This window comes from Euprymna scolopes, chromosome 46 (genome assembly GCF_053919585.1).
Source record: "Euprymna scolopes isolate OS-2025 chromosome 46, ASM5391958v1, whole genome shotgun sequence".
NCBI classification, from domain to species: domain Eukaryota; kingdom Metazoa; phylum Mollusca; class Cephalopoda; order Sepiida; family Sepiolidae; genus Euprymna; species Euprymna scolopes.
The window spans coordinates 6498743-6642921 of NC_136527.1; positions in this window are offsets into that span (position 1 = coordinate 6498743).

Consider the following 144179-nt stretch of genomic DNA (forward strand, 5'->3'; position numbering starts at 1 on the left):
AGGATTGTCATCAACTTATACCTACATCCCCTCTTGTTTGGACTTAGAAATTTTCAATTGAATACACGTTGACTTGCCTTGGTCTATAGGATTGTCATCAACCTATACCTACATCCCCTCTTGTTTGGACTTAGAAATTTTCAATTGAATACACGTTGACTTGCCTTGGTCTATAGGAGTCTCATCAACCTATATCTACATCCCCTCTTGTTTGGACTTAGAAATTTTCAATTGAATACACGTTGACTTGCATTGGTCTATAGGATTCTCATCAACCTATATCTACATCCCCTTTGTTTGGACTTAGAAATTTTCAATTGAATACAATCTTAGATGCCTCGGTCTATAGGATTGTCATCAACTTATACCTACATCCCCTCTTGTTTGGACTTAGAAATTTTCAATTGAATACACGTTGACTTGCCTTGGTCTATAGGATTGTCATCAACCTATACCTACATCCCCTCTTGTTTGGACTTAGAAATTTTCAATTGAATACACGTTGACTTGCCTTGGTCTATAGGAGTCTCATCAACCTATATCTACATCCCCTCTTGTTTGGACTTAGAAATTTTCAATTGAATACACGTTGACTTGCATTGGTCTATAGGAGTCTCATCAACCTATACCTACATCCCCTCTTGTTTGGACTTAGAAATTTTCAATTGAATACACGTTGACTTGCATTGGTCTATAGGAGTCTCATCAACCTATACCTACATCCCCTCTTGTTTGGACTTAGAAATTTTCAATTGAATACACGTTGACTTGCCTTGGTCTATAGGAGTCTCATCAACCTATATCTACATCCCCTCTTGTTTGGACTTAGAAATTTTCAATTGAATACACGTTGACTTGCCTTGGTCTATAGGATTGTCATCAACCTATACCTACATCCCCTCTTGTTTGGACTTAGAAATTTTCAATTGAATACACGTTGACTTGCCTTGGTCTATAGGAGTCTCATCAACCTATATCTACATCCCCTCTTGTTTGGACTTAGAAATTTTCAATTGAATACACGTTGACTTGCATTGGTCTATAGGAGTCTCATCAACCTATACCTACATCCCCTCTTGTTTGGACTTAGAAATTTTCAATTGAATACACGTTGACTTGCCTTGGTCTATAGGAGTCTCATCAACCTATATCTACATCCCCTCTTGTTTGGACTTAGAAATTTTCAATTGAATACACGTTGACTTGCCTTGGTCTATAGGATTGTCATCAACCTATACCTACATCCCCTCTTGTTTGGACTTAGAAATTTTCAATTGAATACACGTTGACTTGCCTTGGTCTATAGGAGTCTCATCAACCTATATCTACATCCCCTCTTGTTTGGACTTAGAAATTTTCAATTGAATACACGTTGACTTGCCTTGGTCTATAGGATTGTCATCAACCTATACCTACATCCCCTCTTGTTTGGACTTAGAAATTTTCAATTGAATACACGTTGACTTGCCTTGGTCTATAGGAGTCTCATCAACCTATATCTACATCCCCTCTTGTTTGGACTTAGAAATTTTCAATTGAATACACGTTGACTTGCCTTGGTCTATAGGATTGTCATCAACCTATACCTACATCCCCTCTTGTTTGGACTTAGAAATTTTCAATTGAATACACGTTGACTTGCCTTGGTCTATAAGAGTCTCATCAACCTATACCTACATCCCCTCTTGTTTGGACTTAGAAATTTTCAATTGAATACAATCTTAGATGCCTCGGTCTATAGGATTGTCATCAACTTATACCTACATCCCCTCTTGTTTGGACTTAGAAATTTTCAATTGAATACACGTTGACTTGCCTTGGTCTATAGGATTGTCATCAACCTATACCTACATCCCCTCTTGTTTGGACTTAGAAATTTTCAATTGAATACACGTTGACTTGCCTTGGTCTATAGGAGTCTCATCAACCTATATCTACATCCCCTCTTGTTTGGACTTAGAAATTTTCAATTGAATACACGTTGACTTGCATTGGTCTATAGGATTCTCATCAACCTATATCTACATCCCCTCTTGTTTGGACTTAGAAATTTTCAATTGAATACACGTTGACTTGCCTTGGTCTATAGGATTGTCATCAACCTATACCTACATCCCCTCTTGTTTGGACTTAGAAATTTTCAATTGAATACACGTTGACTTGCCTTGGTCTATAGGAGTCTCATCAACCTATATCTACATCCCCTCTTGTTTGGACTTAGAAATTTTCAATTGAATACACGTTGACTTGCATTGGTCTATAGGAGTCTCATCAACCTATACCTACATCCCCTCTTGTTTGGACTTAGATATTTTCAATTGAATACACGTTGACTTGACTTGGTCTATAGGATTCTCATCTACCTATTACTACGTCCCCTCTTGTTTGGACTTAGAAATTTTCAATTGAATACACGTTGACTTGCCTTGGTCAATAGGATTGTCATCAACCTATACCTACATCCCCTCTTGTTTGGACTTAGAAATTTTCAATTGAATACAATCTTAGATGCCTCGGTCTATAGGATTGTCATCAACTTATACCTACATCCCCTCTTGTTTGGACTTAGAAATTTTCAATTGAATACACGTTGACTTGCCTTGGTCTATAGGATTCTCATCAACCTATACCTACATCCCCTCTTGTTTGGACTTAGATATTTTCAATTGAATACACGTTGACTTGACTTGGTCTATAGGATTCTCATCTACCTATTACTACGTCCCCTCTTGTTTGGACTTAGAAATTTTCAATTGAATACACGTTGACTTGCCTTGGTCTATAGGAGTCTCATCAACCTATACCTACATCCCCTCTTGTTTGGACTTAGATATTTTCAATTGAATACACGTTGACTTGACTTGGTCTATAGGATTCTCATCTACCTATTACTACGTCCCCTCTTGTTTGGACTTAGAAATTTTCAATTGAATACACGTTGACTTGCCTTGGTCTATAGGAGTCTCATCAACCTATATCTACATCCCCTCTTGTTTGGACTTAGAAATTTTCAATTGAATACAATCTTAGATGCCTCGGTCTATAGGATTGTCATCAACTTATACCTACATCCCCTCTTGTTTGGACTTAGAAATTTTCAATTGAATACACGTTGACTTGCCTTGGTCTATAGGATTCTCATCAACCTATACCTACATCCCCTCTTGTTTGGACTTAGAAATTTTCAATTGAATACACGTTGACTTGCCTTGGTCTATAGGAGTCTCATCAACCTATATCTACATCCCCTCTTGTTTGGACTTAGAAATTTTCAATTGAATACACGTTGACTTGCATTGGTCTATAGGATTCTCATCAACCTATATCTACATCCCCTCTTGTTTGGACTTAGAAATTTTCAATTGAATACACGTTGACTTGCATTGGTCTATAGGATTCTCATCAACCTATATCTACATCCCCTCTTGTTTGGACTTAGAAATTTTCAATTGAATACACGTTGACTTGCCTTAGTCTATAGGATTGTCATCAACCTATACCTACATCCCCTCTTGTTTGGACTTAGAAATTTTCAATTGAATACACGTTGACTTGCCTTGGTCTATAGGATTGTCATCAACCTATACCTACATCCCCTCTTGTTTGGACTTAGAAATTTTCAATTGAATACACGTTGACTTGCCTTGGTCAATAGGATTGTCATCAACCTATACCTACATCCCCTCTTGTTTGGACTTAGAAATTTTCAATTGAATACACGTTGACTTGCCTTGGTCAATAGGATTGTCATCAACCTATACCTACATCCCCTCTTGTTTGGACTTAGAAATTTTCAATTGAATACACGTTGACTTGCCTTGGTTTATAGGATTGTCATCAACCTATACCTACATCCCCTCTTGTTTGGACTTAGAAATTTTCAATTGAATACACGTTGACTTGCCTTGGTCAATAGGATTGTCATCAACCTATACCTACATCCCCTCTTGTTTGGACTTAGAAATTTTCAATTGAATACACGTTGACTTGCCTTGGTCTATAGGATTGTCATCAACCTATACCTACATCCCCTCTTGTTTGGACTTAGAAATTTTCAATTGAATACACGTTGACTTGCCTTGGTCTATAGGAGTCTCATCAACCTATACCTACATCCCCTCTTGTTTGGACTTAGAAATTTTCAATTGAATACACGTTGACTTGCCTTGGTCTATAGGATTGTCATCAACCTATACCTACATCCCCTCTTGTTTGGACTTAGAAATTTTCAATTGAATACACGTTGACTTGCCTTGGTCAATAGGATTGTCATCAACCTATACCTACATCCCCTCTTGTTTGGACATAGAAATTTTCAATTGAACACACGTTGACTTGCCTTGGTCAATAGGATTGTCATCAACCTATACCTACATCCCCTCTTGTTTGGACTTAGAAATTTTCAATTGAATACACGTTGACTTGCCTTGGTCAATAGGATTGTCATCAACCTATACCTACATCCCCTCTTGTTTGGACTTAGAAATTTTCAATTGAATACACGTTGACTTGCCTTGGTCAATAGGATTGTCATCAACCTATACCTACATCCCCTCTTGTTTGGACTTAGAAATTTTCAATTGAATACACGTTGACTTGCCTTGGTCAATAGGATTGTCATCAACCTATACCTACATCCCCTCTTGTTTGGACTTAGAAATTTTCAATTGAATACACGTTGACTTGCCTTGGTTTATAGGATTGTCATCAACCTATACCTACATCCCCTCTTGTTTGGACTTAGAAATTTTCAATTGAATACACGTTGACTTGCCTTGGTCAATAGGATTGTCATCAACCTATACCTACATCCCCTCTTGTTTGGACTTAGAAATTTTCAATTGAATACACGTTGACTTGCCTTGGTCTATAGGATTGTCATCAACCTATACCTACATCCCCTCTTGTTTGGACTTAGAAATTTTCAATTGAATACACGTTGACTTGCCTTGGTCTATAGGAGTCTCATCAACCTATACCTACATCCCCTCTTGTTTGGACTTAGAAATTTTCAATTGAATACACGTTGACTTGCCTTGGTCTATAGGATTGTCATCAACCTATACCTACATCCCCTCTTGTTTGGACTTAGAAATTTTCAATTGAATACACGTTGACTTGCCTTGGTCTATAGGAGTCTCATCAACCTATACCTACATCCCCTCTTGTTTGGACTTAGAAATTTTCAATTGAATACACGTTGACTTGCCTTGGTCTATAGGATTGTCATCAACCTATACCTACATCCCCTCTTGTTTGGACTTAGAAATTTTCAATTGAATACACGTTGACTTGCCTTGGTCAATAGGATTGTCATCAACCTATACCTACATCCCCACTTGTTTGGACTTAGAAATTTTCAATTGAATACACGTTGACTTGCCTTGGTCTATAGGATTGTCATCAACCTATACCTACATCCCCTCTTGTTTGGACTTAGAAATTTTCAATTGAATACACGTTGACTTGCCTTGGTCTATAGGAGTCTCATCAACCTATACCTACATCCCCTCTTGTTTGGACTTAGAAATTTTCAATTGAATACACGTTGACTTGCCTTGGTCTATAGGATTGTCATCAACCTATACCTACATCCCTTCTTGTTTGGACTTAGAAATTTTCAATTGAATACACGTTGACTTGCCTTGGTCAATAGGATTGTCATCAACCTATACCTACATCCCCTCTTGTTTGGACTTAGAAATTTTCAATTGAATACACGTTGACTTGCCTTGGTTTATAGGATTGTCATCAACCTATACCTACATCCCCTCTTGTTTGGACTTAGAAATTTTCAATTGAATACACGTTGACTTGCCTTGGTCAATAGGATTGTCATCAACCTATACCTACATCCCCTCTTGTTTGGACTTAGAAATTTTCAATTGAATACACGTTGACTTGCCTTGGTCTATAGGATTGTCATCAACCTATACCTACATCCCCTCTTGTTTGGACTTAGAAATTTTCAATTGAATACACGTTGACTTGCCTTGGTCTATAGGAGTCTCATCAACCTATACCTACATCCCCTCTTGTTTGGACTTAGAAATTTTCAATTGAATACACGTTGACTTGCCTTGGTCTATAGGATTGTCATCAACCTATACCTACATCCCCTCTTGTTTGGACTTAGAAATTTTCAATTGAATACACGTTGACTTGCCTTGGTCTATAGGAGTCTCATCAACCTATACCTACATCCCCTCTTGTTTGGACTTAGAAATTTTCAATTGAATACACGTTGACTTGCCTTGGTCTATAGGATTGTCATCAACCTATACCTACATCCCCTCTTGTTTGGACTTAGAAATTTTCAATTGAATACACGTTGACTTGCCTTGGTCTATAGGATTGTCATCAACCTATACCTACATCCCCTCTTGTTTGGACTTAGAAATTTTCAATTGAATACACGTTGACTTGCCTTGGTCAATAGGATTGTCATCAACCTATACCTACATCCCCTCTTGTTTGGACTTAGAAATTTTCAATTGAATACACGTTGACTTGCCTTGGTTTATAGGATTGTCATCAACCTATACCTACATCCCCTCTTGTTTGGACTTAGAAATTTTCAATTGAATACACGTTGACTTGCCTTGGTCAATAGGATTGTCATCAACCTATACCTACATCCCCTCTTGTTTGGACTTAGAAATTTTCAATTGAATACACGTTGACTTGCCTTGGTTTATAGGATTGTCATCAACCTATACCTACATCCCCTCTTGTTTGGACTTAGAAATTTTCAATTGAATACACGTTGACTTGCCTTGGTCAATAGGATTGTCATCAACCTATACCTACATCCCCTCTTGTTTGGACTTAGAAATTTTCAATTGAATACACGTTGACTTGCCTTGGTTTATAGGATTGTCATCAACCTATACCTACATCCCCTCTTGTTTGGACTTAGAAATTTTCAATTGAATACACGTTGACTTGCCTTGGTCAATAGGATTGTCATCAACCTATACCTACATCCCCTCTTGTTTTGACTTAGAAATTTTCAATTGAATACACGTTGACTTGCCTTGGTTTATAGGATTGTCATCAACCTATACCTACATCCCCTCTTGTTTGGACTTAGAAATTTTCAATTGAATACAATCTTAGATGCCTCGGTCTATAGGATTGTCATCAACTTATACCTACATCCCCTCTTGTTTGGACTTAGAAATTTTCAATTGAATACACGTTGACTTGCCTTGGTCTATAGGATTGTCATCAACCTATACCTACATCCCTTCTGGTTTGGACTTAGAAATTTTCAATTGAATACACGTTGACTTGCCTTGGTCTATAGGATTGTCATCAACCTATACCTACATCCCCTCTTGTTTGGACTTAGAAATTTTCAATTGAATACACGTTGACTTGCCTTGGTCTATAGGATTGTCATCAACCTATACCTACATCCCCTCTTGTTTGGACTTAGAAATTTTCAATTGAATACACGTTGACTTGCCTTGGTTTATAGGATTGTCATCAACCTATACCTACATCCCCTCTAGTTTGGACTTAGAAATTTTCAATTGAATACAATCTTAGATGCCTCGGTCTATAGGATTGTCATCAACCTATACCTACATCCCCTCTAGTTTGGACTTAGAAATTTTCAATTGAATACAATCTTAGATGCCTCGGTCTATAGGATTGTCATCAACTTATACCTACATCCCCTCTTGTTTGGACTTAGAAATTTTCAATTGAATACACGTTGACTTGCCTTGGTCTATAGGATTGTCATCAACCTATACCTACATCCCCTCTTGTTTGGACTTAGAAATTTTCAATTGAATACACGTTGACTTGCCTTGGTCTATAGGATTGTCATCAACCTATACCTACATCCCCTCTTGTTTGGACTTAGAAATTTTCAATTGAATACACGTTGACTTGCCTTGGTCTATAGGATTGTCATCAACCTATACCTACATCCCCTCTTGTTTGGACTTAGAAATTTTCAATTGAATACACGTTGACTTGCCTTGGTCAATAGGATTGTCATCAACCTATACCTACATCCCCTCTTGTTTGGACTTAGAAATTTTCAATTGAATACAATCTTAGATGCCTCGGTCTATAGGATTGTCATCAACTTATACCTACATCCCCTCTTGTTTGGACTTAGAAATTTTCAATTGAATACACGTTGACTTGCCTTGGTCTATAGGAGTCTCATCAACCTATACCTACATCCCCTCTTGTTTGGACTTAGAAATTTTCAATTGAATACACGTTGACTTGCCTTGGTCAATAGGATTGTCATCAACCTATACCTACATCCCCTCTTGTTTGGACTTAGAAATTTTCAATTGAATACAATCTTAGATGCCTCGGTCTATAGGATTGTCATCAACCTATACCTACATCCCCTCTTGTTTGGACTTAGATATTTTCAATTGAATACACGTTGACTTGCCTTGGTCTATAGAATTGTCATCAACCTATACCTACATCCCCTCTTGTTTGGACTTAGAAATTTTCAATTGAATACACGTTGACTTGCCTTGGTCTATAGGATTGTCATCAACCTATACCTACATCCCCTCTTATTTGGACTTAGAAATTTTCAATTGAATACAATGTTAGATGCCTCGGTCTATAGGATTGTCATCAACTTATACCTACATCCCCTCTTGTTTGGACTTAGAAATTTTCAATTGAATACAATGTTAGATGCCTCGGTCTATAGGATTGTCATCAACTTATACCTACATCCCCTCTTGTTTGGACTTAGAAATTTTCAATTGAATACACGTTGACTTGCCTTGGTCTATAGGATTGTCATCAACCTATACCTACATCCCCTCTTGTTTGGACTTAGAAATTTTCAATTGAATACAATGTTAGATGCCTCGGTCTATAGGATTGTCATCAACTTATACCTACATCCCCTCTTGTTTGGACTTAGAAATTTTCAATTGAATACACGTTGACTTGCCTTGGTCTATAGGATTGTCATCAACCTATTCCTACATCCCCTCTTGTTTGGACTTAGAAATTTTCAATTGAATACACGTTGACTTGCCTTGGTCTATAGGATTGTCATCAACCTATACCTACATCCCCTCTTGTTTGGACTTAGAAATTTTCAATTGAATACAATCTTAGATGCCTCGGTCTATAGGATTGTCATCAACTTATACCTACATCCCCTCTTGTTTGGACTTAGAAATTTTCAATTGAATACACGTTGACTTGCCTTGGTCTATAGGATTGTCATCAACCTATACCTACATCCCCTCTTGTTTGGACTTAGAAATTTTCAATTGAATACACGTTGAGATGACTTGGTCTATAGGATTCTCATCAACCTATACCTACATCCCCTCTTGTTTGGACTTAGAAATTTTCAATTGAATACACGTTGACTTGCATTGGTCTATAGGATTGTAATCAACCTATACCTACATCCCCTCTTGTTTGGACTTAGAAATTTTCAATTGAATACACGTTGACTTGTCTTGGTCTATAGGATTGTCATCAACCTATACCTACATCCCCTCTTGTTTGGACTTAGAAATTTTCAATTGAATACACGTTGACTTGCCTTGGTCTATAGGATTGTCATCAACCTATACCTACATCCCCTCTTGTTTGGACTTAGAAATTTTCAATTGAATACACGTTGACTTGCCTTGGTCTATAGGATTGTCATCAACCTATACCTACATCCCCTCTTGTTTGGACTTAGAAATTTTCAATTGAATACACGTTGACTTGCCTTGGTCTATAGGATTGTCATAAACTTATACCTACATCCCCTCTTGTTTGGACTTAGAAATTTTCAATTGAATACACGTTGACTTGCCTTGGTCTATAGGATTGTCATCAACCTATATCTACATCCCCTCTTGTTTGGACTTAGAAATTTTCAATTGAATACACGTTGACTTGCATTGGTCTATAGGATTCTCATCAACCTATATCTACATCCCCTCTTGTTTGGACTTAGAAATTTTCAATTGAATACACGTTGACTTGCATTGGTCTATAGGATTCTCATCAACCTATACCTTCGTCCCCTCTTGTTTGGACTTAGAAATTTTCAATTGAATACACGTTGAGATGACTTGGTCTATAGGATTCTCATCAACCTATACCTACATCCCCTCTTGTTTGGACTTAGAAATTTTCAATTGAATACACGTTGACTTGTCTTGGTCAATAGGATTGTCATCAACCTATATCTACATCCCCTCTTGTTTGGACTTAGAAATTTTCAATTGAATACACGTTGACTTGCATTGGTCTATAGGATTCTCATCAACCTATATCTACATCCCCTCTTGTTTGGACTTAGAAATTTTCAATTGAATACACGTTGACTTGCATTGGTCTATAGGATTCTCATCAACCTATATCTACATCCCCTCTTGTTTGGACTTAGAAATTTTCAATTGAATACACGTTGACTTGCATTGGTCTATAGGATTCTCATCAACCTATATCTACATCCCCTCTTGTTTGGACTTAGAAATTTTCAATTGAATACACGTTGACTTGTCTTGGTTTATAGGATTCTCATCAACCTATACCTACATCCCTTCTGGTTTGGACTTAGAAATTTTCAATTGAATACACGTTGACTTGCCTTGGTCTATAGGATTGTCATCAACTTATTCCTACATCCCCTCTTGTTTGGACTTAGAAATTTTCAATTGAATACACGTTGACTTGCCTTGGTCTATAGGATTGTCATCAACCTATACCTACATCCCCTCTTGCTTAGACTTAGAAATTTTCAATTGAATACACGTTGACTTGCCTTGGTCTATAGGATTCTCATCAACCTATACCTACATCCCCTATTGTTTGGACTTAGAAATTTTCAATTGAATACACGTTGACTTGCCTTGGTCTATAGGATTGTCATCAACCTATACCTACATCCCCTCTTGTTTGGACTTAGAAATTTTCAATTGAATACACGTTGACTTGCCTTGGTCTATAGGATTGTCATCAACCTATACCTACATCCCCTCTTGTTTGGACTTAGAAATTTTCAATTGAATACACGTTGACTTGCCTTGGTCTATAGGATTGTCATCAACCTATACCTACATCCCCTCTTGTTTGGACTTAGAAATTTTCAATTGAATACACGTTGACTTGCCTTGGTCTATAGGATTCTCATCAACCTATACCTACATCCCCTCTTGTTTGGACTTAGAAATTTTCAATTGAATACACGTTGACTTGCCTTGGTCTATAGGATTGTCATCAACTTATTCCTACATCCCCTCTTGTTTGGACTTAGAAATTTTCAATTGAATACACGTTGACTTGCCTTGGTCTATAGGATTGTCATCAACCTATACCTACATCCCCTCTTGCTTAGACTTAGAAATTTTCAATTGAATACACGTTGACTTGCCTTGGTCTATAGGATTCTCATCAACCTATACCTACATCCCCTATTGTTTGGACTTAGAAATTTTCAATTGAATACACGTTGACTTGCCTTGGTCTATAGGATTCTCATCAACCTATACCTACATCCCCTCTTGTTTGGACTTAGAAATTTTCAATTGAATACACGTTGACTTGCCTTGGTCTATAGGATTGTCATCAACCTATACCTACATCCCCTCTTGTTTGGACTTAGAAATTTTCAATTGAATACACGTTGACTTGCCTTGGTCTATAGGATTCTCATCAACCTATACCTACATCCCCTCTTGTTTGGACTTAGAAATTTTCAATTGAATACACGTTGACTTGTCTTGGTCTATAGGATTGTCATCAACCTATACCTACATCCCCTCTTGCTTAGACTTGGAAATTTTCAATTGAATACACGTTGACTTGCCTTGGTCTATAGGATTCTCATCAACCTATACCTACATCCCCTCTTGTTTGGACTTAGAAATTTTCAATTGAATACACGTTGACTTGCCTTGGTCTATAGGATTGTCATCAACCTATACCTACATCCCCTCTTGTTTGGACTTAGAAATTTTCAATTGAATACACGTTGACTTGCCTTGGTCTATAGGATTGTCATCAACCTATACCTACATCCCCTCTTGTTTGGACTTAGAAATTTTCAATTGAATACACGTTGACTTGCCTTGGTCAATAGGATTGTCATCAACCTATACCTACATCCCCTCTTGTTTGGACTTAGAAATTTTCAATTGAATACAATCTTAGATGCCTCGGTCTATAGGATTGTCATCAACTTATACCTACATCCCCTCTTGTTTGGACTTAGAAATTTTCAATTGAATACACGTTGACTTGCCTTGGTCTATAGGATTGTCATCAACCTATACCTACATCCCCTCTTGTTTGGACTTAGAAATTTTCAATTGAATACACGTTGACTTGCCTTGGTCTATAGGATTGTCATCAACCTATACCTACATCCCCTCTTGTTTGGACTTAGAAATTTTCAATTGAATACACGTTGACTTGCCTTGGTCAATAGGATTGTCATCAACCTATACCTACATCCCCTCTTGTTTGGACTTAGAAATTTTCAATTGAATACAATCTTAGATGCCTCGGTCTATAGGATTGTCATCAACTTATACCTACATCCCCTCTTGTTTGGACTTAGAAATTTTCAATTGAATACACGTTGACTTGCCTTGGTCTATAGGAGTCTCATCAACCTATACCTACATCCCCTCTTGTTTGGACTTAGAAATTTTCAATTGAATACACGTTGACTTGCCTTGGTCAATAGGATTGTCATCAACCTATACCTACATCCCCTCTTGTTTGGACTTAGAAATTTTCAATTGAATACACGTTGACTTGCCTTGGTCTATAGGATTGTCATCAACCTATACCTACATCCTCTCTTGTTTGGACTTAGAAATTTTCAATTGAATACACGTTGACTTGACTTGGTCTATAGGATTGTCATAAACCTATACCTACATCCCCTCTTGTTTGGACTTAGAAATTTTCAATTGAATACACGTTGACTTGCCTTGGTCAATAGGATTGTCATCAACCTATACCTACATCCCCTCTTGTTTGGACTTAGAAATTTTCAATTGAATACAATCTTAGATGCCTCGGTCTATAGGATTGTCATCAACTTATACCTACATCCCCTCTTGTTTGGACTTAGAAATTTTCAATTGAATACACGTTGACTTGCCTTGGTCTATAGGAGTCTCATCAACCTATACCTACATCCCCTCTTGTTTGGACTTAGAAATTTTCAATTGAATACACGTTGACTTGCCTTGGTCAATAGGATTGTCATCAACCTATACCTACATCCCCTCTTGTTTGGACTTAGAAATTTTCAATTGAATACAATCTTAGATGCCTCGGTCTATAGGATTGTCATCAACCTATACCTACATCCCCTCTTGTTTGGACTTAGATATTTTCAATTGAATACACGTTGACTTGCCTTGGTCTATAGAATTGTCATCAACCTATACCTACATCCCCTCTTGTTTGGACTTAGAAATTTTCAATTGAATACACGTTGACTTGCCTTGGTCTATAGGATTGTCATCAACCTATACCTACATCCCCTCTTATTTGGACTTAGAAATTTTCAATTGAATACAATGTTAGATGCCTCGGTCTATAGGATTGTCATCAACTTATACCTACATCCCCTCTTGTTTGGACTTAGAAATTTTCAATTGAATACAATGTTAGATGCCTCGGTCTATAGGATTGTCATCAACTTATACCTACATCCCCTCTTGTTTGGACTTAGAAATTTTCAATTGAATACACGTTGACTTGCCTTGGTCTATAAGATTGTCATCAACCTATACCTACATCCCCTCTTGTTTGGACTTAGAAATTTTCAATTGAATACAATGTTAGATGCCTCGGTCTATAGGATTGTCATCAACTTATACCTACATCCCCTCTTGTTTGGACTTAGAAATTTTCAATTGAATACACGTTGACTTGCCTTGGTCTATAGGATTGTCATCAACCTATACCTACATCCCCTCTTGTTTGGACTTAGAAATTTTCAATTGAATACACGTTGACTTGCCTTGGTCTATAGGATTGTCATCAACCTATACCTACATCCCCTCTTGTTTGGACTTAGAAATTTTCAATTGAATACAATCTTAGATGCCTCGGTCTATAGGATTGTCATCAACTTATACCTACATCCCCTCTTGTTTGGACTTAGAAATTTTCAATTGAATACACGTTGACTTGCCTTGGTCTATAGGATTGTCATCAACCTATACCTACATCCCCTCTTGTTTGGACTTAGAAATTTTCAATTGAATACACGTTGAGATGACTTGGTCTATAGGATTCTCATCAACCTATACCTACATCCCCTCTTGTTTGGACTTAGAAATTTTCAATTGAATACACGTTGACTTGCATTGGTCTATAGGATTGTAATCAACCTATACCTACATCCCCTCTTGTTTGGACTTAGAAATTTTCAATTGAATACACGTTGACTTGTCTTGGTCTATAGGATTGTCATCAACCTATACCTACATCCCCTCTTGTTTGGACTTAGAAATTTTCAATTGAATACACGTTGACTTGCCTTGGTCTATAGGATTGTCATCAACCTATACCTACATCCCCTCTTGTTTGGACTTAGAAATTTTCAATTGAATACACGTTGACTTGCCTTGGTCTATAGGATTGTCATCAACCTATACCTACATCCCCTCTTGTTTGGACTTAGAAATTTTCAATTGAATACACGTTGACTTGCCTTGGTCTATAGGATTGTCATAAACTTATACCTACATCCCCTCTTGTTTGGACTTAGAAATTTTCAATTGAATACACGTTGACTTGCCTTGGTCTATAGGATTGTCATCAACCTATATCTACATCCCCTCTTGTTTGGACTTAGAAATTTTCAATTGAATACACGTTGACTTGCATTGGTCTATAGGATTCTCATCAACCTATATCTACATCCCCTCTTGTTTGGACTTAGAAATTTTCAATTGAATACACGTTGACTTGCATTGGTCTATAGGATTCTCATCAACCTATACCTTCGTCCCCTCTTGTTTGGACTTAGAAATTTTCAATTGAATACACGTTGAGATGACTTGGTCTATAGGATTCTCATCAACCTATACCTACATCCCCTCTTGTTTGGACTTAGAAATTTTCAATTGAATACACGTTGACTTGTCTTGGTCAATAGGATTGTCATCAACCTATATCTACATCCCCTCTTGTTTGGACTTAGAAATGTTCAATTGAATACACGTTGACTTGCATTGGTCTATAGGATTCTCATCAACCTATATCTACATCCCCTCTTGTTTGGACTTAGAAATTTTCAATTGAATACACGTTGACTTGCATTGGTCTATAGGATTCTCATCAACCTATATCTACATCCCCTCTTGTTTGGACTTAGAAATTTTCAATTGAATACACGTTGACTTGCATTGGTCTATAGGATTCTCATCAACCTATATCTACATCCCCTCTTGTTTGGACTTAGAAATTTTCAATTGAATACACGTTGACTTGTCTTGGTTTATAGGATTCTCATCAACCTATACCTACATCCCTTCTGGTTTGGACTTAGAAATTTTCAATTGAATACACGTTGACTTGCCTTGGTCTATAGGATTGTCATCAACTTATTCCTACATCCCCTCTTGTTTGGACTTAGAAATTTTCAATTGAATACACGTTGACTTGCCTTGGTCTATAGGATTGTCATCAACCTATACCTACATCCCCTCTTGCTTAGACTTAGAAATTTTCAATTGAATACACGTTGACTTGCCTTGGTCTATAGGATTCTCATCAACCTATACCTACATCCCCTATTGTTTGGACTTAGAAATTTTCAATTGAATACACGTTGACTTGCCTTGGTCTATAGGATTGTCATCAACCTATACCTACATCCCCTCTTGTTTGGACTTAGAAATTTTCAATTGAATACACGTTGACTTGCCTTGGTCTATAGGATTGTCATCAACCTATACCTACATCCCCTCTTGTTTGGACTTAGAAATTTTCAATTGAATACACGTTGACTTGCCTTGGTCTATAGGATTGTCATCAACCTATACCTACATCCCCTCTTGTTTGGACTTAGAAATTTTCAATTGAATACACGTTGACTTGCCTTGGTCTATAGGATTCTCATCAACCTATACCTACATCCCCTCTTGTTTGGACTTAGAAATTTTCAATTGAATACACGTTGACTTGCCTTGGTCTATAGGATTGTCATCAACTTATTCCTACATCCCCTCTTGTTTGGACTTAGAAATTTTCAATTGAATACACGTTGACTTGCCTTGGTCTATAGGATTGTCATCAACCTATACCTACATCCCCTCTTGCTTAGACTTAGAAATTTTCAATTGAATACACGTTGACTTGCCTTGGTCTATAGGATTCTCATCAACCTATACCTACATCCCCTATTGTTTGGACTTAGAAATTTTCAATTGAATACACGTTGACTTGCCTTGGTCTATAGGATTCTCATCAACCTATACCTACATCCCCTCTTGTTTGGACTTAGAAATTTTCAATTGAATACACGTTGACTTGCCTTGGTCTATAGGATTGTCATCAACCTATACCTACATCCCCTCTTGTTTGGACTTAGAAATTTTCAATTGAATACACGTTGACTTGCCTTGGTCTATAGGATTCTCATCAACCTATACCTACATCCCCTCTTGTTTGGACTTAGAAATTTTCAATTGAATACACGTTGACTTGTCTTGGTCTATAGGATTGTCATCAACCTATACCTACATCCCCTCTTGCTTAGACTTGGAAATTTTCAATTGAATACACGTTGACTTGCCTTGGTCTATAGGATTCTCATCAACCTATACCTACATCCCCTCTTGTTTGGACTTAGAAATTTTCAATTGAATACACGTTGACTTGCCTTGGTCTATAGGATTGTCATCAACCTATACCTACATCCCCTCTTGTTTGGACTTAGAAATTTTCAATTGAATACACGTTGACTTGCCTTGGTCTATAGGATTGTCATCAACCTATACCTACATCCCCTCTTGTTTGGACTTAGAAATTTTCAATTGAATACACGTTGACTTGCCTTGGTCAATAGGATTGTCATCAACCTATACCTACATCCCCTCTTGTTTGGACTTAGAAATTTTCAATTGAATACAATCTTAGATGCCTCGGTCTATAGGATTGTCATCAACTTATACCTACATCCCCTCTTGTTTGGACTTAGAAATTTTCAATTGAATACACGTTGACTTGCCTTGGTCTATAGGATTGTCATCAACCTATACCTACATCCCCTCTTGTTTGGACTTAGAAATTTTCAATTGAATACACGTTGACTTGCCTTGGTCTATAGGATTGTCATCAACCTATACCTACATCCCCTCTTGTTTGGACTTAGAAATTTTCAATTGAATACACGTTGACTTGCATTGGTCTATAGGATTCTCATCAACCTATATCTACATCCCCTCTTGTTTGGACTTAGAAATTTTCAATTGAATACACGTTGACTTGCATTGGTCTATAGGATTCTCATCAACCTATATCTACATCCCCTCTTGTTTGGACTTAGAAATTTTCAATTGAATACACGTTGACTTGCATTGGTCTATAGGATTCTCATCAACCTATATCTACATCCCCTCTTGTTTGGACTTAGAAATTTTCAATTGAATACACGTTGACTTGTCTTGGTTTATAGGATTCTCATCAACCTATACCTACATCCCTTCTGGTTTGGACTTAGAAATTTTCAATTGAATACACGTTGACTTGCCTTGGTCTATAGGATTGTCATCAACTTATTCCTACATCCCCTCTTGTTTGGACTTAGAAATTTTCAATTGAATACACGTTGACTTGCCTTGGTCTATAGGATTGTCATCAACCTATACCTACATCCCCTCTTGCTTAGACTTAGAAATTTTCAATTGAATACACGTTGACTTGCCTTGGTCTATAGGATTCTCATCAACCTATACCTACATCCCCTATTGTTTGGACTTAGAAATTTTCAATTGAATACACGTTGACTTGCCTTGGTCTATAGGATTGTCATCAACCTATACCTACATCCCCTCTTGTTTGGACTTAGAAATTTTCAATTGAATACACGTTGACTTGCCTTGGTCTATAGGATTGTCATCAACCTATACCTACATCCCCTCTTGTTTGGACTTAGAAATTTTCAATTGAATACACGTTGACTTGCCTTGGTCTATAGGATTGTCATCAACCTATACCTACATCCCCTCTTGTTTGGACTTAGAAATTTTCAATTGAATACACGTTGACTTGCCTTGGTCTATAGGATTCTCATCAACCTATACCTACATCCCCTCTTGTTTGGACTTAGAAATTTTCAATTGAATACACGTTGACTTGCCTTGGTCTATAGGATTGTCATCAACTTATTCCTACATCCCCTCTTGTTTGGACTTAGAAATTTTCAATTGAATACACGTTGACTTGCCTTGGTCTATAGGATTGTCATCAACCTATACCTACATCCCCTCTTGCTTAGACTTAGAAATTTTCAATTGAATACACGTTGACTTGCCTTGGTCTATAGGATTCTCATCAACCTATACCTACATCCCCTATTGTTTGGACTTAGAAATTTTCAATTGAATACACGTTGACTTGCCTTGGTCTATAGGATTCTCATCAACCTATACCTACATCCCCTCTTGTTTGGACTTAGAAATTTTCAATTGAATACACGTTGACTTGCCTTGGTCTATAGGATTGTCATCAACCTATACCTACATCCCCTCTTGTTTGGACTTAGAAATTTTCAATTGAATACACGTTGACTTGCCTTGGTCTATAGGATTCTCATCAACCTATACCTACATCCCCTCTTGTTTGGACTTAGAAATTTTCAATTGAATACACGTTGACTTGTCTTGGTCTATAGGATTGTCATCAACCTATACCTACATCCCCTCTTGCTTAGACTTGGAAATTTTCAATTGAATACACGTTGACTTGCCTTGGTCTATAGGATTCTCATCAACCTATACCTACATCCCCTCTTGTTTGGACTTAGAAATTTTCAATTGAATACACGTTGACTTGCCTTGGTCTATAGGATTGTCATCAACCTATACCTACATCCCCTCTTGTTTGGACTTAGAAATTTTCAATTGAATACACGTTGACTTGCCTTGGTCTATAGGATTGTCATCAACCTATACCTACATCCCCTCTTGTTTGGACTTAGAAATTTTCAATTGAATACACGTTGACTTGCCTTGGTCAATAGGATTGTCATCAACCTATACCTACATCCCCTCTTGTTTGGACTTAGAAATTTTCAATTGAATACAATCTTAGATGCCTCGGTCTATAGGATTGTCATCAACTTATACCTACATCCCCTCTTGTTTGGACTTAGAAATTTTCAATTGAATACACGTTGACTTGCCTTGGTCTATAGGATTGTCATCAACCTATACCTACATCCCCTCTTGTTTGGACTTAGAAATTTTCAATTGAATACACGTTGACTTGCCTTGGTCTATAGGATTGTCATCAACCTATACCTACATCCCCTCTTGTTTGGACTTAGAAATTTTCAATTGAATACACGTTGACTTGCCTTGGTCAATAGGATTGTCATCAACCTATACCTACATCCCCTCTTGTTTGGACTTAGAAATTTTCAATTGAATACAATCTTAGATGCCTCGGTCTATAGGATTGTCATCAACTTATACCTACATCCCCTCTTGTTTGGACTTAGAAATTTTCAATTGAATACACGTTGACTTGCCTTGGTCTATAGGAGTCTCATCAACCTATACCTACATCCCCTCTTGTTTGGACTTAGAAATTTTCAATTGAATACACGTTGACTTGCCTTGGTCAATAGGATTGTCATCAACCTATACCTACATCCCCTCTTGTTTGGACTTAGAAATTTTCAATTGAATACACGTTGACTTGCCTTGGTCTATAGGATTGTCATCAACCTATACCTACATCCTCTCTTGTTTGGACTTAGAAATTTTCAATTGAATACACGTTGACTTGACTTGGTCTATAGGATTGTCATAAACCTATACCTACATCCCCTCTTGTTTGGACTTAGAAATTTTCAATTGAATACAATCTTATATGCCTCGGTCTATAGGATTGTCATCAACCTATACCTACATCCCCTCTTGTTTGGACTTAGAAATTTTCAATTGAATACACGTTGACTTGCCTTGGTCTATAGGATTCTCATCAACCTATACCTACATCCCCTCTTGTTTGGACTTAGAAATTTTCAATTGAATACACGTTGACTTGTCTTGGTCTATAGGATTGTCATCAACCTATACCTACATCCCCTCTTGCTTAGACTTAGAAATTTTCAATTGAATACACGTTGACTTGCCTTGGTCTATAGGATTCTCATCAACCTATACCTACATCCCCTCTTGTTTGGACTTAGAAATTTTCAATTGAATACACGTTGACTTGCCTTGGTCTATAGGATTGTCATCAACCTATACCTACATCCCCTCTTGTTTGGACTTAGAAATTTTCAATTGAATACACGTTGACTTGCCTTGGTCTATAGGATTGTCATCAACCTATACCTACATCCCCTCTTGTTTGGACTTAGAAATTTTCAATTGAATACACGTTGACTTGCCTTGGTCAATAGGATTGTCATCAACCTATACCTACATCCCCTCTTGTTTGGACTTAGAAATTTTCAATTGAATACAATCTTAGATGCCTCGGTCTATAGGATTGTCATCAACTTATACCTACATCCCCTCTTGTTTGGACTTAGAAATTTTCAATTGAATACACGTTGACTTGCCTTGGTCTATAGGATTGTCATCAACCTATACCTACATCCCCTCTTGTTTGGACTTAGAAATTTTCAATTGAATACACGTTGACTTGCCTTGGTCTATAGGATTGTCATCAACCTATACCTACATCCCCTCTTGTTTGGACTTAGAAATTTTCAATTGAATACACGTTGACTTGCCTTGGTCAATAGGATTGTCATCAACCTATACCTACATCCCCTCTTGTTTGGACTTAGAAATTTTCAATTGAATACAATCTTAGATGCCTCGGTCTATAGGATTGTCATCAACTTATACCTACATCCCCTCTTGTTTGGACTTAGAAATTTTCAATTGAATACACGTTGACTTGCCTTGGTCTATAGGAGTCTCATCAACCTATACCTACATCCCCTCTTGTTTGGACTTAGAAATTTTCAATTGAATACACGTTGACTTGCCTTGGTCAATAGGATTGTCATCAACCTATACCTACATCCCCTCTTGTTTGGACTTAGAAATTTTCAATTGAATACACGTTGACTTGCCTTGGTCTATAGGATTGTCATCAACCTATACCTACATCCTCTCTTGTTTGGACTTAGAAATTTTCAATTGAATACACGTTGACTTGACTTGGTCTATAGGATTGTCATAAACCTATACCTACATCCCCTCTTGTTTGGACTTAGAAATTTTCAATTGAATACAATCTTATATGCCTCGGTCTATAGGATTGTCATCAACCTATACCTACATCCCCTCTTGTTTTGACTTAGAAATTTTCAATTGAATACACGTTGACTTGTCTTGGTCAATAGGATTCTCATCAACCTATACCTACATCCCCTCTTGTTTGGACTTAGAAATTTTCAATTGAATACACGTTGACTTGTCTTGGTCAATAGGATTCTCATCAACCTATACCTACATCCCCTCTTGTTTGGACTTAGAAATTTTCAATTGAATACACGTTGACTTGCCTTGGTCTATAGGATTGTCATCAACCTATATCTACGTCCTCTCTTGTTTGGACTTAGAAATTTTCAATTGAATACACGTTGACTTGCCTTGGTCTATAGGATTGTCATCAACCTATACCTACATCCCCTCTTGTTTGGACTTAGAAATTTTCAATTGAATACACGTTGACTTGCATTGGTCTATAGGATTCTCATCAACCTATATCTACATCCCCTCTTGTTTGGACTTAGAAATTTTCAATTGAATACACGTTGACTTGCATTGGTCTATAGGATTCTCATCAACCTATATCTACATCCCCTCTTGTTTGGACTTAGAAATTTTCAATTGAATACACGTTGACTTGCATTGGTCTATAGGATTCTCATCAACCTATATCTACATCCCCTCTTGTTTGGACTTAGAAATTTTCAATTGAATACACGTTGACTTGTCTTGGTTTATAGGATTCTCATCAACCTATACCTACATCCCTTCTGGTTTGGACTTAGAAATTTTCAATTGAATACACGTTGACTTGCCTTGGTCTATAGGATTGTCATCAACTTATTCCTACATCCCCTCTTGTTTGGACTTAGAAATTTTCAATTGAATACACGTTGACTTGCCTTGGTCTATAGGATTGTCATCAACCTATACCTACATCCCCTCTTGCTTAGACTTAGAAATTTTCAATTGAATACACGTTGACTTGCCTTGGTCTATAGGATTCTCATCAACCTATACCTACATCCCCTATTGTTTGGACTTAGAAATTTTCAATTGAATACACGTTGACTTGCCTTGGTCTATAGGATTGTCATCAACCTATACCTACATCCCCTCTTGTTTGGACTTAGAAATTTTCAATTGAATACACGTTGACTTGCCTTGGTCTATAGGATTGTCATCAACCTATACCTACATCCCCTATTGTTTGGACTTAGAAATTTTCAATTGAATACACGTTGACTTGCCTTGGTCTATAGGATTGTCATCAACCTATACCTACATCCCCTCTTGTTTGGACTTAGAAATTTTCAATTGAATACACGTTGACTTGCCTTGGTCTATAGGATTCTCATCAACCTATACCTACATCCCCTCTTGTTTGGACTTAGAAATTTTCAATTGAATACACGTTGACTTGTCTTGGTCTATAGGATTGTCATCAACCTATACCTACATCCCCTCTTGCTTAGACTTAGAAATTTTCAATTGAATACACGTTGACTTGCCTTGGTCTATAGGATTCTCATCAACCTATACCTACATCCCCTCTTGTTTGGACTTAGAAATTTTCAATTGAATACACGTTTACTTGCCTTGGTCTATAGGATTGTCATCAACCTATACCTACATCCCCTCTTGTTTGGACTTAGAAATTTTCAATTGAATACACGTTGACTTGCCTTGGTCTATAGGATTGTCATCAACCTATACCTACATCCCCTCTTGTTTGGACTTAGAAATTTTCAATTGAATACACGTTGACTTGCCTAGGTCAATAGGATTGTCATCAACCTATACCTACATCCCCTCTTGTTTGGACTTAGAAATTTTCAATTGAATACAATCTTAGATGCCTCGGTCTATAGGATTGTCATCAACTTATACCTACATCCCCTCTTGTTTGGACTTAGAAATTTTCAATTGAATACACGTTGACTTGCCTTGGTCTATAGGATTGTCATCAACCTATACCTACATCCCCTCTTGTTTGGACTTAGAAATTTTCAATTGAATACACGTTGACTTGCCTTGGTCTATAGGATTGTCATCAACCTATACCTACATCCCCTCTTGTTTGGACTTAGAAATTTTCAATTGAATACACGTTGACTTGCCTTGGTCAATAGGATTGTCATCAACCTATACCTACATCCCCTCTTGTTTGGACTTAGAAATTTTCAATTGAATACAATCTTAGATGCCTCGGTCTATAGGATTGTCATCAACTTATACCTACATCCCCTCTTGTTTGGACTTAGAAATTTTCAATTGAATACACGTTGACTTGCCTTGGTCTATAGGATTGTCATCAACCTATACCTACATCCCCTCTTGTTTGGACTTAGAAATTTTCAATTGAATACACGTTGACTTGCCTTGGTCAATAGGATTGTCATCAACCTATACCTACATCCCCTCTTGTTTGGACTTAGAAATTTTCAATTGAATACACGTTGACTTGCCTTGGTCTATAGGATTGTCATCAACCTATACCTACATCCTCTCTTGTTTGGACTTAGAAATTTTCAATTGAATACACGTTGACTTGACTTGGTCTATAGGATTGTCATAAACCTATACCTACATCCCCTCTTGTTTGGACTTAGAAATTTTCAATTGAATACAATCTTATATGCCTCGGTCTATAGGATTGTCATCAACCTATACCTACATCCCCTCTTGTTTGGACTTAGAAATTTTCAATTGAATACACGTTGACTTGCCTTGGTCTATAGGATTCTCATCAACCTATACCTACATCCCCTCTTGTTTGGACTTAGAAATTTTCAATTGAATACACGTTGACTTGTCTTGGTCTATAGGATTGTCATCAACCTATACCTACATCCCCTCTTGCTTAGACTTAGAAATTTTCAATTGAATACACGTTGACTTGCCTTGGTCTATAGGATTCTCATCAACCTATACCTACATCCCCTCTTGTTTGGACTTAGAAATTTTCAATTGAATACACGTTGACTTGCCTTGGTCTATAGGATTGTCATCAACCTATACCTACATCCCCTCTTGTTTGGACTTAGAAATTTTCAATTGAATACACGTTGACTTGCCTTGGTCTATAGGATTGTCATCAACCTATACCTACATCCCCTCTTGTTTGGACTTAGAAATTTTCAATTGAATACACGTTGACTTGCCTTGGTCAATAGGATTGTCATCAACCTATACCTACATCCCCTCTTGTTTGGACTTAGAAATTTTCAATTGAATACAATCTTAGATGCCTCGGTCTATAGGATTGTCATCAACTTATACCTACATCCCCTCTTGTTTGGACTTAGAAATTTTCAATTGAATACACGTTGACTTGCCTTGGTCTATAGGATTGTCATCAACCTATACCTACATCCCCTCTTGTTTGGACTTAGAAATTTTCAATTGAATACACGTTGACTTGCCTTGGTCTATAGGATTGTCATCAACCTATACCTACATCCCCTCTTGTTTGGACTTAGAAATTTTCAATTGAATACACGTTGACTTGCCTTGGTCAATAGGATTGTCATCAACCTATACCTACATCCCCTCTTGTTTGGACTTAGAAATTTTCAATTGAATACAATCTTAGATGCCTCGGTCTATAGGATTGTCATCAACTTATACCTACATCCCCTCTTGTTTGGACTTAGAAATTTTCAATTGAATACACGTTGACTTGCCTTGGTCTATAGGAGTCTCATCAACCTATACCTACATCCCCTCTTGTTTGGACTTAGAAATTTTCAATTGAATACACGTTGACTTGCCTTGGTCAATAGGATTGTCATCAACCTATACCTACATCCCCTCTTGTTTGGACTTAGAAATTTTCAATTGAATACACGTTGACTTGCCTTGGTCTATAGGATTGTCATCAACCTATACCTACATCCTCTCTTGTTTGGACTTAGAAATTTTCAATTGAATACACGTTGACTTGACTTGGTCTATAGGATTGTCATAAACCTATACCTACATCCCCTCTTGTTTGGACTTAGAAATTTTCAATTGAATACAATCTTATATGCCTCGGTCTATAGGATTGTCATCAACCTATACCTACATCCCCTCTTGTTTTGACTTAGAAATTTTCAATTGAATACACGTTGACTTGTCTTGGTCAATAGGATTCTCATCAACCTATACCTACATCCCCTCTTGTTTGGACTTAGAAATTTTCAATTGAATACACGTTGACTTGTCTTGGTCAATAGGATTCTCATCAACCTATACCTACATCCCCTCTTGTTTGGACTTAGAAATTTTCAATTGAATACACGTTGACTTGCCTTGGTCTATAGGATTGTCATCAACCTATATCTACGTCCTCTCTTGTTTGGACTTAGAAATTTTCAATTGAATACACGTTGACTTGCCTTGGTCTATAGGATTGTCATCAACCTATACCTACATCCCCTCTTGTTTGGACTTAGAAATTTTCAATTGAATACACGTTGACTTGCCTTGGTCTATAGGATTGTCATCAACCTATACCTACGTCCCCTCTTGTTTGGACTTAGAAATTTTCAATTGAATACACGTTGACTTGCATTGGTCTATAGGATTGTCATCAACCTATATCTACATCCCCTCTTGTTTGGACTTAGAAATTTTCAATTGAATACACGTTGACTTGCCTTGGTCTATAGGATTGTCACAACCTATACCTACGTCCCCTCTTGTTTTGGACTTAGAAATTTTCAATTAAATACACGTTGAGATGCCTTAGTCTATAGGATTCTCAATCGGAATTGGGAATTGTATCCATCAGTAATATATATATATATATATATATAGTTATTTATAAAATATATATGGCGATTAAGCTACACTGAATATTCTGCGTTTTATCCACTGTAGGATTCGTCAGGCTTATGCGCGAATTTTGTGGTTGCTTCTTGTTTTTATATATGTTGAGGATTTCTAGTTAGCCAATCAGCTTTCTAGTATCCACCACGCCACCTCCTATCAGCCAATGGGCATGCATTTTATCGAACAAAGGATCTTTTTTAGAACTACGTATTGAGCACTTTTGAAGTAAATACTTAAAGTTTACGCATAAATCTATACTTTCGTATATTAAATTTGTGTGAGTAAATGAAGTAGTTATATATATATATATATATTTTGTTTGTATAATTTGACAGCAAGTCATTTTTCAAGCATGTCTGATTGAACACAACAGAGTTCTTTGTTTCCCCCCGATTTTGTTAGATATCTTTTCAATTCGCCGAGCTGTCTTTTTCTTTTTTTTGCTGGCATGTTGTATATTATGGCGTCCAGTAGTTGTTGTCGGCGATAATTTTCTCAACCACTTTCTACCGGTAAATCCGATCGTCGTCAGGAGCGATTTTTTTTTTAATTACATTTTCACCCCAAACAAGGCACATTGCCACTTTGGTGTAGCGGGCTACTATCAGGGTTAGCAACTACTGGGGCACTATGTAGGGATTTGGGCAGCAAGATGTCGGTTCACGTTGCACTTGAACTTCTGCATGTCAGTACAGTTAGGGAAGCAGGATCCTGGAATGGAATTCCAGAATCTAGCTGTTCTGGGGAAGAAACTACTGGAGTAGAAAGATCTTTTACATCTAGGGATCTCTACTGTGTGTGTGTGGGGGGGATTTAGCTGCCTGTCTGGTTTGTTGAGGGTGTCTGCGTCGTGGGGGCACAAGTGTCTGTAGTTCGTCAGAGCATTCACCATTAAAATACTTGTAGAACAGGCAGAGGGATGCAACGTTTCGTCGATGGGACAGAGGATGAAGCTTAGATGCCAGTTCAGGATCTATCAGATTGGCGACTCTTTTTTTTAACCTTGTCTAGGAGCGAGAGACTAGTAGCAGATGCCACAGCCCAGATGTGACAACAATACTCCATACATGGGCGAATGGTGGCCTTATAGAGATACAGGATACTTTCAGGTGTCAGTAGTTTTCTAGAACGGTAGAGAGAGCCCACCTTTTCGCAGCGGCCCTGGCAATGTTTTCAATTGACATCATTTTCTTTATTGAGGCTTGGTGTGTTTATAGTTATTTTTTTTTATTCATTGGTTATAATGGGGTGCAGGATGGGTACAGGCGAATTATTTTTAATTTTGATTTTCTTATTTTTCTTTTTCTTTTATTTTTTTTGCTTACAAAATTTGCTTTCAGTTTTATGTCTGACTGATGACACCGGAGTCCCGTTTTTTTGTTTTTGTTTTTTGTTTGTTTTTTTACCCCCTTCCTGCTGTCACAATTTTTTTTTTTATGATTGGGCAATGCTGGGCGCCCTACAACCCTTCCACTAGTATATATATAAATAATAAAATTCTATATTCCAAATTTCAAGATGTTGACCATCTTACTGTTTATTTCTTGAAGTATGTTGACCTGCACAATTCTTGACAGCACCTGTTTCATAGCGCAGAATCATTCATGTACCGTATAAAAAAAATTGCTGTATATTTTGGCATATAAGACAACGCTTAAAGTTAAAAAATCATCTTTAAAAACAATATTTCATAAGATACCGGCTAAACAAAAATGGTTTTGTGGTTTAGCGGTCGTCTTATTCAACCGATATATGATAATTTTGTACCTATCGTTTCGGGCTCAAATCACTTTATTAAGTTAGATCCATGTTCAAGGAACCTAAATCAAGAATTTCAAGTGTCTAGACCCAAAATTGTCGGAGGAGTTTGGTAGAGTTCTTAAAGGTCAAATCCTTGAAATTTGACCCCTTAACAGCCAAATTTCTGGCTGACACCCGTCACATCGATTTTCCCAAATCTCAGTACCCGGTATTTCAAATTTCGAGTCTATAGACTAAAAATTGACAGAGTTATTGCGTAGGGAAATGTACACAGACAGACAGACAGACAGACAGACACGTTCACTTTTATAGATATATAGATGATAGGTTATGAAAAGAAAGGGTTGTAAAGAGATAGCTTCGAATTTGGGGGTATCAAAACCAAAGCAAAATATGATGAAAGTAAAAATAAAATAGATAAACCCCATCATTTATTATACCATACCTGTTCACACTGAAACACTTATCACAATATTCTGTGGATCTATATTAAAAAATTCTTGTTAAACTTTATGACATATTTCCATTCTCTAGAGGTCAGGTGCGAACGAACACCCCATAATTTTATTATACCATATTTCTTCAAACTGAAACATAATTATCAAAGTATATTTACGCAGATAGATATGAAAAGTCTTTATTAAAGTTTGTGCCTATTTCCATTCTATGGAGGCCAGACGCGAACGCAGACCCCACAATTTTAATGAACCACTGTTCTGCCAGATCAAACATACCCATTCCTGTGTCTCGATACATCTTCTATCATTATATGTAATCAGTTTTTTCCATTCTATGGAGGCCGGACGTGAACGCAGACCCCACAATTTTATTATACCATCCCTATTTAAGTTAAAGCGTACTTATCAAAGTATTCTTATGTACATCTATATCAAAAACACTTGTAAACTTTTTTTTTTAATTTCTTATTTCCATACTTTGTGGACCAGGCGCGTACGCAGACCCCACAATTTTAATGAACCACCGTTCTGCCAGATCAAACATACCCATTCCTGTGTCTCGATACATCTTCTATAATAGTCAACCATATAGGAGCCTATTCGTGACCAGACATATATATACATATATACAGTAATTATTTTTCCAATTATTTTATTTATACCACTCTTCATATATTTTAAATAAGTTTCTTCTGTTTTTTTTTGTTTTTTTTTTATTTCTTTTAGAGAAATGAGCCAATTCACATACGGGATTCAGAATCGGAAGATGAGTGTGAGAATCTCGAACCCTTGGTCATTTTTGCTGCATCCAAAGAAATTAGCGGAGCTCAGGTATGAAAATGTGGTTATAGTCTAGAATTCCCCAAAATATAGAAAAATCTGTATGCTCTATATAGAAATGTACCCATGACGAAATGAAAATATCATATTCCAAAAATCAAGTATTTCGATTTATCTTGATTATGCTGCAATATATTTTACTCATATCTCACTACTGATGCAATTCTCTATCTATATAAAAGCCAAGTACGTCCAAGGATGGAATACTGCTGCCATATCTGGGCAGGAGCTGCTAAAAACAGCCTATCCTGCCTTGACAGAGTACAAAATAGACTTCGTAGTGGGAGATGCCCTTTTCTCTTCCCTGCAACCTCTCTCCCACAGAAGAGACGCTGCGAGTCTGTCTTCGTTTTATCGTTACTTCCATGGCAAGTGCTCGTCTGAGCTCCAATCTCTGATGCGACCTCGCCAATCTTTCACGAAAAACACCTGTCTAGCTGAAACCACTGTCAATAATTTTCCCCACTCTTTATCTGTGCCTAAATCAAAACGTAGATTCCATGAACAAAGCTTCTTTCTTAGAACTGCACGCCTGTGGAACTCTCTTCCGTTTGCCTGTTTCCCACCTGACTACAACTTGGATGTCTTCAAGTCCAACATAAACAAATTCCTGATAAACCGCTCCCTTAAGTAAGACACTCTATCAAACCCCCAATACTAATGATTACTACAATATTATTCCATTGATTACTGTACACGCAATAACCCTTATCCCCGAGTGGCTTCCGGGCCTTGATAAGTGTTGACTACCATGTAAAAAAAAAGCCATTGTTGTGAATTTTTTTACATGGTATTAACCATTTATCATAGACTGCAGCAACAGAAGTTAGGGTTCAGTTAGTGAAGAACCACCATAGACATTTCGTAACATGTACACACATTCAGATGAACCCTTCGTCACATACGTACACCATTATATAAGAATATGCACGATGTTACAATTTTTCATGTTAAGATCAGCTTTCAGAATAAACACTCCCAACCTTCCCATGTTAAGAATGGCTTTCAAAATAATTATTATTATGGTAGAATTTTCTTCCTTCTGTTTCACAGGATATCATATCGGACCTCCGACTAAAACACAGATTGAACGTGGTTGTGACGAAATTAGAAGCCTGTGATTATATCGTCAGCTTGCGAACAGCTGTTGAGAGAAAAGTCATGACTGGTAAGGAAACCCGTTTTCTTCATATCATCAGTCGACAGGTACTTATACAGAATAAGAACCGTGCTTTTTTTTTTATTTATTTACTTGTGCATACGGCATAATCGCGTTGACACACCGGTTCTCGTCAGATCACCGAAGTTAAGCAATGTTGAGCCTGGTTAGTAGTATCAGATGGGTGACCATTTGGGAATTCTATACGCTGTATGTGCTCTCCGCTTATCTCGGCATTTGTTTCCAGTCATCCTGTACTTCACTTGCCACTGGTATTTAACAATGTCGGCTCAGGAGAGGTGTGGTTAGAGACTGCGCACCTCCTGCCACAAAGATTTCACGCACAAGCAACCGTTCGTGGGTATCCATAGTCTGTCAAAGACTGAAGGAGCTGCTGCTGCTTATTTGTGGACTATTATCCTCATCTTTCTTAAAGTTGTTTCGCTCGTTTCGGCCAACTATTCCTCTGCCCTTCATTAGGTTGTACCTATTTACTATGCCTCCCCACGGGACAGAGTTAGACACCAGGGTCGTTTTTTAACGTGGAGAAAAGGAACAAAAATAAAAATTGTCTCAGTCGTGAAGGATTCCTCCTCCACTGACAGAGAACAAGAAATTGAAGTGCAGCATCTGGAGAACAGATACTACACTTTGATCTTGTCCCCAAAAACCGATTAAAAAGATTTTCCCAAATAAAAAAATTTTAATAAAAAAACTTTAATAAAAAGAATTTAATAAAAAAAAACTTAGTCTTCTCTCAACATGACTTTTTTTAATCATAAAATAAAAATTTTTTTTTAAATTATAAAATAAAATATTTTTTTTAATTATAAAATAAAATATTTTTTTAATTATAAAATAAAATATTTTTTTAATTATAAAATAATTTTTTTTTAATTATAAAATTAAATATTTTTTTAATTATAAAATAATTTTTTTTTTAATTATAAAATAAAATTTTTTTTTAATTATAAAATAATATATTTTTAATTATAAAAAAATATTTTTTTTTAATTATAAAATAAAATATTTTTTTTTAATTATAAAATGAAATATTTTTTTTTAATCATAAAATAAAATATCCAATTTTAAACCGTAAACAGACAGCCATGTTTTTTTTATTTCTTTTTTGTATATCGATTTTTTTGTATATCGATTGAGTTTCCATAAAAACTACTTGTAAAATAAGTACAGTGATGCAATATATAGGTTGGATATGTTGCTTGGTTTTACGGCATATCAACCCTTTTCAGGTCATTCAATGCTGAATCCACTTATTTTAGAAATAGTATTCATGTTGCATCCAGTTATTTTGTAGAAGGTTTGTATTCTTCAAACTTTTTGTATCTTCAATCGATAGTTTGTAATGTTTGGTTTGGTTGTTTTATAGTGGGTTTTATTGGTTTTGTTCCCTACCTGCAGAACATGAATGAGTTTTACAATGGGAGAGGGAAATCTATATAAGAGCCAGGTACGTCCAAGGATGGAGTACTGTTGCCACATTTGAGCAGGAGCTGCTAGAAAAAAACTTGTCCTGCCTTGATAGAGTTCAAAATAGACTTCGTAGTCTCGTAGGAGATGCCCTTTTCTCTTCCCTGCCATCTCTATCTCACAGAAGAGATGTTGCGAGTTTGTCTCTGCTTTATCGTTATTTTCATGGCAAGTGCTCGACTGAGCTTCAATCTATGATCCCCCCTCGTCAAACTTTCACAAGAAACACTCATCTAGCTGAAACCACTGTCAATAATTTCCCCCCACTCTTTATCTGTGCCTAAACCTAAACATAGATACCATGAACAAAGCTTCTTTCTTAGAACTGCACGCCTGTGGAATTGTCTTCCGTTTTCCTGCTTTACAGCTGACTACAATATGGTTGTCTTCAAGTCTAATGTAAACAAGTTTTTGATGAGCTGTTCCACTTAAGTTAACAAATTTACCGAATTTCTATTACTAATTATTACTACATTGTCCAATTGACTACTGTACACTCTTACCTCTTATCCTCGAGTGGACTCTGGACCTTGATAAGTAGTTATGCCTATGTAAAAAAAAAGGGTTACAGTATTGATGTTTGGAAAGGAATTAGTTGTGTACTTATTAAAATTAGATTCCTACTGAGGTTTATCACTCTGAATTATTAATGTACCCAATATTTAAATGCCTTCATGTCAGTTAAAAGGCACTAAAAATGGAAGTAAGTTATGTCCAGTAGTGAAAAAGGACCCTTAAGCTTTATAGAGCATGAATTTTTTTTTTTTTCTATTCCAAGAATATATTCTCTGAAATGATGGTGTTATGCTGTCGACGTCGACCCTCCCCTGCGCATCAGTGTTGGAAAGTAAAAGAAAAAAAACAAAGCTTCTTTCTTAGAACTGCACGCCTGTGGAATTGTCTTCCGTTTTCCTGCTTTCCAGCTGACTACAAATTGGTTGTCTTCAAGTCTAATATAAACAAGTTCTTGATGAGCCGTTCCACTTAAGTTAAAAAATTTACCAAATTTCCATTACTAACGATTACTATATTTTCTTTTTGACTACTCTACACTCTTTAGCCCTTATCCTTGAGTGGCCTATCGGCCTTGATAAGTGGTGACGCCTTTGTAAGTAAGATGAAAGTTTTACAATATGTTTTTTTTATTCAATTGTAATAGGTACACTCTTTATCTATGCCTAAACCTAAACGTAGATTCCATGAACAAAGTTTCGTTCTTAGAACTGCACGCCTTTGGGTCTGTCTTCCGTTTCCCTGCTTTCCAGCTGACTACAATATGGTTGTTTTCAAGTCTATCGTAAACAATAAGTTAACAAATTTACCGAATTTCCATTATTAACGATTACTATATTGTTCTATTGACTACTGTACACTCTTTAACCCTTATCCTCGAGTGGCCTCTTGGCCTTAATAGGTGGTGATGCCTATGTAAAAAAAAATGATGTTTGGAGAAATGGGAAGAAGAAAAAGATGGGGAAAGTCGGGTTGTTGTTTTAAGTTTTTCAAAAGGAAGTAGAAAAACAAAAAGCAATCAATGTTAAGGGTGCATTCTCGTCTCGGGAAGCCAATATCTTCAGACAGTCTGATCTGGTAACACCAACGACTGTAAAGGGAGGTAATTCGTTTCTCATTAATGTTTGCGATGATGTTTTTTTTTTTGTGATACCGGACATACGGACAAGTAAATTGATATTGAGATAACAGATTTCCATTTTAAAAAATTCATGACCTCTGTCTCTCCTAGATTGACCTCTGACCTATTTGATCTTTTGTTTTCAGATTTTGCGAATGGTGCCAATAACAAAAAATTGGTTAAACGTCTCCAAGACATGTGTGAAAATTTTGAACGTCCTTGTCTGATTGTCGAGAAAAACCCACAGAAAGGATCTGAGGGTAAAAATGTCTCCAGGCCAGTGTAAGTCGTTTTATTTCTTTTTACAAGGGAGTCACCACTTATTAAGGCTCAAGGGCCACTCGAGGATAAGGGTTAATGAATGTAAGGAGGTAGTGTAGTAATCATTAATTCATGCTTAAACATGTTTATGAGAAGATTGTTTTGTGTATTTTGTTGCGGACAGCAAGATAGGAGTAGAATACGACTTGTGCGGAAGTTGAACGCGTCAACTTCTTGATTTTTTAAACCTTAACTGCAGATGAGATTCTACTAATTTTGATTCAAATAATGTTTTACACAAATAATGTTTTAATGCAAATGTTATAATGCAAATCATGTTTTAACAAAAGTAATGTTTTAACAATGTTTAAACACAAATCATGTTTTAACGCAAATAATGTTTTAACACAAATGTTTTAACACAATGATGTTTTAACACAAATAATGTTTTAACACAAACCGTGTTTTAACAAAAATGTTTTAACGCAAATCATGTTTTGACATAAATCACATTTTAACATAAATCATGTTTTAATGCAAATATTTTGACACAAATAATGTTTTAACACAAATATTTTGACACAAATAATGTTTAAACACAAATCATGTTTTAGCGCAAACCATGTTTTAACACAAATCAATCAACCACAAAACTGAAAGAGAATCACTGAGTTTAGCAGCTTGAAAGTTAGATGAGCATATGACGATGAGGTTGGCCATTCGATTTTCCTTTTTTCCCTTTCTTTTTATGTCTGACTTCTGTTTTAGATTTAGTTTATCCATTTGTTGTGAATTTTTATTTTTTTCTTGCAGGCCACAGACGAAATACTTGGAGACTTTGTTAACCCAACTAAGCTTGAGTTCAATCAGATTGTTGTTTTCAGAAAATAAAAGTAAGTTTTTTCTTTATATGCAAATCCAGTCGATATCTCACTGTCGATGCAATTCCCTAACTGCATATGAGCCAAGTACGTCCTTGGATGGAGTACTGTTTCCACATTTGGGCAGGAGCTGCTAGAAAGACCTTATCCTGCCTTGACAAAGTTCAAAATAGACTTCGAAGCATATTAAGGGACGCTCTTTTCTTCAAGTCCAACATAAATTCAGCAGAAATAACCTTCTTAGTGACATGCAATATGGATTCCGTTCTGCTAGATCTACAGCAGATGTGCTAACGGTTATATCTCATAGGATTAGTGAATCTCTCGACAAAGGCCTCCTTTCTAGGACAATTGCTCTTGACATATCAAAGGCCTTCGATAAGGTATGGCATAAAGGCCTACTTCACAAGATTTCCAGCTACGGTATAACTGGAAATGTTTTCTCAATTATTAAATCATTTCTCTCTAATAGGCTCATAAGAGTAGTGGTTGATGGACAAAAATCAGAGGCCCTCAGTATTAATGCTGGAGTTCCTCAGGGGTCTACCCTGGGCCCAACTCTCTTCCTGATCTACATCAATGATCTCCCGAAATACATGCTTAAATCATGTATGCTGATGACACGACCATCTATGGTAACACATCAAAGGCTGTAAATAACAAAGTTCTCTCTGATTCTCTCTCCTCTGATCTTGAGCGCATGGTACAGTGGAGGAAGAGGTGGCTGGTTACTTTTAAAGCATCTAAAACCAAGCTCCTATCTTTACACCATCAATGCTCTGATCCCCATCTGGCATCAATTGAAATGGATGCCTCTTGTCTAGGGGAGACTCCATGTTTTGACAAGCTTCTGGGATTGACCTTTACTCCTGACCTGAAATGGAACACGTACATCAAGTCTGTTGCCAAGGTCACTGAAAAAATGGTGAGATCCTTCTATCGATTCAGAAGATATCTCACTGCTGATGCAATTCTTTATATCTATATAAAAGCCAAGTACATCCAAGGATGGAGTATTGCTGCCACATCCTGGTAGGAGCTGCTAAAAACAGCCTATCCTGCCTTGACAGAGTACAAAATAGACTTCGTGGCTTAGTGGGAGATGCCCTTTTCTTTTCCCTGCAACCTCTCTCCCACAGAAGAGATGTTGCGAGCCTGTCCTTGTTTTATCGTTATTTCCATGGCAAGTACTCATCTGAACTCTAATCCCTGGTCCCCCCTTGCCAATCTTTCATGATAAACACCCTTTAAGTGAAACCACTGTCAAAAATTTTCCCCACTCTTTAACTGTGCCAAAACAAAAATGTAGATTCCATGAACAAAGCTTCTTTCTTAGAACTGCACGCCTGTGGAACTCCCTTTCGTTTTTTGCTTGTTTCCCACCTGACTACAACTTGGATGTCTTCAAGTCCAACATAAATAAATTCCTGATGCACCGCCCCCTTAAGTAAGACACTTTATCAAATCTCCAATACTAACGATTACTAAGATACTATCCTATTGATTACTGTACATGCAATAACCTTTATCCCTGAATGGCTTTCGGGCCTTGATAAGTGGTGACTTCCATGTAAAAAAAAATAGACTTTGAAGCCTATTAGGGGATGCTCTTTTCTTCAAACGTAAACAAGTTTTTGATGAGTCGTCCTCCTTATTTCCACTGCTAACAATTATTACGATATTGTCCCATTGACTACCGTACACTCATTAACCCTTATCCTTGAGTGGCCTCTGAGCCTTGATATGTAAAAAGAATAAGTCTATCTCTCGGTTCAAAATGTTTATATCCAGCAACAAGCAAGAGCAAGATAGCCAGCAACAAGCTAAACTGCAGACTAGCTTAATGCAGGTACTGGTCTCCCGCTTTATGGTTTTTTTAAATCAGAGATTTGCTTCTCCTAGAAAGGTTGCCTTTACCACAGCTTACAGGAGCTCTCTCCACCCTAACACACACACGGTGCTAGTTGGCCGTTGACCCCGAAAAAGCATATGACATGACCCCACACATACATGTATGTATGTATGTATGTCTAAAACGTTCGACAGAGGTGACAGATTTTCATACATTAAACAGACAGGTGAGATTTATAGATGCTTTTTTCTTTTTGTTTTTTTAGATGAGACATGTACGTTGCTAGCGAGCTTGTGCTGTCAAGAAAATGTTAAAGGTCAAGCCATTTGCAAAAATCAAGTATTGAGTGATTCACAGCAGCAGGTAAATTATTTTGTTTTTCGTTTTATTTCCCTTATATGTTGGATTTTAATTTTTTTTTCCTGTTTATTACTGTGTATTTAACAAGGTTTTAAAATGTGTTTACCAAAAAAGAAAACATGGTATAATTTGTTAATAGATCAAAAGCATTTTGACTTTTGCCTTGAAAAAGCCTTATTATGTTGAAAAATTCTTGAAAAGGCCTTATTTATACTATTATGTTGAAAAATTCTTGAAAAGGCCTTATTATGTTGAAAAATTCTTGAAAAAGCCTTATTTACAAACAAGGCGCATTGCCCTTTTGGTGTAGGGGGCTACTATCAGGGGTAGCAACAACTGGGGCACTATGTTGGGATTTGGGCAGCAAGATGTCGGTTCACGTTGCACTTGAACTTCTGCATGTCAGTACAGTTAGGGAAGCAGGAACCTCGAATGGAATTCCAGAGTCTAGCGGTTCTGGGGAAGAAACTACTGGAGTAAAAAGATCTTTTACATCTAGTGATCTCTACTGTGTGGGGGTGGGGTTTTGACTTGTTCACAGTAGACAGAACAGTTTCAGATGGTTCGTTGTTCTACACAAGTCCAGAACTGGCTACATTCTGGTAACTTGATTATGTAGTAATGTAATAGAACTGATATCTATTCAATGTAGCCACCTTCAGCCTCAATCACTGCCTTCTTACGGATTCATGCCTTTTTCACAAGTGCTAGCGGGATCTCAATGAATGATACACGTCAATCGATAGCTATATGATTTAACTGTTAAATCCTTTTCAATATCTTGCTTATTTTTCAAACAGAAGTTAAAGTTTTACATGGCTCTTCCAAAAGTCAATTATGCGTTGGCGTTGAATTTGTGTCAGAATTTTAAGACGATAAAAGAATTTCTTGAAAGGTAAGTTCAAAATATTTATTTTTGTTAGGGGTGTGTGTTCGTTTATGGAAGCGTTAATTGAGTTTGAATAAAATAAGATACGTAATAGATACGTTTGAAGCCAAAAAGAACGCATTATTACGAAAATAAACAGATTTTTATTTTTGTTTGAAATTTATATTGAAATTTATAAATATACTAGACTACCCGTGACCAGTATGTTATATAAGCTATAGAATTAATGTATGAGTGTGACACGAGTGAATATCATATATATATATATATATATATATATATATATATATATATATACTAGACTACTTGTGACGTGTTGGGTCAGTATGTTATATTAGCTATGGAATTAATGTATGAGCGTGACACTTGTGACGTAAAGAAAATAGTATTTTATGACATAACAGAAACATTTCTATGAAAGTATATTAAAATGAAAAAAGAATATAGATAGATTTCTATGAGTCGTTCTGTTTTTAATTGTTTATTTTTGAAGAAAAAAAAAACTTATAGCCATTGAATTATAAGTGGTTTGCCATACTTATAGGTAAATGTGCACTGAACAGATACCATAATACTTTAAGTTAAATTCAAATTTTGATATATCTTTTAATTTAAATACAAAAGAAAATCGGGATGCTGAAAACGTACACAGTAAAACAATATGTTTTATCGTCACGTTGATTATTTATTTGTAATACAAATTAAAAAAAAACATTTAAAAAATGGAGAATAAATTAAAACCAAAAAGGAAGGCAGTGGGTAAATCGCCATTGTAAAATGCTCTTATGGTTGTCAACGGGTTACAGTAGATTTATTTGTAAGAAAATTGTGTTAAAATGACTTAAACATAATATGGAAATGAACGATGTAAAAACATGCAGAAAGTATTAACAGTTGTTTATTTGGATAATTTAAATGCGAAAAAAAAACAATTGGGATGCTGAAAACGTACACGGTAAAACAATACGTTTTGTTGTCGCATTGATTATTTATTTATGTACACATGCGCAACCGGAAGTCGTAAACCAGACGTTGGGTTACAACACCTGTTACAAGGTCATTTGAGTTTTATAATTATATAGATTTCAGCACTATTCTTATATGTAAATATAAATAAGCATATATTAATTTTAGGAAAATTATTTATTGTATATATAGACTAGCGGGGGTACCCGGCGATGTCCAGGTGTTACGAGGTGTGTGTGCTCTTCAATCAAAAAGAAACCGGGGGGGGGTGTAAGTTGGTAGGATCGAACCCGAAGCCCTGAGGCGACGTTGGAGAATAAAATGTGAAAAAAAACATGACACGTTAACCGCTTGGCCAGCAATAGCTATTCAGCAGTTAATATTTTCTGCGGGACAGTTTTTAATGAGGTCAGTAACCAGGTTTGTTTGTTTTTACCTAACTTTGGGGAAAACCAGCTCCACCATTTATTAGGGGAGTGTCTCATCTCGAAATGAAAGCAACCGTCTGATATGACGACGCTAAGCCGACATTGACCAAACGTTACATCGCTTTCTAGAGACCGCTGGCCATGGGCCAGTGATTTGAATCGAGTTTCGCTTTTTTTATACCAAAAAATGAAAGCAATATGCGGCGATCCCAAAATGTTGAATATTTAACATTTCAATGTCGGGCAAATTAAATAGATGGGTGACCCCCATTTGTAACTTGTAGATATGATTTCGACGTGATATAAAAAGTTTTAAAAATGAGCGACGGCCTCGAGAAGCCGCCAAAATAAATCCTAGCTTGTTCTGTGTTATAGGAGGAAATATGGGGAGTTGATGGCCTTCGTCGCATAGGGTAGAATTAGCTGCAAAGTTCTTTGCAAATAGTTTGGCCTTGTCTGCCGCTGACGAGATGACCTCTGGTCCATTGATAATGGTTGGGATAGAACGCACACTTCTGTTCAGGATCCTATTTGTTATTTGCCAAAACTGGTGGGAACCAAGCCACTGATCAGCTACCTTGGATTTAACAGACTGGGCATATAGCTCTCTTGCATTTTTTATTACTCTTTTACAGTGGTTGCTGGCAGTCCTGAAAGCAGCTTTAGTCTCAGTGCATCTATTACGTTGGTAGCTATGGAAAAAGTGATTTCTGTGCGCGATAGCAGCAGCACATTCTGGGGAGAACCATGGCTGGCTGTTAGGTTTTTGTTGGAATTTTTTAGATGGTATGAATTGGTCTATGCCTACAATTAACCATTCGGCCAGATCTGATACTATAGAGGACACTTCCTTTTTAAACATGGAGTGCAGAGGTAAATCAGATATGAATGTACGGAAGCTATCCCAGATATGAATGTACGGAAGCTATACAGTACGGTGGAGGGGTACGTCTGGGGGCTTCTTACATTTCATTTTTATCTTAACTGATACGACGGAGTGGTCGGAGGATCCTAGAGGAGAATGAACGGAACATGAACATAGCTCAGGGGAAGTTGAGAGAAAAAGGTCTAGGAGGCTTGCATATTGACCGGGTGTATGTCCCTGATAGTAGTCTCCCCCTACATCAAAGGTGTACCGTGCCTTGTTTGGAGTGAAAATGTAAAAAAAAAAAAAAAATCTTACTGCTCAACTCCCCACAACTATTCTCCTGTAAACATTATTGCGATTGGTAGTAGTTCTATGGCGGTTACCATAATGTAATTCTTGTTGGGTAGGTCACCATTTTGGCGGGTCCGCCTTTTGGGGAGTCGTCGAAATTAATATTTTATATTTTATTAATATTAACATTTTATATTCATTTCAACGTACAAGTCGTATCGGGTTATAGAAAGTATTGATATTTTGGTATTATTGTTAATAGAATACTTTAATCGTTTTTTTTATTACTTTCGACTGTCAATAAAGTAAACGACGGAAGGGAGAATGATAGATATTGTATAGGAATAAAAACAGCCAAATATTTTTATATTTTTATGATTACGTTGGTGATCTTTTTTATACTAATTTCACCATGACATGTAAGTAAATAATGTTTTCACCTGAAATGTGGTTGTTTAAAAGTTCACTTATTTCTTTTTCTTTATATCTTTTTGCTGATCTAGTTCTGTTACGTTGATCGTCACCCGTTCCAAGATGTCCTCCGAACGTGCCAGTTATATCCACAAGTTCATCCGACAAAAGTTTCGATGATTAAAAAAATTTTTTTTTTGTAAAAAGCCGAGCGAATAAATTATTTTTTTAATAAAAAAAAATAAAAATAAAACCATGAAAAAAAAAACCTGAGAAAATTTATTCTTTGTTATTTTTTTTTTTTACCAATTTTTTATTTGCTAAAAAAATTGTTTCTATAACAAATAAAAAAACTTAAATGAAAATTGTTTTTATTTTCTTTAAAAAAAATTTACAGGTATCGGAATTGAAAAAAAGATATATCAAATTTCCGATGCCAAAAACGATTCTTTTAATTTTGTTTTTATTTGATTTTATTTAAAGCAAAATCTTCTACCGCTAATAATAAAATTATAAATATTTATTGCTTTTTAACTATTGATAAAACTAAAATCGATACATCATGCCTCACACAAGTATTTTTACGTTTGATACATTTTTTTTTACATTGGCATCACCACTTATCAAGGCCAAGAGGCCACTCGAGGATAAGGGTTAAAGAGTGTACAGTAGAAATTGGACAATACAGTAATCGTTAGTAATGGAAATTACGTAAATTTGTTAACTTATATGGAACGGCTCATCAAAAACTTGTTTACGTTAGACTTGAACACAACCATATTGTAGTCAACTGGAAAGCAGGAAAACGGAAGACAATTACACAGGCGTGCAGTTCTAAGAACGAAGCTTTGTTCATAGAATCTACGTTTAGGTTTAGGCACAGATAAAGAGTGGGGGAAATTATTGATAGTGTTTTCAGCTAGTCTAGTGTTTCTTGTAAAAGTTTGACGAGGGGAGGACCATAGATTGGAGCTCAACCGAGCACTTGCCATGAAAATAACGATAAAGCAGAGACAAACTCGCAACATCTCTTCTGTGAGAAAGAGGTTGCAGGGAAGAGAAAAAGACATCCCTACGAGGCTATAAAGTCTATTTTGAACTCTATCAAGGCAGGACAAGTCCTTTCTAGCAACTACTGCCCAAATGTGGCAACAGTACTCCATCCTTGGACGTACCTGGCCCTTATATAGATAGAGAATTGCATCAGCAGTGAGATATCTACTGGATCGATAGAAGGATCCCACCATTTTTCCAGCGGTCTTGGCAACAGATTTAATGTATGTGTTCCATTTAAGATCAGGAATGTGGAATTGTCTTCCGTTTTCCTGCTTTCCAGCTGACTACAATATGGTTGTCTTCAAGTCTAACGTAAACAAATTCTTGATGAGCCGTTCCACTTAACAAATTTACTGAAATTTCCATTACTAATGATTACTGTATTGTCCAATTTCTACTGTACATTCTTTAACCCTTATCCTCGAGTGGCCTCTTGGCCTTGATAAGTGGTGACGCCTATTTAAAAAAAATAAAAGAGGAAAAAAGAAGTGCACTTATTGATCCGCGCTATTTTCAAGTTTAATTAAAGTTTTATGATATCTGTTTTTTTATTAAATTGTAAGGTTAAAGTACAGAATAGGTACAAAACACCCTACCCTCCCCAGGTTAAGAATGGCTTTCTAAATAAGAACGTTATTATTTCAGCACGAATCAATAAGTGCACTAGAACCGGGTTTTTTTGTTTTTTTTTAATAATATAAACATTTCGGGTTTGTGTTACTGTACACATAGATTGGAAAAAGTTGTCAAAAAACAAATATATAAAAAAAAATGTTATCAAAGGCAAGATAAGTTACTTTTCTACCTAGTTTGAGAAAATGAGTTAAAAATAAAACACTATAGAAAATAGTGTTAAAAAACCTACCGAATATATGTCAGCCCATGTCACGGTAACATATATTGAGCGAGTTTCTAACAGTATTTTGTATATTTTTTATTTTTAACTCATTTTCCCAATCTTACTGTGTTCAATAGAGAGTTTGATAACATTTATATATTATATATTTGTTTTGTATTTTTTAATTATTTTTTTTTCAACTTTTACGCTTTGTTGTCTTTACTCCGAAGGATTAACCTTAGAATTTCCACAGGTCTCATTAGTTAAAACGAATTATTTCGCAGTTCAAATTGGCGTGAAATAAACAAATCTGACTGACACAGGGTTTGCCATTTCCGGTTGTCGCCGCCGACAACGCTCTTATATTTACAATCGAAAGCGTCGCCAATCGCTGTGTCTGTGTGTGTAGGAGTGGGGGCAAAGTTGTAACATTCAATAAAATCAACTGCTTTAATTTCTATGAATCGTCATTCGCGTATCGGTGCGAAGTCGAGTGTCGGCGTTCTTGTCTCGTTGAAGGAGAAGTAAGTTTTTTTTTAACACAGTTGAGTTGGAAATGGATTTCTGCACGTGCATGGCTGGACGATAAGAATAACAATACAAATAACAATAATTATTATCTTCAAGTCTCTTCTTAAAGGGGGTTTTCGGCTGGCTACGAAGTTACAACTAGCTAATCGACACTCGACACCGTCAATGAGTTATACGAAACAGACGGACTGTTCCGCTGTATCAAAGTTATTAAGTGTGGTTAGACTGAAACTCATCAGAGCCAGTAATCTAAGTTTCAACTAGCTAATAGACATTATTCGGCACTTTCAATGAGTTATGCGATCACCGCCACTTGTCCAAAAAACGGACTGTTCCGCTGTATCACAGTTATTAAGGGTGGTTAGAGTGTAAGTCATCAGAGCCAGTAACCTAACTTACAACTAGCTAGTCGACATTCGACACTGTCATTGAGTTATGCGATACACTGCTAATTGTCCAGAGACGGACTGTTCTACTGTATCACAGTTGTAAAGGGTGGTTAGACTAAAACTCATAAGAGCCAGTAATCTAATTTACAACTAGCTTATCGACAGTAGACACTTTCACTGAGTTTACGTGTGTGTGTGTGTGTGTGTGTGTGTGTGCTTCGTTAACATTCGGACTGTCCATTTTAAAATCGTTCGGGTATGCTGAAAACGAATATCGACAGGATAATTAGCACAGACACGTAGTTTTCGATATATTAATGCGTGTATTTTGAAATGTAACTCACTGGCAACCGTGTTTGAACAGGCGGCATACGAAAGGGGCCAACCCTCAGTTTGTTCAGGTATGCTGAAAACGAATATCGCAAGGAAAATTAGCACAGACTGACTATAGATTCACCATCAAAGTATCGAAATATTTTTTTTATTTTATAAAGGAATCACTACTTATCAAGCCCCAGAGGCCACTCGAGGGTAAGGGTTAAAGTGTGTACAGTAGTCAATGGGACAATATCATAGTAATCGTTAGAATGTAAATTTGGTAAATTGGATTACTTAAGAGGAACGGCTCATCAAGAACTTGTTTACATTGGACTTGAAGACGACGAAATAAAAATATAAAGTTGAAAGAACTAGCGAAAAATATCATTTTAACGATGCCTTTCAAATCGTAAACTGCTTGTTTACATTTGTGTACATTTTTCGAAGATAATAAAAAGTGTAAAAGAAAGCAAACCTTTAGAATCCTAAAAAGATCTCCCGGAAGCATTTTTGCAACATGAAAAATATACAAACCAAAATAAAGAGAGGAGGCAACCTACTCAAAAATATGATTTATTACATCGCCTAAAAAAAAAGAAGAATCAGGGCCTCCAATAATACGATAATTTGGTGGGGAAGTAAATTGTTTTCTTTTTTCTAACTTGGTTTTAAAAAAGTTTTTATTGCTAACATTTATTTTCATAAACACTAACCACACCTCACAACCCTAATCCGGCCGGTCAGGAAAAAAAGTTGTTATTTTTTTAAATTTTGGTGAAACGCACGCACGCACGCACGCACACACACATAAGCATATCGCTTGTCACCAAGCTAAAGAAGAGAGAGAGAGAGAGAGAGTGGGGGAAGGAGAGAAAGGGTCGTATTCTCTGCACTGCACGTGCCGGGGTCAAACAGAAGTTAAATGAAATCGATTATAAATGGCTCGACAAAGTTGTGTCTGAACTTTTTATTCTATGAAACTTAAGATTAATAAAACGAAATAATCGTGACCCGTGGAAATTCCACGGCGAACATTTCGCATTCAATAAGAACAAAACGAAAAAGTAGTGAACAAATAAATATATAAGAAAATTAATGTTACCAAAGGCAAGATAAGTTACCCTACTACCTACCTAGATCACATTTTTGTTGTTTTAACTTATTTTAAAACGTTTATTTAACACAAACAAAAGTAGCGCACAGTTTTAAGTTAGAACAATAAATAAGTGTCTGACATTTTATAGACATCTTGTGAGACTCGATAATCGCTCCAAACTCGAAAATTAAGCAAAATACTGGTAGCAACACATCCAATAAATGTCAGCAAACGTTCGAACATGTTTTCTTTTTCACATTAGCGAAACTCTTATCAGAGCAAAAGCGAAAATGAGAAGCAAACACAAATGAAGAAGTCGGTTTTTATCGTTGAGCACAAAAACAAAAACAAAAACAAAAAAGGGTATCTAATCTAATAGGCCCCGTGCTATAGGTCAATCTCCAAAGTCTGTCCCATCGCCTCGGTGTTGCATCCTTGTTTACAAGTACTTTAATGGGATGTGCTCTGATGAACCCATAGCACTTATACCACCTCGACGTACAATGGCAAAATCACAGCGGTTTCACTTGGGGCCCCTAAAGGTCGGAAATCCTTCTACTCTAATAGTGTTTACTTTACGCAGACTTGCTATCGTATAGAAAAGTCGGTACTTAGTTGGATACGGGGTAATATTTAAAGATAGCGACCAGAGAAAAAAAATAGTCAAAAGGTCGCAACCAGGTGAAAAAATAGTAAAATAGTTTTATTTTGCTTTTATTAATTATTAATAAACGAATGAATCATTTCTATTTAAAATCCATTAAGTATTATGCATGCAAAACTTAAAAAACAAAACATGTTTCTAATGCATCAACATTATGTGAACAAGCTAAATCAAAGCTAAATAAATTTGACCTGATGTCGAGTTTATCTAAAAGCGATACTCGATTTTTCACTCGGAATTATTCCTCGTTCAATTCAAGTTTCACGACATATTGATTACATTGTTAGATGACAGTACAAAGAATAGATTTCTAAATAATAATGTGTTTATTTCGGCACGGTAGCACAACTGCATAGGATGCATATATTTTTTTCAAGGAGAGGTTGGGGTGTTTATACTACGCTGGGGTAGGTCGTAAAAATAACCGTTTTTTCCCCTTCATTCTGACCAAAGACCATTTGCTGCTAACCTCTCTGTTTCTCTCTCTCTCTCTCTCTCTCTCTCTCTCTCTCTCTCTCTCTCTCTCTTTCTCTCTCTCTCTCTCTCTGGCTTCTCCGTGCTCGTGCTACGAAGTTTATATATATATATATATATATATATATATATATATATATATATATATATATATATATATATATATATGAGAGAGAGAGAGAGATGGAGACAGAAAGAGAAAGGGGGAGAAGGGAGAGAGAGAGAGAGGGAGGGAGACAGAAAGAGAAAGAGGGGCAAAGGGGGGAGAAGGGAGAGAGAGAGAGAGAGAGAGAGAGAGAGAGAGAGAGAGAGAGAGAAATATGTGTGTCTACGCTCTCCGCCATCACGTCAACGAGGAAGGGAGAAGAAACGGAGACAGCTGAGAGGCACACACTCTATATAAACGCACACATACACACATACTTGCATAAACACACATACACGCACTCGCATAAACACACACACAAATACTTAAACACACCAACACACAAAAACACAAATCATTACTCTGTGTGTGTGTGTGTGTGTGTGTGTGTGTGTGTGTGTGTTTCGCTCCCCAGCTTTCTATATCATCTCCGTTTGACAAAGTTTAGGTCAAGATCAAAGTGTAGTATCTGTTCCGGCAGATGCTGCACTTAAGATAATTTGAACCAGTCAATGGAGGGGAAACCCTCTATACTGGGACAATTATTATTTTTGGTAACCAGAGTGACCCCTTTTAGGGGAGCTGGTTTTTACCTCACATTAAAAACGGCCTTGTGCCTAATTTGCTCAGTGGGGGAGCAAATAAACACCATCTCCGTTTGACAAAGTTTTAATATTCAATACATTAAATCAACAGCTATAATTTATATGAATCGTCCTTGTATTTAGCTTGACTTTCTCAATTCAAATTGAGATTCGCCATTTTGATCTCAGGCAAAGAACAATTTTATTAGCGTGATGGTGCGAAGATCGGGGTGGCGACAATAAGTCGAGTGTCGGCATTCTTGTCCCTTTGAAGACGAACTAAGTTTTGGAAAAAGTTCAGTCTGAAATGGATTTCTGTTTACAACGCACGGCCCAGGTTGGCCGATAAGTCTTCAAGTCTCTTCTTAAAGGGGCTTCTCCTTTAAGAATTTACAACTAGTTAATCTACTGAGTTATGCCAAATAGACGGACTGTTCCGCTGTATCACAGTGTGGCTAGACTAAAACTCATCAGAGAGTAATCTAATTTACAACTAGCTTATCGACAGTAGACACTTTCACTGGGTTTACGTGTGTGAGTGTGTGTGTGTGTGTGTGTCTCTCTCTGTGTGTGTGTATTTCGTTAACATTCGAAATGTTGATTTTAAAACCGTTCAGGTATGCTGAAAACGAATATCGCAAGGAAAATTAGCAGAGACAAACAGTTTTGGAGCTAGTTTTATTAATGCGTGTATTTTGAAATGTAAATCACTGGCGACCATGTTTGAACAAGCGGCATATGAAAGGGGCCAACCCTCAGTTTGTTCAGGTATGCTGAAAACGAATATCGTAGGAAAATTAGCAGAGACAAATAGTTTTGGAGCTAGTTATATTAATGTGCGTATTTTGAAATGTAAATGCATAAACACACTCATACACACACTTTCATAAACACACACACTCGCATAAACACACACATATACACAAACACACACGTAGACACCAACACACCAACACAAATCAACTTTCCGTTAGAAGCTGTCATGGGGTGGGGACGGGTGGGTATCATAAGTGTCAAGTATATATATATAAATATATATATATATATATAATTATATATATTATAATTATTTTTTAATTTTTTATAACTTTTCAAAGTTTCGGCTGCTAACCTCTCTCTCTCTCTCTCTTTGTCTCTCTCTCTCTCTCTCTGGCTTCTCCGTGCCACTGCCACTAAGTTATAAATATATATATATATATATATATATATATATATATATATATATATATATATATATCTTATAGAGAGAGAGAGAGAGAGAGAGAGAGAGAGACAGAGACAGAGAGAGAGAGAGAGAATATGTGCTTCCACATCAAAGAGGGGCAGGAGCATAAACAGAGACAGAAGCACACACAAACACACACATACATACGCACTTTCATAAACACACACACACACTCGCATAAACACACACATACACGAACACACACGTACACACAAATACACAAACACAAATCAACTTTCCGTTAAAAGCTGTCATGAGGTGGCAGGGGTGGGTGTCATAAGTGTCAATCGAATTTGAAAGTTTGTTAACGAAATGGATTTATTTCAACTTCGTTTGACACGTGCCAATTCTCCGGCCCTTCACCCCCCTCCCTCTACCTGCCTCTCTCTTTACTAAGACTTTTCGGGTTGGGGTGTTTATGCTACGCTGGGGTAGGTCGTAAAAATAACCGGTTTTTTTTCGTTATTAAATTGTAATTTTTTAAGAAATCATTACCTTAAAAGTTAAGGAAGCCATTCTTAATGTAGAGAGGGGCATGTTAACTATTCTGTACTTTCATCCATTAATTTAATAAGCAAAAGATAGGATAAAATTGAATTTAACTTGAAAATTTTACCCAAAAATGTCGCAGAAGGTTTCTTTGATATTTCTTATTTTACAAGCTGCCCCAGCGTAGCATTAACACCTCCAATCCCTCCATGATAAGAACGGCTTTCTGAAAAAAAAAACACCCCCAAGAAAGCCGTTCTTAACATGGAGAGATTGGAGGGGGTATTCCGGAAGTCGTTCTTAAAATGGGGAGAGGAGGGCGTTTTGTAACATCAAATGTTAAATAAAAATAAATAAAAATAAGATAAATAAAAAATAAATAAAAATAAAAATAATAAACATCAAATCAAATAAAAAAAACGATCAATGTATAGTATCTGTTAACGAAAATATTTTTTTTTTAATTATTAGCAAATAATTCAAAGAATAGATTTCTAAATAATACCGTTTTTATTTCGGCACGGTAGCATAACTGCATAAGATGCATATACTTTTTAACGTTTTCGTTTTTTTCCTATTATAATTATACGCATATTTTCTTGTGTCTATGACGTAACTGTTCCTTACTTTGTCTGTATCAATGTTACAGCATATTCCAAATATCACATCAATCTATAGAGTGGTTTAGTTAAGTGATATTTTAAGTTTTAATTGAAGAAAAAAAAACAGATACTACAGTTTGATTTTGTCCAAAATGTATGGATAGAAATATTTCTTTCCACGTGGCTATAGATTTCCGCTAAATTTCGTCCTTAGCGGAAATATATATATATATATATATATATATATATATATATATATATATATATATATATATATATATATTTATATATATATCATAGGACGAAATTTAGCGGAAATATATATATATATATATTTATATATATATATATATTATAATTATGTTTTAATTTTTTATAACTTTTAAAAGTTTCAGCTGCTAACCTCTCTCTCTCTCTCTCTCTCTCTCTCTCTCTCTCGCTCACTCGCTCTCGCGCACGCGCGCTTCTCCGTGTCCTTATATATAGACAGACAGAGAGGGAAAAGGGGGGAGAGACCGAAAGAGAGAGAGAATGTACCTACGCTCTCGTCCACCTGCTTGCACGCCAACGACGCACACACCCACATACACACACACTTGCATTCACACACACATACACAGACGCACACACGTCCACATTCACTCTTCAAACTAAACAAGTTTAAATCAACCAATGAAAAACAGCCACGTAACACAAACTCCATAAAAGGTAAAAAGTTTGTAACGTCGACTGGAAAATGTCTGATTTTTCCCGGAAAAAGTTAACGGTTTTCACGCCGATGGTGAAATATAAAAGAGCCCCAAAACGGGCTGCAAATTCAGTTTGACCGTGGCAGCGAGAGATGTTCCAGAAGAATAGATGACCAGCCAAAAGAAGCCGCTGCCCTGCCGCTGTTTTATTTCTGCCTATTTCTCTGATGCCAAACAAATTTAAAGGTATTTATATTTTATTATACTAAATACTGTTAGAAACCTAGCAAGCGATATTACCGTGACAATTGTGCAGTTTATAAACCGTGCTGGTCTTGGATAAAATACGTTTAATTTAAATCTAAATTAACGTCTTTTAATTTAATTTGTTAGGTGAAAGTATATATATAATATTATTTAAGGGCGGTCGATAAACTGTAGAATTTCACGTGACAATTGTGCAGTTTATAAACCGTGCTGTTGTTGGATAAAATATTTTTAATTTAAATCTAAATTAACGTCTTTTAATTTAATTTGTTAGATGAAAGTATATATATAATATTATTTAAGGGCGGTCGATAAACTAGAATTTCACGTGACAATTGTGCAGTTTATAAACCGTACTGTTGTTGGATAAAATATTTTTAATTTAAATCTAAATTAACGTTTTTTTATTTAATTTGTTAGATGATAGTATATATATAATATTATTTAAGGGCGGTCGATAAACTGTAGAATTTCACGTGACAATTGTGCAGTTTATAAACCGTGCTGTTGTTGGATAAAATATTTTTAATTTAAATCTAAATTAACGTCTTTTAATTAAATTTGTTAGATGAAAGTATATATATAATATTATTTAAGGGCGGTCGATAAACTGTAGAATTTCACGTGACAATTGTGCAGTTTATAAACCGTGATGTTGTTGGATAAAATATTTTTAATTTAAATCTAAATTAACGTCTTTTAATTTAATTTGTTAGATGAAAGTATATATATAATATTATTTAAGGGCGGTCGATAAACTAGAATTTCACGTGACAATTGTGCAGTTTATAAACCGTACTGTTGTTGGATAAAATATTTTTAATTTAAATCTAAATTAACGTTTTTTTATTTAATTTGTTAGATGAAAGTATATATATAATATTATTTAAGGGCGGTCGATAAACTGTAGAATTTCACGTGACAATTGTGCAGTTTATAAACCGTGATGTTGTTGGATAAAATATTTTTAATTTAAATCTAAATTAACGTCTTTTAATTTAATTTGTTAGATGAAAGTATATATATAATATTATTTAAGGGCGGTCGATAAACTAGAATTTCACGTGACAATTGTGCAGTTTATAAACCGTGCTGTTGTTGGATAAAATATTTTTAATTTAAATCTAAATTAACGTCTTTTAATTTAATTTGTTAGATGAAAGTATATATATAATATTATTTAAGGGCGGTCGATAAACTAGAATTTCACGTGACAATTGTGCAGTTTATAAACCGTGGTGTTCTTGGATAAAATATTTTTAATTTAAATCTAAATTAACGTCTTTTAATTTAATTTGTTAGATGAAAGTATATATATATAATATTATTTAAGGGCGGTCGATAAACTAGAATTTCACGTGACAATTGTGCAGTTTATAAACCGTGCTGTTGTTGGATAAAATATTTTTAATTTAAATCTAAATTAACGTCTTTTAATTTAATTTGTTAGATGAAAGCAAGCATATAATATTATTTAACGGCGGTCAATAAACTGTAGAATTTGCGTGACAATTGTGCAGTTTATAAACCGTGGTGTTCTTGGATAAAATTCTTGATGTGTATTTTCCCCCCTAAAGTCCAACCCTATCCTCACCGTGGTAGGGGGGTGTAACGTTGTAGTTTAACAGCTACACGGCTAAATGGGCTCTGGCAAAAAAAAAATAAAATCCAGAAAATGTCGGCATTAGTTTGTTGCGTCCGTCATCTGGTCGTCTTTTTATACGCTTGCATGTGGCGAGCAAAAAGGCGTGAAGGGGGCAGGCTGAAAGGAGAACAATACCCGAAAGATGTAAACCGAACGAAAGAGAAAAATGGGCCTCCCTGCAAGGCCCCGTGCTCTCCCCAGCCTGCTCCCAGTTTCCCCGACTTTGCATGCAACTGGTTTTGAGCTTTTGGAAAGCTCTTTTCTCAGTGTCGGGGTGTTGACTCCACTTCCAAGTTAACAAATAGCTGCAAGTCTGGGTACGGTCCGATTGGTTCCGAAGCTCTTCCGCTGTGAGGTGCGCTTTCGAATCTCCGGAAGGGGGCTACCCTCTAAGCAGGCGACACGTGCTCGTGTTACTATGTAATGCATGCTTGCCTCGACTCGACTAAGGACGACTAGAGTTCGACTAGATTGTGTGCTCACAAGCCGCTTTAAGGCCGCTTTTATTATTCCTACTGTCTACGAACTCCGAAACGGTATGGTAGTGCAATTATATATGACCGTCCTCCGATACGAAATGGTAGTGCAATTATATATGACGGTCCTCCGATATGAAATGGTAGTGCAATTATATATGACCGTCCTCCGATATGAAATGGTAGTGCAATTATATATGACGGTCCTCCGATATGATAGTAGGAATGCCAGTTTTGTGAGCGATCATCGCCGTCTTATGAACACAAACTAGTGGTATCTTTACGAATCCTGTTGGGTAGAGAGAACACCTCTGTTTTCTGCTCCGCCTGTTATTCTGAGTAGAAACCGCTTTTTAGGAGATGTTCGCAGCAAAGCTTGTTTTTATATAGTGCCCCTCCTTTCGGGAGTTCATCACCTCGCTGCCCAGATAAGAGCTTTCCCCGGCGGAACCTGTTTTTTTTCTTTATTTTTTGTTTTACTTTCCAGTTTAATGGCGAACAAACAGTCACCAGCAAGTGGTCTGCACCGACAGGAAGATGAGTATAGTATCACCCTTTATTCTTTCTATTTCGATTTCAGTCTTTGTGATTTGATAATTTAATTTAACTGTTTCCATTGTTCCAGCTTTCACACAGCAGTAGATTATCAACACTATAAATATCATCTCTTTTTTATAGATTGGAAGAAGCAGCGAAACCTAGCAGCATCACCGTTCCTGTCTGCAACATGTCTTGTGCACTTTGAATCAAGTATTTCTTTCTTTGCGTTCAAGCACATCTGGGTACAATCAAACTGTGTATGATGTATGTCTATCTGTTTCTTCCAACATTAGCATCTCAAAGTGTTGGCAGCAATCATTGTCATAGAAATAGAGTAAGTATTCTTTTTCTTTCCTTCTGTGTGTATATCTTTGTAATTTCAGGTACTCCTCTTGATCATGATGGAATTCTACTATCAGCTATTGTGAGAATTATGTGGATTGGAAAAAACAACTGAATCCAGCATCATCACCTATCCTAGCTGCCACATGTTTCCTGTAGTTACAGAAGTCCTCAAGTAAGTGTTTCTTTCTTTGTGTACATGCACATCTGAGTACAATCAAATTCTAAACTATTAGCTTTATTTAAATGAATTCAGTTCTGCTTGTATTTCTTCTCATCAGCAAACTTATGCAACTACAAAAAAAATAAAAAAGTAGTACATGGGTGTTTGATCATAGCCAGAAAGTTAAATATATCATTAAAAAAAAATCCATTAGTTATGTTGTCTTTCTTTATTATATAAATCAAAAAAAAAGTTTTTAAATAATTAAAAGAAAAAAAATCATCACAGTAAAAATTATATATATGTAACAAAGAACACAAACAAACATAAAATTGCCATTAGTTTCAGCAAGAAGCAGAAAAGAGAAAATGTGGAGATAACACCTGGGAAGTAACAGGTAAGAATTTTCTGTATTTCTTTTATTTCTTGTCTCGAATAGCAAATAGATTTTTTTCATGTATCAATTAAAAAAAATAACCCAAGTCAAACAATTGATGGAAAAACTAAGCATTAAAGTTCAATTAAGCATTAAAAACATAACTTCTAATAATTATGTGATTTTTATACAAATTGTCTCCCTTGAATATATATGTATATTAAAAAAATAACTCCTAATAATTATGTGATCTATATACCAATTCTGTCCCTTGAATATATATATATATATATATATATATATATATATTCAAGGGAGAAAATTTGTATATAGATCACATAATTATTAGAAGAGATCACATAATTAGTAGAAGCTATTTTTTTAATTGAAATAAATATATATATATATATATGTTTCATTTAAAAAAATAACTTCTAATAATTATGTGATCTATATACAAATTCTCTGACCTTGAATATATATATATTATATATATATTTATTTCAATTAAAAAAATCACTTCTAACAATTATGATCTATATACAAATTGTCTCCCTTGAATATATATATATATATATTAAAAACAATAACTTCTAATAATTATGTGATCTATATACAAATTGTCTCCCTTGAATATATATATATAAACATATGTCTTTATTGCTCTGTGTCTCATTGAGCACTCTTATATAACTTTGGTTAAATCAATGTTTATTCAGCCTGTAATAAAATAAACGTTTTATAATATCAGCTCTGTCTAGTGTTGAGCACTTATTTAAAGTGTAATTATTAAGTAAAAATCTAAATAAAATGTCTTTATTGCTCTGTGTCTTATTGAGCACTCTTATATAACTTTGGTTAAATCTTAATGTTTATTTAGCCTGTAATAAAATAAACGTTTTATAATATCAGCTCTGTCATGTGTTGAGCACTTATTTAAAGTGTAATTATTAAGTAAAAATCTAAATAAAATGTCTTTATTGCTCTGTGTCTTATTGAGCACTCTTATATAACTTTGGTTAAATCTAAATGTTTATTTAGCCTGTAAAAAAATAAACGTTTTATAATATCAGCTCTGTCTAGTGTTGAGCACTTATTTAAAGTGTAATTATTAAGTAAAAATCTAAATACAATGTCTTTATTGCTCTGTGTCTCATTGAGCACCCTTCTATAACTCTAGTTAAATCTTAATGTTTATTCAGCCTGTAATAAAATAAACGTTTTATAATATCAGCTCTGTCTAGTGTTGAGCACTTTTTTAAAGTGTAATTATTAAGTAAAAATCTAAATAAAATGTCTTTATTTCTCTGTGTCTCATTGAGGACTCTTATATAACTTTGGTTAAATCTTAATGTTTATTTAGCCTGTAATAAAATAAATGTTTTATAATATTAGCTCTGTCTAGTGTTGAGCACTTATTTAAAGTGTAATTATTAAGTAAAAATCTAAATAAAATGTCTTTATTGCTCTGTGTCTCATTGAGCACTCTTATATAACTTTGGTTAAATCTTAATGTTTATTTAGCCTGTAATAAAATAAACGTTTTATAATATCAGCTCTGTCTAGTGTTGAGCACTTATTTAAAGTGTAATTATTAAGTAAAAATCTAAATAAAATGTCTTTATTGCTCTGTGTCTCATTGAGCTCTCTTATATAACTCTGGTTAAATATTAATGTTTATTCAGCCTGTAATAAAATAAACGTTTTATAATATCAGCTCTGTCTAGTGTTGAGCACTTATTTAAAGTGTAATTATTAAGTAAAAATCTAAATAAAATGTCTTTATTGCTCTGTGTCTCATTGAGCACTCTTATATAACTTTGGTTAAATCTTAATGTTTATTTAGCCTGTAATAAAATAAACGTTTTATAATATCAGCTCTGTCTAGTGTTGAGCACTTATTTAAAGTGTAATTATTAAGTAAAAATCTAAATAAAATGTCTTTATTGCTCTGTGTCTTATTGAGCACTCTTATATAACTTTGGTTAAATCTAAATGTTTATTTAGCCTGTAATAACATAAACGTTTTATAATATCAGCTCTGTCATGTGTTGAGCACTTATTTAAAGTGTAATTATTAAGTAAAAATCTAAATAAAATGTCTTTATTGCTCTGTGTCTCATTGAGCACTCTTATATAACTATGGTTTAATCTAAATGTTTATTCAGCCTGTAATAAAATAAACGTTTTATAATATCAGCTCTGTCTAGTGTTGAGCAATTATTTAAAGTGTAATTATTAAGTAAAAATCTAAATAAAATGTCTTTATTGCTCTGTGTGTCATTGAGCACTCTTATATAACTTTGGTTAAATCTAAATGTTTATTTAGCCTGTAATAAAATAAACGTTTTATAATATCAGCTCTGTCTAGTGTTGAGCACTTATTTAAAGTGTAATTATTAAGTAAAAATCTAAATAAAATGTCTTTATTGCTCTGTGTCTCATTGAGCACTCTTATATAACTCTAGTTAAATCTTAATGTTTATTTAGCCTGTAATAAAATAAACGTTTTATAATATCAGCTCTGTCTAGTGTTGAGCACTTTTTTAAAGTGTAATTATTAAGTAAAAATCTAAATAAAATGTCTTTATTTCTCTGTGTCTCATTGAGCACTCTTATATAACTTTGGTTAAATCTTAATGTTTATTTAGCCTGTAATAAAATAAACGTTTTATAATATCAGCTCTGTCTAGTGTTGAGCACTTATTTAAAGTGTAATTATTAAGTAAAAATCTAAATAAAATGTCTTTATTGCTCTGTGTGTCATTGAGCACTCTTATATAACTTTGGTTAAATCTAAATGTTTATTTAGCCTGTAATAAAATAAACGTTTTATAATATCAGCTCTGTCTAGTGTTGAGCACTTATTTAAAGTGTAATTATTAAGTAAAAATCTAAATAAAATGTCTTTATTTCTCTGTGTCTCATTGAGCACTCTTATATAACTTTGGTTAAATCTTAATGTTTATTTAGCCTGTAATAAAATAAACGTTTTATAATATCAGCTCTGTCATGTGTTGAGCACTTATTTAAAGTGTAATTATTAAGTAAAAATCTAAATAAAATGTCTTTATTGCTCTGTGTCCTTTTGAGCACTCTTATATAACTTTGGTTAAATCTTAATGTTTATTTATCCTGTAATAAAATAAACGTTTTATATTATCAGCTCTGTCTAGTGTTGAGCACTTATTTAAAGTGTAATTATTAAGTAAAAATCTAAATAAAATGTCTTTATTTCTCTGTGTCTCATTGAGCACTCTTATATAACTTTGGTTAACTCTTAATGTTTATTTAGCCTGTAATAAAAAAAACGTTTTATAATATCAGCTCTGTCTAGTGTTGAGCACTTATTTAAAGTGTAATTATTAAGTAAAAATCTAAATAAAATGTCTTTATTGCTCTGTGTGTCATTGAGCACTCTTATATAACTTTGGTTAAATCTAAATGTTTATTTAGCCTGTAATAAAATAAACGTTTTATAATATCAGCTCTGTCTAGTGTTGAGCACTTATTTAAAGTGTAATTATTAAGTAAAAATCTAAATAAAATGTCTTTATTGCTCTGTGTGTCATTGAGCACTCTTATATAACTTTGGTTAAATCTAAATGTTTATTTAGCCTGTAATAAAATAAACGTTTTATAATATCAGCTCTGTCTAGTGTTGAGCACTTATTTAAAGTGTAATTATTAAGTAAAAATCTAAATAAAATGTCTTTATTTCTCTGTGTCTTATTGAGCACTCTTATATAACTTTGGTTTAATCTAAATGTTTATTTAGTCTGTAATAAAATAAACGTTTTATAATATCAGCTCTGTCTAGTGTTGAGCACTTATTTAAAGTGTAATTATTAAGTAAAAATCTAAATAAAATGTCTTTATTTCTCTGTGTCTCATTGAGCACTCTTATATAACTTTGGTTAAATCTTAATGTTTATTTAGCCTGTAATAAAATAAACGTTTTATAATATCAGCTCTGTCTTGTGTTGAGCACTTTTTTAAAGTGTAATTATTAAGTAAAAATCTAAATAAAATGTCTTTATTGCTCTGTGTCCTTTTGAGCACTCTTATATAACTTTGGGTAAATCTTAATGTTTATTTATCCTGTAATAAAATAAACGTTTTATAATATCAGCTCTGTCTAGTGTTGAGCACTTATTTAAAGTGTAATTATTAAGTAAAAATCTAAATAAAATGTCTTTATTGCTCTGTGTCTTATTGAGCACTCTTATATAACTTTGGTTAAATCTTAATGTTTATTTAGCCTGTAATAAAATAAACGTTTTATAATATCAGCTCTGTCTTGAGCACTATTTAAAGTCTAATTATTAAGTAAAAATCTTAATAAATGTCTTTAGTGCTCTATTTCTCATTGAGCACTCTTAATTAACTCTGATAAATCTTAATATTTATATCTTTTGTAATAAAATAAACGTTTTATAATATCAGCTCTGTCTTGTGTTGAGCACTTGTTTAGAGTGTAATTATTAACTAAAAATCTAAATAAAATGTCTTTATTGCTCTGTGTCTCATTGAGCACTCTTCTATAACTCTGGGTAAAGCTCTTTCGTACGTTTAAACAATATATATATATATATATATATATATATATATATATATATATATATATATATATATGCCAATGATGCTTGCACGTGCTCCATAGTTTAATATAGCTGTGTAGTAAATTTAACAATTGTGTTGTTTAATTATGCAAGACGATTTTACTTTAAGAGTGCTCAATGCATTTATAGAGCTTTGTAGTAAGATTTGGAAACATTTTGGCAATTATTTTAGACAAATCTACTTCCAGAGTGCTCAATATATTAGTAGAGCTAAATAAAACATTTGAGAAACAGATATGGCATTTCAACTGCATAAATTTATTTTGACAGAGTTCAATACATTAGTAGAGTTAAATATCGACGTTCAAAAACATGTATGGCAATTCAGCTACACAATTCAGAATACTTTGAGAGTGCTCAATACATTAGTAGACGAAAGCATAAAATTCAGAAAACATGAAGAACTCTGCAGTATGTTTTGAAAACCTAAATGTCAATACGTAAGTATAGATATACTGTAAGTTTTTTAACACAAGTATTTGAAACAAGTTTCCTATTTGAGTACCTAATATATTTGAGAGCTCTATGGTAACTTTAAAGAACATATTTCAAAATTATGTTAGACAAATTTTCTTTGAGAATGCTCGTTTCTAAGTAGAGCTCTGTAGAAAATTTTTGAGTCATGTTCAGCAATTTAAGTTCATATCAGTTAATAAATAGAGCTATATAGTGACTTCTGCACATTTATATGGCACTTATCCTAGACAAGTTAACTCTTGTAGCTGTGCAATAACATAAGAATTCTGCATTAGTTTTGGGGTATGGTTCTCACTTTATTAGGGCAATAACTTGGACATATTATACTCTGGACAAATCCATTGAGGACAACCAAAGTTAACCTGTTTTTTTCCACTATGCTGAATAAGACTCATCTGTCTTGGTTCACTCTTGGGACATTAAAACAAAAAAGGTGAAGAATTAAAAAAGAATGCAAAAATGTAAATGTCTTTGCAAGTCATTCATTTTCACTTTCATAACACAAAAACATCTGTAAGAACTTTATAAAAGAATGCACAAACAATAAAATACAACTTGGAATCTGAAATCAGTAGAAACTTCCCCTACTGAAATTCCCACACACCTCAAAAAAAGAAAAAGAATCCTTCCCAATGCAATACTTTTCAAGCAATTACAGTGTCAGACTTGGTACTGCAATGACTCTGTAAACTGAAAAAATATATATAAAAAAATGTTAAGCAAAATTGATTCTCCCAACACCACAGATTAATTACAAAAATACTTGATAAAGCAAGACACAATTACAAATGTGTATGAAAAAATAAAAAATTAAAAAAATTAAAAAAAATCAACCAAGCAATGGATCATGATTTTCTGGTGTTTGATGGAATGTGAGTAGGCATACAGCCTGGATAATTTTCCAAGGTAAGTGATGATATTCATCATTATTGTCTTTTTGTATTAGTTCAGATATATCTCATAACTATAATTGTTTTATGTATATATTTATATGTCTAGATGTTATGTGTGCTATTTGCATGTTTCCTATAGAAAAAAATCTACATAAAATCTAAAAGTGTATTCTGATGTAAAATTAACCAGTAAAAACAATGCTTGTGTTTCTGATACACCAAGTATTTCTTATTAGCATATAAGTTGAATCATGAAATTTATCTCCCTTGCCCGTCTCTCTTTATACCTCTGTATTTATCTAGATCTGTCTATCTCTCTTTTCTTATTCTTTATCCCTATTCCCCGTCTTGCCATCCCCTATGTCCGAACTTATAAATTTCAACATGTCTAGCTTAATAAGCTTCTAATTTACCGGTACCTAACTCCCGTTTTAAAGTTAAAAGTTTTAACTTGAATACACGTTGATATGTCAAGGTAACAGTAGCCCTCAACGAGGCACTTCCAGACGCCAACCTACACGGTGCAGAGAAAGAACAGAAAAAAAACTAAGTCCCGATGTGCCTAGCAGATTAAAAGGCATTTTGCTACGCCTACATGCACCCAACATGGCAGTAGGCGTCGATCGGGCACTTCCAGACACTTACTTACACTGTTTTAAACTTATAAATTTTCATTTGAATACAAGCTGACATGTGTTAGTCTATCTGAGATGCCTTGGTGTATAGGATTCTCATCTACCTATACCTACATCCCCTCTTGTTTGGACTTAGAAATTTTCAATTGAATACACGTTGACTTGCCTTGGTCTATAGGATTGTCATCAACCTATACCTACATCCCCTCTTGTTTGGACTTGGAAATTTTCAATTGGTCTATAGGATTGTCATCAACCTATACCTACATCCCCTCTTGTTTGGACTTAGAAATTTTCAATTAAATACACGTTGACTTGCCTTGGTCTATAGGATTCTCATCTACCTATATCTACATCCCCTCTTGTTTGGACTTAGAAATTTTAAATTTAATACAATCTTATATGCCTCGGTCTATAGGATTGTCATCAACCTATACATACATCCCCTCTTTTTTGACTTAGAAATTTTCAATTAAATACACGTTGACTTGCCTTGGTCTATAGGATTCTCATCTACCTATATCTACATCCCCTCTTGTTTGGACTTAGAAATTTTCAATTGAATACAATCTTATATGCCTTGGTCTATAGGATTGTCATCAACCTATACATACATCCCCTCTTTTTTGACTTAGAAATTTTCAATTGAATACAATCTTATATGCCTCGGTCTATAGGATTGTCATCAACCTATACATACATCCCCTCTTTTTTGACTTAGAAATTTTAAATTTAATACAATCTTATATGCCTCGGTCTATAGGATTGTCATCAACCTATACATACATCCCCTCTTTTTTGACTTAGAAATTTTCAATTGAATACAATCTTATATGCCTCGGTCTATAGAATTGTCATCAACCTATACCTACATCCCCTCTTGTTTGGACTTAGAAATTTTCAATTGAATACAATCTTATATGCCTCGGTCTATAGAATTGTCATCAACCTATACCTACATCCCCTCTTGTTTGGACTTAGAAATTTTCAATTGAATACAATCTTATATGCCTCGGTCTATAGAATTGTCATCAACCTATACCTACATCCCCTCTTGTTTGGACTTAGAAATTTTCAATTGAATACAATCTTATATGCCTCGGTCTATAGAATTGTCATCAACCTATACCTACATCCCCTCTTGTTTGGACTTAGAAATTTTCAATTGAATACAATCTTATATGCCTCGGTCTATAGAATTGTCATCAACCTATACCTACATCCCCTCTTGTTTGGACTTAGAAATTTTCAATTGAATACAATCTTATATGCCTCGGTCTATAGAATTGTCATCAACCTATACCTACATCCCCTCTTGTTTGGACTTAGAAATTTTCAATTGAATACAATCTTATATGCCTCGGTCTATAGAATTGTCATCAACCTATACCTACATCCCCTCTTGTTTGGACTTAGAAATTTTCAATTGAATACACGTTGACTTGCCTTGGTCTATAGGATTGTCATCAACCTATACCTACATCCCCTCTTGTTTGGACTTAGAAATTTTCAATTGAATACAATCTTATATGCCTCGGTCTATAGGATTGTCATCAACTTATACCTACATCCCCTCTTGTTTGGACTTAGAAATTTTCAATTGAATACACGTTGACTTGCCTTGGTCTATAGGATTGTCATCAACCTATACCTACATCCCCTCTTGTTTGGACTTAGAAATTTTCAATTGAATACAATCTTATATGCCTCGGTCTATAGAATTGTCATCAACCTATACCTACATCCCCTCTTGTTTGGACTTAGAAATTTTCAATTGAATACAATCTTATATGCCTCGGTCTATAGAATTGTCATCAACCTATACCTACATCCCCTCTTGTTTGGACTTAGAAATTTTCAATTGAATACAATCTTATATGCCTCGGTCTATAGAATTGTCATCAACCTATACCTACATCCCCTCTTGTTTGGACTTAGAAATTTTCAATTGAATACACGTTGACTTGCCTTGGTCTATAGGATTGTCATCAACCTATACCTACATCCCCTCTTGTTTGGACTTAGAAATTTTCAATTGAATACAATCTTATATGCCTCGGTCTATAGGATTGTCATCAACTTATACCTACATCCCCTCTTGTTTGGACTTAGAAATTTTCAATTGAATACACGTTGACTTGCCTTGGTCTATAGGATTGTCATCAACCTATACCTACATCCCCTCTTGTTTGGACTTAGAAATTTTCAATTGAATACAATCTTATATGCCTCGGTCTATAGAATTGTCATCAACCTATACCTACATCCCCTCTTGTTTGGACTTAGAAATTTTCAATTGAATACAATCTTATATGCCTCGGTCTATAGAATTGTCATCAACCTATACCTACATCCCCTCTTGTTTGGACTTAGAAATTTTCAATTGAATACACGTTGACTTGCCTTGGTCTATAGGATTGTCATCAACCTATACCTACATCCCCTCTTGTTTGGACTTAGAAATTTTCAATTGAATACAATCTTATATGCCTCGGTCTATAGAATTGTCATCAACCTATACCTACATCCCCTCTTGTTTGGACTTAGAAATTTTCAATTGAATACAATCTTATATGCCTCGGTCTATAGAATTGTCATCAACCTATACCTACATCCCCTCTTGTTTGGACTTAGAAATTTTCAATTGAATACAATCTTATATGCCTCGGTCTATAGAATTGTCATCAACCTATACCTACATCCCCTCTTGTTTGGACTTAGAAATTTTCAATTGAATACAATCTTATATGCCTCGGTCTATAGAATTGTCATCAACCTATACCTACATCCCCTCTTGTTTGGACTTAGAAATTTTCAATTGAATACACGTTGACTTGCCTTACTTAGAAATTTTCAATTGAATACAATCTTATATGCCTCGGTCTATAGAATTGTCATCAACCTATACCTACATCCCCTCTTGTTTGGACTTAGAAATTTTCAATTGAATACAATCTTATATGCCTCGGTCTATAGAATTGTCATCAACCTATACCTACATCCCCTCTTGTTTGGACTTAGAAATTTTCAATTGAATACAATCTTATATGCCTCGGTCTATAGAATTGTCATCAACCTATACCTACATCCCCTCTTGTTTGGACTTAGAAATTTTCAATTGAATACAATCTTATATGCCTCGGTCTATAGAATTGTCATCAACCTATACCTACATCCCCTCTTGTTTGGACTTAGAAATTTTCAATTGAATACACGTTGACTTGCCTTGGTCTATAGGATTGTCATCAACCTATACCTACATCCCCTCTTGTTTGGACTTAGAAATTTTCAATTGAATACACGTTGACTTGCCTTGGTCTATAGGATTGTCATCAACCTATACCTACATCCCCTCTTGTTTGGACTTAGAAATTTTCAATTGAATACACGTTGACTTGCCTTGGTCTATAGGATTGTCATCAACCTATACCTACATCCCCTCTTGTTTTGACTTAGAAATTTTCAATTGAATACACGTTGACTTGCCTCGGTCTATAGAATTGTCATCAACCTATACCTACATCCCCTCTTGTTTGGACTTAGAAATTTTCAATTGAATACACGTTGACTTGCCTCGGTCTATAGAATTGTCATCAACCTATACCTACATCCCCTCTTGTTTGGACTTAGAAATTTTCAATTGAATACAATCTTATATGCCTCGGTCTATAGAATTGTCATCAACCTATACCTACATCCCCTCTTGTTTGGACTTAGAAATTTTCAATTGAATACAATCTTATATGCCTCGGTCTATAGAATTGTCATCAACCTATACCTACATCCCCTCTTGTTTGGACTTAGAAATTTTCAATTGAATACACGTTGACTTGACTTGGTCTATAGGATTGTCATCTACCCATACCTACATCCCTTCTTGTTTGGACTTAGAAATTTTCAATTGAATACACGTTGACTTGCCTTGGTCTATAGGATTGTCATCAACCTATACCTACATCCCCTCTTGTTTGGACTTAGAAATTTTCAATTGAATACAATCTTATATGCCTCGGTCTATAGAATTGTCATCAACCTATACCTACATCCCCTCTTGTTTGGACTTAGAAATTTTCAATTGAATACAATCTTATATGCCTCGGTCTATAGAATTGTCATCAACCTATACCTACATCCCCTCTTGTTTGGACTTAGAAATTTTCAATTGAATACACGTTGACTTGCCTTGGTCTATATGATTGTCATCAACCTATACCTACATCCCCTCTTGTTTGGACTTAGAAATTTTCAATTGAATACAATCTTATATGCCTCGGTCTATAGGATTGTCATCAACTTATACCTACATCCCCTCTTGTTTGGACTTAGAAATTTTCAATTGAATACACGTTGACTTGCCTTGGTCTATAGGATTGTCATCAACCTATACCTACATCCCCTCTTGTTTGGACTTAGAAATTTTCAATTGAATACAATCTTATATGCCTCGGTCTATAGAATTGTCATCAACCTATACCTACATCCCCTCTTGTTTGGACTTAGAAATTTTCAATTGAATACAATCTTATATGCCTCGGTCTATAGAATTGTCATCAACCTATACCTACATCCCCTCTTGTTTGGACTTAGAAATTTTCAATTGAATACAATCTTATATGCCTCGGTCTATAGAATTGTCATCAACCTATACCTACATCCCCTCTTGTTTGGACTTAGAAATTTTCAATTGAATACAATCTTATATGCCTCGGTCTATAGAATTGTCATCAACCTATACCTACATCCCCTCTTGTTTGGACTTAGAAATTTTCAATTGAATACAATCTTATATGCCTCGGTCTATAGAATTGTCATCAACCTATACCTACATCCCCTCTTGTTTGGACTTAGAAATTTTCAATTGAATACAATCTTATATGCCTCGGTCTATAGAATTGTCATCAACCTATACCTACATCCCCTCTTGTTTGGACTTAGAAATTTTCAATTGAATACACGTTGACTTGCCTTGGTCTATAGAATTGTCATCAACCTATACCTACATCCCCTCTTGTTTGGACTTAGAAATTTTCAATTGAATACACGTTGACTTGCCTTGGTCTATAGGATTGTCATCAACCTATACCTACATCCCCTCTTGTTTGGACTTAGAAATTTTCAATTGAATACACGTTGACTTGCCTTGGTCTATAGAATTGTCATCAACCTATACCTACATCCCCTCTTGTTTGGACTTAGAAATTTTCAATTGAATACACGTTGACTTGCCTTGGTCTATAGAATTGTCATCAACCTATACCTACATCCCCTCTTGTTTGGACTTAGAAATTTTCAATTGAATACAATCTTATATGCCTCGGTCTATAGAATTGTCATCAACCTATACCTACATCCCCTCTTGTTTGGACTTAGAAATTTTCAATTGAATACAATCTTATATGCCTCGGTCTATAGAATTGTCATCAACCTATACCTACATCCCCTCTTGTTTGGACTTAGAAATTTTCAATTGAATACACGTTGACTTGCCTTGGTCTATAGAATTGTCATCAACCTATACCTACATCCCCTCTTGTTTGGACTTAGAAATTTTCAATTGAATACACGTTGACTTGCCTTGGTCTATAGAATTGTCATCAACCTATACCTACATCCCCTCTTGTTTGGACTTAGAAATTTTCAATTGAATACAATCTTATATGCCTCGGTCTATAGAATTGTCATCAACCTATACCTACATCCCCTCTTGTTTGGACTTAGAAATTTTCAATTGAATACAATCTTATATGCCTCGGTCTATAGAATTGTCATCAACCTATACCTACATCCCCTCTTGTTTGGACTTAGAAATTTTCAATTGAATACAATCTTATATGCCTCGGTCTATAGAATTGTCATCAACCTATACCTACATCCCCTCTTGTTTGGACTTAGAAATTTTCAATTGAATACAATCTTATATGCCTCGGTCTATAGAATTGTCATCAACCTATACCTACATCCCCTCTTGTTTGGACTTAGAAATTTTCAATTGAATACAATCTTATATGCCTCGGTCTATAGAATTGTCATCAACCTATACCTACATCCCCTCTTGTTTGGACTTAGAAATTTTCAATTGAATACACGTTGACTTGCCTTGGTCTATAGGATTGTCATCAACCTATACCTACATCCCCTCTTGTTTGGACTTAGAAATTTTCAATTGAATACACGTTGACTTGCCTTGGTCTATAGGATTGTCATCAACCTATACCTACATCCCCTCTTGTTTGGACTTAGAAATTTTCAATTGAATACAATCTTATATGCCTCGGTCTATAGAATTGTCATCAACCTATACCTACATCCCCTCTTGTTTGGACTTAGAAATTTTCAATTGAATACAATCTTATATGCCTCGGTCTATAGAATTGTCATCAACCTATACCTACATCCCCTCTTGTTTGGACTTAGAAATTTTCAATTGAATACAATCTTATATGCCTCGGTCTATAGAATTGTCATCAACCTATACCTACATCCCCTCTTGTTTGGACTTAGAAATTTTCAATTGAATACACGTTGACTTGACTTGGTCTATAGGATTGTCATCTACCCATACCTACATCCCTTCTTGTTTGGACTTAGAAATTTTCAATTGAATACACGTTGACTTGCCTTGGTCTATAGGATTGTCATCAACCTATACCTACATCCCTTCTTGTTTGGACTTAGAAATTTTCAATTGAATACAATCTTAGATGCCTCGGTCTATAGGATTGTCATCAACCTATACCTACATCCCCTCTTGTTTGGACTTAGAAATTTTCAATTGAATACAATCTTATATGCCTCGGTCTATAGAATTGTCATCAACCTATACCTACATCCCCTCTTGTTTGGACTTAGAAATTTTCAATTGAATACAATCTTATATGCCTCGGTCTATAGGATTCTCATCAACTTATACCTACATCCCCTCTTGTTTGGACTTAGAAATTTTCAATTGAATACACGTTGACTTGCCTCGGTCTATAGAATTGTCATCAACCTATACCTACATCCCCTCTTGTTTGGACTTAGAAATTTTCAATTGAATACAATCTTATATGCCTCGGTCTATAGAATTGTCATCAACCTATACCTACATCCCCTCTTGTTTGGACTTAGAAATTTTCAATTGAATACAATCTTATATGCCTCGGTCTATAGAATTGTCATCAACCTATATCTACATCCCCTCCTGTTTGGACTTAGAAATTTTCAATTGAACACACGTTGACTTGCCTTGGTCTATAGGATTGTCATCAACTTATACCTACATCCCCTCTTGTTTTGACTTAGAAATTTTCAATTGAATACAATCTTATATGCCTCGGTCTATAGAATTGTCATCAACCTATACCTACATCCCCTCTTGTTTGGACTTAGAAATTTTCAATTGAATACAATCTTATATGCCTCGGTCTATAGAATTGTCATCAACCTATACCTACATCCCCTCTTGTTTGGACTTAGAAATTTTCAATTGAATACAATCTTATATGCCTCGGTCTATAGAATTGTCATCAACCTATACCTACATCCCCTCTTGTTTGGACTTAGAAATTTTCAATTGAATACAATCTTATATGCCTCGGTCTATAGGATTCTCATCAACTTATACCTACATCCCCTCTTGTTTGGACTTAGAAATTTTCAATTGAATACACGTTGACTTGCCTTGGTCTATAGAATTGTCATCAACCTATACCTACATCCCCTCTTGTTTGGACTTAGAAATTTTCAATTGAATACACGTTGACTTGCATTGGTCTATAGGATTGTCATCAACCTATATCTACATCCCCTCCTGTTTGGACTTAGAAATTTTCAATTGAACACACGTTGACTTGCCTTGGTCTATAGGATTGTCATCAACCTATACCTACATCCCCTCTTGTTTGGACTTAGAAATTTTCAATTGAATACAATCTTATATGCCTCGGTCTATAGAATTGTCATCAACCTATATCTACATCCCCTCCTGTTTGGACTTAGAAATTTTCAATTGAACACACGTTGACTTGCCTTGGTCTATAGAATTGTCATCAACCTATACCTACATCCCCTCTTGTTTGGACTTAGAAATTTTCAATTGAATACAATCTTATATGCCTCGGTCTATAGAATTGTCATCAACCTATACCTACATCCCCTCTTGTTTGGACTTAGAAATTTTCAATTGAATACAATCTTATATGCCTCGGTCTATAGAATTGTCATCAACCTATATCTACATCCCCTCCTGTTTGGACTTAGAAATTTTCAATTGAACACACGTTGACTTGCCTTGGTCTATAGAATTGTCATCAACCTATACCTACATCCCTTCTTGTTTGGACTTAGAAATTTTCAATTGAATACAATCTTAGATGCCTCGGTCTATAGAATTGTCATCAACCTATACCTACATCCCCTCTTGTTTGGACTTAGAAATTTTCAATTGAATACAATCTTATATGCCTCGGTCTATAGAATTGTCATCAACCTATATCTACATCCCCTCCTGTTTGGACTTAGAAATTTTCAATTGAACACACGTTGACTTGCCTTGGTCTATAGGATTGTCATCAACCTATACCTACATCCCCTCTTGTTTGGACTTAGAAATTTTCAATTGAATACAATCTTATATGCCTCGGTCTATAGAATTGTCATCAACCTATACCTACATCCCCTCTTGTTTGGACTTAGAAATTTTAAATTGAATACAATCTTATATGCCTCGGTCTATAGAATTGTCATCAACCTATATCTACATCCCCTCCTGTTTGGACTTAGAAATTTTCAATTGAACACACGTTGACTTGCCTTGGTCTATAGGATTGTCATCAACCTATACCTACATCCCCTCTTGTTTGGACTTAGAAATTTTCAATTGAATACAATCTTATATGCCTCGGTCTATAGAATTGTCATCAACCTATACCTACATCCCCTCTTGTTTGGACTTAGAAATTTTCAATTGAATACAATCTTATATGCCTCGGTCTATAGGATTGTCATCAACCTATACCTACATCCCCTCTTGTTTGGACTTAGAAATTTTCAATTGAATACAATCTTATATGCCTCGGTCTATAGAATTGTCATCAACCTATACCTACATCCCCTCTTGTTTGGACTTAGAAATTTTCAATTGAATACAATCTTATATGCCTCGGTCTATAGAATTGTCATCAACCTATATCTACATCCCCTCCTGTTTGGACTTAGAAATTTTCAATTGAACACACGTTGACTTGCCTTGGTCTATAGGATTGTCATCAACCTATACCTACATCCCCTCTTGTTTGGACTTAGAAATTTTCAATTGAATACAATCTTATATGCCTCGGTCTATAGAATTGTCATCAACCTATACCTACATCCCCTCTTGTTTGGACTTAGAAATTTTCAATTGAATACAATCTTATATGCCTCGGTCTATAGAATTGTCATCAACCTATATCTACATCCCCTCCTGTTTGGACTTAGAAATTTTCAATTGAACACACGTTGACTTGCCTTGGTCTATAGGATTGTCATCAACCTATACCTACATCCCCTCTTGTTTGGACTTAGAAATTTTCAATTGAATACAATCTTATATGCCTCGGTCTATAGAATTGTCATCAACCTATATCTACATCCCCTCCTGTTTGGACTTAGAAATTTTCAATTGAACACACGTTGACTTGCCTTGGTCTATAGAATTGTCATCAACCTATACCTACATCCCCTCTTGTTTGGACTTAGAAATTTTCAATTGAATACAATCTTATATGCCTCGGTCTATAGAATTGTCATCAACCTATACCTACATCCCCTCTTGTTTGGACTTAGAAATTTTCAATTGAATACAATCTTATATGCCTCGGTCTATAGAATTGTCATCAACCTATATCTACATCCCCTCCTGTTTGGACTTAGAAATTTTCAATTGAACACACGTTGACTTGCCTTGGTCTATAGAATTGTCATCAACCTATACCTACATCCCTTCTTGTTTGGACTTAGAAATTTTCAATTGAATACAATCTTAGATGCCTCGGTCTATAGAATTGTCATCAACCTATACCTACATCCCCTCTTGTTTGGACTTAGAAATTTTCAATTGAATACAATCTTATATGCCTCGGTCTATAGAATTGTCATCAACCTATATCTACATCCCCTCCTGTTTGGACTTAGAAATTTTCAATTGAACACACGTTGACTTGCCTTGGTCTATAGGATTGTCATCAACCTATACCTACATCCCCTCTTGTTTGGACTTAGAAATTTTCAATTGAATACAATCTTATATGCCTCGGTCTATAGAATTGTCATCAACCTATACCTACATCCCCTCTTGTTTGGACTTAGAAATTTTCAATTGAATACAATCTTATATGCCTCGGTCTATAGAATTGTCATCAACCTATATCTACATCCCCTCCTGTTTGGACTTAGAAATTTTCAATTGAACACACGTTGACTTGCCTTGGTCTATAGGATTGTCATCAACCTATACCTACATCCCCTCTTGTTTTGACTTAGAAATTTTCAATTGAATACAATCTTATATGCCTCGGTCTATAGAATTGTCATCAACCTATACCTACATCCCCTCTTGTTTGGACTTAGAAATTTTCAATTGAATACAATCTTATATGCCTCGGTCTATAGAATTGTCATCAACCTATACCTACATCCCCTCTTGTTTGGACTTAGAAATTTTCAATTGAATACACGTTGACTTGCCTTGGTCTATAGGATTGTCATCAACCTATACCTACATCCCCTCTTGTTTGGACTTAGAAATTTTCAATTGAATACACGTTGACTTGCCTTGGTCTATAAGATTCTCATCAACCTATACCTACATCCCCTCTTGTTTGGACTTAGAAATTTTCAATTGAATACACGTTGACTTGACTTGGTCTATAGGATTGTCATCAACCTATACCTACATCCCCTCTTGTTTTGACTTAGAAATTTTCAATTGAATACACGTTGACTTGACTTGGTCTATAGGATTGTCATCAACCTATACCTACATCCCCTCTTGTTTGGACTTAGAAATTTTCAATTGAATACACGTTGACTTGCCTTGGTCTATAGGATTCTCATCAACCTATACCTACATCCCCTCTTGTTTGGACTTAGAAATTTTCAATTGAATACACGTTGACTTGTCTTGGTCTATAGGATTGTCATCAACCTATACCTACATCCCCTCTTGTTTGGACTTAGAAATTTTCAATTGAATACACGTTGACTTGTCTTGGTCTATAGGATTGTCATCAACCTATATCCACATCCCCTCTTGTTTGGACTTAGAAATTTTCAATTGAATACACGTTGACTTGCCTTGGTCTATAGGATTGTCATCAACCTATATCTACATCCCCTCTTGTTTGGACTTAGAAATTTTCAATTGAATACAATCTTATATGCCTCGGTCTATAGGATTGTCATCAACCTATACCTACATCCCCTCTTGTTTGGACTTAGAAATTTTCAATTGAATACACGTTGACTTTACTTGGTCTATAGGATTGTCATCAACCTATACCTACATCCCCTCTTGTTTGGACTAAGAAATTTTCAATTGAATACACGTTGACTTGTCTTGGTCTATAGGATTGTCATCAACCTATACCTACATCCCCTCTTGTTTGGACTTAGAAATTTTCAATTGAATACACGTTGACTTGTCTTGGTCTATAGGATTGTCATCAACCTATACCTACATCCCCTCTTGTTTGGACTTAGAAATTTTCAATTGAATACACGTTGACTTGCCTTGGTCTATAGGATTGTCATCAACCTATACCTACATCCCCTCTTGTTTGGACTTAGAAATTTTCAATTGAATACACGTTGACTTGCATTGGTCAATAGGATTGTCATCAACCTATACCTACATCCCCTCTTGTTTGGACTTAGAAATTTTCAATTGAATACACGTTGACTTGTCTTGGTCTATAGGATTGTCATCAACCTATACCTACATCCCCTCTTGTTTGGACTTAGAAATTTTCAATTGAATACACGTTGACTTGCATTGGTCAATAGGATTGTCATCAACCTATACCTACATCCCCTCTTGTTTGGACTTAGAAATTTTCAATTGAATACACGTTGACTTGACTTGGTCTATAGGATTGTCATCAACCTATACCTACGTCCCCTCTTGTTTGGACTTAGAAATTTTCAATTGAATACACGTTGACTTGTCTTGGTCTATAGGATTGTCATCAACCTATACCTACATCCCCTCTTGTTTGGACTTAGAAATTTTCAATTGAATACACGTTGACTTGCATTGGTCAATAGGATTGTCATCAACCTATACCTACATCCCCTCTTGTTTGGACTTAGAAATTTTCAATTGAATACACGTTGACTTGTCTTGGTCTATAGGATTGTCATCAACCTATACCTACATCCCCTCTTGTTTGGACTTAGAAATTTTCAATTGAATACACGTTGACTTGCATTGGTCAATAGGATTGTCATCAACCTATACCTACATCCCCTCTTGTTTGGACTTAGAAATTTTCAATTGAATACACGTTGACTTGACTTGGTCTATAGGATTGTCATCAACCTATACCTACGTCCCCTCTTGTTTGGACTTAGAAATTTTCAATTGAATACACGTTGACTTGTCTTGGTCTATAGGATTGTCATCAACCTATACCTACATCCCCTCTTGTTTGGACTTAGAAATTTTCAATTGAATACACGTTGACTTGCATTGGTCAATAGGATTGTCATCAACCTATACCTACATCCCCTCTTGTTTGGACTTAGAAATTTTCAATTGAATACACGTTGACTTGACTTGGTCTATAGGATTGTCATCAACCTATACCTACGTCCCCTCTTGTTTGGACTTAGAAATTTTCAATTGAATACACGTTGACTTGACTTGGTCTATAGGATTGTCATCAACCTATACCTACGTCCCCTCTTGTTTTGGACTTAGAAATTTTCAATTGAATACACGTTGACTTGCCTTGGTTTATAGGATTGTCATCAACCTATACCTACATCCCCTCTTGTTTGGACTTAGAAATTTTCAATTGAATACACGTTGACTTGACTTGGTCTATAGGATTGTCATCAACCTATACCTACGTCCCCTCTTGTTTGGACTTAGAAATTTTCAATTGAATACACGTTGACTTGACTTGGTCTATAGGATTGTCATCAACCTATACATACGTCCCCTCTTGTTTGGACTTAGAAATTTTCAATTGAATACACGTTGACTTGCCTTGGTCTATAGGATTGTCATCAACCTATACCTACATCCCTTCTTGTTTGGACTTAGAAATTTTCAATTGAATACACGTTGACTTGCCTTGGTCTATAGGATTGTCATCTACCTATACCTACATCCCTTCTTGTTTGGACTTAGAAATTTTCAATTGAATACACGTTGACTTGCCTTGGTCTATAGGATTGTCATCAACCTATACCTACATCCCTTCTTGTTTGGACTTAGAAATTTTCAATTGAATACACGTTGACTTGCCTTGGTCTATAGGATTGTCATCAACCTATACCTACATCCCTTCTTGTTTGGACTTAGAAATTTTCAATTGAATACAATCTTAGATGCCTCGGTCTATAGGATTGTCATCAACTTATACCTACATCCCTTCTTGTTTGGACTTAGAAATTTCAATTGAATACACGTTGACTTGCCTTGGTCTATAGGATTGTCATCAACCTATACCTACATCCCTTCTTGTTTGGACTTAGAAATTTTCAATTGAATACAATCTTTGATGCCTCGGTCTATAGGATTGTCATCAACTTATACCTACATCCCTTCTTGTTTGGACTTAGAAATTTTCAATTGAATACACGTTGACTTGCCTTGGTCTATAGGATTGTCATCAACCTATACCTACATCCCCTCTTGTTTGGACTTAGAAATTTTCAATTGAATACACGTTGACTTGCCTTGGTCTATAGGATTGTCATCAACCTATACCTACATCCCCTCTTGTTTGGACTTAGAAATTTTCAATTGAATACACGTTGACTTGCCTCGGTCTATAGGATTGTCATCAACCTATACCTACGTCCCCTCTTGTTTGGACTTAGAAATTTTCAATTGAATACACGTTGACTTGCCTTGGTCTATAGGATTGTCATCAACCTATACCTACATCCCCTCTTGTTTGGACTTAGAAATTTTCAATTGAATACACGTTGACTTGCCTTGGTCTATAGGATTGTCACCTACCTATACCTACATCCCCTCTTGTTTGGACTTAGAAATTTTCAATTGAATACACGTTGACTTGCCTTGGTCTATAGGATTCTCATCTACCTATACCTACATCCCCTCTTGTTTGGACTTAGAAATTTTCAATTGAATACACGTTGACTTGCCTTGGTCTATAGGATTGTCATCTACCTATACCTACATCCCCTCTTGTTTGGACTTAGAAATTTTCAATTGAATACACGTTGACTTGCCTTGGTCTATAGGATTGTCATCTACCTATACCTACATCCCTTCTTGTTTGGACTTAGAAATTTTCAATTGAATACAATCTTAGATGCCTCGGTCTATAGGATTGTCATCAACCTATACCTACATCCCCTCTTGTTTGGACTTAGAAATTTTCAATTGAATACACGTTGACTTGCCTCGGTCTATAGAATTGTCATCAACCTATACCTACATCCCCTCTTTTTTGGACTTAGAAATTTTCAATTGAATACAATCTTATATGCCTCGGTCTATAGAATTGTCATCAACCTATACCTACATCCCCTCTTGTTTGGACTTAGAAATTTTCAATTGAATACAATCTTATATGACTCGGTCTATAGGATTGTCATCAACCTATACCTACATCCCCTCTTGTTTGGACTTAGAAATTTTCAATTGAACACACGTTGACTTGCCTTGGTCTATAGGATTGTCATCAACCTATACCTACATCCCCTCTTGTTTGGACTTAGAAATTTTCAATTGAATACAATCTTATATGACTCGGTCTATAGGATTGTCATCAACCTATACCTACATCCCCTCTTGTTTGGACTTAGAAATTTTCAATTGAACACACGTTGACTTGCCTTGGTCTATAGAATTGTCATCAACCTATACCTACATCCCCTCTTGTTTGGACTTAGAAATTTTCAATTGAATACACGTTGACTTGTCTTGGTCTATAGGATTCTCATCTACCTATATCTACATCCCCTCTTGTTTTGACTTAGAAATTTTCAATTGAATACACGTTGACTTGTCTTGGTCTATAGGATTCTCATCAACCTATATCTACATCCCCTCTTGTTTGGACTTAGAAATTTTCAATTGAATACACGTTGACTTGCCTTGGTCTATAGGATTCTCATCAACCTATACCTACGTCCCCTCTTGTTTGGACTTAGAAATTTTCAATTGAATACACGTTGACTTGTCTTGGTCAATAGGATTCTCATCAACCTATATCTACATCCCCTCTTGTTTGGACTTAGAAACTTTCAATTGAATACACGTTGACTTGTCTTGGTCTATAGGATTCTCATCAACCTATACCTACGTCCCCTCTTGTTTTGACTTAGAAATTTTCAATTGAATACACGTTGACTTGTCTTGGTCTATAGGATTCTCATCAACCTATACCTACGTCCCCTCTTGTTTGGACTTAGAAATTTTCAATTGAATACACGTTGACTTGTCTTGGTCTATAGGATTCTCATCAACCTATACCTACGTCCCCTCTTGTTTGGACTTAGAAATTTTCAATTGAATACACGTTGACTTGTCTTGGTCAATAGGATTCTCATCAACCTATATCTACATCCCCTCTTGTTTGGACTTAGAAACTTTCAATTGAATACACGTTGACTTGTCTTGGTCTATAGGATTCTCATCAACCTATACCTACGTCCCCTCTTGTTTTGACTTAGAAATTTTCAATTGAATACACGTTGACTTGTCTTGGTCTATAGGATTGTCATCAACCTATATCCACATCCCCTGTTGTTTGGACTTAGAAATTTTCATTTGAATACACGTTGACTTGCCTTGGTCTATAGGATTGTCATCAACCTATACCTACATCCCCTCTTGTTTGGACTTAGAAATTTTCAATTGAATACACGTTGACTTGCCTTGGTCTATAGGATTCTCATCAACCTATATCTACATCCCCTCTTGTTTGGACTTAGAAACTTTCAATTGAATACACGTTGACTTGTCTTGGTCAATAGGATTCTCATCAACCTATATCTACATCCCCTCTTGTTTGGACTTAGAAACTTTCAATTGAATACACGTTGACTTGTCTTGGTCTATAGGATTCTCATCAACCTATACCTACGTCCCCTCTTGTTTTGACTTAGAAATTTTCAATTGAATACACGTTGACTTGTCTTGGTCTATAGGATTCTCATCAACCTATACCTACGTCCCCTCTTGTTTTGACTTAGAAATTTTCAATTGAATACACGTTGACTTGTCTTGGTCTATAGGATTGTCATCAACCTATACCTACGTCCCCTCTTGTTTGGACTTAGAAACTTTCAATTGAATACACGTTGACTTGTCTTGGTCTATAGGATTCTCATCAACCTATATCTACATCCCCTCTTGTTTGGACTTAGAAACTTTCAATTGAATACACGTTGACTTGTCTTGGTCAATAGGATTCTCATCAACCTATATCTACATCCCCTCTTGTTTGGACTTAGAAACTTTCAATTGAATACACGTTGACTTGTCTTGGTCTATAGGATTCTCATCAACCTATACCTACGTCCCCTCTTGTTTTGACTTAGAAATTTTCAATTGAATACACGTTGACTTGTCTTGGTCTATAGGATTCTCATCAACCTATACCTACGTCCCCTCTTGTTTTGACTTAGAAATTTTCAATTGAATACACGTTGACTTGTCTTGGTCAATAGGATTCTCATCAACCTATATCTACATCCCCTCTTGTTTGGACTTAGAAATTTTCAATTGAATACACGTTGACTTGTCTTGGTCTATAGGATTCTCATCAACCTATACCTACATCCCCTCTTGTTTGGACTTAGAAATTTTCAATTGAATACACGTTGACTTGTCTTGGTCAATAGGATTCTCATCAACCTATATCTACATCCCCTCTTGTTTGGACTTAGAAACTTTCAATTGAATACACGTTGACTTGTCTTGGTCTATAGGATTCTCATCAACCTATACCTACGTCCCCTCTTGTTTTGACTTAGAAATTTTCAATTGAATACACGTTGACTTGTCTTGGTCTATAGGATTCTCATCAACCTATACCTACATCCCCTCTTGTTTTGACTTAGAAATTTTCAATTGAATACACGTTGACTTGTCTTGGTCAATAGGATTCTCATCAACCTATATCTACATCCCCTCTTGTTTGGACTTAGAAACTTTCAATTGAATACACGTTAACTTGTCTTGGTCTATAGGATTCTCATCAACCTATATCTACATCCCCTCTTGTTTGGACTTAGAAATTTTCAATTGAATACACGTTAACTTGTCTTGGTCTATAGGATTCTCATCAACCTATATCTACATCCCCTCTTGTTTGGACTTAGAAACTTTCAATTGAATACACGTTAACTTGTCTTGGTCTATAGGATTCTCATCAACCTATATCTACATCCCCTCTTGTTTGGACTTAGAAATTTTCAATTGAATACACGTTGACTTGTCTTGGTCAATAGGATTCTCATCAACCTATACCTACATCCCCTCTTGTTTTGACTTAGAAATTTTCAATTGAATACACGTTAACTTGTCTTGGTCTATAGGATTCTCATCAACCTATACCTACATCCCCTCTTGTTTGGACTTAGAAACTTTCAATTGAATACACGTTAACTTGTCTTGGTCTATAGGATTCTCATCAACCTATATCTACATCCCCTCTTGTTTGGACTTAGAAACTTTCAATTGAATACACGTTAACTTGTCTTGGTCTATAGGATTCTCATCAACCTATATCTACATCCCCTCTTGTTTGGACTTAGAAATTTTCAATTAAACACACGTTGACTTGTCTTGGTCTATAGGATTCTCATCAACCTATATCTACATCCCCTCTTGTTTGGACTTAGAAATTTTCAATTGAATACACGTTAACTTGTCTTGGTCTATAGGATTCTCATCAACCTATACCTACATCCCCTCTTGTTTGGACTTAGAAATTTTCAATTGAATACACGTTGACTTGTCTTGGTCTATAGGATTCTCATCAACCTATATCTACATCCCCTCTTGTTTGGACTTAGAAATTTTCAATTGAATACACGTTAACTTGTCTTGGTCTATAGGATTCTCATCAACCTATATCTACATCCCCTCTTGTTTGGACTTAGAAATTTTCAATTAAACACACGTTGACTTGTCTTGGTCTATAGGATTCTCATCAACCTATATCTACATCCCCTCTTGTTTGGACTTGGAAATTTTCAATTGAATACACGTTGACTTGTCTTGGTCTATAGGATTCTCATCAACCTATATCTACATCCCCTCTTGTTTGGACTTAGAAATTTTCAATTGAATACACGTTGACTTGTCTTGGTCTATAGGATTCTCATCAACCTATACCTACATCCCCTCTTGTTTTGACTTAGAAATTTTCAATTGAATACACGTTGACTTGCATTGGTCTATAGGATTCTCATCTACCTATACCTACATCCCCTCTTGTTTTGACTTAGAAATTTTCAATTGAATACACGTTGACTTGCATTGGTCTATAGGATTCTCATCTACCTATATCTACATCCCCTCTTGTTTGAACTTAGAAATTTTCAATTAAACACACGTTGACTTGTCTTGGTCTATAGGATTCTCATCTACCTATACCTACATCCCCTCTTGTTTTGACTTAGAAATTTTCAATTGAATACACGTTGACTTGTCTTGGTCTATAGGATTCTCATCAACCTATATCTACATCCCCTCTTGTTTGGACTTAGAAATTTTCAATTGAATACACGTTGACTTGTCTTGGTCTATAGGATTCTCATCAACCTATACCTACATCCCCTCTTTTTTGGACTTAGAAATTTTCAATTGAATACACGTTGACTTGTCTTGGTCTATAGGATTCTCATCAACCTATATCTACATCCCCTCTTGTTTGGACTTAGAAATTTTCAATTGAATACACGTTGACTTGTCTTGGTCTATAGGATTCTCATCAACCTATATCTACATCCCCTCTTGTTTGGACTTAGAAATTTTCAATTGAATACACGTTGACTTGTCTTGGTCTATAGGATTCTCATCAACCTATACCTACATCCCCTCTTGTTTTGACTTAGAAATTTTCAATTGAATACACGTTGACTTGTCTTGGTCAATAGGATTCTCATCAACCTATATCTACATCCCCTCTTGTTTGGACTTAGAAACTTTCAATTGAATACACGTTAACTTGTCTTGGTCTATAGGATTCTCATCAACCTATACCTACATCCCCTCTTGTTTGGACTTAGAAATTTTCAATTGAATACACGTTGACTTGTCTTGGTCTATAGGATTCTCATCAACCTATACCTACGTCCCCTCTTGTTTTGACTTAGAAATTTTCAATTGAATACACGTTGACTTGTCTTGGTCTATAGGATTCTCATCAACCTATACCTACGTCCCCTCTTGTTTTGACTTAGAAATTTTCAATTGAATACACGTTGACTTGTCTTGGTCAATAGGATTCTCATCAACCTATATCTACATCCCCTCTTGTTTGGACTTAGAAATTTTCAATTGAATACACGTTAACTTGTCTTGGTCTATAGGATTCTCATCAACCTATATCTACATCCCCTCTTGTTTGGACTTAGAAATTTTCAATTAAACACACGTTGACTTGTCTTGGTCTATAGGATTCTCATCAACCTATATCTACATCCCCTCTTGTTTGGACTTAGAAATTTTCAATTGAATACACGTTGACTTGTCTTGGTCTATAGGATTCTCATCAACCTATATCTACATCCCCTCTTGTTTGGACTTAGAAATTTTCAATTGAATACACGTTGACTTGTCTTGGTCTATAGGATTCTCATCAACCTATACCTACGTCCCCTCTTGTTTTGACTTAGAAATTTTCAATTGAATACACGTTGACTTGTCTTGGTCTATAGGATTCTCATCAACCTATACCTACGTCCCCTCTTGTTTTGACTTAGAAATTTTCAATTGAATACACGTTGACTTGTCTTGGTCAATAGGATTCTCATCAACCTATATCTACATCCCCTCTTGTTTGGACTTAGAAATTTTCAATTGAATACACGTTAACTTGTCTTGGTCTATAGGATTCTCATCAACCTATATCTACATCCCCTCTTGTTTGGACTTAGAAATTTTCAATTAAACACACGTTGACTTGTCTTGGTCTATAGGATTCTCATCAACCTATATCTACATCCCCTCTTGTTTGGACTTAGAAATTTTCAATTGAATACACGTTGACTTGTCTTGGTCTATAGGATTCTCATCAACCTATATCTACATCCCCTCTTGTTTGGACTTAGAAATTTTCAATTGAATACACGTTGACTTGTCTTGGTCTATAGGATTCTCATCAACCTATATCTACATCCCCTCTTGTTTGGACTTAGAAATTTTCAATTGAATACACGTTAACTTGTCTTGGTCTATAGGATTCTCATCAACCTATATCTACATCCCCTCTTGTTTGGACTTAGAAATTTTCAATTGAATACACGTTGACTTGTCTTGGTCTATAGGATTCTCATCAACCTATATCTACATCCCCTCTTGTTTGGACTTAGAAATTTTCAATTGAATACACGTTGACTTGTCTTGGTCAATAGGATTGTCATCAACCTATATCTACATCCCCTCTTGTTTAGACTTAGAAATTTTCAATTGAATACACGTTGACTTGTCTTGGTCTATAGGATTCTCATCAACCTATATCTACATCCCCTCTTGTTTGGACTTAGAAATTTTCAATTGAATACACGTTGACTTGTCTTGGTCTATAGGATTCTCATCAACCTATATCTACATCCCCTCTTGTTTGGACTTAGAAATTTTCAATTGAATACACGTTGACTTGTCTTGGTCTATAGGATTCTCATCAACCTATATCCACATCCCCTCTTGTTTGGACTTAGAAATTTTCAATTGAATACACGTTGACTTGTCTTGGTCTATAGGATTCTCATCAACCTATATCCACATCCCCTCTTGTTTGGACTTAGAAATTTTCAATTGAATACACGTTGACTTGTCTTGGTCTATAGGATTCTCATCTACCTATATCCACATCCCCTCTTGTTTGGACTTAGAAATTTTCAATTGAATACACGTTGACTTGTCTTGGTCTATAGGATTCTCATCTACCTATATCCACATCCCCTCTTGTTTGGACTTAGAAATTTTCAATTGAATACACGTTGACTTGTCTTGGTCTATAGGATTCTCATCTACCTATATCTACATCCCCTCTTGTTTGGACTTAGAAATTTTCAATTGAATACACGTTGACTTGTCTTGGTCTATAGGATTCTCATCAACCTATATCTACATCCCCTCTTGTTTGGACTTAGAAATTTTCAATTGAATACACGTTGACTTGTCTTGGTCTATAGGATTGTCATCAACCTATATCTACATCCCCTCTTGTTTGGACTTAGAAATTTTCAATTGAATACACGTTGACTTGTCTTGGTCAATAGGATTCTCATCAACCTATACCTACATCCCCTCTTGTTTGGACTTAGAAATTTTCAATTGAATACACGTTGACTTGTCTTGGTCAATAGGATTCTCATCTACCTATACCTACATCCCCTCTTGTTTGGACTTAGAAATTTTCAATTGAATACACGTTGTCTTGCATTGGTCTATAGGATTGTCATCAACCTATACCTACATCCCCTCTTGTTTGGACTTAGAAATTTTCAATTGAATACACGTTGACTTGCATTGGTCTATAGGATTGTCATCAACCTATACCTACATCCCCTCTTGTTTGGACTTAGAAATTTTCAATTGAATACACGTTGACTTGCCTTGGTCTATAGGATTGTCATCAACCTATACCTACATCCCCTCTTGTTTGGACTTAGAAATTTTCAATTGAATACACGTTGTCTTGCATTGGTCTATAGGATTGTCATCAACCTATACCTACATCCCCTCTTGTTTGGACTTAGAAATTTTCAATTGAATACACGTTGACTTGCATTGGTCTATAGGATTGTCATCAACCTATACCTACATCCCCTCTTGTTTGGACTTAGAAATTTTCAATTGAATACACGTTGACTTGCCTTGGTCTATAGGATTGTCATCAACCTATACCTACATCCCCTCTTGTTTGGACTTAGAAATTTTCAATTGAATACACGTTGACTTGCCTTGGTCTATAGGATTGTCATCAACCTATACCAACATCCCCTCTTGTTTGGACTTAGAAATTTTCAATTGAATACACGTTTACTTGACTTGGTCTTTAGGATTGTCATCAACCTATACCTACATCCCCTCTTTTTTGGACTTAGAAATTTTCAATTGAATACACGTTGACTTGACTTGGTCTTTAGGATTGTCATCAACCTATACCTACATCCCCTCTTTTTTGGACTTAGAAATTTTCAATTGAATACCACGTTGACTTGCCTTGGTCTATAGGATTGTCATCAACCTATACCTACGTCCCCTCTTGTTTTGACTTAGAAATTTTCAATTGAATACACGTTGACTTGCCTTAGTCTATAGGATTGTCATCAACCTATACCTACATCCCCTCTTGTTTGGACTTAGAAATTTTCAATTGAATACACGTTGACTTGCCTTGGTTTATAGGATTGTCATCAACCTATACCTACATCCCTTCTTGTTTTGACTTAGAAATTTTCAATTGAATACACGTTGACTTGTCTTGGTCAATAGGATTCTCATCAACCTATACCTACATCCCCTCTTGTTTGGACTTCAAAATTTTCAATTGAATACACGTTGACTTGCCTTGGTCTATAGGATTGTCATCAACCTATACCTACATCCCCTCTTGTTTGGACTTAGAAATTTTCAATTGAATACAATCTTAGATGCCTCGGTCTATAGGATTGTCATCAACCTATACCTACATCCCCTCTTGTTTGGACTTAGAAATTTTCAATTGAATACACGTTGACTTGCCTTGGTCTATAGGATTGTCATCAACCTATACCTACATCCCCTCTTGTTTGGACTTAGAAATTTTCAATTGAATACACGTTGACTTGCCTTGGTCTATAGGATTGTCATCAACCTATACCTACATCCCCTCTTGTTTGGACTTAGAAATTTTCAATTGAATACACGTTGACTTGCCTTGGTCTATAGGATTGTCATCAACCTATACCTACATCCCCTCTTGTTTGGACTTAGAAATTTTCAATTGAATACACGTTGACTTTCCTCGGTCTATAGGATTGTCATCAACCTATACCTACATCCCCTCTTGTTTGGACTTAGAAATTTTCAATTGAATACACGTTGACTTGACTTGGTCTTTAGGATTGTCATCAACCTATACCTACATCCCCTCTTGTTTGGACTTAGAAATTTTCAATTGAATACACGTTGACTTGCCTTGGTCTATAGGATTGTCATCAACCTATACCAACATCCCCTCTTGTTTGGACTTAGCAATTTTCAATTGAATACACGTTGACTTGACTTGGTCTTTAGGATTGTCATCAACCTATACCTACATCCCCTCTTGTTTGGACTTAGAAATTTTCAATTGAATACACGTTGACTTTCCTCGGTCTATAGGATTGTCATCAACCTATACCTACATCCCCTCTTGTTTGGACTTAGAAATTTTCAATTGAATACACGTTGTCTTGCCTTGGTCTATAGGATTGTCATCAACCTATACCTACATCCCCTCTTGTTTGGACTTAGAAACTTTCAATTGAATACACGTTGTCTTGCCTTGGTCTATAGGATTGTCATAAACCTATACCTACATCCCCTCTTGTTTGGACTTAGAAATTTTCAATTGAATACACGTTGAGATGACTTGGTCTATAGGATTCTCATCAACCTATACCTACATCCCCTCTTGTTTGGACTTAGAAATTTTCAATTGAATACACGTTGACTTGCCTTGGTTTATATGGTTTGTCATCAACCTATACCTACATCCCCTCTTGTTTGGACTTAGAAATTTTCAATTGAATACACGTTGACTTGACTTGGTCTATAGGATTGTCATCAACCTATACCTACGTCCCCTCTTGTTTGGACTTAGAAATTTTCAATTGAATACACGTTGACTTGACTTGGTCTATAGGATTGTCATCAACCTATACCTACGTCCCCTCTTGTTTTGGACTTAGAAATTTTCAATTGAAGTGACGTTGACTTGCCTTGGTTTATAGGATTGTCATCAACCTATACCTACATCCCCTCTTGTTTGGACTTAGAAATTTTCAATTGAATACACGTTGACTTGACTTGGTCTATAGGATTGTCATCAACCTATACCTACGTCCCCTCTTGTTTGGACTTAGAAATTTTCAATTGAATACACGTTGACTTGACTTGGTCTATAGGATTGTCATCAACCTATACATACGTCCCCTCTTGTTTGGACTTAGAAATTTTCAATTGAATACACGTTGACTTGCCTTGGTCTATAGGATTGTCATCAACCTATACCTACATCCCTTCTTGTTTGGACTTAGAAATTTTCAATTGAATACACGTTGACTTGCCTTGGTCTATAGGATTGTCATCTACCTATACCTACATCCCTTCTTGTTTGGACTTAGAAATTTTCAATTGAATACACGTTGACTTGCCTTGGTCTATAGGATTGTCATCAACCTATACCTACATCCCTTCTTGTTTGGACTTAGAAATTTTCAATTGAATACACGTTGACTTGCCTTGGTCTATAGGATTGTCATCAACCTATACCTACATCCCTTCTTGTTTGGACTTAGAAATTTTCAATTGAATACAATCTTAGATGCCTCGGTCTATAGGATTGTCATCAACTTATACCTACATCCCTTCTTGTTTGGACTTAGAAATTTCAATTGAATACACGTTGACTTGCCTTGGTCTATAGGATTGTCATCAACCTATACCTACATCCCTTCTTGTTTGGACTTAGAAATTTTCAATTGAATACAATCTTTGATGCCTCGGTCTATAGGATTGTCATCAACTTATACCTACATCCCTTCTTGTTTGGACTTAGAAATTTTCAATTGAATACACGTTGACTTGCCTTGGTCTATAGGATTGTCATCAACCTATACCTACATCCCCTCTTGTTTGGACTTAGAAATTTTCAATTGAATACACGTTGACTTGCCTTGGTCTATAGGATTGTCATCAACCTATACCTACATCCCCTCTTGTTTGGACTTAGAAATTTTCAATTGAATACACGTTGACTTGCCTCGGTCTATAGGATTGTCATCAACCTATACCTACGTCCCCTCTTGTTTGGACTTAGAAATTTTCAATTGAATACACGTTGACTTGCCTTGGTCTATAGAATTGTCATCAACCTATACCTACATCCCCTCTTGTTTGGACTTAGAAATTTTCAATTGAATACACGTTGACTTGTCTTGGTCTATAGGATTCTCATCAACCTATATCTACATCCCCTCTTGTTTGGACTTAGAAATTTTCAATTGAATACACGTTGACTTGCCTTGGTCTATAGGATTCTCATCAACCTATACCTACGTCCCCTCTTGTTTGGACTTAGAAATTTTCAATTGAATACACGTTGACTTGTCTTGGTCAATAGGATTCTCATCAACCTATATCTACATCCCCTCTTGTTTGGACTTAGAAACTTTCAATTGAATACACGTTGACTTGTCTTGGTCTATAGGATTCTCATCAACCTATACCTACGTCCCCTCTTGTTTTGACTTAGAAATTTTCAATTGAATACACGTTGACTTGTCTTGGTCTATAGGATTCTCATCAACCTATACCTACGTCCCCTCTTGTTTGGACTTAGAAATTTTCAATTGAATACACGTTGACTTGTCTTGGTCTATAGGATTCTCATCAACCTATACCTACGTCCCCTCTTGTTTGGACTTAGAAATTTTCAATTGAATACACGTTGACTTGTCTTGGTCAATAGGATTCTCATCAACCTATATCTACATCCCCTCTTGTTTGGACTTAGAAACTTTCAATTGAATACACGTTGACTTGTCTTGGTCTATAGGATTCTCATCAACCTATACCTACGTCCCCTCTTGTTTTGACTTAGAAATTTTCAATTGAATACACGTTGACTTGTCTTGGTCTATAGGATTGTCATCAACCTATATCCACATCCCCTGTTGTTTGGACTTAGAAATTTTCATTTGAATACACGTTGACTTGCCTTGGTCTATAGGATTGTCATCAACCTATACCTACATCCCCTCTTGTTTGGACTTAGAAATTTTCAATTGAATACACGTTGACTTGCCTTGGTCTATAGGATTCTCATCAACCTATATCTACATCCCCTCTTGTTTGGACTTAGAAACTTTCAATTGAATACACGTTGACTTGTCTTGGTCTATAGGATTCTCATCAACCTATACCTACGTCCCCTCTTGTTTTGACTTAGAAATTTTCAATTGAATACACGTTGACTTGTCTTGGTCTATAGGATTCTCATCAACCTATACCTACGTCCCCTCTTGTTTGGACTTAGAAATTTTCAATTGAATACACGTTGACTTGTCTTGGTCAATAGGATTCTCATCAACCTATATCTACATCCCCTCTTGTTTGGACTTAGAAACTTTCAATTGAATACACGTTGACTTGTCTTGGTCTATAGGATTCTCATCAACCTATACCTACGTCCCCTCTTGTTTTGACTTAGAAATTTTCAATTGAATACACGTTGACTTGTCTTGGTCTATAGGATTCTCATCAACCTATACCTACGTCCCCTCTTGTTTTGACTTAGAAATTTGCAATTGAATACACGTTGACTTGTCTTGGTCAATAGGATTCTCATCAACCTATATCTACATCCCCTCTTGTTTGGACTTAGAAATTTTCAATTGAATACACGTTGACTTGTCTTGGTCTATAGGATTCTCATCAACCTATACCTACATCCCCTCTTGTTTTGACTTAGAAATTTTCAATTGAATACACGTTGACTTGTCTTGGTCAATAGGATTCTCATCAACCTATATCTACATCCCCTCTTGTTTGGACTTAGAAACTTTCAATTGAATACACGTTGACTTGTCTTGGTCTATAGGATTCTCATCAACCTATACCTACGTCCCCTCTTGTTTTGACTTAGAAATTTTCAATTGAATACACGTTGACTTGTCTTGGTCTATAGGATTCTCATCAACCTATACCTACATCCCCTCTTGTTTTGACTTAGAAATTTTCAATTGAATACACGTTGACTTGTCTTGGTCAATAGGATTCTCATCAACCTATATCTACATCCCCTCTTGTTTGGACTTAGAAACTTTCAATTGAATACACGTTAACTTGTCTTGGTCTATAGGATTCTCATCAACCTATATCTACATCCCCTCTTGTTTGGACTTAGAAATTTTCAATTGAATACACGTTAACTTGTCTTGGTCTATAGGATTCTCATCAACCTATATCTACATCCCCTCTTGTTTGGACTTAGAAACTTTCAATTGAATACACGTTAACTTGTCTTGGTCTATAGGATTCTCATCAACCTATATCTACATCCCCTCTTGTTTGGACTTAGAAATTTTCAATTGAATACACGTTGACTTGTCTTGGTCAATAGGATTCTCATCAACCTATACCTACATCCCCTCTTGTTTTGACTTAGAAATTTTCAATTGAATACACGTTAACTTGTCTTGGTCTATAGGATTCTCATCAACCTATACCTACATCCCCTCTTGTTTTGACTTAGAAATTTTCAATTGAATACACGTTGACTTGTCTTGGTCAATAGGATTCTCATCAACCTATATCTACATCCCCTCTTGTTTGGACTTAGAAATTTTCAATTGAATACACGTTAACTTGTCTTGGTCTATAGGATTCTCATCAACCTATATCTACATCCCCTCTTGTTTGGACTTAGAAACTTTCAATTGAATACACGTTAACTTGTCTTGGTCTATAGGATTCTCATCAACCTATATCTACATCCCCTCTTGTTTGGACTTAGAAATTTTCAATTAAACACACGTTGACTTGTCTTGGTCTATAGGATTCTCATCAACCTATATCTACATCCCCTCTTGTTTGGACTTAGAAATTTTCAATTGAATACACGTTGACTTGTCTTGGTCTATAGGATTCTCATCAACCTATATCTACATCCCCTCTTGTTTGGACTTAGAAATTTTCAATTAAACACACGTTGACTTGTCTTGGTCTATAGGATTCTCATCAACCTATATCTACATCCCCTCTTGTTTGGACTTAGAAATTTTCAATTGAATACACGTTAACTTGTCTTGGTCTATAGGATTCTCATCAACCTATATCTACATCCCCTCTTGTTTGGACTTAGAAATTTTCAATTAAACACACGTTGACTTGTCTTGGTCTATAGGATTCTCATCAACCTATATCTACATCCCCTCTTGTTTGGACTTAGAAATTTTCAATTGAATACACGTTGACTTGTCTTGGTCTATAGGATTCTCATCAACCTATATCTACATCCCCTCTTGTTTGGACTTAGAAATTTTCAATTGAATACACGTTAACTTGTCTTGGTCTATAGGATTCTCATCAACCTATATCTACATCCCCTCTTGTTTGGACTTAGAAATTTTCAATTATACACACGTTGACTTGTCTTGGTCTATAGGATTCTCATCAACCTATACCTACATCCCCTCTTGTTTTGACTTAGAAATTTTCAATTGAATACACGTTGACTTGTCTTGGTCAATAGGATTCTCATCAACCTATATCTACATCCCCTCTTGTTTGGACTTAGAAACTTTCAATTGAATACACGTTGACTTGTCTTGGTCTATAGGATTCTCATCAACCTATACCTACGTCCCCTCTTGTTTTGACTTAGAAATTTTCAATTGAATACACGTTGACTTGTCTTGGTCTATAGGATTCTCATCAACCTATACCTACATCCCCTCTTGTTTTGACTTAGAAATTTTCAATTGAATACACGTTGACTTGTCTTGGTCAATAGGATTCTCATCAACCTATATCTACATCCCCTCTTGTTTGGACTTAGAAACTTTCAATTGAATACACGTTAACTTGTCTTGGTCTATAGGATTCTCATCAACCTATATCTACATCCCCTCTTGTTTGGACTTAGAAATTTTCAATTGAATACACGTTAACTTGTCTTGGTCTATAGGATTCTCATCAACCTATATCTACATCCCCTCTTGTTTGGACTTAGAAACTTTCAATTGAATACACGTTAACTTGTCTTGGTCTATAGGATTCTCATCAACCTATATCTACATCCCCTCTTGTTTGGACTTAGAAATTTTCAATTGAATACACGTTGACTTGTCTTGGTCAATAGGATTCTCATCAACCTATACCTACATCCCCTCTTGTTTTGACTTAGAAATTTTCAATTGAATACACGTTAACTTGTCTTGGTCTATAGGATTCTCATCAACCTATACCTACATCCCCTCTTGTTTTGACTTAGAAATTTTCAATTGAATACACGTTGACTTGTCTTGGTCAATAGGATTCTCATCAACCTATATCTACATCCCCTCTTGTTTGGACTTAGAAACTTTCAATTGAATACACGTTAACTTGTCTTGGTCTATAGGATTCTCATCAACCTATATCTACATCCCCTCTTGTTTGGACTTAGAAACTTTCAATTGAATACACGTTAACTTGTCTTGGTCTATAGGATTCTCATCAACCTATATCTACATCCCCTCTTGTTTGGACTTAGAAATTTTCAATTAAACACACGTTGACTTGTCTTGGTCTATAGGATTCTCATCAACCTATATCTACATCCCCTCTTGTTTGGACTTAGAAATTTTCAATTGAATACACGTTGACTTGTCTTGGTCTATAGGATTCTCATCAACCTATATCTACATCCCCTCTTGTTTGGACTTAGAAATTTTCAATTAAACACACGTTGACTTGTCTTGGTCTATAGGATTCTCATCAACCTATATCTACATCCCCTCTTGTTTGGACTTAGAAATTTTCAATTGAATACACGTTAACTTGTCTTGGTCTATAGGATTCTCATCAACCTATATCTACATCCCCTCTTGTTTGGACTTAGAAATTTTCAATTAAACACACGTTGACTTGTCTTGGTCTATAGGATTCTCATCAACCTATATCTACATCCCCTCTTGTTTGGACTTAGAAATTTTCAATTGAATACACGTTGACTTGTCTTGGTCTATAGGATTCTCATCAACCTATATCTACATCCCCTCTTGTTTGGACTTAGAAATTTTCAATTGAATACACGTTAACTTGTCTTGGTCTATAGGATTCTCATCAACCTATATCTACATCCCCTCTTGTTTGGACTTAGAAATTTTCAATTAAACACACGTTGACTTGTCTTGGTCTATAGGATTCTCATCAACCTATATCTACATCCCCTCTTGTTTGGACTTAGAAATTTTCAATTGAATACACGTTGACTTGTCTTGGCTATAGGATTCTCATCAACCTATATCTACATCCCCTCTTGTTTGGACTTAGAAATTTTCAATTGAATACACGTTGACTTGTCTTGGTCTATAGGATTCTCATCAACCTATACCTACATCCCCTCTTGTTTTGACTTAGAAATTTTCAATTGAATACACGTTGACTTGCATTGGTCTATAGGATTCTCATCTACCTATACCTACATCCCCTCTTGTTTTGACTTAGAAATTTTCAATTAAACACACGTTGACTTGTCTTGGTCTATAGGATTCTCATCAACCTATATCTACATCCCCTCTTGTTTGGACTTAGAAATTTTCAATTAAACACACGTTGACTTGTCTTGGTCTATAGGATTCTCATCAACCTATATCTACATCCCCTCTTGTTTGGACTTAGAAATTTTCAATTGAATACACGTTGACTTGTCTTGGTCTATAGGATTCTCATCAACCTATATCTACATCCCCTCTTGTTTGGACTTAGAAATTTTCAATTGAATACACGTTGACTTGTCTTGGTCTATAGGATTCTCATCAACCTATATCTACATCCCCTCTTGTTTGGACTTAGAAATTTTCAATTGAATACACGTTAACTTGTCTTGGTCTATAGGATTCTCATCAACCTATATCTACATCCCCTCTTGTTTGGACTTAGAAATTTTCAATTGAATACACGTTGACTTGTCTTGGTCTATAGGATTCTCATCAACCTATATCTACATCCCCTCTTGTTTGGACTTAGAAATTTTCAATTGAATACACGTTGACTTGTCTTGGTCAATAGGATTGTCATCAACCTATATCTACATCCCCTCTTGTTTAGACTTAGAAATTTTCAATTGAATACACGTTGACTTGTCTTGGTCTATAGGATTCTCATCAACCTATATCTACATCCCCTCTTGTTTGGACTTAGAAATTTTCAATTGAATACACGTTGACTTGTCTTGGTCTATAGGATTCTCATCAACCTATATCTACATCCCCTCTTGTTTGGACTTAGAAATTTTCAATTGAATACACGTTGACTTGTCTTGGTCTATAGGATTCTCATCAACCTATATCCACATCCCCTCTTGTTTGGACTTAGAAATTTTCAATTGAATACACGTTGACTTGTCTTGGTCTATAGGATTCTCATCAACCTATATCCACATCCCCTCTTGTTTGGACTTAGAAATTTTCAATTGAATACACGTTGACTTGTCTTGGTCTATAGGATTCTCATCAACCTATATCCACATCCCCTCTTGTTTGGACTTAGAAATTTTCAATTGAATACACGTTGACTTGTCTTGGTCTATAGGATTCTCATCAACCTATATCCACATCCCCTCTTGTTTGGACTTAGAAATTTTCAATTGAATACACGTTGACTTGTCTTGGTCTATAGGATTCTCATCAACCTATATCTACATCCCCTCTTGTTTGGACTTAGAAATTTTCAATTGAATACACGTTGACTTGTCTTGGTCTATAGGATTCTCATCAACCTATATCCACATCCCCTCTTGTTTGGACTTAGAAATTTTCAATTGAATACACGTTGACTTGTCTTGGTCTATAGGATTCTCATCAACCTATATCTACATCCCCTCTTGTTTGGACTTAGAAATTTTCAATTGAATACACGTTGACTTGTCTTGGTCTATAGGATTGTCATCAACCTATATCTACATCCCCTCTTGTTTGGACTTAGAAATTTTCAATTGAATACACGTTGACTTGTCTTGGTCAATAGGATTCTCATCAACCTATACCTACATCCCCTCTTGTTTGGACTTAGAAATTTTCAATTGAATACACGTTGTCTTGCATTGGTCTATAGGATTGTCATCAACCTATACCTACATCCCCTCTTGTTTGGACTTAGAAATTTTCAATTGAATACACGTTGACTTGCATTGGTCTATAGGATTGTCATCAACCTATACCTACATCCCCTCTTGTTTGGACTTAGAAATTTTCAATTGAATACACGTTGACTTGCCTTGGTCTATAGGATTGTCATCAACCTATACCTACATCCCCTCTTGTTTGGACTTAGAAATTTTCAATTGAATACACGTTGTCTTGCATTGGTCTATAGGATTGTCATCAACCTATACCTACATCCCCTCTTGTTTGGACTTAGAAATTTTCAATTGAATACACGTTGACTTGCATTGGTCTATAGGATTGTCATCAACCTATACCTACATCCCCTCTTGTTTGGACTTAGAAATTTTCAATTGAATACACGTTGACTTGCCTTGGTCTATAGGATTCTCATCAACCTATATCCACATCCCCTCTTGTTTGGACTTAGAAATTTTCAATTGAATACACGTTGACTTGTCTTGGTCTATAGGATTCTCATCAACCTATATCCACATCCCCTCTTGTTTGGACTTAGAAATTTTCAATTGAATACACGTTGACTTGTCTTGGTCTATAGGATTCTCATCAACCTATATCCACATCCCCTCTTGTTTGGACTTAGAAATTTTCAATTGAATACACGTTGACTTGTCTTGGTCTATAGGATTCTCATCAACCTATATCTACATCCCCTCTTGTTTGGACTTAGAAATTTTCAATTGAATACACGTTGACTTGTCTTGGTCTATAGGATTCTCATCAACCTATATCCACATCCCCTCTTGTTTGGACTTAGAAATTTTCAATTGAATACACGTTGACTTGTCTTGGTCTATAGGATTCTCATCAACCTATATCTACATCCCCTCTTGTTTGGACTTAGAAATTTTCAATTGAATACACGTTGACTTGTCTTGGTCTATAGGATTGTCATCAACCTATATCTACATCCCCTCTTGTTTGGACTTAGAAATTTTCAATTGAATACACGTTGACTTGTCTTGGTCAATAGGATTCTCATCAACCTATACCTACATCCCCTCTTGTTTGGACTTAGAAATTTTCAATTGAATACACGTTGTCTTGCATTGGTCTATAGGATTGTCATCAACCTATACCTACATCCCCTCTTGTTTGGACTTAGAAATTTTCAATTGAATACACGTTGACTTGCATTGGTCTATAGGATTGTCATCAACCTATACCTACATCCCCTCTTGTTTGGACTTAGAAATTTTCAATTGAATACACGTTGACTTGCCTTGGTCTATAGGATTGTCATCAACCTATACCTACATCCCCTCTTGTTTGGACTTAGAAATTTTCAATTGAATACACGTTGTCTTGCATTGGTCTATAGGATTGTCATCAACCTATACCTACATCCCCTCTTGTTTGGACTTAGAAATTTTCAATTGAATACACGTTGACTTGCATTGGTCTATAGGATTGTCATCAACCTATACCTACATCCCCTCTTGTTTGGACTTAGAAATTTTCAATTGAATACACGTTGACTTGCCTTGGTCTATAGGATTGTCATCAACCTATACCTACATCCCCTCTTGTTTGGACTTAGAAATTTTCAATTGAATACACGTTGACTTGCCTTGGTCTATAGGATTGTCATCAACCTATACCAACATCCCCTCTTGTTTGGACTTAGAAATTTTCAATTGAATACACGTTTACTTGACTTGGTCTTTAGGATTGTCATCAACCTATACCTACATCCCCTCTTTTTTGGACTTAGAAATTTTCAATTGAATACCACGTTGACTTGCCTTGGTCTATAGGATTGTCATCAACCTATACCTACGTCCCCTCTTGTTTTGACTTAGAAATTTTCAATTGAATACACGTTGACTTGCCTTAGTCTATAGGATTGTCATCAACCTATACCTACATCCCCTCTTGTTTGGACTTAGAAATTTTCAATTGAATACACGTTGACTTGCCTTGGTTTATAGGATTGTCATCAACCTATACCTACATCCCTTCTTGTTTTGACTTAGAAATTTTCAATTGAATACACGTTGACTTGTCTTGGTCAATAGGATTCTCATCAACCTATACCTACATCCCCTCTTGTTTGGACTTCAAAATTTTCAATTGAATACACGTTGACTTGCCTTGGTCTATAGGATTGTCATCAACCTATACCTACATCCCCTCTTGTTTGGACTTAGAAATTTTCAATTGAATACAATCTTAGATGCCTCGGTCTATAAGATTGTCATCAACCTATACCTACATCCCCTCTTGTTTGGACTTAGAAATTTTCAATTGAATACACGTTGACTTGCCTTGGTCTATAGGATTGTCATCAACCTATACCTACATCCCCTCTTGTTTGGACTTAGAAATTTTCAATTGAATACACGTTGACTTGCCTTGGTCTATAGGATTGTCATCTACCTATACCTACGTTCCCTCTTGTTTGGACTTTGAAATTTTCAATTGAATACACGTTGACTTTCCTCGGTCTATAGGATTGTCATCAACCTATACCTACATCCCCTCTTGTTTGGACTTAGAAATTTTCAATTGAATACACGTTGTCTTGCCTTGGTCTATAGGATTGTCATCAACCTATACCTACATCCCCTCTTGTTTGGACTTAGAAATTTTCAATTGAATACACGTTGACTTGCCTTGGTCTATAGGATTGTCATCAACCTATACCTACATCCCCTCTTGTTTGGACTTAGAAATTTTCAATTGAATACACGTTGACTTTCCTCGGTCTATAGGATTGTCATCAACCTATACCTACATCCCCTCTTGTTTGGACTTAGAAATTTTCAATTGAATACACGTTGTCTTGCCTTGGTCTATAGGATTGTCATCAACCTATACCTACATCCCCTCTTGTTTGGACTTAGAAATTTTCAATTGAATACACGTTGTCTTGCCTTGGTCTATAGGATTGTCATCAACCTATACCTACATCCCCTCTTGTTTGGACTTAGAAATTTTCAATTGAATACACGTTGAGATGACTTGGTCTATAGGATTCTCATCAACCTATACCTACATCCCCTCTTGTTTGGACTTAGAAATTTTCAATTGAATACACGTTGTCTTGCCTTGGTCTATAGGATTGTCATCAACCTATATCCACATCCCCTCTTGTTTGGACTTAGAAATTTTCAATTGAATACACGTTGTCTTGCCTTGGTCAATAGGATTCTCATCAACCTATATCTACATCCCCTCTTGTTTGGACTTAGAAATTTTCAATTGAATACACGTTTACTTGACTTGGTCTTTAGGATTGTCATCAACCTATACCTACATCCCCTCTTTTTTGGACTTAGAAATTTTCAATTGAATACACGTTGACTTGACTTGGTCTTTAGGATTGTCATCAACCTATACCTACATCCCCTCTTTTTTGGACTTAGAAATTTTCAATTGAATACACGTTGACTTTCCTCGGTCTATAGGATTGTCATCAACCTATACCTACATCCCCTCTTGTTTGGACTTAGAAATTTTCAATTGAATACACGTTGTCTTGCCTTGGTCTATAGGATTGTCATCAACCTATACCTACATCCCCTCTTGTTTGGACTTAGAAATTTTCAATTGAATACACGTTTACTTGACTTGGTCTTTAGGATTGTCATCAACCTATACCTACATCCCCTCTTTTTTGGACTTAGAAATTTTCAATTGAATACACGTTGACTTGACTTGGTCTTTAGGATTGTCATCAACCTATACCTACATCCCCTCTTTTTTGGACTTAGAAATTTTCAATTGAATACACGTTGTCTTGCCTTGGTCTATAGGATTGTCATCAACCTATACCTACATCCCCTCTTGTTTGGACTTAGAAATTTTCAATTGAATACACGTTTACTTGACTTGGTCTTTAGGATTGTCATCAACCTATACCTACATCCCCTCTTTTTTGGACTTAGAAATTTTCAATTGAATACACGTTGACTTGACTTGGTCTTTAGGATTGTCATCAACCTATACCTACATCCCCTCTTGTTTGGACTTAGAAATTTTCAATTGAATACACGTTGACTTGCCTTGGTTTATAGGATTGTCATCAACCTATACCTACATCCCCTCTTGTTTGGACTTAGAAATTTTCAATTGAATACACGTTGACTTGCATTGGTCTATAGGATTGTCATCAACCTATACCTACATCCCCTCTTGTTTTGACTTAGAAATTTTCAATTGAATACACGTTGACTTGCCTTGGTTTATAGGATTGTCATCAACCTATACCTACATCCCCTCTTGTTTGGACTTAGAAATTTTCAATTGAATACACGTTGAGATGACTTGGTCTATAGGATTGTCATCAACCTATACCTACATCCACTCTTGTTTTGACTTAGAAATTTTCAATTGAATACACGTTGACTTGCATTGGTCTATAGGATTGTCATCAACCTATACCTACATCCCCTCTTGTTTAGACTTAGAAATTTTCAATTGAATACAATCTTAGATGCCTCGGTCTATAGGATTGTCATCAACCTATACCTTCATCCCCTCTTGTTTGGACTTAGAAATTTTCAATTGAATACAATCTTAGATGCCTCGGTCTATAGGATTGTCATCAACCTATACCTACATCCCCTCTTGTTTGGACTTAGAAATTTTCAATTGAATACAATCTTAGATGCCTTAGTCTATAGGATTGTCATCAACCTGTACCTACATCCCCTCTTGTTTTGACTTAGAAATTTTCAATTGAATACACGTTGACTTGCCTTGGTTTATAGGATTGTCATCAACCTATACCTACATCCCCTCTTGTTTGGACTTAGAAATTTTCAATTGAATACAATCTTAGATGCCTCGGTCTATAGGATTGTCATCAACCTATACCTACATCCCCTCTTGTTTTGACTTAGAAATTTTCAATTGAATACAATCTTAGATGCCTTAGTCTATAGGATTGTCATCAACCTGTACCTACATCCCCTCTTGTTTGGACTTAGAAATTTTCAATTGAATACACGTTGACTTGCCTTAGTCTATAGGATTGTCATCAACCTATACCTACATCCCCTCTTGTTTGGACTTAGAAATTTTCAATTGAATACACGTTGACTTGCCTTGGTCTATAGGATTGTCATCAACCTATACCTACATCCCCTCTTGTTTGGACTTAGAAATTTTCAATTGAATACAATCTTAGATGCCTTAGTCTATAGGATTGTCATCAACCTGTACCTACATCCCCTCTTGTTTGGACTTAGAAATTTTCAATTGAATACACGTTGACTTGCCTTGGTCTATAGGATTGTCATCAACCTATACCTACATCCCCTCTTGTTTGGACTTAGAAATTTTCAATTGAATACACGTTGACTTGACTTGGTCTTTAGGATTGTCATCAACCTATACCTACATCCCCTCTTGTTTGGACTTAGAAATTTTCAATTGAATACAATCTTAGATGCCTTAGTCTATAGGATTGTCATCAACCTATACCTACATCCCCTCTTGTTTGGACTTAGAAATTTTCAATTGAATACACGTTGACTTGCCTTGGTCTATAGGATTTTCATCAACCTATACCTACATCCCCTCTTGTTTGGACTTAGAAATTTTCAATTGAATACACGTTGACTTGCCTTGGTCTATAGGATTGTCATCAACCTATACCTACATCCCCTCTTGTTTGGACTTAGAAATTTTCAATTGAATACACGTTGACTTGCCTTGGTCTATAGGATTGTCATCAACCTATACCTACATCCCCTCTTGTTTGGACTTAGAAATTTTCAATTGAATACAATCTTAGATGCCTCGGTCTATAGGATTGTCATCAACTTATACCTACATCCCCTCTTGTTTGGACTTAGAAATTTTCAATTGAATACACGTTGACTTGCCTTGGTCTATAGGATTGTCATCAACTTATACCTACATCCCCTCTTGTTTGGACTTAGAAATTTTCAATTGAATACACGTTGACTTGCCTTGGTCTATAGGATTGTCATCAACCTATACTTACATCCCCTCTTGTTTGGACTTAGAAATTTTCAATTGAATACAATCTTAGATGCCTCGGTCTATAGGATTGTCATCAACTTATACCTACATCCCCTCTTGTTTGGACTTAGAAATTTTCAATTGAATACACGTTGACTTGCCTTGGTCTATAGGATTGTCATCAACCTATACCTACATCCCCTCTTGTTTGGACTTAGAAATTTTCAATTGAATACAATCTTAGATGCCTCGGTCTATAGAATTGTCATCAACCTATACCTACATCCCCTCTTGTTTGGACTTAGAAATTTTCAATTGAACACACGTTGACTTGCCTCGGTCTATAGGATTGTCATCAACTTATACCTACATCCCCTCTTGTTTGGACTTAGAAATTTTCAATTGAATACAATCTTATATGACTCGGTCTATAGGATTGTCATCAACCTGTACCTACATCCCCTCTTGTTTGGACTTAGAAATTTTCAATTGAATACACGTTGACTTGCCTTGGTCTATAGGATTGTCATCAACCTATACCTACATCCCCTCTTGTTTGGACTTAGAAATTTTCAATTGAATACACGTTGACTTGACTTGGTCTTTAGGATTGTCATCAACCTATACCTACATCCCCTCTTGTTTGGACTTAGAAATTTTCAATTGAATACAATCTTAGATGCCTTAGTCTATAGGATTGTCATCAACCTATACCTACATCCCCTCTTGTTTGGACTTAGAAATTTTCAATTGAATACACGTTGACTTGCCTTGGTCTATAGGATTGTCATCAACCTATACCTACATCCCCTCTTGTTTGGACTTAGAAATTTTCAAGTGAATACACGTTGACTTGCCTTGGTCTATAGAATTGTCATCAACCTATACCTACATCCCCTCTTGTTTGGACTTAGAAATTTTCAATTGAATACACGTTGACTTGCCTTGGTCTATAGGATTGTCATCAACCTATACCTACATCCCCTCTTGTTTGGACTTAGAAATTTTCAATTGAATACACGTTGACTTGCCTTGGTCTATAGGATTGTCATCAACCTATACCTACATCCCCTCTTGTTTGGACTTAGAAATTTTCAAGTGAATACACGTTGACTTGCCTTGGTCTATAGAATTGTCATCAACCTATACCTACATCCCCTCTAGTTTGGACTTAGAAATTTTCAATTGAATACACGTTGACTTGCCTTGGTCTATAGGATTGTCATCAACCTATACCTACATCCCCTCTTGTTTGGACTTAGAAATTTTCAATTGAATACACGTTGACTTGCCTTGGTCTATAGGATTGTCATCAACCTATACCTACGTCCCCTCTTGTTTTGGACTTAGAAATTTTCAATTAAATACAATCTTATATGACTCGGTCTATAGGATTGTCATCTACCTATACCTACATCCCCTCTTGTTTGGACTTAGAAATTTTCAATTGAATACACGTTGACTTGCCTTGGTCTATAGGATTGTCATCAACCTATACCTACGTCCCCTCTTGTTTTGGACTTAGAAATTTTCAATTAAATACACGTTGAGATGCCTTAGTCTATAGGATTCTCATCTACCTATACCTACGTCCCTTCTTGTTTGGACTTAGAAAATTTCATTGCAATCTCTTCAATCGGAATTGGGAATTGTATCCATCAGTAATATATATATATATATATATATAGTTATTTATAAAATATATATGGCGATTAAGCTACACTGAATATTCTGCGTTTTATCCACTGTAGGATTCGTCAGGCTTATGCGCGAATTTTGTGGTTGCTTCTTGTTTTTATATATGTTGAGGATTTCTAGTTAGCCAATCAGCTTTCTAGTATCCACCACGCCACCTCCTATCAGCCAATGGGCATGCATTTTATCGAACAAAGGATCTTTTTTAGAACTAGGTATTGAGCACTTTTGTTTTAGAACTACGTATTGAGCACTTTTGAAGTAAATACTTAAAGTTTACGCATAAATCTATACTTTCGTATATTAAATTTGTGTGAGTAAATGAAGTAGTTATATATATATATATATATATATTGTTTGTATAATTTGACAGCAAGTCATTATTCAAGCATGTCTGATTGAACACAACAGAGTTCTTTGTTTCCCCCCGATTTTGTTAGATATCTTTTCAATTCGCCGAGCTGTCTTTTTCTTTTTTTTGCTGGCATGTTGTATATTATGGCGTCCAGTAGTTGTTGTTCGGCGATAATTTTCTCAACCACTTTCTACCGGTAAATCCGATCGTCGTCAGGAGCGATTTTTTTTTTAATTACATTTTCACCCCAAACAAGGCACATTGCCACTTTGGTGTAGCGGGCTACTATCAGGGTTAGCAACTACTGGGGCACTATGTAGGGATTTGGGCAGCAAGATGTCGGTTCACGTTGCACTTGAACTTCTGCATGTCAGTACAGTTAGGGAAGCAGGATCCTGGAATGGAATTCCAGAATCTAGCTGTTCTGGGGAAGAAACTACTGGAGTAGAAAGATCTTTTACATCTAGGGATCTCTACTGTGTGTGTGTGGGGGGGATTTAGCTGCCTGTCTGGTTTGTTGAGGGTGTCTGCGTCGTGGGGGCACAAGTGTCTGTAGTTCGTCAGAGCATTCACCATTAAAATACTTGTAGAACAGGCAGAGGGATGCAACGTTTCGCCGATGGGACAGAGGATGAAGCTTAGATGCCAGTTCAGGACCTATCAGATTGGCGACTCTTTTTTTGAACCTTGTCTAGGAGCGAGAGACTAGTAGCAGATGCCACAGCCCAGATGTGACAACAATACTCCATACATGGGCGAATGGTGGCCTTATAGAGATACAGGATACTTTCAGGTGTCAGTAGTTTTCTAGAACGGTAGAGAGAGCCCACCTTTTCGCAGCGGCCCTGGCAATGTTTTCAATTGACATCATTTTCTTTATTGAGGCTTGGTGTGTTTATAGTTATTTTTTTTTATTCATTGGTTATAATGGGGTGCAGGATGGGTACGGGCGAATTATTTTTAATTTTGATTTTCTTATTTTTCTTTTTCTTTTATTTTTTTTGCTTACAAAATTTGCTTTCAGTTTTATGTCTGACTGATGACACCGGAGTCCCGTTTTTTTTTTTTGTTTTTTTTTTACCCCCTTCCTGCTGTCACAATTTTTTTTTTATGATTGGGCAATGCTGGGCGCCCTACAACCCTTCCACTAGTATATATATAAATAATAAAATTCTATATTCCAAATTTCAAGATGTTGACCATCTTACTGTTTATTTCTTGAAGTATGTTGACCTGCACAATTCTTGACAGCACCTGTTTCATAGCGCAGAATCATTCATGTACCGTATAAAAAAAATTGCTGTATATTTTGGCATATAAGACAACGCTTAAAGTTAAAAAATCATCTTTAAAAACAATATTTCATAAGATACCGGCTAAACAAAAATGGTTTTGTGGTTTAGCGGTCGTCTTATTCAACCGATATATGATAATTTTGTACCTATCGTTTCGGGCTCAAATCACTTTATTAAGTTAGATCCATGTTCAAGGAACCTAAATCAAGAATTTCAAGTGTCTAGACCCAAAATTGTCGGAGGAGTTTGGTAGAGTTCTTAAAGGTCAAATCCTTGAAATTTGACCCCTTAACAGCCAAATTTCTGGCTGACACCCGTCACATCGATTTTCCCAAATCTCAGTACCCGGTATTTCAAATTTCGAGTCTATAGACTAAAAATTGACAGAGTTAATTAAGAGAGGGAATTTACACAGACAGACACACACACACAGACAGACAGACAGACACGTTCACTTTTATAGATATATAGATGATAGGTTATGAAAAGAAAGGGTTGTAAAGAGATAGCTTCGAATTTGGGGGTATCAAAACCAAAGCAAAATATGATGAAAGTAAAAATAAAATAGATAAACCCCATCATTTATTATAACATACCTGTTCACACTGAAACACTTATCACAATATTCTGTGGATCTATATTAAAAAATTCTTGTTAAACTTTATGACATATTTCCATTCTCTAGAGGTCAGGTGCGAACGAACACCCCATAATTTTATTATACCATATTTCTTCAAACTGAAACATAATTATCAAAGTATATTTACGCAGATAGATATGAAAAGTCTTTATTAAAGTTTGTGCCTATTTCCATTCTATGGAGGCCAGACGCAAACGCAGACCCCACAATTTTAATGAACCACTGTTCTGCCAGATCAAACATACCCATTCCTGTGTCTCGATACATCTTCTATCATTATATGCAATCAGTTTTTTCCATTCTATGGAGGCCGGACGTGAACGCAGACCCCACAATTTTATTATACCATCCCTATTTAAGTTAAAGCGTACTTATCAAAGTATTCTTATGTACATCTATATCAAAAACACTTGTAAACGTTTTTTTTTAATTTCTTATTTCCATACTTTGTGGACCAGGCGCGTACGCAGACCCCACAATTTTAATGAACCACCGTTCTGCCAGATCAAACATACCCATTCCTGTGTCTCGATACATCTTCTATAATAGTCAACCATATAGGAGCCTATTCATGACCAGACATATATATACATATATACAGTAATTATTTTTCCAATTATTTTATTTATACCACTCTTCATATATTTTAAATAAGTTTCTTCTGTTTTTTTTTGTTTTTTTTTTATTTCTTTTAGAGAAATGAGCCAATTCACATACGGGATTCAGAATCGGAAGATGAGTGTGAGAATCTCGAACCCTTGGTCATTTTTGCTGCATCCAAAGAAATTAGCGGAGCTCAGGTATGAAAATGTGGTTATAGTCTAGAATTCCCCAAAATATAGAAAAATCTGTATGCTCTATATAGAAATGTACCCATGACGAAATGAAAATATCACATTCCAAAAATCAAGTATTTCGATTTATCTTGATTATGCTGCAATATATTTTACTCATATCTCACTACTGATGCAATTCTCTATCTATATAAAAGCCAAGTACGTCCAAGGATGGAATACTGCTGCCATATCTGGGCAGGAGCTGCTAAAAACAGCCTATCCTGCCTTGACAGAGTACAAAATAGACTTCGTAGTGGGAGATGCCCTTTTCTCTTCCCTGCAACCTCTCTTCCATGGCAAGTGCTCGTCTGAGCTCCAATCTCTGATGCCACCTCGCCAATCTTTCACGAAAAACACCTGTCTAGCTGAAACCACTGTCAATAATTTTCCCCACTCTTTATCTGTGCCTAAATCAAAACGTAGATTCCATGAACAAAGCTTCTTTCTTAGAACTGCACGCCTGTGGAACTCTCTTCCGTTTGCCTGTTTCCCACCTGACTACAACTTGGATGTCTTCAAGTCCAACATAAACAAAATCCTGACAAACCGCCCCCTTAAGTAAGACACTCTATCAAACCCCCAATACTAATGATTACTACAATATTATTCCATTGATTACTGTACACGCAATAACCCTTATCCCCGAGTGGCTTCCGGGCCTTGATAAGTGTTGACTACCATGTAAAAAAAAAGCCATTGTTGTGAATTTTTTTACATGGTATTAACCATTTATCATAGACTGCAGCAACAGAAGTTAGGGTTCAGTTAGTGAAGAACCACCATAGACATTTCGTAACATGTACACACATTCAGATGAACCCTTCGTCACATACGTACACCATTATATAAGAATATGCACGATGTTACAATTTTTCATGTTAAGATCAGCTTTCAGAATAAACACTCCCAACCTTCCCATGTTAAGAATGGCTTTCAAAATAATTATTATTATGGTAGAATTTTCTTCCTTCTGTTTCACAGGATATCATATCGGACCTCCGACTAAAACACAGATTGAACGTGGTTGTGACGAAATTAGAAGCCTGTGATTATATCGTCAGCTTGCGAACAGCTGTTGAGAGAAAAGTCATGACTGGTAAGGAAACCCGTTTTCTTCATATCATCAGTCGACAGGTACTTATACAGAATAAGAACCGTGTTTTTTTTATTTATTTACTTGTGCATACGGCATAATCGCGTTGACACACCGGTTCTCGTCAGATCACCGAAGTTAAGCAATGTTGAGCCTAGTTAGTAGTATCAGATGGGTGACCATTTGGGAATTCTATACGCTATATGTGCTCTCCGCTTATCTCGGCATTTGTTTCCAGTCATCCTGTACTTCACTTGCCACTGGTATTTAACAATGTCGGCTCAGGAGAGGTGTGGTTAGAGACTGCGCACCTCCTGCCACAAAGATTTCACGCACAAGCAACCGTTCGTGGGTATCCATAGTCTGTCAAAGACTGAAGGAGCTGCTGCTGCTTATTTGTGGACTATTATCCTCATCTTTCTTAAAGTTGTTTCGCTCGTTTCGGCCAACTATTCCTCTGCCCTTCATTAGGTTGTACCTATTTACTATGCCTCCCCACGGGACAGAGTTAGACACCAGGGTCGTTTTTTAACGTGGAGAAAAGGAACAAAAATAAAAATTGTCTCAGTCGTGAAGGATTCCTCCTCCACTGACAGAGAACAAGAAATTGAAGTGCAGCATCTGGAGAACAGATACTACACTTTGATCTTGTCCCCAAAAACCGATTAAAAAGATTTTCCCAAATAAAAAATTTTAATAAAAAAACTTTAATAAAAAGAATTTAATAAAAAAAAACTTAGTCTTCTCTCAACATGACTTTTTTTAATCATAAAATAAAATATTTTTTTTAATTATAAAATAAAATATTTTTTTTTAATTATAAAATAAAATATTTTTTTAATTATAAAATAAAATATTTTTTTAATTATAAAATAATTTTTTTTTAATTATAAAATTAAATATTTTTTTAATTATAAAATAATTTTTTTTTTAATTATAAAATAAAATATTTTTTTAATTATAAAATAAAAATTTTTTTTAATTATAAAATAATATATTTTTAATTATAAAAAAATATTTTTTTTTAATTATAAAATAAAATATTTTTTTTAATTATAAAATGAAATATTTTTTTTTAATCATAAAATAAAATATCCAATTTTAAACCGTAAACAGACAGCCATGTTTTTTTAATTTCTTTTTTGTATATCGATTTTTTTGTATATCGATTGAGTTTCCATAAAAACTACTTGTAAAATAAGTACAGTGATGCAATATATAGGTTGGATATGTTGCTTGGTTTTACGGCATATCAACCCTTTTCAGGTCATTCAATGCTGAATCCACTTATTTTAGAAATAGTATTCATGTTGCATCCAGTTATTTTGTAGAAGGTTTGTATTCTTCAAACTTTTTGTATCTTCAATCGATAGTTTGTAATGTTTGGTTTGGTTGTTTTATAGTGGGTTTTATTGGTTTTGTTCCCTACCTGCAGAACATGAATGAGTTTTACAATGGGAGAGGGAAATCTATATAAGAGCCAGGTACGTCCAAGGATGGAGTACTGTTGCCACATTTGAGCAGGAGCTGCTAGAAAAAAACTTGTCCTGCCTTGATAGAGTTCAAAATAGACTTCGTAGTCTCGTAGGAGATGCCCTTTTCTCTTCCCTGCCATCTCTATCTCACAGAAGAGATGTTGCGAGTTTGTCTCTGCTTTATCGTTATTTTCATGGCAAGTGCTCGACTGAGCTTCAATCTATGATCCCCCCTCGTCAAACTTTCACAAGAAACACTCATCTAGCTGAAACCACTGTCAATAATTTCCCCCCACTCTTTATCTGTGCCTAAACCTAAACATAGATACCATGAACAAAGCTTCTTTCTTAGAACTGCACGCCTGTGGAATTGTCTTCCGTTTTCCTGCTTTACAGCTGACTACAATATGGTTGTCTTCAAGTCTAATGTAAACAAGTTTTTGATGAGCTGTTCCACTTAAGTTAACAAATTTACCGAATTTCTATTACTAATTATTACTACATTGTCCAATTGACTACTGTACACTCTTACCTCTTATCCTCGAGTGGACTCTGGACCTTGATAAGTAGTTATGCCTATGTAAAAAAAAAGGGTTACAGTATTGATGTTTGGAAAGGAATTAGTTGTGTACTTATTAAAATTAGATTTCTACTGAGGTTTATCACTCTGAATTATTAATGTACCCAATATTTAAATGCCTTCATGTCAGTTAAAAGGCACTAAAAATGGAAGTAAGTTATATCCAGTAGTGAAAAAGGACCCTTAAGCTTTATAGAGCATAAATTTTTTTTTTTTTCTATTCCAAGAATATATTCTCTGAAATGATGGTGTTATGCTGACAACGTCGACCCTCCCCTGCGCATCAGTGTTGGAAAGTAAAAGAAAAAAAACAAAGCTTCTTTCTTAGAACTGCACGCCTGTGGAATTGTCTTCCGTTTTCCTGCTTTCCAGCTGACTACAAATTGGTTGTCTTCAAGTCTAATATAAACAAGTTCTTGATGAGCCGTTCCACTTAAGTTAAAAAATTTACCAAATTTCCATTACTAACGATTACTATATTTTCTTTTTGACTACTCTACACTCTTTAGCCCTTATCCTTGAGTGGCCTATCGGCCTTGATAAGTGGTGACGCCTTTGTAAGTAAGATGAAAGTTTTACAATATGTTTTTTTTATTCAATTGTAATAGGTACACTCTTTATCTATGCCTAAACCTAAACGTAGATTCCATGAACAAAGTTTCGTTCTTAGAACTGCACGCCTTTGGGTCTGTCTTCCGTTTCCCTGCTTTCCAGCTGACTACAATATGGTTGTTTTCAAGTCTATCGTAAACAATAAGTTAACAAATTTACCGAATTTCCATTACTAACGATTACTATATTGTTCAATTGACTACTGTACACTCTTTAACCCTTATTCTCGAGTGGCCTCTTGGCCTTAATAGGTGGTGATGCCTGTGTAAAAAAAAAATGATGTTTGGAGAAATGGGAAGAAGAAAAAGATGGGGAAAGGCGGGTTGTTGTTTCAAGTTTTTCAAAAGGAAGTAGAAAAACAAAAAGCAATCAATGTTAAGGTGCATTCTCGTCACGGGAAGCCAATATCTTCAGACAGTCTGATCTGGTAACACCAACGACTGTAAAGGGAGGTAATTCGTTTCTCATTAATGTTTGCGATGATGTTTTTTTTTGTGATACCGGACATACGGACAAGTAAATTGATATTGAGATAACAGATTTCCATTTTAAAAAATTCATGACCTCTGTCTTTCCTAGATTGACCTCTGACCTATTTGATCTTTTGTTTTCAGATTTTGCAAATGGCGCCAATAACAAAAAATTGGTTAAACGTCTCCAAGACATGTGTGAAAATTTTGAACGTCCTTGTCTGATTGTCGAGAAAAACCCACAGAAAGGATCTGAGGGTAAAAATGTCTCCAGGCCAGTGTAAGTCGTTTTATTTCTTTTTACAAGGGAGTCACCACTTATTAAGGCTCAAGGGCCACTCGAGGATAAGGGTTAATGAATGTAAGGAGGTAGTGTAGTAATCATTAATTCATGCTTAAACATGTTTATGAGAAGATTGTTTTGTGTATTTTGTTGCGGACAGCAAGATAGGAGTAGAATACGACTTGTGCGGAAGTTGAACGCGTCAACTTCTTGATTTTTTAAACCTTAACTGCAGATGAGATTCTACTAATTTTGATTCAAATAATGTTTTACACAAATAATGTTTTAATGCAAATGTTATAATGCAAATCATGTTTTAACAAAAGTAATGTTTTAACAATGTTTAAACACAAATCATGTTTTAACGCAAATAATGTTTTAACACAAATGTTTTAACACAATGATGTTTTAACACAAATAATGTTTTAACACAAACCGTGTTTTAACAAAAATGTTTTAACGCAAATCATGTTTTGACATAAATCACATTTTAACATAAATCATGTTTTAATGCAAATATTTTGACACAAATAATGTTTTAACACAAATATTTTGACACAAATAATTTTTAAACACAAATCATGTTTTAGCGCAAACCATGTTTTAACACAAATCAATCAATCAACCACAAAACTGAAAGAGAATCACTGAGTTTAGCAGCTTGAAAGTTAGATGAGCATATGACGATGAGGTTGGCCATTCGATTTTCCTTTTTTCCCTTTCTTTTTATGTCTGACTTCTGTTTTAGATTTAGTTTATCCATTTGTTGTGAATTTTTATTTTTTTCTTGCAGGCCACAGACGAAATACTTGGAGACTTTGTTAACCCAACTAAGCTTGAGTTCAATCCGATTGTTGTTTTCAGAAAATAAAAGTAAGTTTTTTCTTTATATGCAAATCCAGTCGATATCTCACTGTCGATGCAATTCCCTAACTGCATATGAGCCAAGTACGCCCTTGGATGGAGTACTGTTTCCACATTTGGGCAGGAGCTGCTAGAAAGACCTTATCCTGCCTTGACAAAGTTCAAAATAGACTTCGAAGCATATTAAGGGACGCTCTTTTCTTCAAGTCCAACATAAATTCAGCAGAAATAACCTTCTTAGTGACATGCAATATGGATTCCGTTCTGCTAGATCTACAGCAGATGTGCTAACGGTTATATCTCATAGGATTAGTGAATCTCTCGACAAAGGCCTCCTTTCTAGGACAATTGCTCTTGACATATCAAAGGCCTTCGATAAGGTATGGCATAAAGGCCTACTTCACAAGATTTCCAGCTACGGTATAACTGGAAATGTTTTCTCAATTATTAAATCATTTCTCTCTAATAGGCTCATAAGAGTAGTGGTTGATGGACAAAAATCAGAGGCCCTCAGTATTAATGCTGGAGTTCCTCAGGGGTCTACCCTGGGCCCAACTCTCTTCCTGATCTACATCAATGATCTCCCGAAACACATGCTTAAATTATGTATGCTGATGACACGACCATCTATGGTAACACATCAAAGGCTGTAAATAACAAAGTTCTCTCTGATTCTCTCTCCTCTGATCTTGAGCGCGTGGTACAGTGGAGGAAGAGGTGGCTGGTTACTTTTAAAGCATCTAAAACCAAGCTCCTATCTTTACACCATCAATGCTCTGATCCCCATCTGGCATCAATTGAAATGGATGCCTCTTGTCTAGGGGAGACTCCATGTTTTGACAAGCTTCTGGGATTGACCTTTACTCCTGACCTGAAATGGAACACGTACATCAAGTCTGTTGCCAAGGTCACTGAAAAAATGGTGAGATCCTTCTATCGATTCAGAAGATATCTCACTGCTGATGCAATTCTTTATATCTATATAAAAGCCAAGTACATCCAAGGATGGAGTATTGCTGCCACATCTGGGTAGGAGCTGCTAAAAACAGCCTATCCTGCCTTGATAGAGTACAAAATAGACTTCGTGGCTTAGTGGGAGATGCCCTTTTCTTTTCCCTGCAACCTCTCTCCCACAGAAGAGATGTTGCGAGCCTGTCCTTGTTTTATCGTTATTTCCATGGCAAGTACTCATCTGAACTCTAATCCCTGGTCCCCCCTTGCCAATCTTTCATGATAAACACCCTTTAAGTGAAACCACTGTCAAAAATTTTCCCCACTCTTTAACTGTGCCAAAACAAAAATGTAGATTCCACGAACAAAGCTTCTTTCTTAGAACTGCACGCCTGTGGAACTCCCTTTCGTTTTTTGCTTGTTTCCCACCTGACTACAACTTGGATGTCTTCAAGTCCAACATAAACAAATTCCTGATGCACCGCCCCCTTAAGTAAGACACTTTATCAAATCTCCAATACTAACGATTACTAAGATACTATCCTATTGATTACTGTACATGCAATAACCTTTATCCCTGAATGGCTTTCGGGCCTTGATAAGTGGTGACTTCCATGTAAAAAAAAATAGACTTTGAAGCCTATTAGGGGATGCTCTTTTCTTCAAACGTAAACAAGTTTTTGATGAGTCGTCCTCCTTATTTCCACTGCTAACAATTATTACGATATTGTCCCATTGACTACCGTATACTCATTAACCCTTATCCTTGAGTGGCCTCTGAGCCTTGATATGTAAAAAGAATAAGTCTATCTCTCGGTTCAAAATGTTTATATCCAGCAACAAGCAAGAGCAAGATAGCCAGCAACAAGCTAAACTGCAGACTAGCTTAATGCAGGTACTGGTCTCCCGCTTTATGGTTTTTTTAAATCAGAGATTTGCTTCTCCTAGAAAGGTTGCCTTTACCACAGCTTACAGGAGCTCTCTCCACCCTAACACACACACGGTGCTAGTTGGCCGTTGACCCCGAAAAAGGGTTCATTTGCCCTTTGGAAGGTCTTGTTTTTAATCCATCTGGGAGTCTAGCCGCCCTCCTCATCAAACAAGTCTGGTGGGGGAACCAGTTTAGTCGTCGGTGACCCGACCATGAGGCAGGTAGTACTGAGTTACATGGTACCAGTAGCATATGACATGACCCGACACATACATGCATGTATGCCTAAAACGTTCGATAGAGGTGACAGATTTTCATACATTTAAACAGACAGGTGAGATTTATAGATGCTTTTTTCTTTTTGTTTTTTTAGATGAGACATGTACGTTGCTTGCGAGCTTGTGCTGTCAAGAAAATGTTAAAGGTCAAGCCATTTGCAAAAATCAAGTATTGAGTGATTCACAGCAGCAGGTAAATTATTTTGTTTTTCGTTTTATTTCCCTTATATGTTGGATTTTAATTTTTTTTTCCTGTTTATTACTGTGTATTTAACAAGGTTTTAAAATGTGTTTACCAAAAAAGAAAACATGGTATAATTTGTTAATAGATCAAAAGCATTTTGACTTTTGCCTTGAAAAAGCCTTATTATGTTGAAAAATTCTTGAAAAGGCCTTATTTATACTATTTTTTTTATTTATTTTTTGTTTTATTACATTTTCACCCCAAACAAGGCGCATTGCCCTTTTGGTGTAGGGGGCTACTATCAGGGGTAGCAACTACTGGGGCACTATGTTGGGATTTGGGCAGCAAGATGTCGGTTCACGTTGCACTTGAACTTCTGCATGTCAGTACAGTTAGGGAAGCAGGAACCTCGAATGGAATTCCAGAGTCTAGCAGTTCTGGGGAAGAAACTACTGGAGTAAAAAGATCTTTTACATCTAGTGATCTCTACTGTGTGGGGGTGGGATTTTGACTTGTTCACAGTAGACAGAACAGTTTCAGATGGTTCGTTGTTCTACACAAGTCCAGAACTGGCTACATTCTGGTAACTTGATTATGTAGTAATGTAATAGAACTGATATCTATTCAATGTAGCCACCTTCAGCCTCAATCACTGCCTTCTTACAGATTCATGCCTTTTTCACAAGTGCTAGCGGGATCTCAATGAATGATACACGTCAGTCGATACCTATATGATTTAACTGTTAAATCCTTTCCAATATCTTGCTTATTTTTCAAACAGAAGTTAAAGTTTTACATGGCTCTTCCAAAAGTCAATTATGCGTTGGCGTTGAATTTGTGTCAGAATTTTAAGACGATAAAAGAATTTCTTGAAAGGTAAGTTCAAAATATTTATTTTTGTTAGGGGTGTGTGTTCGTTTATGGAAGCGTTAATTGAGTTTGAATAAAATAAGATACGTAATAGATACGTTTGAAGCCAAAAAGAACGCATTATTACGAAAATAAACAGATTTTTATTTTTGTTTGAAATTTATATTGAAATTTATAAATATACTAGACTACTCGTGACCAGTATGTTATATAAGCTATAGAATTAATGTATGAGTGTGACATGAGTGAATATCATATATATATATATATATATATATATATATATATATATATATATACTAGACTGCCCGTGACCCGTTGGGTCAGTATATTAGCTATGGAATTAATGTATGAGCGTGACACTTGTGACGTAAAGAAAATAGTTTTTTGTGACATAACAGAAACATTTCTATGAAAGTATATTAAAATGAAAAAAGAATATAGATAGATTTCTATGAGTCGTTCTGTTTTTAATTGTTTATTTTTGAAGAAAAAAAAACTTATAGCCATTGAATTATAAGTGGTTTGCCATACTTATAGGTAAATGTGCACTGAACAGATACCATAATACTTTAAGTTAAATTCAAATTTTGATATATCTTTTAATTTAAATACAAAAGAAAATCGGGATGCTGAAAACGTACACAGTAAAACAATATGTTTTATCGTCACGTTGATTATTTATTTGTAATACAAATTAAAAAAAACATTTTTAGAGTTATTTATTTATGTAGAAAAAAATGTATGGATGTTTTTTTAAGGAAGGTCTATTAAAAAATGGAGAATAAATTAAAACCAAAAAGGAAGGCAGTGGGTAAATCGCCATTGTAAAATGCTCTTATGGTTGTCAACGGGTTACAGTAGATTTATTTGTAAGAAAATTGTGTTAAAATGACTTAAACATAATATGGAAATGAACGATGTAAAAACATGCAGAAAGTATTAACAGTTGTTTATTTGGATAATTTAAATGCGAAAAAAAAAACAATTGGGATGCTGAAAACGTACACGGTAAAACAATACGTTTTGTTGTCGCATTGATTATTTATTTATGTACACATGCGCAACCGGAAGTCATAAACCAGACGTTGGGTTACAACACCTGTTACAAGGTCATTTGAGTTTTATAATTATATAGATTTCAGCACTATTTATATATGTAAATATAAATAAGCATATATTAATTTTAGGAAAATTATTTATTGTATATATAGACTAGCGGGGGTACCCGGCGATGTCCAGGTGTTACGAGGTGTGTGTGCTCTTCAATCAAAAAGAAACCGGGGGGGGTGTAAGTTGGTAGGATCGAACCCGAATTGAACTTAAATCAAAAAGAAACCCGGGTGGGCGGGTAAAAAAAAGTTTTGGTAAGTTGGTAAGATTGAACCCGAAGCCCTGAGGCGAAGTTGGAAAATAAAATGTGAAGAAAAACATGACACGTTAACCGCTTGGCCAGCAATAGCTATTCAGCAGTTAATATTTTCTGCGGGACAGTTTTTAATGAGGTCAGTAACCAGGTTTGTTTGTTTTTACCTAACTTTGGGGAAAACCAGCTCCACCATTTATTAGGGGAGTGTCTCATCTCGAAATGAAAGCAACCGTCTGATATGACGACGCTAAGCCGACATTGACCAAACGTTACATCGCTTTCTAGAGACCGCTGGCCATGGGCCAGTGATTTGAATCGAGTTTCGCTTTTTTTATACCAAAAAATGAAAGCAATATGCGGCGATCCCAAAATGTTGAATATTTAACATTTCAATGTCGGGCAAATTAAATAGATGGGTGACCCCCATTTGTAACTTGTAGATATGATTTCGACGTGATATAAAAAGTTTTAAAAATGAGCGACGGCCTCGAGAAGCCGCCAAAATAAATCCTAGCTTGTTCTGTGTTATAGGAGGAAATATGGGGAGTTGATGGCCTTCGTCGCATAGGGTAGAATTAGCTGCAAAGTTCTTTGCAAATAGTTTGGCCTTGTCTGCCGCTGACGAGATGACCTCTGGTCCATTGATAATGGTTGGGATAGAACGCACACTTCTGTTCAGGATCCTATTTGTTATTTGCCAAAACTGGTGGGAACCAAGCCACTGATCAGCTACCTTGGATTTAACAGACTGGGCATATAGCTCTCTTGCATTTTTTATTACTCTTTTACAGTGGTTGCTGGCAGTCCTGAAAGCAGCTTTAGTCTCAGTGCATCTATTACGTTGGTAGCTATGGAAAAAGTGATTTCTGTGCGCGATAGCAGCAGCACATTCTGGGGAGAACCATGGCTGGCTGTTAGGTTTTTGTTGGAATTTTTTAGATGGTATGAATTGGTCTATGCCTACAATTAACCATTCGGCCAGATCTGATACTATAGAGGACACTTCCTTTTTAAACATGGAGTGCAGAGGTAAATCAGATATGAATGTACGGAAGCTATCCCAGTCAGCCATAGAGTATCGGTATACAGTACGGTGGAGGGGTACGTCTGGGGGCTTCTTACATTTCATTTTTATCTTAACTGATACGACGGAGTGGTCGGAGGATCCTAGAGGAGAATGAACGGAACATGAACATAGCTCAGGGGAAGTTGAGAGAAAAAGGTCTAGGAGGCTTGCATATTGACCGGGTGTATGTCCCTGATAGTAGTCCCCCCCTACATCAAAGGTGCACCATGCCTTGTTTGGAGTGAAAATGTAAAAAAAAAAAAATCTTACTGCTCAACTCCCCACAACTATTCTCCTGTAAACATTATTGCGATTGGTAGTAGTTCTATGGCGGTTACCATAATGTAATTCTTGTTGGGTAGGTCACCATTTTGGCGGGTCCGCCTTTTGGGGAGTCGTCGAAATTAATATTTTATATTTTATTAATATTAATATTTTATATTCATTTCAGCGTACAAGTCGTATCGGGTTATAGAAAGTATTGATATTTTGGTATCATTGTTAATAGAATACTTTAATCGTTTTTTTTATTACTTTCGACTGTCAATAAAGTAAACGACGGAAGGGAGAATGATAGATATTGTATAGGAATAAAAACAGCCAAATATTTTTATGTATATTTTTATGATTACGTTGGTGATCTTTTTTATACTAATTTCACCATGACATGTAAGTAAATAATAATGTTTTCACCTGAAATGTGGTTGTTTAAAAGTTCACTTATTTCTTTTTCTTTATATCTTTTTGCTGATCTAGTTCTGTTACGTTGATCGTCACCCGTTCCAAGATGTCCTCCGAACGTGCCAGTTATATCCACAAGTTCATCCGACAAAAGTTTCGATGATTAAAAAAATTTTTTTTTTGTAAAAAACCGAGCGAATAAATTATTTTTTTAATAAAAAAAAATAAAAATAAAACCATGAAAAAAAAAAAACCTGAGAAAATTTATTCTTTGTTATTTTTTTTTTTTACCAATTTTTTATTTGCTAAAAAAATTGTTTCTATAACAAATAAAAAAACTTAAATGAAAATTGTTTTTATTTTCTTTAAAAAAAATTTTACAGGTATCGGAATTGAAAAAAAGATATATCAAATTTCCGATGCCAAAAACGATTCTTTTAATTTTGTTTTTATTTGATTTTATTTAAAGCAAAATCTTCTACCGCTAATAATAAAATTATAAATATTTATTGCTTTTTAACTATTGATAAAACTAAAATCGATACATCATGCCTCACACAAGTATTTTTACGTTTGATAAATTTTTTTTTTTACATTGGCATCACCACTTATCAAGGCCAAGAGGCCACTCGAGGATAAGGGTTAAAGAGTGTACAGTAGAAATTGGACAATACAGTAATCGTTAGTAATGGAAATTCGGTAAATTTGTTAACTTATATGGAACGGCTCATCAAAAACTTGTTTACGTTAGACTTGAACACAACCATATTGTAGTAAACTGGAAAGCAGGAAAACGGAAGACAATTTCACAGGCGTGCAGTTCTAAGAACGAAGCTTTGTTCATAGAATCTACGTTTAGGTTTAGGCACAGATAAAGAGTGGGGGAAATTATTGATAGTGTTTTCAGCTAGTCTAGTGTTTCTTGTGAAAGTTTGACGAGGGGAGGACAATAGACTGAAGCTCAGCTGAGCACTTGCCATGAAAATAACGATAAAGCAGAGACAAACTCGCAACATCTCTTCTGTGAGAAAGAGGTTGCAGGGAAGAGAAAAAGACATCCCTACGAGGCTATAAAGTCTATTTTGAACTCTATCAAGGCAGGACAAGTCCTTTCTAGCAACTACTGCCCAAATGTGGCAACAGTACTCCATCCTTGGACGTACCTGGCCCTTATATAGATAGAGAATTGCATCAGCAGTGAGATATCTACTGGATCGATAGAAGGATCCCACCATTTTTCCAGCGGTCTTGGCAACAGATTTAATGTATGTGTTCCATTTAAGATCAGGAATGTGGAATTGTCTTCCGTTTTCCTGCTTTCCAGCTGACTACAATATGGTTGTCTTCAAGTCTAACGTAAACAAATTCTTGATGAGCCGTTCCACTTAACAAATTTACTGAAATTTCCATTACTAATGATTACTGTATTCTCCAATTTCTACTGTACATTCTTTAACCCTTATCCTCGAGTGGCCTCTTGGCCTTGATAAGTGGTGACGCCTATTTAAAAAAAATAAAAGAGGAAAAAAGAAGTTCACTTATTGATCCGCGCTATTTTCAAGTTTAATTAAAGTTTTATGATATCTGTTTTTTTATTAAATTGTAAGGTTAAAGTACAGAATAGGTACAAAACACCCTACCCTCCCCAGGTTAAGAATGGCTTTCTAAATAAGAACGTTATTATTTCAGCACGAATCAATAAGTGCACTAGAACCGGGTTTTTTTGTTTTTTTTTATATATAAACATTTCGGGTTTGTGTTACTGTACACATAGATTGGAAAAAGTTGTCAAAAAACAAATATATAAAAAAAAATGTTATCAAAGGCAAGATAAGTTACTTTTCTACCTAGTTTGAGAAAATGAGTTAAAAATAAAACACTATAGAAAATAGTGTTAAAAAACCTACCGAATATATGTCAGCCCATGTCACGGTAACATATATTGAGCGAGTTTCTAACAGTATTTTGTATATTTTTTATTTTTAACTCATTTTCCCAATCTTACTGTGTTCAATAGAGAGTTTGATAACATTTATATATTATATATTTGTTTTGTATTTTTTAATTATTTTTTTTTCAACTTTTACGCTTTGTTGTCTTTACTCCGAAGGATTAACCTTAGAATTTCCACAGGTCTCATTAGTTAAAACGAATTATTTCGCAGTTCAAATTGGCGTGAAATAAACAAATCTGACTGACACAGGGTTTGCCATTTCCGGTTGTCGCCGCCGACAACGCTCTTATATTTACAATCGAAAGCGTCGCCAATCGCTGTGTCTGTGTGTGTAGGAGTGGGGGCAAAGTTGTAACATTCAATAAAATCAACTGCTTTAATTTCTATGAATCGTCATTCGCGTATCGGTGCGAAGTCGAGTGTCGGCGTTCTTGTCTCGTTGAAGGAGAAGTAAGTTTTTTTTTAACACAGTTGAGTTGGAAATGGATTTCTGCACGTGCATGGCTGGACGATAAGAATAACAATACAAATAACAATAATTATTATCTTCAAGTCTCTTCTTAAAGGGGGTTTTCGGCTGGCTACGAAGTTACAACTAGCTAATCGACACTCGACACCGTCAATGAGTTATACGAAACAGACGGACTGTTCCGCTGTATCAAAGTTATTAAGTGTGGTTAGACTGAAACTCATCAAAGCCAGTAATCTAAGTTTCAACTAGCTAATAGACATTATTCGGCACTTTCAATGAGTTATGCGATCACCGCCACTTGTCCAAAAAACGGACTGTTCCGCTGTATCACAGTTATTAAGGGTGGTTAGAGTGTAAGTCATCAGAGCCAGTAACCTAACTTACAACTAGCTAGTCGACATTCGACACTGTCATTGAGTTATGCGATACACTGCTAATTGTCCAGATACGGACTGTTCTACTGTATCACAGTTGTAAAGGGTGGTTAGACTAAAACTCATAAGAGCCAGTAATCTAATTTACAACTAGCTTATCGACAGTAGACACTTTCACTGAGTTTACGTGTGTGTGTGTGTGTGTGTGTGTGTGTGTGCTTCGTTAACATTCGGACTGTCCATTTTAAAATCGTTCGGGTATGCTGAAAACGAATATCGACAGGATAATTAGCACAGACACGTAGTTTTCGATATATTAATGCGTGTATTTTGAAATGTAACTCACTGGCAACCGTGTTTGAACAGGCGGCATACGAAAGGGGCCAACCCTCAGTTTGTTCAGGTATGCTGAAAACGAATATCGCAAGGAAAATTAGCACAGACTGACTATAGATTCACCATCAAAGTATCGAAATATTTTTTTTATTTTATAAAGGAATCACTACTTATCAAGCCCCAGAGGCCACTCGAGGGTAAGGGTTAAAGTGTGTACAGTAGTCAATGGGACAATATCATAGTAATCGTTAGAAGTGTAAATTTGGTAAATTGGATTACTTAAGAGGAACGGCTCATCAAGAACTTGTTTACATTGGACTTGAAGACGACGAAATAAAAATATAAAGTTGAAAGAACTAGCGAAAAATATCATTTTAACGATGCCTTTCAAATCGTAAACTGCTTGTTTACATTTGTGTACATTTTTCGAAGATAATAAAAAGTGTAAAAGAAAGCAAACCTTTAGAATCCTAAAAAGATCTCCCGGAAGCATTTTTGCAACATGAAAAATATACAAACCAAAATAAAGAGAGGAGGAAACCTACTCAAAAATATGGTTTATTACATCGCCTAAAAAAAAAGAAGAATCAGGGCCTCCAAAATAATACGATAATTTGGTGGGGAAGTAAATTGTTTTCTTTTTTCTAACTTGGTTTTAAAAAAGTTTTTATTGCTAACATTTATTTTCATAAACTCTAACCACACCTCACAACCCTAATCCCGACCGGTCGGGAAAAAAAGTTTTTATTTTTTTAAATTTTGGTGAAACGCACGCACGCACGCACGCACACACACATAAGCATATCGCTTGTCACCAAGCTAAAGAAGAGAGAGAGAGAGAGAGAGTGGGGGAAGGAGAGAAAGGGTCGTGTTCTCTGCACTGCACGTGCCGGGGTCAAACAGAAGTTAAATGAAATCGATTATAAATGGCTCGACAAAGTTGTGTCTGAACTTTTTATTCTATGAAACTTAAGATTAATAAAACGAAATAATCGTGACCCGTGGAAATTCCACGGCGAACATTTCGCATTCAATAAGAACAAAACGAAAAAGTAGTGAACAAATAAATATATAAGAAAATTAATGTTACCAAAGGCAAGATAAGTTACCCTACTACCTACCTAGATCACATTTTTGTTGTTTTAACTTATTTTAAAACGTTTATTTAACACAAACAAAAGTAGCGCACAGTTTTAAGTTAGAACAATAAATAAGTGTCTGACATTTTATAGACATCTTGTGAGACTCGATAATCGCTCCAAACTCGAAAATTAAGCAAAATACTGGTAGCAACACATCCAATAAATGTCAGCAAACGTTCGAACATGTTTTCTTTTTCACATTAGCGAAACTCTTATCAGAGCAAAAGCGAAAATGAGAAGCAAACACAAATGAAGAAGTCGGTTTTTATCGTTGAGCACAAAAACAAAAACAAAAACAAAAAAGAGTATCTAATCTAATAGGCCCCGTGCTATAGGTCAATCTCCAAAGTCTGTCCCATCGCCTCGGTGTTGCATCCTTGTTTACAAGTACTTTAATGGGATGTGCTCTGATGAACCCATAGCACTTATACCACCTCGACGTACAATGGCAAAATCACAGCGGTTTCACTTGGGGCCCCTAAAGGTCGGAAATCCTTCTACTCTAATAGTGTTTACTTTACGCAGACTTGCTATCGTATAGAAAAGTCGGTACTTAGTTGGATACGGGGTAATATTTAAAGATAGCGACCAGAGAAAAAAAAATAGTCAAAAGGTCGCAACCAGGTGAAAAAATAGTAAAATAGTTTTATTTTGCTTTTATTAATTATTAATAAACGAATGAATCATTTCTATTTAAAATCCATTAAGTATTATGCATGCAAAACTTAAAAAACAAAACATGTTTCTAATGCATCAACATTATGTGAACAAGCTAAATCAAAGCTAAATAAATTTGACCTGATGTCGAGTTTATCTAAAAGCGATACTCGATTTTTCACTCGGAATTATTCCTCGTTCAATTCAAGTTTCACGACATATTGATTACATTGTTAGATGACAGTACAAAGAATAGATTTCTAAATAATAATGTTTTTATTTCGGCACGGTAGCACAACTGCATAGGATGCATATATTTTTTTCAAGGAGAGGTTGGGGTGTTTATACTACGCTGGGGTAGGTCGTAAAAATAACCGTTTTTTCCCCTTCATTCTGACCAAAGACCATTTGCTGCTAACCTCTCTGTTTCTCTCTCTCTCTCTCTCTCTCTCTCTCTCTCTCTCTCTCTCTCTCTCTCTCTCTTTCTCTCTCTCTCTCTCTCTGGCTTCTCCGTGCTCGTGCTACGAAGTTTATATATATATATATATATATATATATATATATATATGAGAGAGAGAGATGGAGACAGAAAGAGAAAGGGGGAGAAGGGAGAGAGAGAGAGAGGGAGGGAGACAGAAAGAGAAAGAGGGGCAAAGGGGGAGAGAGAGAGAGAGAGAGAGAGAGAGAGAGAGAGAGAGAGAGAGAGAGAGAGAGAGAGAGAGAGAGAAATATGTGTGTCTACGCTCTCCGCCATCACGTCAACGAGGAAGGGAGAAGAAACGGAGACAGCTGAGAGGCACACACTCTATATAAACGCACACATACACACATACTTGCATAAACACACATACACGCACTCGCATAAACACACACACAAATACTTAAACACACCAACACAAAAACACAAATCATTACTGTGTGTGTGTGTGTGTGTGTGTGTGTGTGTGTGTGTGTTTCGCTCCCCAGCTTTCTATATCATCTCCGTTTGACAAAGTTTTAATATTCAATACATTAAATCAACAGCTATAATTTATATGAATCGTCCTTGTATTTAGCTTGACTTTCTCAATTCAAATTGAGATTCGCCATTTTGATCCCAGGCAAAGAACAATTTTATTAGCGTGATGGTGCGAAGATCGGGGTGGCGACAATAAGTCGAGTGTCGGCATTCTTGTCCCTTTGAAGACGAACTAAGTTTTGGAAAAAGTTCAGTCTGAAATGGATTTCTGTTTACAACACACGGCCCAGGTTGGCCGATAAGTCTTCAAGTCTCTTCTTAAAGGGGCTTCTCCTTTAAGAATTTACAACTAGTTAATCTACTGAGTTATGCCAAACAGACGGACTGTTCCGCTGTATCACAGTGTGGCTAGACTAAAACTCATCAGAGAGTAATCTAATTTACAACTAGCTTATCGACAGTAGACACTTTCACTGGGTTTACGTGTGTGTGTGTGTGAGTGTGTGTGTGTGTGTGTGTGTGTGTGTGTCTCTGTGTGTGTGTATTTCGTTAACATTCGAAATGTTGATTTTAAAACCGTTCAGGTATGCTGAAAACGAATATCGCAAGGAAAATTAGCAGAGACAAACAGTTTTGGAGCTAGTTTTATTAATGCGTGTATTTTGAAATGTAAATCACTGGCGACCATGTTTGAACAAGCGGCATATGAAAGGGGCCAACCCTCAGTTTGTTCAGGTATGCTGAAAACGAATATTGTAGGAAAATTAGCAGAGGCAAATAGTTTTGGAGCTAGTTATATTAATGCGCGTATTTTGAAATGTAAATGCATAAACACACTCATACACACACTTTCATAAACACACACACTCGCATAAACACACACATATACACAAACACACACGTAGACACCAACACACCAACACAAATCAACTTTCCGTTAGAAGCTGTCATGGGGTGGGGACGGGTGGGTATCATAAGTGTCAAGTATATATATATAAATATATATATATATATTTATAATTATATATATTATAATTATTTTTTAATTTTTTATAACTTTTCAAAGTTTCGGCTGCTAACCTCTCTCTCTCTCTCTCTCTTTGTCTCTCTGTCTCTGTCTCTGTCTGTCTGTCTGTCTCTCTCTCTCTCTTTCTATCTCTCTCTCTCTGGCTTCTCCGTGCCACTGCCACTAAGTTATAAATATATATATATATATATATATATATATATATATATATATATATATATATATATATATATATATATATATATATATCTTATAGAGAGAGAGAGAGAGACAGAGACAGAGAGAGAGAGAGAGAGAGAATATGTGCTTCCACATCAAAGAGGGGCAGGAGCATAAACAGAGACAGAAGCACACACAAACACACACATACATACGCACTTTCATAAACACACACACACACTCGCATAAACACACACATACACGAACACACACGTACACACAAATACACAAACACAAATCAACTTTCCGTTAAAAGCTGTCATGAGGTGGCAGGGGTGGGTGTCATAAGTGTCAATCGAATTTGAAAGTTTGTTAACGAAATGAATTTATTTCAACTTCGTTTGACACGTCCCAATTCTCCGGCCCTTCACCCCCCTCCCTCTACCTGCCTCTCTCTTTACTAAGACTTTTCGGTTGGGGTGTTTTTGCTACGCTGGGGTAGATCGTAAAAATAACCGGGTTTTTTTTCGTTATTAAATTGTAATTTTTTAAGAAATCATTACCTTAAAAGTTAAGGAAGCCATTCTTAATGTAGAGAGGGGCATGTTAACTATTCTGTACTTTCATCGAATAATTTAATAAGCAAAAGATAGGATAAAATTGAATATAACTTGAAAATTTTACCCAAAAATGTCGCAGAAGTTTTCTTTGATATTTCTTATTTTACAAGCTGCCCCAGCGTAGTATTAACACCTCCAATCTCTCCATAAGAACGGCTTTCTGAAAAAAAAACACCCCCAAGAAAGCCGTTCTTAACATGGAGAGATTGGAGGGGGTATTCCGGAAGTCGTTCTTAAAATGGGGAGAGGAGGGCGTTTTGTAACATCAAATGTTAAATAAAAATAAATAAAAATAAGATAAATAAAAAATAAATAAAAATAAAAATAATAAACATCAAATCAAATTAAAAAAAACGATCAATGTATAGTATCTGTTAACGAAAATATTTTTTTTTTAATTATTAGCAAATAATTCAAAGAATAGATTTCTAAATAATACCGTTTTTATTTCGGCACGGTAGCATAACTGCATAAGATGCATATACTTTTTAACGTTTTCGTTTTTTTCCTATTATAATTATACGCATATTTTCTTGTGTCTATGACGTAACTGTTCCTTACTTTGTCTGTATCAATGTTACAGCATATTCCAAATATCACATCAATCTATAGAGTGGTTTAGTTAAGTGATATTTTAAGTTTTAATTGAAGAAAAAAAAACAGATACTACAGTTTGATTTTGTCCAAAATGTATGGATAGAAATATTTCTTTCCACGTGGCTATAAATTTCCGCTAAATTTCGTCCTTAGCGGAAATATATATTTATATATATATATATAAATATAAACGAAAGCAATATGCGGCGATCCCAAAATGTCGAATATTTAACATTTCAATGTCGGGCAAATTAAATAGATGGGTGACCCCCATTCGTAACTCGTAGATATGATTTCGACGTGATATAAAAAGTTTTAAAAATGAGCGACGGCCTCGAGAAGCTGCCAAAATAAATCCTAGCTTGTTCTGTGTTATAGGAGGAAATATGGGGAGTTGATGGCCTTCGTCGCATAGGGTAGAATTAGCTGCAAAGTTCTTTGCAAATAGTTTGGCCTTGTCTGCCGCTGACGAGATGACCTCTGGTCCATTGATAATGGTTGGGATAGAACGCACACTTCTGTTCAGGATCCTATTTGTTATTTGCCAAAACTGGTGGGAACCAAGCCACTGATCAGCTACCTTGGATTTAACAGACTGGGCATATAGCTCTCTTGCATTTTTTATTACTCTTTTACACTGGTTGCTGGCAGTCCTGAAAGCAGCTTTAGTCTCAGTGCATCTATTACGTTGGTAGCTATGGAAAAAGTGATTTCTGTGCGCGATAGCAGCAGCACATTCTGTGGAGAACCATGGCTGGCTGTTAGGTTTTTGTTGGAATTTTTTAGATGGTATGAATTGGTCTATGCCTACAATTAACCATTCGGCCAGATCTGATACTATAGAGGACACTTCCTTTTTAAACATGGAGTGCAGAGGTAAATCAGATATGAATGTACGGAAGCTATCCCAGATATGAATGTACGGAAGCTATACAGTACGGTGGAGGGGTACGTCTGGGGGCTTCTTACATTTCATTTTTATCTTAACTGATACGACGGAGTGGTCGGAGGATCCTAGAGGAGAATGAACGGAACATGAACATAGCTCAGGGGAAGTTGAGAGAAAAAGGTCTAGGAGGCTTGCATATTGACCGGGTGTATGTCCCTGATAGTAGTCCCCCCCTACATCAAAGGTGTACCGTGCCTTGTTTGGAGTGAAAATGTAAAAAAAAAAAAAAAATCTTACTGCTCAACTCCCCACAACTATTCTCCTGTAAACATTATTGCGATTGGTAGTAGTTCTATGGCGGTTACCATAATGTAATTCTTGTTGGGTAGGTCACCATTTTGGCGGGTCCGCCTTTTGGGGAGTCGTCGAAATTAATATTTTATATTTTATTAATATTAACATTTTGTATTCATTTCAGCGTACAAGTCGTATCGGGTTATAGAAAGTATTGATATTTTGGTATTATTGTTAATAGAATACTTTAATCGTTTTTTTTATTACTTTCGACTGTCAATAAAGTAAACGACGGAAGGGAGAATGATAGATATTGTATAGGAATAAAAACAGCCAAATATTTTTATATTTTTATGATTACGTTGGTGATCTTTTTTATACTAATTTCACCATGACATGTAAGTAAATAATGTTTTCACCTGAAATGTGGTTGTTTAAAAGTTCACTTATTTCTTTTTCTTTATATCTTTTTGCTGATCTAGTTCTGTTACGTTGATCGTCACCCGTTCCAAGATGTCCTCCGAACGTGCCAGTTATATCCACAAGTTCATCCGACAAAAGTTTCGATGATTAAAAAAATTTTTTTTTTGTAAAAAGCCGAGCGAATAAATTATTTTTTTAATAAAAAAAAATAAAAATAAAACCATGAAAAAAAAAACCTGAGAAAATTTATTCTTTGCTATTTTTTTTTTTTTTACCAATTTTTTATTTGCTAAAAAAATTGTTTCTATAACAAATAAAAAAACTTAAATGAAAATTGTTTTTATTTTCTTTAAAAAAAAATTTACAGGTATCGGAATTGAAAAAAAGATATATCAAATTTCCGATGCCAAAAACGATTCTTTTAATTTTGTTTTTATTTGATTCTATTTAAAGCAAAATCTTCTACCGCTAATAATAAAATTATAAATATTTATTGCTTTTTAACTATTGATAAAACTAAAATCGATACATCATGCCTCACACAAGTATTTTTACGTTTGATAAATTTTTTTTTTTTACATTGACATCACCACTTATCAAGGCCAAGAGGCCACTCGAGGATAAGGGTTAAAGAGTGTACAGTAGAAATTGGACAATATAGTAATCGTTAGTAATGGAAATTCGGTAAATTTGTTAACTTATATGGAACGGCTCATCAAAAACTTGTTTACGTTAGACTTGAACACAACCATATTGTAGTCAACTGGAAAGCAGGAAAACGGAAGACAATTACACAGGCGTGCAGTTCTAAGAACGAAGCTTTGTTCATAGAATCTACGTTTAGGTTTAGGCACAGATAAAGAGTGGGGGAAATTATTGATAGTGTTTTCAGCTAGTCTAGTGTTTCTTGTAAAAGTTTGACGAGGGGAGGACCATAGATCGGAGCTCAGCCGAGCACTTGCCATGAAAATAACGATAAAGCAGAGACAAACTCGCAACATCTCTTCTGTGAGAAAGAGGTTGCAGGGAAGAGAAAAAGACATCCCTACGAGGCTATAAAGTCTATTTTGAACTCTATCAAGGCAGGACAAGTCCTTTCTAGCAACTCCTGCCCAAATATGGCAACAGTACTCCATCCTTGGACGTACCTGGCCCTTATATAGATAGAGAATTGCATCAGCAGTGAGATATCTACTGGATCGATAGAAGGATCCCACCATTTTTCCAGCGGTCTTGGCAACAGATTTAATGTATGTGTTCCATTTAAGATCAGGAATGTGGAATTGTCTTCCGTTTTCCTGCTTTCCAGCTGACTACAATATGGTTGTCTTCAAGTCTAACGTAAACAAATTCTTGATGAGCCGTTCCACTTAACAAATTTACTGAAATTTCCATTACTAATGATTACTGTATTGTCCAATTTCTACTGTACATTCTTTAACCCTTATCCTCGAGTGGCCTCTTGGCCTTGATAAGTGGTGACGCCTATTTAAAAAAAATAAAAGAGGAAAAAAGAAGTGCACTTATTGATCCGCGCTATTTTCAAGTTTAATTAAAGTTTTATGATATCTGTTTTTTTATTAAATTGTAAGGTTAAAGTACAGAATAGGTACAAAACACCCTACCCTCCCCAGGTTAAGAATGGCTTTCTAAATAAGAACGTTATTATTTCAGCACGAATCAATAAGTGCACTAGAACCGGGTTTGTTTTTTTAAAATAATATAAACATTTCGGGTTTGTGTTACTGTACACATAGATTGGAAAAAGTTGTCAAAAAACAAATATCTAACAAATAAATGTTATCAAAGGCAAGATAAGTTACTTTTCTACCTAGTTTGAGAAAATGAGTTAAAAATAAAACACTATAGAAAATAGTGTTAAAAAACCTACCGAATATATGTCAGCCCATGTCACGGTAACATATATAGAGCGAGTTTCTAACAGTATTTTGTATATTTTTTATTTTTAACTCATTTTCCCAATCTTACTGTGTTCAGTAGAGAGTTTGATAACATTTATATATTATATATTTGTTTTGTATTTTTTTTTTCAACTTTTACGCTTTACGGATTAACCTTAGAATTTCCACAGGTCTCATTAGTTAAAACGAATTATTTCGCAGTTCAAATTGGCGTGAAATAAACAAATCTGACTGACACAGGGTTTGCCATTTCCGGTTGTCGCCGCCGACAACGCTCTTATATTTACAATCGAAAGCGTCGCCAAGTTCGTTCGTCGCTGTGTCTGTGTGTGTAGGAGTGGGGGCAAAGTTGTAACATTCAATAAAATCAACAGCTTTAATTTCTATGAATCGTCATTCGCGTATCGGTGCGAAGTCGAGTGTCGGCGTTCTTGTCTCGTTGAAGGAGAAGTAAGTTTTTTTTTAACACAGTTGAGTTGGAAATGGATTTCTGCACGTGCATGGCTGGACGATAAGAATAACAATACAAATAACAATAATTATTATCTTCAAGTCTCTTCTTAAAGGGGTTTTTCGGCTGGCTACGAAGTTACAACTAGCTAATCGACACTCGACACTGTCAATGAGTTATACGAAACAGACGGACTGTTCCGCTGTATCAAAGTTATTAAGTGTGGTTAGACTGAAACTCATCAAAGCCAGTAATCTAAGTTTCAACTAGCTAATAGACATTATTCGGCACTTTCAATGAGTTATGCGATCACCGCCACTTGTCCAAAAACGGACTGTTCCGCTGTATCACAGTTATTAAGGGTGGTTAGAGTGTAAGTCATCAGAGCCAGTAACCTAACTTACAACTAGCTAGTCGACATTCGACACTGTCATTGAGTTATGCGATACACTGCTAATTGTCCAGATACGGACTGTTCTACTGTATCACAGTTGTAAAGGGTGGTTAGACTAAAACTCATAAGAGCCAGTAATCTAATTTACAACTAGCTTATCGACAGTAGACACTTTCACTGAGTTTACGTGTGTGTGTGTGTGTGTGTGTGTGTGTGCTTCGTTAACATTCGGACCGTCCATTTTAAAATCGTTCGGGTATGCTGAAAACGAATATCGACAGGATAATTAGCACAGATACGTAGTTTTCGATATATTAATGCGTTTATTTTGAAATGTAACTCACTGGCAACCATGTTTGAACAGGCGGCATACGAAAGGGGCCAACCCTCAGTTTGTTCAGGTATGCTGAAAACGAATATCGCAAGGAAAATTAGCACAGACTGACTATAGATTCACCATCAAAGTATCGAAATATTTTTTTTATTTTATAAAGGAATCACTACTTATCAAGCCCCAGAGGCCACTCGAGGGTAAGGGTTAAAGTGTGTACAGTAGTCAATGGGACAATATCATAGTAATCGTTAGAATGTAAATTTGGTAAATTGGATTACTTAAGAGGAACGGCTCATCAAGAACTTGTTTACATTGGACTTGAAGACGACGAAATAAAAATATAAAGTTGAAAGAACTAGCGAAAAATATCATTTTAACGATGCCTTTCAAATCGTAAACTGCTTGTTTACATTTGTGTACATTTTTCGAAGATAATAAAAAGTGTAAAAGAAAGCAAACCTTTAGAATCCTAAAAAGATCTCCCGGAAGCATTTTTGCAACATGAAAAATATACAAACCAAAATAAAGAGAGGAGGAAACCTACTCAAAAATATGGTTTATTACATCGCCTAAAAAAAAAGAAGAATCGGGGCCTCCAATAATACGATAATTTGGTGGGGAAGTAAATTGTGTTCTTTTTTCTAACTTGGTTTTAAAAAGTTTTTATTGCTAACATTTATTTTCATAAACTCTAACCACACCTCACAACCCTAATCCGGCCGGTCGGGAAAAAAAGTTGTTATTTTTTTAAATTTTGGTGAAACGCACGCACGCACGCACGCACACACACATAAGCATATCGCTTGTCACCAAGCTAAAGAAGAGAGAGAGAGAGAGAGAGAGTGGGGGAAGGAGAGAAAGGGTCGTGTTCTCTGCACTGCACGTGCCGGGGTCAAACAGAAGTTAAATGAAATCGATTATAAATAGCTCGACAAAGTTGTGTCTGAACTTTTTATTCTATGAGATTAATAAAACGAAATAATCGTGACCCGTGGAAATTCCACGGCGAATATTTCGCATTCAATAAGAACAAAACGAAAAAGTAGTGAACAAATAAATATATAAGAAAATTAATGTTACCAAAGGCAAGATAAGTTAACCTTCTACCTACCTAGATCACATTTTTGTTGTTTTAACTTATTTTAAAACGTTTATTTAACACAAACAAAAGTAGCGCACAGTTTTAAGTTAGAACAATAAATAAGTGTCTGACATTTTATAGACATCTTGTGAGACTCGATAATCGCTCCAAACTCGAAAATTAAGCAAAATACTGGTAGCAACACATCCAATAAATGTCAGCAAACGTTCGAACATGTTTTCTTTTTCACATTAGCGAAACTCTTATCAGAGCAAAAGCGAAAATGAGAAGCAAACACAAATGAAGAAGTCGGTTTTTATCGTTGAGCACAAAAACAAAAACAAAAACAAAAAAGAGTATCTAATCTAATAGGCCCCGTGCTATAGGTCAATCTCCAAAGTCTGTCCCATCGCCTCGGTGTTGCATCCTTGTTTACAAGTACTTTAATGGGATGTGCTCTGATGAACCCATAGCACTTATACCACCTCGACGTACAATGGCAAAATCACAGCGGTTTCACTTGGGGCCCCTAAAGGTCGGAAATCCTTCTACTCTAATAGTGTTTACTTTACGCAGACTTGCTATCGTATAGAAAAGTCGGTACTTAGTTGGATACGGGGTAATATTTAAAGATAGCGACCAGAGAAAAAAAATAGTCAAAAGGTCGCAACCAGGTGAAAAAATAGTAAAATAGTTTTATTTTGCTTTTATTAATTATTAATAAACGAATGAATCATTTCTATTTAAAATCCATTAAGTATTATGCATGCAAAACTTAAAAAACAAAACATGTTTCTAATGCATCAACATTATGTGAACAAGCTAAATCAAAGCTAAATAAATTTGACCTGATGTCGAGTTTATCTAAAAGCGATACTCGATTTTTCACTCGGAATTATTCCTCGTTCAATTCAAGTTTCACGACATATTGATTACATTGTTAGATGACAGTACAAAGAATAGATTTCTAAATAATAATGTTTTTATTTCGGCACGGTAGCACAACTGCATAGGATGCATATATTTTTTTCAAGGAGAGGTTGGGGTGTTTATACTACGCTGGGGTAGGTCGTAAAAATAACCGTTTTTTCCCCTTCATTCTGACCAAAGACCATTTGCTGCTAACCTCTCTGTTTCTCTCTCTCTCTCTCTCTCTCTTTCTCTCTCTCTCTCTCTCTCTCTCTGGCTTCTCCGTGCTCGTGCTACGAAGTTTATATATATATATATATATATATATATATATATATATATATATATATATATATATATATGGGAGAGAGAGAGAGATGGAGACAGAAAGAGAAAGGGGGAGAAGGGAGAGAGAGAGAGAGAGGGAGGGAGACAGAAAGAGAAAGAGGGGCAAAGGGGGGAGAAGGGAGAGAGAGAGAGAGAGAGAGAGAGAGAGAGAGAGAGAGAGAGAGAGAGAGAGAGAATATGTGTGTCTACGCTCTCCGCCATCACGTCAACGAGGAAGGGAGAAGAAACGGAGACAGCTGAGAGGCACACACTCTATATAAACGCACACATACACACATACTTGCATAAACACACATACACGCACTCGCATAAACACACACACAAATACTTAAACACACCAACACACAAAAACACAAATCATTACTCTGTGTGTGTGTGTGTGTGTGTGTGTGTGTGTGTGTGTGTGTGTGTGTGTGTGTGTGTGTGTGTGTTTCGCTCCCCAGCTTTCTATATCATCTCCGTTTGACAAAGTTTTAATATTCAATACATTAAATCAACAGCTATAATTTATATGAATCGTCCTTGTATTTAGCTTGACTTTCTCAATTCAAATTGAGATTCGCCATTTTGATCCCAGGCAAAGAACAATTTTATTAGCGTGATGGTGCGAAGATCGGGGTGGCGACAATAAGTCGAGTGTCGGCATTCTTGTCCCTTTGAAGACGAACTAAGTTTTGGAAAAAGTTCAGTCTGAAATGGATTTCTGTTTACAACGCACGGCCCAGGTTGGCCGATAAGTCTTCAAGTCTCTTCTTAAAGGGGCTTCTCCTTTAAGAATTTACAACTAGTTAATCTACTGAGTTATGCCAAACAGACGGACTGTTCCGCTGTATCACAGTGTGGCTAGACTAAAACTCATCAGAGAGTAATCTAATTTACAACTAGCTTATCGACAGTAGACACTTTCACTGGGTTTACGTGTGTGTGTGTGTGTGAGTGTGTGTGTGTGTGTGTGTGTGTCTCTGTGTGTGTGTATTTCATTAACATTCGAAATGTTGATTTTAAAACCGTTCAGGTATGCTGAAAACGAATATCGCAAGGAAAATTAGCAGAGACAAACAGTTTTGGAGCTAGTTTTATTAATGCGTGTATTTTGAAATGTAAATCACTGGCGACCATGTTTGAACAAGCGGCATATGAAAGGGGCCAACCCTCAGTTTGTTCAGGTATGCTGAAAACGAATATCGTAGGAAAATTAGCAGAGACAAATAGTTTTGGAGCTAGTTATATTAATGCGCGTATTTTGAAATGTAAATGCATAAACACACTCATACACACACTTTCATAAACACACACATATACACAAACACACACGTAGACACCAACACACCAACACAAATCAACTTTCCGTTAGAAGCTGTCATGGGGTGGGGACGGGTGGGTATCATAAGTGTCAAGTATATATATATAAATATATATATATATATATATATATAATTATATATATTATAATTATTTCTTAATTTTTTATAACTTTTCAAAGTTTCGGCTGCTAACCTCTCTCTCTCTCTCTCTTTGTCTCTCTGTCTCTGTCTCTGTCTGTCTGTCTGTCTCTCTCTCTCTCTTTCTCTCTCTCTCTCTGGCTTCTCCGTGCCACTGCCACTAAGTTATAAATATATATATATATATATATATATATATATATATCTTATAGAGAGAGAGAGAGAGAGAGAGAGAGAGAGAGAGAGACAGAGACAGAGAGAGAGAGAGAGAGAGAATATGTGCTTCCACATCAAAGAGGGGCAGGAGCATAAACAGAGACAGAAGCACACACAAACACACACATACATACGCACTTTCATAAACACACACACACACTCGCATAAACACACACATACACGAACACACACGTACACACAAATACACAAACACAAATCAACTTTCCGTTAAAAGCTGTCATGAGGTGGCAGGGGTGGGTGTCATAAGTGTCAATCGAATTTGAAAGTTTGTTAACGAAATGGATTTATTTCAACTTCGTTTGACACGTGCCAATTCTCCGGCCCTTCACCCCCCTCCCTCTACCTGCCTCTCTCTTTACTAAGACTTTTCGGTTGGGGTGTTTTTGCTACGCTGGGGTAGATCGTAAAAATAACCGGTTTTTTTTTCGTTATTAAATTGTAATTTTTTAAGAAATCATTACCTTAAAAGTTAAGGAAGCCATTCTTAATGTAGAGAGGGGCATGTTAACTATTCTGTACTTTCATCGAATAATTTAATAAGCAAAAGATAGGATAAAATTGAATTTAACTTGAAAATTTTACCCAAAAATGTCGCAGAAGTTTTCTTTGATATTTCTTATTTTACAAGCTGCCCCAGCGTAGTATTAACACCTCCAATCTCTCCATAAGAACGGCTTTCTGAAAAAAAAAACACCCCCAAGAAAGCCGTTCTTAACATGGAGAGATTGGAGGGGGTATTCCGGAAGTCGTTCTTAAAATGGGGAGAGGAGGGCGTTTTGTAACATCAAATGTTAAATAAAAATAAATAAAAATAAGATAAATAAAAAATAAATAAAAATAAAAATAATAAACATCAAATCAAATAAAAAAAAACGATCAATGTATAGTATCTGTTAACGAAAATATTTTTTTTTTAATTATTAGCAAATAATTCAAAGAATAGATTTCTAAATAATACCGTTTTTATTTCGGCACGGTAGCATAACTGCATAAGATGCATATACTTTTTAACGTTTTCGTTTTTTTCCTATTATAATTATACGCATATTTTCTTGTGTCTATGACGTAACTGTTCCTTACTTTGTCTGTATCAATGTTACAGCATATTCCAAATATCACATCAATCTATAGAGTGGTTTAGTTAAGTGATATTTTAAGTTTTAATTGAAGAAAAAAAAACAGATACTACAGTTTGATTTTGTCCAAAATGTATGGATAGAAATATTTCTTTCCACGTGGCTATAGATTTCCGCTAAATTTCGTCCTTAGCGGAAATATATATATATATATATATATTTATTATAGTAAAAAAATAATTATATATATATATATATATATATATATATATATATATATATATATATATATATATATATATATATATATATATATATATATATATATATTTATAGATATATATATTTATATATATATCATAGGACGAAATTTAGCGGAAATATATATATATATATATTTATATATATATATATATATATATATATATATATATATATATATATTATAATTATGTTTTAATTTTTTATAACTTTTAAAAGTTTCAGCTGCTAACCTCTCTCTCTCTCTCTCTCTCTCTCTCTTTCTCTCTCTCTCTCTCTATCTCGCTCACTCGCTCTCGCGCACGCGCGCTTCTCCGTGTCCTTATATATAGACAGACAGAGAGGGAAAAGGGGGGAGAGACCGAAAGAGAGAGAGAATGTGCCTACGCTCTCGTCCACATGCTTGCACGCCAACGACGCACACACCCACATACACACACACTTGCATTCACACACACATACACAGACGCACACACGTCCACATTCAGTCTTCAAACTAAACAAGTTTAAATCAACCAATGAAAAACAGCCACGTAACACAAACTCCATAAAAGGTAAAAAGTTTGTAACGTCGACTGGGAAATGTCTGATTTTTCCCGGAAAAAGTTAACGGTTTTCACGCCGATGGTGAAATATAAAAGAGCCCCAAAACGGGCTGCAAATTCAGTTTGACCGTGGCAGCGAGAGATGTTCCAGAAGAATAGATGACCAGCCCGACGACCCAGCTAAGCCGCCGCCCTGCCGCTGTTTTATTTCTGCCTATTTCTCTGATGCCAAACAAATTTAAAGGTATTTATATTTTATTATACTAAATACTGTTAGAAACCTAGCAAGCGATATTACCGTGACAATTGTGCAGTTTATAAACCGTGCTATTGTTGGATAAAATATTTTTAATTTAAATCTAAATTAACGTTTTTTTTTATTTAATTTGTTAGATGAAAGTATATATATAATATTATTTAAAGGCGGTCGATAAACTGTAGAATTTCACGTGACAATTGTGCAGTTTATAAACCGTGATGTTCTTGGATAAAATATTTTTAATTTAAATCTAAATTAACGTCTTTTAATTTAATTTGTTAGGTGAAAGTATATATATAATATTATTTAAGGGCGGTCGATAAACTGTAGAATTTCACGTGACAATTGTGCAGTTTATAAACCGTGCTGTTGTTGGATAAAATATTTTTAATTTAAATCTAAATCAACGTCTTTTAATTTAATTTGTTAGGTGAAAGTATATATATAATATTATTTAAGGCCGGTCGATAAACTGTAGAATTTCACGTGACAATTGTGCAGTTTATAAACCGTGCTGTTGTTGGATAAAATATTTTTAATTTAAATCTAAATTAACGTCTTTTAATTTAATTTGTTAGATGAAAGTATATATATAATATTATTTAAGGGCGGTCGATAAACTGTAGAATTTCACGTGACAATTGTGCAGTTTATAAACCGTGATGTTCTTGGATAAAATATTTTTAATTTAAATCTAAATTAACGTCTTTTAATTAAATTTGTTAGGTGAAAGTATATATATAATATTATTTAAGGGCGGTCGATAAACTAGAATTTCACGTGAAAATTGTGCATTTTATAAACCGTGCTGTTGTTGGATAAAATATTTTTAATTTAAATCTAAATTAACGTCTTTTAATTTAATTTGTTAGATGAAAGTATATATATAATATTATTTAAGGGCGGTCGATAAACTGTAGAATTTCACGTGACAATTGTGCAGTTTATAAACCGTGCTGTTGTTGGATAAAATATTTTTAATTTAAATCTAAATTAACGTCTTTTAATTTAATTTGTTAGGTGAAAGTATATATATAATATTAAGGCCGGTCGATAAACTGTAGAATTTCACGTGACAATTGTGCAGTTTATAAACCGTGCTGTTGTTGGATAAAATATTTTTAATTTAAATCTAAATTAACGTCATTTAATTTAATTTGTTAGATGAAAGTATATATATAATATTATTTAAGGGCGGTCGATAAACTGTAGAATTAGCGTGACAATTGTGCAGTTTATAAACCGTGCTGTTGTTGGATAAAATATTTTTAATTTAAGTCTAAATTAACGTCTTTTAATTTAATTTGTTAGATGAAAGTATATATATAATATTATTTAAGGGCGGTCGATAAACTGTCGAATTTCACGTGACAATTGTGCAGTTTATAAACCGTGCTGTTGTTGGATAAAATATTTTTATTTAAATCTAAATTAACGTCTTTTAATTTAATTTGTTAGATGAAAGCATGCATATAATATTATTTAACGGCGGTCAATAAACTGTAGAATTAGCGTGACAATTGTGCAATTTATAAACCGTGGTGTTCTTGGATAAAATTCTGGATGTGTATTTTCCCCCCTAAAGTCCAACCCTATCCTCACCGTGGTAGGGGGGTGTAACGTTGTAGTTTAACAGCTACACGGCTAAATGGGCTCTGGCAAAAAAAAAAAAATCCAGAAAATGTCGGCATTAGTTTGTTGCGTCCGTCATCTGGTCGTCTTTTTATACGCTTGCATGTGGCGAGCAAAAAGGCGTGAAGGGGGCAGGCTGAAAGGAGAACAATACCCGAAAGATGTAAACCGAACGAAAGAGAAAAATGGGCCTCCATCCAAGGCCCTGTGTTCTCCCCAGCCTGCTCCCAGTTTCCCCGATTTTGCATGCAACTGGTTTTGAGCTTTTGGAAAGCTCTTTTCTCAGTGTCGGGGTGTTGACTCCACTTCCAAGTTAACAAATAGCTGCAAGTCTGGGTACGGTCCGATTGGTTCCGAAGCTCTTCCGCTGTGAGGTGCGCTTTCGAATCTGCCGAAGGGGGCTACCCTCTAAGCAGGCGACACGTGCTCGTGTTACTATGTAATGCATGCTTGCCTCGACTCGACTAAGGACGACTAGAGTTCGACTAGATTGTGTGCTCACAAGCCGCTTTAAGGCCGCTTTTATTATTCCTACTGTCTACGAACTCCGAAACGGTATGGTAGTGCAATTATATATGACCGTCCTCCGATACGAAATGGTAGTGCAATTATATATGACGGTCCTCCGATACGAAATGGTAGTGCAATTATATATGACCGTCCTCCGATACGAAATGGTAGTGCAATTATATATGACGGTCCTCCGATACGAAATGGTAGTGCAATTATATATGACCGTCCTCCGATACGAAATGGTAGTGCAATTATATATGACGGTCCTCCGATATGATAGTAGGAATGCCAGTTTTGTGAGCGATCATCGCCGTCTTATGAACACAAACTAGTGGTATCTTTACGAATCCTGTTGGGTAGAGAGAACACCTCTGTTTTCTGCTCCGCCTGTTATTCTGAGTAGAAACCGCTTTTTAGGAGATGTTCGCAGCAAAGCTTGTTTTTATATAGTGCCCCTCCTTTCGGGAGTTCATCACCTCGCTGCCCAGACAAGAGCTTTCCCCGGCGGAACCTGTTTTTTTTCTTTATTTTTTGTTTTACTTTCCAGTTTAATGGCGAACAAACAGTCACCAGCAAGTGGTCTGCACCGACAGGAAGATGAGTATAGTATCACCCTTTATTCTTTCTATTTCGATTTCAGTCTTTGTGATTTGATAATTTAATTTAACTGTTTCCATTGTTCCAGCTTTCACACAGCAGTAGATTATCAACACTATAAATATCATCTCTTTTTTATAGATTGGAAGAAGCAGCGAAACCTAGCAGCATCACCGTTCCTGTCTGCAACATGTCTTGTGCACTTTGAATCAAGTATTTCTTTCTTTGCGTTCAAGCACATCTGGGTACAATCAAACTGTGTATGTCTATCTGTTTCTTCCAACATTAGCATCTCAAAGTGTTGGCAGCAATCATTGTCATAGAAATAGAGTAAGTATTCTTTTTCTTTCCTTCTGTGTGTATATCTTTGTAATTTCAGGTACTCCTCTTGATCATGATGGAATCCTACTATCAGCTATTGTGAGAATTATGTGGATTGGAAAAAACAACTGAATCCAGCATCATCACCTATCCTAGCTGCCACATGTTTCCTGTAGTTACAGAAGTCCTCAAGTAAGTGTTTCTTTCTTTGTGTACATGCACATCTGAGTACAATCAAATTCTAAACTATTAGCTTTATTTAAATGAATTCAGTTCTGCTTGTATTTCTTCTCATCAGCAAACTTATGCAACTACAAAAAAAATAAAAAAGTAGTACATGGGTGTTTGATCATAGCCAGAAAGTTAACTATATCATTAAAAAAAAATCCATTAGTTATGTTGTCTTTCTTTATTATATAAATCAAAAAAAAAGTTTTTAAATAATTAAAAGAAAAAAAATCATCACAGTAAAAATTATATATATGTAACAAAGAACACAAACAAACATAAAATTGCCATTAGTTTCAGCAAGAAGCAGAAAAGAGAAAATGTGGAGATAACACCTGGAAAGTAACAGGTAAGAATTTTCTGTATTTCTTTTATTTCTTGTCTCGAATAGCAAATAGATTTTTTTCATGTATCAATTAAAAAAAATAACCCAAGTCAAACAATTGATGGAAAAACTAAGCATTAAAGTTAAATTAAGCATTAAAAACATAACTTCTAATAATTATGTGATTTTTAAACAAATTGTCTCCCTTGAATATATATGTATATTAAAAAAATAACTCCTAATAATTATGTGATCTATATACCAATTCTGTCCCTTGAATATATATATATATATATATATATATATATATATATATATATATATATATATATATATTCAAGGAAGAAAATTTGTATATAGATCACATAATTATTAGAAGAGATCACATAATTAGTAGAAGCTATTTTTTTAATTGAAATATATATATATATATATATATATATATATATATGTTTCATTTAAAAAAATAAATCTAATAATTATGTGATCTATATACAAATTGTCTCCCTTGAATATATATATATATATTAAAAACAATAACTTCTAATAATTATGTGATCTATATACAAATTGTCTCCCTTGAATATATATATAAACATATGTCTTTATTGCTCTGTGTCTCATTGAGCACTCTTATATAACTTTGGTTAAATCAATGTTTATTTAGCCGGTAATAAAATAAACGTTTAATAATATCAGCTCTGTCATGTGTTGAGCACTTATTTAAAGTGTAATTATTAAGTAAAAATCTAAATAAAATGTCTTTATTTCTCTGTGTCTCATTGAGCACTCTTATATAAATTTGGTTAAATCTTAATGTTTATTTATCCTGTAATAAAATAAACGTTTTATAATATCAGCTCTGTCTAGTGTTGAGCACTTATTTAAAGTGTAATTATTAAGTAAAAATCTAAATAAAATGTCTTTATTGCTCTGTGTCTCATTGAGCACTCTTATATAACTTTGGTTAAATCTTAATGTTTATTTAGCCTTTAATAAAATAAACGTTTTATAATATCAGCTCTGTCATGTGTTGAGCACTTATTTAAAGTGTAATTATTAAGTAAAAATCTAAATAAAATGTCTTTATTTCTCTGTGTCTCATTGAGCACTCTTCTATAACTCTAGTTAAATCTTAATGTTTATTCAGCCTGTAATCAAATAAACGTTTTATAATATCAGCTCTGTCTAGTGTTGAGCACTTTTTTAAAGGGTAATTATTAAGTAAAAATCTAAATAAAATGTCTTTATTTCTCTGTGTCTCATTGAGCACTCTTCTATAACTCTAGTTAAATCTTAATGTTTATTCAGCCTGTAATCAAATAAACGTTTTATAATATCAGCTCTGTCTAGTGTTGAGCACTTATTTAAAGTGTAATTATTAAGTAAAAATCTAAATAAAATGTCTTTATTTCTCTGTGTCTCATTGAGCACTCTTATATAACTTTGGTTAAATCTTAATGTTTATTTAGCCGTAATAAAATAAACGTTTTATAATATCAGCTCTGTCTAGTGTTGAGCACTTATTTAAAGTGTAATTATTAAGTAAAAATCTAAATAAAATGTCTTTATTGCTCTGTGTCTTATTGAGCACTCTTATATAACTTTGGTTAAATCTTAATGTTTATTTAGCCTGTAATAAAATAAACGTTTTATAATATCAGCTCTGTCTAGTGTTGAGCACTTATTTAAAGTGTAATTATTAAGTAAAAATCTAAATAAAATGTCTTTATTGCTCTGTGTCTCATTGAGCACTCTTATATAACTTTGGTTAAATCTTAATGTTTATTTATCCTGTAACAAAATAAACGTTTTATAATAGCAGCTCTGTCTAGTGTTGAGCACTTATTTAAAGTGTAATTATTAAGTAAAAATCTAAATAAAATGTCTTTATTGCTCTGTGTCTTATTGAGCACTCTTATATAACTATGGTTTAATCTAAATGTTTATTTAGCCTGTAATAACATAAACGTTTTATAATATCAGCTCTGTCTAGTGTTGAGCACTTATTTAAAGTGTAATTATTAAGTAAAAATCTAAATAAAATGTCTTTATTGCTCTGTGTCTTATTGAGCACTCTTATATAACTTTGGTTAAATCTAAATGTTTATTTAGCCTTTAATAAAATAAACGTTTTATAATATCAGCTCTGTCATATGTTGAGAACTTATTTAAAGTGTAATTATTAAGTAAAAATCTAAATAAAATGTCTTTATTTCTCTGTGTCTCATTGAGCACTCTTATATAACTTTGGTTAAATCTTAATGTTTATTTAGCCTGTAATAAAATAAACGTTTTATAATATCAGCTCTGTCTAGTGTTGAGCACTTATTTAAAGTGTAATTATTAAGTAAAAATCTAAATAAAATGTCTTTATTGCTCTGTGTCTTATTGAGCACTCTTATATAACTTTGGTTAAATCTAAATGTTTATTTAGCCTGTAATAAAATAAACGTTTTATAATATCAGCTCTGTCTAGTGTTGAGCACTTATTTAAAGTGTAATTATTAAGTAAAAATCTAAATAAAATGTCTTTATTGCTCTGTGTCTCATTGAGCACTCTTATATAACTCTAGTTAAATCTTAATGTTTATTTAGCCTGTAATAAAATAAACGTTTTATAATATCAGCTCTGTCTAGTGTTGAGCACTTTTTTAAAGTGTAATTATTAAGTAAAAATCTAAATAAAATGTCTTTATTTCTCTGTGTCTCATTGAGCACTCTTATATAACTTTGGTTAAATCTTAATGTTTATTTAGCCTGTAATAAAATAAACGTTTTATAATATCAGCTCTGTCTAGCGTTGAGCACTTATTTAAAGTGTAATTATTAAGTAAAAATCTAAATAAAATGTCTTTATTGCTCTGTGTGTCATTGAGCACTCTTATATAACTCCAGTTAAATCTTAATGCTTATTCAGCCTGTGATAAAATAAACGTTTTATAATATCAGCTCTGTCTAGTGTTGAGCACTTATTTAAAGTGTAATTATTAAGTAAAAATCTAAATAAAATGTCTTTATTGCTCTGTGTCTCATTGAGCACTCTTATATAACTTTGGTTAAATCTTAATGTTTATTTAGCCTGTAATAAAATAAACGTTTTATAATATCAGCTCTGTCTAGTGTTGAGCACTTTTTTAAAGTGTAATTATTAAGTAAAAATCTAAATAAAATGTCTTTATTTCTCTGTGTCTCATTGAGCACTCTTATATAACTTTGGTTAAATCTTAATGTTTATTTAGCCTGTAATAAAATAAACGTTTTATAATATCAGCTCTGTCTAGCGTTGAGCACTTATTTAAAGTGTAATTATTAAGTAAAAATCTAAATAAAATGTCTTTATTGCTCTGTGTGTCATTGAGCACTCTTATATAACCCCAGTTAAATCTTAATGCTTATTCAGCCTGTGATAAAATAAACGTTTTATAATATCAGCTCTGTCTAGTGTTGAGCACTTATTTAAAGTGTAATTATTAAGTAAAAATCTAAATAAAATGTCTTTATTGCTCTGTGTGTCATTGAGCACTCTTATATAACTCCAGTTAAATCTTAATGCTTATTCAGCCTGTGATAAAATAAACGTTTTATAATATCAGCTCTGTCTAGTGTTGAGCACTTATTTAAAGTGTAATTATTAAGTAAAAATCTAAATAAAATGTCTTTATTTCTCTGTGTCTCATTGAGCACTCTTATATAACTCTAGTTAAATCTTAATGTTTATTTAGCCTGTAATAAAATAAACGTTTTATAATATCAGCTCTGTCTAGTGTTGAGCACTTTTTTAAAGTGTAATTATTAAGTAAAAATCTAAATAAAATGTCTTTATTTCTCTGTGTCTCATTGAGCACTCTTATATAACTTTGGTTAAATCTTAATGTTTATTTAGCCTGTAATAAAACAAACGTTTTATAATATCAGCTCTGTCTAGTGTTGAGCACTTTTTTAAAGTGTAATTATTAAGTAAAAATCTAAATAAAATGTCTTTATTTCTCTGTGTCTCATTGAGCACTCTTATATAACTTTGGTTAAATCTAAATGTTTATTTAGCCTGTAATAAAATAAACGTTTTATAATATCAGCTCTGTCTAGTGTTGAGCACTTATTTAAAGTGTAATTATTAAGTAAAAATCTAAATAAAATGTCTTTATTGCTCTGTGTCTCATTGAGCACTCTTATATAACTCTAGTTAAATCTTAATGCTTATTCAGCCTGTAATAAAATAAACGTTTTATAATATCAGCTCTGTCTAGTGTTGAGCACTTATTTAAAGTGTAATTATTAAGTAAAAATCTAAATAAAATGTCTTTATTGCTCTGTGTCTCATTGAGCACTCTTATATAACTCTAGTTAAATCTTAATGTTTATTTAGCCTGTAATAAAATAAACGTTTTATAATATCAGCTCTGTCTAGTGTTGAGCACTTATTTAAAGTGTAATTATTAAGTAAAAATCTAAATAAAATGTCTTTATTGCTCTGTGTCCTTTTGAGCACTCTTATATAACTTTGGTTAAATCTTAATGTTTATTTATCCTGTAATAAAATAAACGTTTTATAATATCAGCTCTGTCTAGTGTTGAGCACTTATTTAAAGTGTAATTATTAAGTAAAAATCTAAATAAAATGTCTTTATTTCTCTGTGTCTCATTGAGCACTCTTATATAACTTTGGTTAAATCTTAATGTTTATTTATCCTGTAATAAAATAAACGTTTTATAATATCAGCTCTGTCTAGTGTTGAGCACTTATTTAAAGTGTAATTATTAAGTAAAAATCTAAATAAAATGTCTTTATTGCTCTGTGTCCTTTTGAGCACTCTTATATAACTTTGGTTAAATCTTAATGTTTATTTATCCTGTAATAAAATAAACGTTTTATAATATCAGCTCTGTCTAGTGTTGAGCACTTATTTAAAGTGTAATTATTAAGTAAAAATCTAAATAAAATGTCTTTATTGCTCTGTGTCTCATTGAGCACTCTTATATAACTTTGGTTAACTTTTAATGTTTATTTAGCCTGTAATAAAATAAACGTTTTATAATATCAGCTCTGTCTAGTGTTGAGCACTTTTTTAAAGTGTTATTATTAAGTAAAAATCTAAATAAAATGTCTTTATTTCTCTGTGTCTCATTGAGCACTCTTATATAACTCCAGTTAAATCTTAATGTTTATTTAGCCTGTAATAAAATAAACGTTTTATAATATCAGCTCTGTCTAGTGTTGAGCACTTATTTAAAGTGTAATTATTAAGTAAAAATCTAAATAAAATGTCTTTATTGCTCTGTGTTCTTTTGAGCACTCTTATATAACTTTGGTTAAATCTAAATGTTTATTTAGCCTGTAATAAAATAAACGTTTTATAATATCAGCTCTGTCTAGTGTTGAGCACTTATACAAAGTGTAATTATTAAGTAAAAATCTAAATAAAATGTCTTTATTGCTCTGTGTCTCATTGAGCACTCTTATATAACTCTAGTTAAATCTTAATGCTTATTCAGCCTGTAATAAAATAAACGTTTTATAATATCAGCTCTGTCTAGTGTTGAGCACTTATTTAAAGTGTAATTATTAAGTAAAAATCTAAATAAAATGTCTTTATTGCTCTGTGTCTCATTGAGCACTCTTATATAACTCTAGTTAAATCTTAATGTTTATTTAGCCTGTAATAAAATAAACGTTTTATAATATCAGCTCTGTCTAGTGTTGAGCACTTTTTTAAAGTGTAATTATAAAGTAAAAATCTAAATAAAATGTCTTTATTGCTCTGTGTGTCATTGAGCACTCTTATATAACTTTGGTTAAATCTAAATGTTTATTTAGCCTGTAATAAAATAAACGTTTTATAATATCAGCTCTGTCTAGTGTTGAGCACTTATTTAAAGTGTAATTATTAAGTAAAAATCTAAATAAAATGTCTTTATTGCTCTGTGTCTCATTGAGCACTCTTATATAACTCTAGTTAAATCTTAATGTTTATTTAGCCTGTAATAAAATAAACGTTTTATAATATCAGCTCTGTCTAGTGTTGAGCACTTTTTTAAAGTGTAATTAT